This window comes from Brachycentrus maculatus, unplaced genomic scaffold (genome assembly GCF_059751285.1).
Source record: "Brachycentrus maculatus isolate JH-2025_06_01 unplaced genomic scaffold, ASM5975128v1 h1tg000017l, whole genome shotgun sequence".
In the NCBI taxonomy this organism is placed as follows: domain Eukaryota; kingdom Metazoa; phylum Arthropoda; class Insecta; order Trichoptera; family Brachycentridae; genus Brachycentrus; species Brachycentrus maculatus.
The window spans coordinates 1,865,742-2,009,920 of NW_028280771.1; the positions used below are offsets into that span (position 1 = coordinate 1,865,742).

The 144,179-nt window shown below is 33.5% G+C and overlaps 6 protein-coding genes and 2 long non-coding RNA genes across 11 annotated transcripts in view; 3 read left to right on the plus strand and 5 right to left on the minus strand.

Annotated features, from left to right (window-relative positions):
- The window catches only part of LOC148313188 (uncharacterized), a 10,854-nt gene extending 2,042 nt beyond the window's left edge, over positions 1 to 8,812 (plus strand). Inside the window, exons 3-7 of one of the 3 annotated variants that reach the window (XR_015838143.1) lie at positions 1,958 to 2,174; positions 3,973 to 4,113; positions 5,797 to 6,021; positions 6,845 to 7,892; positions 8,316 to 8,812. Coding sequence is in view for 1 of the 3 variants with exons in the window: in XM_088266565.1 (XP_088122691.1) it covers positions 1,958 to 2,174; positions 3,973 to 4,113; positions 5,797 to 6,021; positions 6,845 to 6,976 (715 nt within the window). In the remaining 2 variants the exon portion in view is untranslated. Of the gene's footprint in view, positions 1 to 1,957; positions 2,175 to 3,972; positions 4,114 to 5,796; positions 6,022 to 6,844 lie in introns of all 3 variants that reach the window. The other 2 variants (XR_015838144.1, XM_088266565.1) reach the window with 2 other exon arrangements.
- Positions 8,813 to 20,483: 11,671 nt separating this feature from the next.
- On the plus strand, positions 20,484 to 28,900 carry LOC148313189 (uncharacterized). The gene is made up of 6 exons (XM_088266582.1): positions 20,484 to 20,673; positions 21,132 to 21,205; positions 24,406 to 24,601; positions 26,628 to 26,795; positions 27,477 to 27,716; positions 28,633 to 28,900. The coding sequence occupies exons 1-6, from the start codon at positions 20,632 to 20,634 to the stop codon at positions 28,807 to 28,809; spliced, it is 897 nt and encodes a 298-aa protein (XP_088122708.1). The 5' UTR covers positions 20,484 to 20,631; the 3' UTR covers positions 28,810 to 28,900.
- Positions 28,901 to 31,387: 2,487 nt separating this feature from the next.
- LOC148313190 (uncharacterized) lies at positions 31,388 to 41,086 on the minus strand. The gene is made up of 7 exons (XM_088267042.1): positions 41,040 to 41,086; positions 39,886 to 39,943; positions 37,104 to 37,262; positions 35,224 to 35,412; positions 33,650 to 34,122; positions 32,708 to 32,868; positions 31,388 to 32,320 (listed from the first exon to the last, which is right to left on the minus strand). The coding sequence occupies exons 1-7, from the start codon at positions 41,051 to 41,053 to the stop codon at positions 32,229 to 32,231; spliced, it is 1,146 nt and encodes a 381-aa protein (XP_088123168.1). The 5' UTR covers positions 41,054 to 41,086; the 3' UTR covers positions 31,388 to 32,228.
- Positions 41,087 to 43,147: 2,061 nt separating this feature from the next.
- LOC148313191 (uncharacterized) lies at positions 43,148 to 45,335 on the minus strand. The gene is made up of 3 exons (XM_088266946.1): positions 45,309 to 45,335; positions 44,611 to 44,706; positions 43,148 to 43,333 (listed from the first exon to the last, which is right to left on the minus strand). The coding sequence occupies exons 1-3, from the start codon at positions 45,333 to 45,335 to the stop codon at positions 43,148 to 43,150; spliced, it is 309 nt and encodes a 102-aa protein (XP_088123072.1).
- Positions 45,336 to 45,522: 187 nt separating this feature from the next.
- On the minus strand, positions 45,523 to 47,214 carry LOC148313192 (uncharacterized). The gene is made up of 4 exons (XR_015838116.1): positions 47,033 to 47,214; positions 46,791 to 46,918; positions 46,081 to 46,132; positions 45,523 to 45,573 (listed from the first exon to the last, which is right to left on the minus strand). It is a non-coding gene; the product is annotated as an uncharacterized LOC148313192 (long non-coding RNA).
- Positions 47,215 to 48,600: 1,386 nt separating this feature from the next.
- On the minus strand, positions 48,601 to 87,934 carry mesh (sushi domain containing 2 mesh). 2 transcript variants are annotated; one of them, XM_088266601.1, is made up of 20 exons: positions 87,012 to 87,934; positions 75,918 to 76,156; positions 74,519 to 74,884; positions 73,651 to 73,788; positions 72,191 to 72,359; positions 71,193 to 71,453; positions 69,848 to 70,187; positions 69,491 to 69,772; positions 68,969 to 69,101; positions 68,292 to 68,386; positions 67,422 to 67,540; positions 64,162 to 64,422; positions 63,346 to 63,482; positions 62,090 to 62,219; positions 60,902 to 61,043; positions 59,353 to 59,473; positions 57,114 to 57,327; positions 51,033 to 51,186; positions 50,320 to 50,400; positions 48,601 to 49,103 (listed from the first exon to the last, which is right to left on the minus strand). In XM_088266601.1, the coding sequence occupies exons 1-20, from the start codon at positions 87,445 to 87,447 to the stop codon at positions 49,007 to 49,009; spliced, it is 3,915 nt and encodes a 1,304-aa protein (XP_088122727.1). In that variant the 5' UTR covers positions 87,448 to 87,934; the 3' UTR covers positions 48,601 to 49,006. The 2 variants fall into 2 exon arrangements, with proteins under 2 accessions (XP_088122727.1, XP_088122719.1); XM_088266593.1 differs by lacking the exons at positions 48,601 to 49,103; positions 50,320 to 50,400; positions 51,033 to 51,186 and adding an exon at positions 54,135 to 55,709.
- Positions 87,935 to 93,744: 5,810 nt separating this feature from the next.
- Positions 93,745 to 96,925, plus strand: LOC148313194 (uncharacterized). The gene is made up of 2 exons (XR_015838222.1): positions 93,745 to 93,849; positions 96,272 to 96,925. It is a non-coding gene; the product is annotated as an uncharacterized LOC148313194 (long non-coding RNA).
- Positions 96,926 to 103,269: 6,344 nt separating this feature from the next.
- LOC148313195 (uncharacterized) overlaps positions 103,270 to 144,179 on the minus strand; it is a 145,431-nt gene continuing 104,521 nt past the window's right edge. The window contains exons 2-17 of the mRNA XM_088266611.1: positions 139,150 to 139,285; positions 136,032 to 136,206; positions 131,657 to 132,040; positions 124,958 to 125,073; positions 123,895 to 124,143; positions 122,539 to 122,807; positions 119,570 to 121,309; positions 118,499 to 118,745; positions 116,981 to 117,151; positions 115,875 to 116,058; positions 115,212 to 115,353; positions 113,637 to 113,765; positions 110,290 to 110,488; positions 108,930 to 109,160; positions 108,376 to 108,564; positions 103,270 to 106,016 (exon numbers count right to left, since the gene is read on the minus strand). Coding sequence (XP_088122737.1) covers positions 105,899 to 106,016; positions 108,376 to 108,564; positions 108,930 to 109,160; positions 110,290 to 110,488; positions 113,637 to 113,765; positions 115,212 to 115,353; positions 115,875 to 116,058; positions 116,981 to 117,151; positions 118,499 to 118,745; positions 119,570 to 121,309; positions 122,539 to 122,807; positions 123,895 to 124,143; positions 124,958 to 125,073; positions 131,657 to 132,040; positions 136,032 to 136,206; positions 139,150 to 139,285 — 4,679 coding nt within the window. The 3' untranslated portion in view covers positions 103,270 to 105,898. The remainder of the gene's footprint in view (positions 106,017 to 108,375; positions 108,565 to 108,929; positions 109,161 to 110,289; positions 110,489 to 113,636; positions 113,766 to 115,211; positions 115,354 to 115,874; positions 116,059 to 116,980; positions 117,152 to 118,498; positions 118,746 to 119,569; positions 121,310 to 122,538; positions 122,808 to 123,894; positions 124,144 to 124,957; positions 125,074 to 131,656; positions 132,041 to 136,031; positions 136,207 to 139,149; positions 139,286 to 144,179) is intronic.

A 144,179-nucleotide genomic window follows, 5' to 3' on the forward strand; every position in this document is an offset into this window, starting at 1 on the left:
TGGGGATGCAAGAGTGAACGATAATGGGAAGATATTGTTAGAGGTTTGCCTGGAATGGAATCTCGATTTTGTCAAATACTTTTTTTGCACACAAAGGAATCCATCAGTATACGTGGGAGAGACAAAATGAATGGTCCATTAGTGATTATGTCATCATTGACTGAAATCCGCCACAGCAGATACAAGAGTGTTTAGGGGGGCCAAAGTGGAAACAGATTACTTTTAAGTGGTTTCCATTTTTAATTATTCTCAAATTACCAAGTGAAATTTAAATTAAAAATAGATAAATAATACCACTACAGAATCAAAAAAATTCATTCAATCATTCTTACAAATCTATCCTTAAAGTCTATTATTTTACTTCCTTCTACTAAAAATTAACAGAAAACAGGCCAAAGTTAATCATATTCAACAGGTTGATAATAACTATTTTGTAATTAACTTTTAAAGTTAATGCATAAATAACAAAGCTATCAATTATATTCTCATTAAGATTTATATTGATTTCTCAACGTAGATAAGAATACTTTTAAATTCTTTGCTTAAAACCTGTTATTGGCTTGCTAAAGTGATCACTTTACACATGTACAACATTCACCAATTCTACCCATGACAACCATACTATTAAAATGTTTGGAACTCCTAGATATACTGATCAATTTCGTGACACAATTCACATGAGTTCACAACAGCCATCTATGTTCGAATGAGAAAAGCTTTTTTTAAGAAGAGATTGTTTTTATTTGTATGCAAGGTCCAAATCCTGGATTATATTCACATACTTGAGACCTGACTAAAACCTGAATTGTTATTTTTTATGCAGCTTATAATTTGACCAGTTATTTTATTTGCAACATTTTGAGTGTGTTCAATTACTTGTTCACAAATCTGGATGATCTCCACTAAAGAGTTATCCTTCTACATATATTTTACTGTTGAATAATTGAAACATTACAATTTGTTATATATTTCATATAATTATACATATCCAAACGATACAAAGTATTGTTCAAACATAACATAGTGTGCAATGACGTATTAAAAATGCTTGATAATAATATCACTTGCCACATGTTCCTTAAAATTCATGTGCACAAATATTTGAGTCTACATTTCAATTGCTCAGTGTCAGAATTTAGCATATCTGTACAAAAAACAGCTCTCTACTCAGCCTCCTTTTTTGACACCCCTTTCATCATTCTTTGAATTACTTCGACTTTCGACTATCACTTGAGGGTACTTGTCATTGTCTTGGGCAGCTCTAAACAGCGTCTCGACAGTTCTGATCCCTGTCCAATCTCGTATATTCCGGATCCAGGAGATCTGTCATCTGCCCACATCTTCCTTCTATTTTCCCTTTTATGATTTGGTTTTTAACCAAACATAAAACCATAGATTGACAGCGGTTGTTATTATGGTTTATAGCAAGGGTGGCCAACCCACGGCCCGCGGTCATGTATGACGAATACATGACCGCGGACCTTCAGAATATATTTTAAATCATATTTAAGTTATTAAAACCTATCAAGTATCTGTAACTACATGAAATGTATATATTCTGGTGAAAAGAAATTCAATAATTTGGTTTTATTTCAAATAAAATTGGTAATATTGTACGATTTATGTGTCCTAATTAATCATTTTGATTATTAAAATTTATAAAAATGTTAATTACTATACAGATACATTTTTGTTGGTTCGATGTGTGTTTTTTTCTCATATCTCATTGTAGTATTTTTTTCACATTTATTCTGATTATACTTTCTGATATTACCTCTGCATTCAAATTATTTATAATACTTAAAAAAATCAATAAGTATGAAATTCATTGTATTTTTTTATTATCTAATTTGTAATCAACTGTCTGTACCCGGGGTACAATTTGGGTGGCCAGGCCTGGTTTATAGGGTAACCATTACTAAATAACTGAATAATTTGGGTCTGTTTTTATTTCCAGCAATATTATCAAGCACTTGTGGAAATATCCCAAAGGAATAAGTGATATCGCAAAGGATTACAAGAAGGAAATTATCACTTTGGCCAAGAATGCGCGGCATTTGCCTGAAGAAGACAAAGTCAGGCGGTATGGACTTCTGCTATCCTTGTCTCTCTGGGCAGTAGACGTATACACTGGTTTCACATCTCCTACTGCTCCGACCTGTGTCTACAAACAGGTAGTATTGCATATTATATGTCAATAAGACAGTTTAGCGTGATCGAGTTCACGAGCACCATGATCGTGGATCGTGTATAAGCCAATAATTCGTTTTTTCATGCAAACCGGACTGCTGGACAGTAAAATTCCGTATAGTGCACAAGAGCTCTAACTTTGTGATTTTCCATTTTATAATTAAAATAAAACTTTGTTTAAAATTCACTATATATATTTTATTATAACTTAATTATAATGTCTACCGCTTTGGAAGCTGACCGCTTCTTTTTCAAGACTGATAATAATCTTAATACTTTTATTACGAGTATTAAGTCTTGAAAAAGAAGCAGTCTTAAAATCAGCTTCAAAACCGGTAGACATTATAATCAAGTTATTATAAAATATTTATAGTTATTTTAAAACAAAGTTCTATTTCAATTATAAAATGGAAAATCACAAAGTTATTGCTTCAAACAAAAATTATAAAATGAAATTGTTACGGTCTGAAAGAAAGAAAGGAGACAAATGAATCGCAATGGAATATTTTTAAAAATGGACTTGTAGTTAAAATTAATTGGTTATTTATTATGGTATTGTACAAAACAATGATTGATCCTTATCAAGATTGATCCTTACTCTCCTTAGAGTGTTACAGTAAAAATGTTCTAAGCAAAAAAAATACAATCTGAGAATCCCATTTTAAGAAAAGGAGTTTTGAATTTTGGGAACTGCGAAATTAAATCTGTGTTAATTACCCAGTAGACACATTCATAGTCTCACAGACATGTCTACCAGCTTCTAGTGAACTAATTCAATACTTAGATCATTTTTCTATTTGTAAATAAAGAAGTATATTCATATTCATGATTGAGTAAGGTTTCGATGTTCAACTGCTGTATAAACACAAAGTTGTAAGTGTCATACATATGATGTCAATTAGAAGAAAATTGTAAAAGCTCCCACAATTGATGGTCTCTTTTTTCACAATGATAAATTACCTTGTTTTTTTACAATATCATTTACGCATTTGCTAAACAAATACAGCGTCCAATTGGTCAAATATGAAAATTAATTCACAGTAAACTTGTTATTGCTACTACTACTTCAAACTACTTCTACTACCATCACTCTGTTTACTGGCAGAGAAGATGAAAGTCACATACGTCTATCCTGGCATACTCTCCTAGTACTCTCATTATGTAGACTTTTAACACAATAAGGTTTTAGCTTCTGTCCTTGTATTTTTTTCTTTTTTTGTAAATTCTTTTGCATTATATAAACATGACATAAATTCAAATATAAAAAATATTAATAAAATATAAATACAAAAAAAGATCCCACAAAGGCATGGCCTGTGTGTGGGTACACAATATAATTTAGGTCATAGTAAAGGGCAAGAATACAATATTATAAGTAGAACTAGAATAATAGTGTTAATATAAGATACGAAAAATACTTGACTATCAGAAAACAAAAAAAAAAATTTAAAAAAAAATAAAATTAAAAACTTAAAAAAGATGAAAAAGCATGCAAGTTAGCAAGCATGTACTATATGAGCTTAAATCTGTCTCTTCAATAAGGAATCTAAGCATAATTTTAATTCAACAAATACTTTTTCACATTTGCCAAATCTACTCTCTTTGTCATTCTCTCATCATCCATTCACTCCACAGTCTAAACTGCCTAATTTTATGATATAATAAAGACATAAAAATTGTAAAGACCACTAAAAGAGGATAAAAGTATTGTCAGTATTTATTTAAAACTGAATAATTCCAGGTTTTAACCGAGTAAAATTTTTGTAATATTGAATGTTCCAGCTTGTTGACAGTTCAATCTGTGGTTGCTCTGGCAAGAAAAAGAAGGCTCTGGTCGGTTACAACAACCTCTGTGGAAATGCTACAGATTTCACCATTCGTATTGGTATGATGGCCGCAGGATGTCCCGTTGATGATCTTGAGGTAATAAAATTCGTCATTAATTGATTCGGCAGTCACTTTGTGGTAAAATCTATCCATTTTTAATTTTTGATTTACTTAGTAAATACCACTATTTCTTAAAATCTACTGTGACACGTGTTTCGATGCATTCCGCATCATACGGTGTTTGAAAATGATGCGGAATGCATCGACACACGTGTCACAGTAGATTTTAAGAAATAGTGGTATTTACTAAGTAAAACATTAATTAAAACTAAATTTGGGTCGGGTTGTGGTCCCGTGGTTAGTGTCGCGGACTCTTGAGTCAGAGTTTCTCGGTTCGAACCCACTCTACCACAATTTGATACCTATTCCCAATGATGAGCCGCTTATGCTCACAGAAATACTATGAAATTTAAATATTTGTGTAAATAATTAAATAATTAAATCTGCTCCTTTTTCCAATTACATTCGCCTCATAAATTTGTTTTATCGTTCTTTCCCCACTCATTCGTTCCACATGTCCAAACCATCTCAACACACCTTTCTTAATTTTATCGATAATGCTTATCTTAACTTTGCATTCCTTCCTTATTTCACTATTCGAACATCTATCATACATCGTTTTGTCGGACATTCTTCTTAGAGATCACATTTCTACTGCATTCTGTCTACTTTCATCCTATTTTTATTTATTGATTTGGCATTTAATTTGTAGAACTCCATTTTAATTTATGTTTTAATTTTAAATCAAACACAGATTTTTTGAGTCTACTAAGTTGTATTTTATCAACAATCTTTGATAATGTGTTTATCAAAGATAATGCCCTAACAAGGCGAAACAATTGTCACAATATAATTTTTTTATGTGTTTTTGTTAATAAAATACAACTTAGTAAAATCTCTGTTTGATTTAAAATTAATATATACTTTCATCCTTCTTTTGCCAACTCCATGTTTCACTTCCATACATTAGGGTTGAAACCAGGACTCAAAATCAAATGTAATATTTGCAAAACTAACATGTTATTCTAGGTCAGAGGTCGGCAGGAGCGGCTCTATGCATAGACGTTTGCGGCTTTTCGCCCTCTATCAGCGAAAACAGTGCACGACAGAATTTCCAAAATGTCTTGGAACAAATGGAACAGAGCAGCGAGTCGAAGATATTAAGACTCGATATTGCGGAATTATTAGATGCGTCGTGTGATACTAACTTCTTTTCCCTAAAATTCACCTCTTCATATTTGTATATGACATATCTTTTCAACAACGTCATATATCAAAAATCTTCAATTTTCTGTTGTGCATGTTTTCGGAATGCCCAGAAAATGTACTATATCCCAACAAAAGCTGCATATTTTTAACATAACATTTACCCGCTTCAAGGCAGAAAGTGTTGTTTTTGCATTTTGAAGAAAAGGTATTGTTTAATTATTTTTTTTTAATATACAAAAATATTTTTCAAATGGAAAAAAAACCTTCAGGTTTTACCTCAAAAGATCTGTTGCACAGTAAAAAGTTCGATAAGTGGCTTAGTAATTATTTTTAATAATTTTTTTTTATATTCTTAAACTTTAAATACGATCTCCTGAAAAATCAATTTATTAGATAAATGACGTTGTTGAAAGGAGTGAACGATATATGCGGCTCTCAGGTTCTTTTGTTATCCTGTTTCCATGACAATATGGCTCTTCTCACTTGATAAACTGCCGTTCCCTGTTCTAGGTTGATGAAACTGAAATAGAAGTGTGCGAGTTCTCCGATTCAATGGAGAATATTCTGGAGCAGCTAAACCCTGATATTCCCGCAAGTCTGAAGGACCTTATCCTGAAGATGAGTGAGTCGGATGATGGAGACGATAATGACATTGCGTGTGCCGCTGCTGGCTCTGTCACCAAAAGCAGCATAGACTTATTTGTTAAACTCCTGGAGACCGATGAAATGATCGAGGTAATATAACCACACTTATTTATTGTAACTGCAGACAGTTGGTAGAATTCCATTTTAAATTTTTGGGTAATATATCCAAAATTAAACAAGGTTATTGGATTGAATTCTACTTTTATTTACATATATATGATAATATGTGACGGGTTTCGTCTTATTAAGACATTATCAAACAATCACTTGAGTGTTTGATAATGTGTTAATAATCTCTTAATTATTATAATTATATATTATAACTATATATTTGAATATATTACCCAACAATTCAATATGGAATTCTACCAACTGTCTGAAGTTACAATAAATATTTGAAATATTCATTTATTTTCATTTGTTTTCTCCGAAAAATAATGTTACTTTCACTTAAAATTGTGCCTTCATATCAATGAAATGTCGAGTTTTAGTTTAATATGTATGTGATAGATAGAGGATTCACTGCATATATATATGTATATTATATATTTTATATATTTATATATGTATATATATATATATATATATATATATATATATATATATATATATATATATATATATATATATATATATATATATATTTATTTATTGACTTGGCGTTTAATTTGTAGAACTCCATTTTAATTTATGTATTAATTTTAAATCAAACACAGATTTTTTGAGTCTACTAAGTATCTATATATATATATATATATATATATATATATATATATATATATATATATATATATATATATATATATATATATATATATATATATATATATATATATATATATATATATATATATATATAAATTTACCAAACTGGAAATATCTTAATAATAATACTTTTTATTGAATTCAACAGGTCCTGAGACTAAAAGCTTGTCCCGCTAGAATTCCGAGCTGGTGTTGTGCTGAAAGGTTTGCAGAATTAACTGAAAAAACTCATAAACTGAGGGACAGAGTTGATAAAATCATAAATGAACAATTTGAGTGAATCAACCGAGCAAAGTTAAACCTGTGTTTATTAAATTCATCTAAAATATATGGAATACGTTATGGATAACGTTATATGTAATATTATGAAATATGAAAGTACATACGTTACATAATACAATATCCACCTAAAAAAAGTTTTCATTTTGGTATAAGTGTTCCTTAGGACCCAAGAACTGTCTCTTCAATAGTCCCCACCCCTCAGGCGTCTACTCCCCTCACTACCCTTCCAAATATAACCCTGTTCATGTTTTTTTTAAATATATTTCACAAAAACCGTTTGAGTTGAAAGAAAATTATCCATGGCAATTTGATCTCAATTTAATTATCTACAAATTGGTATTTATTTCATTTTCATAAAATGTAAATATTCTGAAATATAGCTTCTTACATTGTTCACAACAAAAAAAAAAGTATTGCTTATATTCAATTTACTGGAAAACAAAAGAAATTGACTATCAAGAAACAGATTGATAGCATCGCCATACATTTCCCTACAAAACAAGACATATTTCATTATTGTAGGACAATTCATTTCAGATTTATAGCTTACAGCATCCGGCATCACAAGACACATTTTATGCTGCAATCTCAAGTAATTTTTGAAGTATGAAGATAAAATATATTAACATGTTGGCTGCCAACTACGAGATGACTCGTAGATTGCGTTCTTTGTTAGGACGCAGACTAAGAGTTATCTCGTACTACGTATGCTTGCCATATTCGTGCAGCTACGATAAAATTTCTAGTTTATAAGTGCTAATATGGATAGATGGCTTCTTGGAAGAGAACAAAAAAATAAATCCTGGGTTATATGAACAGAAAATTTATTTAATTTTAAACATCTCATCAAAGATGAAGAAGAATATAAAAGGCTGGGCATTTACTTCTTTACATCTCACCAATAGATGTCTCTAGTGAAAATCTAATGATTCAAGAACAAATTTTCTAAATTGGTTCATATATCGCTCACTCCTTTCAAGAACGTCATAAATCAAAAATCGTCGATTTTCAGATGTGCATGTTTTCGGAATGCCCAGAAAATGTACTATATTCCAGCAAAAGAGGCATATTTTTAACTTAATATTTACCCACTACGGGCAGAAAGTGTTATTTTTGCATTTTGAAGAAAAGGTATTGTTTAATTATTTTTTTTAAATAAAGTAATTATTTTTCAAATGGAGAAAAAACCTTCAGGTTTAACCTAAAAAGATCTGTTGCACAGTAAATAGTTTAATAGGTGGCTTAATATTTATTTTTAATAAATTGTATTATATTTATAAACTTTAAAAACGTTCTCCTGAAAAAACAACTTTTTTGATTTATGACGTTCTTGAAAGGAGTGAGCGATATATAGAACTTCCAAGAATTTGAGTAGTGTGGTTGTCAATAATGGGTAGAATTGGTGAATGTTACACATATGTAAAGTGATCACTTAAACCAGCCTATGACGGTCGTCAGCCCCGTAAATGCCCAGACTTCCATATTCTTCTTCATCTTTGATGAGATGTCAAAAAATAAAAGTTTAGTAGATCAGTTAGTAGGGGACTTTCAGCAGATTCCAAGTAGGCCGTCTACTTCTTCAACTGAGGTCCGCTCGAATGGCAAACTACATGTTTTGCGTATAGGATCAAAAAGAGACTGTGTGGTTTGCTCACGGAGGGACAAAAATTGGCAGAGGCAAAAGACTTATGAATTTTGTGACACTTGTCCTGGGCAGCCTAGGATGCATTTGAGAGATTGTTTTGTTAGATACCATACATTGAAACACTATAAAATTTTAAAATAGTAACCAATTGTCTTGTTTTTTTCTTAAATAAACCAATTAAAACACTTATCGATTGGTTTTATTGTCAATTTGTAACATAACAATTTCGAGGGTTTGTTTTTATTTTTTTCTAAAATTAACTATTTTTGTGCAATTTGCAAAAAAGTACACTCAAGTTACTGGTATGTCATACAAAAAAAAGTCTTGAGTGCAAAGAGTTAACGTGTGCTCTGGCCAAAATATTTTTTTTATAAACATGTCGACTTAATCCATTCTATAGTAACCGATAAAATATATATCTTATAAAATAAATCCCATTTTAAAAAAAAGGACCTCAATGTAAGAGGGTTTTTTTAATATATGATTATTATTCCTCATTATGCCAAGGGAGCATTATTCCTCTGTTAAAGCATCATTATTTTCAACGTAATGTACATTTAAACGTGATGATGACAAGTGGCGGTGTCCACACACTGTGTCGATTCCCAGGAGGATGAAAATAAATATTTGCTATCATGGATTTTGTAACGTGCGAATATGTAAATTACTAGATAATTTGAAATATACGTATTTTGGACACTTTGCGGTATTTTATTTAAAATTTACATGACATGCTCTAGAGCAGAGTTCTCCAAACTCAATAAGGATGTGAGCTACTCACAGAAATTAAACTAGTCTGGTGAGCTACCTATACAAATTCCCTCTTCATAGTTTTTTTATTATCGTACCATAAAAAAAATTGTGGTTTAAATAAATTAGAACATTAGATTCACCTTAAAAGTAACCTTTTAAACATTTCGTTAAAATTTAGCACATTTTTTATTTATTTTCAGAGTTCAATAATGAAATTTACTAGGCAAATTCAATATCCTACGCGGGCCACCGATAAAGCCACGGCGAGCTACCGGTGGCTCCTAAGCTACCTCGTAGCGATCACTGATCTAGAGGCAATCAAAAAGTGTTAACATGACAACTGGAAAAAATAAACAAAGAATCCAACAAAAGATAGTTCATAAACATAGCAGACAAAAAATAAAAACAAATAAATCAACAATATGTACATGAAATATGTATATATATATATATATATATATATATATATATATATATATATATATATATATATATATATATATATATATATATATATATATATATATATATATATATATATATATATATATATATATATATATATATATATATATATATATATATATATATATATATATATATATATATATATATATATATATATATATATATATATATATATATATATATATATATATATAAATATGTACATATATTTAGACTAGAATAAAAGCATGTTCAGACTTGCGTTTTGACAGTTGTGTTTGTCAGTTCATCCATTATATAGCTCCAATAATTTTGTCATATTTTGAGTTTTTTTGGTTATTGCATAAGTTTTTTATAGTTTAAATGGTTGCTGATTAAGGAATACTTCTCAGATAAGCCAAATCTATCGTTATTTTATTATTTTAATTCTTAAATTTCGTGCTTTCTTATTTTCTTAGTTGTAATAGTAAATTGCAACAATAATATTTTTTAGTTGCATTTAATATTTTTCGTTTATATATATATTTTTCTTTCTATACATTGATTGGATTATATCTGAATAAGTATGGAAAGAATTAAAACACGACGTAAGGAGCCTCCCGACATCCCCTCTACATCTTCCAACTCTTCATTACCCTCGTCTCCAATCATCCCCAACAAAATCAGAAAAATTTCTAAAACTGATTCTGCCAAAGATATTCATAATGCAACTCCGAAAATCTTATCCCTTTCAACATCTAACGATCCTTCTTCCTTAGAGTCAGAATATATAAAAAACAAACACACAGAAAGAGACAGTGGACCTTTCTGTGTTTTTGTCCAAAAAAACGTTGTCCCCAATTCTTCTTTCTCTATAAATATCATCAATTTGGCAATCTTTTGCAATCCCTAAATATTCCTGGTATTGTTCCTCGTGCAGGAATAAAATCTATCGGCCGAAACCGGATTTCTGTACAATTTTTGACATACTCAGCGGCAAATAGTTTTATTCATGATAATACTTTTGAAACATATGGCTATAAAGTATTTATCCCGTACCATATGGTCTCTCGCATGGGCCTGGTCAGGGGTATCCCTTTAGAGTGGACCCATGAAGAGATTGTAAAAAATATCGAGGTTCCAAATGAATGTGGTATGATTACAAAATATCGAAGACTTTCGAGAAAAGTCACTTCGCCTGTAGACCAAAAATTCTCGTGGGTACCCACCCAAACTGTTATTCTTACTTTTCAAGGGCAGATTCTCCCTAAAAAGATATTTTCATTCTATTCGGTAATAGACGTTGAGCTATACATCTATCCTACAATTCTTTGTTTTGCATGCTGTTGTTATGGACACGCCAAGACAATTTGCAGGTCCAAACCTAGATGTTTCAAGTGTGGATTGGAGCATATGGGTGAGACTTGCGAAGTTGAAATTCAGAATGCTACATGCGTAAATTGTTCAGGTAATCATTTAGCTACAAATAGAATTTGCCCTGAATAATTGCGGCAAAATTCAATTAAGAGGAGCATGACTGAACAAAATATTTCATATAGCGAGGCTGCCAAGTCCACATTTAGCAAGGGAAAATCATATGCAGATATTACAAAGTCTACCAGTTCTTCATAATCCCTTAATATCCAACAATCTTCTCATTCACAACCTTTGTCGTATAACAAGACAGTTTATAAAGAATCCGCTCCGAGGTCATTGTTTCTTCCTAACATTAGCAAATCAACTCTTGATAAATTAAAGTCCATTTCCTTTTTACCGTATACAAATTCTCCCGATGGTTGTGCTATTCAGTCTGGCAATAAAGAGGCCAGTGTTACAACACCTGATAATTTATCACACGTACTTTCTCAATTAATCATACTTATTACCTCAATTTTCGAAAACTCCCCCCAAAAACCGTACAACGCTGCCAAAACCACTTCCAATTCAACTCTCCAAAATCACAATGCCTCACAAAATTCCAATCTCCTCTAATAACATAATCACCCCTATTACACAAGACTCTCATCTTAACGAGATGGAGTCAAAATTATCTATCTTACAGTGGAATTGCCGCAGTGCTATTTCAAATAAGATAGATTTATGTTCCTTTCTAAAGGAATACAAAATTGACATAGCTGCTTTATCAGAAACCTGGTTCAAGCCAGGATACAACTTTGTTATCCCAGGTTATATTTGCCTGCGTGATGACCGACCCGATGGTAGAGGAGGAGCAGCCCTTCTTATTAAAAACCATCTTCACTATTCCCACATCCTAGTCCCAAACTCCTCATCTTTCCAAATTGTTGCAGCCTCTATAAACAATGTATCCTATATTTCAGTATATATTCCCCCTAACATCCCTTTTGATGTCTGGCTGGAATAATATAGTCAAATTGTTGCCCAAATCATTTTTCATACTAGGTGATTTTAACGCACATTCTCTCAGCTGGGGGAGTGCTTATACAGACCGCTCAGGTAGGAACATCTTAAGTTTCGTTGATGATAACGATATATGTATTCTTAACGACGGCTCTCCTACCAGATTAAGTTCTCCGTCTCATAGACAGAGCGCTGTTGATATTTCATTATGCTCTAACGATTTAGCATCCAGGGTAACCTGGAGTATCTTAGACGATCCTCATTCGAGTGACCATTTCCCAATCACTATTCACATACCTCTTAAGTCTCGCATCACCCCTAGAACTCAAAACACCATTTATAATTTTTAAAAAACTGACTGGACTAACTTTGTTAGTATTTTGGAAAAAAATAATCCCAAATCTCATCCTGCGAGCGACTTCGATATCCCACTGGAGTATTCTAAATTTATAGATACAATTATGTCCGCAGTTAATTCTACCACCCCTAAAATAAATCCAAAGACTCGGAGGAATCCGTCGCCATGCCCTTGGTGGGATTCCGAGTGCAGTCTAGCTGTTAAAAATAGAAAAAATTGTATGTCCAAATATAAACATGATATGAGTGAATTAAATTTTTTGGAGTTTAAAAGAGTTCAAGCTGAGACAAAAAAAATATTAAAACAGAAAAAACTAATAGGATGGAAATCTTTCTGTTGCGCTCTCTCACCTCAAACCCCATTGACAGATGTTTAGACAGCCATACGAAAATTTAGGTCCCCATCTTCTTCGTCACTCAGAAAAATTACCGATGATTCAGCTTGGATCTACGATTTCGTTGACAAATTGGCACCTTCTCATGTTCCAATAATCCAAGAACAAGACAGATGTTTGGACAGCCATACGAAAATTTAGGTCCCCATCTTCTTCGTCACTCAGAAAAATTTTCGATGATTCAGCTTGGATCTACGATTTCGTTGACAAATTGGCACCTTCTCATGTTCCAACAATCCAAGAACTCCCATCCCACTCTTCAGTCATTCTTAATCAAGAATCTTGGTTTGACTCACCTTTCCAGATTGAGGAGTTATTACTTCCCCTAGATTATGTTAAAATCTCATCCCCTGGCTTAGTCAGATCCCATACTCATTGATTCAAAAATTTCCAGAACAAATTTTACTTAAATATATTAATATTCTAAATAAAATATTTGAAACTTCTTCTTACAGTCACGATGATGGTTACTGTGCCCAATTCAAACTACCTCAACCTTCGTCAGTTTTTACTGCGGAATGCTTGGCTTTAAGAGAAGATCTTTCCTACATTATGACCAAAAAGTTTGAAAGGTGCCTCATTTTATCCGACTTGAAGAGAGCTTAGAGAAGCTCTCTTCAAAAATTAGCAGCAATCCCTTCAAACAAGCCCAATCCCATTTAATATTCCAAATCCGTGAGATATTATATTTACTCAAAGAAAAAAACGTTCAGGTTTCTCTCGTTTGGATTCCAAGCCACCATGGCATTCCGGGAAATGAAAAAGCCGACACTCTAGCTAAGGAAGCCGTTTTAAATGGAAGTACGAATTTCTCTAACTACCCATCTGATGACCTTTTGACAATTCCAAATATTGATAAGTCTTGTCCCTCAAATGGAACACCTCCATAATTTCAAAGGGAAAACATTACTCTCTCATTCAGCCTACTGTCCCGTCCTGTTTTGTTTTGGTTTAGGAAAATTTCGATGAACAAGAAAGATACATCCACCCTTTGTCGAATGAGGATGGGTCATTGCTGTACGAGAGAGCACCTTACGAGGATTGGTGTCTTTGACTCCCCCATTTGTGAGTGTCGTTTTGAAGAGGAAGACCTTAACCTTATATTCTTTGTTTGCCCAATAAATGACCAAATGCCAAATTTTTTTAAATCTCTGGCCCCGCTTATTCCCCTCCCTACAGATATCCATCTCATCCTGGCGATCAGGAACTCAATTTTGTACAGACTGTTAGTTGTTTTTCTGAAATTAAATGGAATAAATTTATAGTTTATCTTTATAATTTATAGTCCATCATATTTTATAATTAAGAATTCAATTAACTTGACATTGGCAAATGCATTGTATTACATGTGCAACGCCATTCTATATTAAAAAAAAAAAAATGTGTTCAACATTTGGATACATATTGATTTAATATTATTCTGATTTATTTGTACATGTGTCTTGATTTATATGCACTTATGCATTATGGAACAAGAAAATAGGTTTTTTTTTAAATGATTAATTACTAATTTTCCCTAAAATATGTGTGTTTATTGAAAACTATACTTTGATTATTGGTTATGTAAAAATCAATTTATAAAGAAGAATTAATTCAAATAATGCTATTTTCAAATTGGCAAGGAGACACAAATTCTACAAACAAAAAAATCTACCGATGTGATGAACGATTGATTGCCTCCAAGGTGTGATGGTTAGCGTGTCTACCTACCATGCTGGAGGTCCCCGGTTCGATTCCCAGGGGGAGGTTAAAATAAATATTTGTGATTTTACACTCCAATATTTATTTAATATTACCCTGGACTGGTCCCTGGAGCGTGGGAGTGATTACCTTCCCTTCATGTAAGCAACAATCAAGATAACACTGCACTATTTATTATATTCCCTGCATTCACCTTTTTCTCAAAGTCTAAATCCACTTTTCTAATTAAACTTAAAGATTTAAAAATTGGAATGAATATGGAGTATGGAAGTGAAACATGGAGTTGGCAAAAGAAGGATGAGAGTAGACTGAATGCAGTCGAAATGCAAAACGATGTATGATGTTCGAATGGTGAAATAAGAAAGGAATGCAAAGCTGATATGAGCATTATAGATAAAATTAAGAAAGGTGTTTTGAGATGGTTTGGACATGTGGAACGAATGAGTGGGGAAAGAACGGTAAAACAAATTTATGAGGCAAATGTAGTTAGAAAAACTTGGCACGTTCAGGTTCCAAATACTTTAAAGCGGTCAGGTAAGGAGTTGAAGTAATCGGCGGGTATGTATGAGGAGATGCATGAACGTGGAAAAGGGCGAAGAATGTTTGCAAAGACAGAGCGGTGTTTCGCACTATTCTCTCTGCCTACCCCTGTGGAGAAGCGGCGTATAGTTAGTTATTTTTAAACATTGTGCAGGCATCTCTAATTTATTTTTATTGGCAGCTGTTTACCTCAAATAAAAAATAACAGGTCACATTCAACGCAGTATAAAAATACATAAGTACATACATGTTTCTTGTCTTTTGTTTAAAATGTTATATTAAGAAAAGTACACGCAATAAATGAATTTCACCAACATACTTCTTTAACAAATATTAACATTGCTTTCCAAAAATAGCTCTTCAAACTTGAAATATCAATCATTTTTGAAAGAAAGAATGAATGTTAGTTATTTTTAAAAATTGTGCAAGCATCTCTAATTTATTTGTAGTGAACTGTCATTTTTTATTTGAGGTAAGTTACCTCAAATAAAAAATGACAGTTTGCACTCAAAACACTAATAATTATAGTTTATTCCGGCTTGAATAAGTGGTGGTGCAATACTCGTTCAAACATATTTCTTCGAAAACCTTATCTACACCCGATGGTGCATAGAGGGCACTGCATAATATAAACGCAAAGTTATCTTGATCGTTAACTCATGAAGGAAAGAGGATCAGCCCCCTGCTTCAGGTACCAGTCCAGGGTGATATTGAATAAACAGTAGAGTGAAAAAATCATTTGTATTTATTTGACTACCCCCTGAGAATTGAACCCGGGCCTCCAGTACGGTAGTCGAGTGTGCTGACCATTACGCTACGGAGGCGGAACTCAGACTTTTCTTTATAAAAACATAATATATAATTATTAAGCGCAGAATGGATTGGCGCGTCTCTTGGAGATAGTCTATCTTCAAGAGACGCGCCGAATGGATCGGTCATGCGTTGAGACAAGAGGGTTTCCTGGACATAATAAAAGAGGGGACTATCGAGGGAATAAACGCCAGAGGACGCCCACGCCGCGAATACCTAAGCGACTTATACGGAGACATTGGTCGCTCTATGTATGAGAAGCTGAAGAGGGTTTAAAAAAATACACCAGAATGAGGAAATCTCATCTGTTTCTGCATATATATATATATATATATATATATATGTATATATATATATATATATATATATATATATATATATATATATATATATATATATTTATATATATATATATATATATATATATATATATATATATATATATATATATATATATATATTTATATATATATATATATATATATATATATATATATTTATATATATTTATATATATATATATATATATATATATATATATATATATATATATATATATATATATATATATATATATATATATATATATATATATATATATATATATATATATATATATATATATATATATATATATATATATATATACGGCCATGTCTGTCGTATGTAATATGTGTAAATATCGCTCACTCCTTTCAAGAACGTGATAAATCAAAAAACTTGATTTTTCAGAAGAACGTTTTTAAAGTTTAAAAATGTAATTCAATGTATTAAAAACAAATATCAAGCCACTCATTGAAAATGTTACTGAATCACAAGAAATTATAATAACTTTAAATATAATGAGTAAATCCACTTTCGAGTATTAGCATAGACTATAACGTTGAAACCTAAGTAGGGCCATGATAAGAGGTATTGCATATGCCGTAGCTGGATTTCAGAGTCACTTGGAGGTTAAGTAATTCAAAAAATATATATCGCTCACTCCTTTCAAGAATGTCATAAATCACAAAACTTGATTTTTCAGGAGAAGGTTTTTAAAGTGTAAAAATATAATACAATGTTTTAAAAATACATATAAAACCCCTTACTGAACTTTTTACTGTGCAACAGATCTTTTACGGTAAAACCTGAATGTTTTTTCTCCATTTGAAAAATATTATGTATATTTAAAAAAATAATGAAACAATACCTTTTCTTTAAAATGCAAAAACAACACTTTCTGCCCTGTAGCGGGTAAATATAAAGTTAAAATATGCCGCTTTTGCTGGAATATAGTACATTTTCTGGACTTTCCGAAAACATGCACAACTGAAAATTGACAATTTTTATTTACGACGTTCTTGAAAGGAGAGCACGTATGACATGAAACGATAAAGACTTTTTGCTATCTTTGTTTAGTTATAAGTATGTATTATAAATTTATTAACTTTTTGTTTGAATTTATCATTGTTTTAATCCAAATTTCACATTTATCACACACAAGTATTTTATGCAAACACGTCAATGCCACAATTGAATCATTTTCCCTTTATTTCTTATGGGAATTTATTTCCCATAAGAAATAAACTATAAATTTATGTATTTATTTCTTATACGTTTGGTATACGTCCAATTTGGTATAAGTCCATGATCTGAAAGGATTAAGGACGTATACTGAGGTTCTATTGTATATCCAGTAGTGGAATTCAGCCGGTTCGCTAACATTTTTACAGTTCGTCAAATCGGTCTTTAACCCTTTGTTGTCACAATATTCCGATAGAGATCATGTATCGGAGCACGCTCGGTTTTCTTGGTCTGCCACCTTGTAAAAATATTTGAACCTCACGAAGAGAAAAAAATAGTAAAATAATTCATTTAAGTTATTGCACTTAGTTAAAAGAATATTGTGAAAGATTAAAAAAAAATACAAGTAAACAATGTTTTCCTTTCTATAACTTGACGGTCTCCCACAGGGCCAGAAGGTGAAAGAAACATTTAACACAGTAGGGGAAATACGTACAGTGCACCGGTTCTTGAAAATTTTGAATCCCATCACTGTGTATATCCCGAACAATTCCAACAGACCTTTAAATATTTGGGAACCAAGTACTTCAATACGCTTACTACAGATATAAAAAATTTAAATGCCGAAATTAATTAAATGAATTTTATAAATGTTAATCTAAGAATGAAAGAAATAACTACCAAAAAAATTATTATTATAAAATAAAATTATTTTACTCACAAACATAAACAATAAATAATATGTTTAAGTCCCTCTCCAAGCACAAGAGCTTAGTCTTTTTATTGTAGAGAAGTACGTTATTAATTTTAAGATTGTAAAAGTAGAAATGTTTAGAAAATAAATTAAAATTATAAAGAAAAACTTTTGTAGCCATATGAAATAAATTAAAATAAAATATCTTCTTGCCTTATGTAAGTATCGATCAACATAACCCTGCGTCAATACGATTCAGCGCCCTATGCACCATTGGGTGCGGTTATACTTCTAACCCTTATGGGTTAGAAGAAAAAGAAGATTTACGCTTAATTTTCAGAAAACAAAACACAGCTTAACTATGGGTATTGTATGTGTTTGGGATCTTCAGGTAATAAAATAATACCTTTTCACGTAATGTAGGGCAGGAATAAAAAATACTTTAACCCTTACTGATCCAATGTCGAATCTCATTCGACATCGATTTTTTCCTCTTAGGTCCCATGTCGGATGTTATTTGACATTTTTTTCATCATTAGTATTATTTATTTAAATTCCAACCTTAGATTTTTATCACTGGTATCTATTACAACAGTATGTGGAGCAGAACACTTTTTTTCCAATTGGAATTCAACTGCCTACCTAGATTTTTTTTTAATTTTTGGGGACCGGAAAGGGTTAAAATAAAGCTATAGCTTTATTTTAAAACGAAAACATCAAACTGACATTTTTCAAATAAACAAGAGCATCAACAAAGTGCAGGAATGTTATACTTCTGCCAAATGCCACTTATTTTAGTTGGGAATTTCATAAAATATTTTCATAAAGTATTTGTAACTCTTTATTTAGAATTTCATAAAGAGTTTATTTCGATTTTTAATTCCTGGGGTACGGAAAGACAGTATTTATGAGAAAAATTATGATTTTCAGTTGATTAACCCTTTGAACCCTGAAGCGCTCATTGTACAAATACCCTAACCCTGAGCTCTTAAGTAATTTTTGATCAAAAAATTATATTTTACTTAAAATTTAATTTCGATCCAAAATTAATCAATCTGAGTTCAAGTTCTCCCCCTCTCACACTCGCGATGACGTCGCAATAAGTCAAAAGTATCGTCTCGGTTTTTTCTTCGCAGGCCGGTATACCAGGCCGTAGGGTAATGAAGATAGATGTTGAGGCCAGTATTCCGGCCATTAAGGTATATCGCTCACTCCTTTCAAGAACTTCATAAATCAAAAAACTTGATTTTTCAGGAGAACGTTTTTAAAGTTTAAAAATATTATACAATGAATTAAAAATAAATATCAAGCCACTTATTGAACTTTTTACTGTGCAATAGATCTTTTTAGGTAAAACCAGAAGGTTTTTTCTCCATTTGAAAAATATTAAGTTTATTTAAAAAAATTATAAAACCATACCTTTTCTTCAAAATGCAAAAACAACACTTTCTGCCCTGAAGCGGGTAAATATTAAGTTAAAAATATGCCTCTGTTGCTGGGATATAGTACATTTTCTGGACATTCCGAAAACATGCACAACTGAAAATTGACAATTTTTTATTTATGACGTTCTTGAAAGGAGTGAGCGAAATGTGTTACTAAATAAATCCGGTTTACTGGCCTCTAGGGTTCAAAGAGTTCAAGTAAAATACATACACAGTCTCCTTCCTTCAATTAAAAATCTCCCATCCTTTCAATTCAATGAAAATTTTAATTAAATAATTGATTCAAAACTTTCTTCTTTCGAACAATAGTTGGACCCTTCTTTTTCTCGTGTAGTGTTATTTATTAATTACTTTTAAATTAACAGGATGATTGAAATCCCCCATATATGAATTTTAATTTGATAATTTTAATCTTAAGGTGGGGATTGACCGAAGCATTTCGTCGCAACGTAACATTGTAACGTCCATCCGACTTCAGATGGAGCACTCGAAACGCTGTACTGACTATACGAATGCTCGCATTGTCATGTAACACGTTAACGAAATGACTCAGTTCATTTCCCACCTTTATAAGAGCTACTTATTCGATGGTTTTTTATCTTAAAAATAATATTAAAGAATTGATTTTTTAAATAATATATTTTATTTTTTTTAATTACTCACGTCTTTCTATTATTTTCTACGTATTTTATTATCTTGATACATGGAACATTGATAGTATTAGCCGACTATTGAGTGACAGGGCGAGAGTGTTTCAAAAAATTGTAGTCAAAAAGAAATTGTAGCAAAAAATTGTAGTCGATAAGTCCTTTTATAAAACTAGGTAACTTAAAATATGATGTTTTTCTCCTAACCGATGTTAAGAAGCTTTGAAAAGTTAATTTATTAAATGAGTTTGCACAATTGTTAAAAAAGTACACAGAAAACTGAATAATATTTATCTTGCCTGGTTTTCTTTGCAATATATAAACTAAGAACTTTTGATTCTAGATAGTCTTCAAAATGTTAAGCAAAGGATTTTTGGTTTTGGCGAGTTTTGCTTTGGTATGTGAAATTATATGTAATTTAGTATTTGAGCCAAAGAAAGGGACACCCCCTAACCTTCAGCATGTAAAACTAAATACAATATCTGTACAACATTTGGAGTGTGTCCAAATTATCCAAATCTGGATTATCTCTAATCCTAATTGGAATCCTAACTTCTTAGTGATTTTCTACATTATTTTTTTGCATCCTGTGCTATGAATTTGATTTGACTTGACTAGAGGTTTGAGGTTTGAGGTTTTTTGAAAATTTGAGTAGTGTGGTTGTCAATCATGGGTAGAATTGGTGAATGTTACTTGTGTGTAAAGTGATCATGTAACCAAGCCTAAGATGGTCGAAACCCCTGTAAATGCCCAGACATCCATATTTTTCTTCAACCATGTTGAGATGTCAAGAAATAATGTAAATAATTATTGAATCTGAATTTTCCTTTGTGATAAGTGATTGTATTTTTATAGGTTTTTAAATCAATTGGGGCTCCAAAATGCACCCCGACATGTCCTGAATCACCTTGCAATAATTTCAGCAAAGAGTAAGTAATTTGTCCGCTTCCGTAGTGTAATTTTTTTTTCCAAGTTTTTTTCTACTTTTACAATCTTAAAATTAATAATGCAGTTCTCTCCAATGAAGAGACTAAGCTCTTATGCTTGAAGAGGGACTTACACTTATTATTTATTATTTGTGTTTGTTGGTATTTTAATTTATTTTTATTAAAATAATTATTTTGTGGGTTTTTTTCTTTCTTAGATTAACATGTATATAATTAATTTAATTTATTTAAGCATTTTCATGTCTTAAATTTTTTTATATCTGTAGGATGGTTATTGAAGTACAAGTACTTTTTAATTATTTGGGAACCAAGGTTCCCCAATAAAGGTTCAAAGTTCTGTTGGAATTGTTTGGTATTGCATTTTGGTACTGTAAAGTCATGTTGGTATCTCTAAGATGAACTTTTCATTAGATTTAAGTATTTTTCACCCTTAAATAGTTGGAGAATTACTCTTTTTTTGAAAATGGTTTATACTTTTGGGACTTTGAATATTGAAAAAAAAAAATTTGTTGGAGAGCATGCTTAGCTACTGTACCTCGGGACTATGTAGAGGCCATGAATTGATTTTCAGTAGGGGTGAAAATAAATATGGGTGATTTTTCACTCTTATATTTAATATTTTATCCTGGACTGATACCAGAATCGCAGAAGACATCACCTTCCTTTCATATAAGTTACAATCAAAATAACACTGCATTAATAGGATGCAGTGCCCTTTGTACCATTGCGTACGGATAAGGGTTAAAATAAGAAAAGAAAATAGTGCTATCCAATATCAACATCCATACATCATTTATGTTACACAAAATTTTACAACCTAATAAGCAGAACGATTGAAATACAATCATTAACTTCTTCTTCTTCGTACCCTTATCCAAACCCAATGGTGCATAATAATAATAATAAAACCCTTATCCGCACCCCAATGGTGCATAGGGCACTGTGTCATATAAACGCAGTGTTATCTTGATCATTTTACACATGAAGGAAGGGTTCAGCCCTCCGCTTCAGGTACCAGTCCATGGTAATATTGAATAAATATTACAGTGAAAAAATCACTTATATTTATTTTACCCCCCTTGGGAGTCAAACCCGGGAATCCAAACCCAATGGTGCATAGGGCACTTTATCAAATTGAAACAATGTCGAGTTGATTGTTAATTATATGAAGGCAAAATGATCAGTTTAATGCTTCAAGTACCAGTCCAGGGTAGCTTAAAATAAATATTAATATGAAAAAATATATTATATAATACATATTTATATTGACCACTCTGGGAATCGAACTTCAGACCTCCAGCATGTCAGCCAATCGCGGTAACCACTACACTTTAGAGGCAAACTTTTATAATCAGGGAATAATATCCAACTTTACATACTTTCCATACACGTGTCCTCACTAGTTTTTTTCAGGCACATTTTACAAAACATGTTTAATATTGCGCAGTTATTTTAATCAATTTGACCAAATGTGGCTTTTTGTGTTTCTGTGTTTTTGATCTTGTGGTTCTATGAATGTTTTACCCGTGATTTGTGTGTTTTAATAATAACTGAACTCCTTTTTTACATAATTTCAAAATAGCACAGTGCAAAAAGAAAGAGAAAAAAATAAACATTCGTTTAATAATGCGTAACAATAATTTGGAATTTTCTAAATCCCTTACTAAATAATTTTTTTACATTTAATTTTTTTAAAGTATTTTTTGAATAAGGTTAACATGCAATGACGAATTTTGTTATTTGTTATGCCAAATTGATTTTATACAAGGAAGCCTATCTAGCATATTTTTATATTTTATTTAAGTGTACTTTTTTTACACTCTACCATGTAAACATTGTATTTTCAATGTTGTCAGTGTGTCCAAATTTTTGTTCAGAAGTTCTGGATTTCTAAAAAGTCTTGTTATTGGCTGATTTAAAATATCACTTTTCACACTTTGTAACATCTTCTAACCCAAGGGTTCCCAAAGTGTGCGCCCTAGAAAGTAAAGAGGGGCGCCATGAGTGGATCCTCTATCATTATCCGAAACCACAAATATTCTCGGGTACCTATAAAGCAATAAATTATATTTTGAGCGCTTGCATTTTTCTACCCAACTACTATAAATGTAGGTACCTATTTCTTTTGACTATAATATTTATATATATATATATATATATATATATATATATATATATATATATATATATATATATATATATATATATATATATATATATATATATATATTTATTATATCTATTCATAGTAGGTTAGGTTAGTGCAGATAATGGTTAGAAGGGCACTGTTTTCTTGATTGTTACTTACATGAAGGCGAGGCACTCATGCGCTTCAGGGACCAGTTAAAAATCACTAATATTTATTTTCACCTCCCCCCTTTCCTGGGAATTGAACCAGGGACCTCCAGCAATGTAGAATGGTGTAATGACACCACGGAGGCAGATTAAACTGTGTAACATTCACCATTATATATCGCTCACTCCTTTCAAGAACGTCATAAATCAAAAATCGTGCATGTTTTCGGAATGCCCGAAAAATGTACTATATCCCAGCAAAAGAACCATATTTTTAACTTAATATTTACCCGCTACAGGGCAGAAAGTGTTGTTTTTGCATTTTGAAGAAAAGGTATTATTTAATTATTTTTTTAAATATACTAAATATTTTTCAAATTGAGAAAAAACCTTCAGGTTTTAGCTAAAAAGATTTGTTGCACAGCAAAAAGTTCAATAAGTGGCTTTATATTTATTTTTAATACATTGTATAATATTTGTAAACTCCTGAAAAATCAAGTTTTTTTTATTTATGACGTTCTTAAAAGGAGTGAGCGATATATCGCTCACTCCTTTCAAGAACGTCATAAATCAAAAAACTTGATTTTTCAGGAGAACGTTTTTAAAATTTAAAAATATAACAAGTATAAAATGTGGTTTATTTAAAACATAACTAAACAATACATTTTCTTCAAAATACAAAAACAACATTTTCTGCCCTGTAGCGGGTAAATATTAAGTAAAAAATATGCCGCTTCTGATGGGATATAGTACATTTTCTGGGCATTCCGAAAACATGCACAACTGAAAATTGATGATTTCTTATTTATGACGTTCTTGAAAGGAGTGAGCGATATATGATAACACTTTTTTATATGACTTATATATGTTGATCCTGCTTTTTTCAGAATGTGCATCACAAATTTGTGGAGTCTTCCAGATGTACTATCTCCCTTACAGAAGGAGTTTAAGTCAACCATAACCAAACTTATGCATACGCCAGATGAACAACTATTTGCAATGCTCATGTCACAGTCACTGTGGTCCATAGACCAAAAATTCCAAGTTCCTTCAAGTATTCATCCGACTTGCATTTTTCAAAAGGTAAGGCATTTGTTCCCATTCTGTTGAATCTTAATTTTAAATATGTGAACACTTTTTGATTCTGATTGTAAGTGCTTTATATAATTTCACATATCGCTCACTCCTTTCAAGAACGTCATAAATCAAAAATCGTCAATTTTCAGTTGTGCATGTTTTCGGAATGCCCATAAAATGTACCACGTCCCAGCAAAAGAGGCATATTTTTAACATAATATTTACCCGCTACAGGGCAAAAAGTGTAGTTTTGCATTTTGAAGAAAAGGTATTGTTTGATTATTTTTTTTAAATATGCTTAATATTTTTCAAATGGAGAAAAAACCTTCAGGTTTTACCTGAAAACATCTGTTGCACAGTAAAAAGTTCAATAAGTGTCTTGATATTTATTTTTAATACATTGTATTTTATTTTTAAACTTTAAAAACGTTCTACTGAAAAATCGAGTTTTTTGATTTATGACGTTCTTGAAAGGAGTGAGCGATATTAAAAAAATATATATATTTTTGAAAATGCAAATTTCACAAAATGAAATGTAGCTATCCCTCAACTGGATTCGATATTTGAACATATGCGACTTGTACCATGGATCCAAATGGACCTGAGAATAAAATATCAAAACATTTCGTTTCATATTTTGAATATTTAAAGCATTAACTTTGTGGATCATTGTAATATATTATTTACAAAAAAATATAAAAAACCCTTATCCGCACGCAATGGTGCATAGAGCACTGCATTATATAGAAGCAGTGTTATCTTGATCGTTAAATACAGGAAGAAAAGATGATCAGGCTTCCGCTTCAGGTACCAGTCCAGGGTCATATTAAATCAATATTAGACTGAAAAATCACTAAAATTTATTAAGACGCTCTTGGGAATCGAACCCGGAACCTCCAGCATGGCAGCCTAGCGTGCTGACCATTACACTACGGAGGCGGATATTCTATTTGGAGAAATAAAATAAGTTTGTTTTTTGTTCCACTCACTTTTTTATTAAAGACCAACTAGTTTCGGCAACAACCTGTTGCCCTCTTCAGGGTCCCGGGTTCGATTCCCAGGGGGGGTCAAATAACTATAAGTGATTTTTTCACTCTAATATTTTTTATTTATTCAATATTACCCTGGACTGGTACCTGAAGCGGAGGGCTGATCACCTTTCCTTCGTGTGTTAACGATCAAGATAACACTGCATTTATATGGTGAGGGAGCTGGCAGCCGACAGAAAAGCCTGGAGACAGTTTGTGGACTCCATATGCTCCACCTAGGGAGCGGATATGGTTTAATTTAAAAAAAAAATATGGTGAAGTGCCCTATGCACCGTCGGGTGCGGATAAAGGGTATTATTTTTTGTTTTTAAATCAAGTCAGGTTTGGGGTGAGGGGATGGGAGCGTGGCATTTTTATTACTATTATTTCTGGGAATAGGAATAAGAAAAATATTAAAAATGCGGACTTATCTTAAATTCAATTGATTTTCAATAATATTTATATTTTGTTTGATTGTTTTTTGTTTTTTATTGTCCTCCATAGTGTAATAGTCAGCACGCTCGGCTACCGTTCTGGAGGTCCCGGGTTCGATTCCCAAGAGGGGTAAAATAAATATAAGTGATTTTTTCACTGTAATATTTATTCAATATAACCTGGACTGGTACCTTAAGCGGAGGGCTGATCACCCTTCCTTCATGTGTAAATGATCAAGATAACATTGCGTTTATATGACACAGTGCCCTATGCACTATTGGGGTACGGATAAGGGTTTTATTATTATTATTATAAACGATCAAGATAACACTGCGTTTATATGACACAGTGCCCTATGTACCATTGGGGTGCGGATAAGGGTTTTATTATTATTATTATTATAAACGTTCAAGATAACACTGCGTTTATATGACACAGTGCCCTATGTACCATTAGGGTGCGGATAAGGATTTTATTATTATATTTATTTTTTATAACTTCTTTTATGGAGGTCCATTTCATCGAATCGTTCTCAATAATAACAAACCATTATCAATCCATTTTTTTAGATTATCAATGAAGCAGTGGCTCCTTCAGGATGTCCAAAAGTAGTAAAACAGATTATGCATGAGTTTGGTACTCTTTGTTTGACGGCAATAGCTTACTCTACATATATTGGACTCAAGGCGGCGGGTTGTCCAGCCAACAGGACCGTGTCTCTGAAATATCCAGGAAAGGTAAACTTATCTTTCGATTTATTCAAATATATGTTAAAAATTGTGGAATGTCCTAAAAAGCGATGGAATTAATCAGTCTGTTGCCTCTCCAACTGTAAACCATATTTTTTTTACAAAATGCGTATTTAAGTAATACAAAATAGTTAGTAAATATACAAAATATTTCAAATATAACGTTTCTACCTCTCTAATAAAGTAGATACTTGTGTTTAGAGAGGGAGTTCGTTTTACATTTTTTTTTTTTAAACAAGGTAAATCAAAACAAACTAAATTGAAAATAAATAAAAAATATTCCTTGGTATGGAGTTTAAGGTAGGGAAGAGTCTTATGTTTTTAAAATTTAGTTTTAAATGTTTGATAATTTTTTATGTTAATGTTAATAGAGTTAATGTTTTCCGGAAGTTTATTAAAGTTTTTTTTACCTACGTATCTATAATGTATATATATATATATATATATATATATATATATATATATATATATATATATATATATATATATATATATATTTATATATATATATATATATATATATATATATATACATATATATATACATATATATATGGTGTAAAACTGTTTTTATTTGCATTTCAAATGTAAAGTTTTTCCTTTCAGTACACCTAAATATTTACAAACCGGCATGTTACTAATGAAATCACAATGTTTATTTTTTAAAAGGTTATCTTTTATTCATCACAAAGTGTCACTGACTGCCCTTGCCCAGTACCTGAAAACTTATTCAAACTGCTCAATAATCCAAAGAGTAATATTCCCAAGGAATTGGCATGTATCATTAAGCGTCTAGCAAAGTCTGAAGATGCTATGGATAGGGCCACTGCGATGGCAGCTGCTGCATCTGCTACCAAAATGAGCACTGATCTCTTTGTCAAGTTAATGCAAGATGAATCCTTCCTTACGGTGAGAAAATCCTTGAGTGTTTAGATCAACATAATAATTAAGTTTCACTTATTATACCGAATTAATGCATATAATAAACGCACAAAACGTAACGTATTGTATCGGGTGGTGGTCCCGTGGTTAGTGTCGCGGACTCTTGAGACAGAGTTTCTGGGTTCGAACCCACTCTACTACAATTTGATACCTATTTCTAATAATGAGCCGCTTAGGCTAACAGAAATAGTATGAAATTAAAGTATTTTTGTAAATAATAACAACCAGATTTTATTAGGTTCCGATTGATCTGATCGTGCCAAGTCTTTTTCGGTCGTCCTCATTCTATTTTTCCACTCACATTCGCCACATATATTTTCTTAGTCATTCTCTCATTATCCATTCGCTCCACATGTACATACCACCGTAAAAAACTCTTCCTAATCATTTCAATTATTCCTTGTTCAGCCTTACATTCCTTTCTTATATCTTCGTTTTAAGTTGCGATTTATCATATCGCTCACTCATTTCAAGAACATCATAAATCAAAAAACTTGATTTTTCAGGATAAAGTTTTTAAAGTTTAAAAATATAATACAATGTATTAAAAATAAATATCAAGCCACTTACGGAACTTGTTACTGTGTAACAAATCTTTTTAGGTAAAACCTGAAGGTTTTTTCTCCATTAGAAAAATATTTAGTATATTTAAAAAAATAATTAAACAATATCTTTTCTTGAAAATGCAAAAACAACACTTTCTGCCCTGTAGCGGGTAAATATTAAGTTGAAAATATGGCTCTTTTGCTGGGATATAGTACATTTACTGAGCATTCTGAAAACACGCACAACTAAAAATTGACAATTTTTTATTTATGACGTTCTTGAAAGGAGTGAGCAATATATTGGGCCCCTGAAATAAAAAGATTATTTTGCTTTTCAGGCTGCCCGAGGAAAATCGTGCAAAATAAAATTACAAGACAGCTGCTGCAATGAAAGAGAAAAGGATTTAGCATCCAAAATGCAAAGCCTCACTACAGCCATTGAACATATACTAAAAAAACATTACAATATAGTCTTGCCTGACCAAATTAAAGTGCCAATCAAAAAAACTGCTTAAGAATCTGTTGAAGAATCTTGTTAATTAATATATTCAATATAAGTGTTGTATTGTCATTTTTGAGATTTCAATATAGTTTACTAACTAATATTATGTATATAAATATTTTATATCATTTTTTGACATCTCAACAAAGATGAATAAGTCTGGGCATCTACGGGGCTTACAACTGTCATAGGCTGGTTTATATAAGTTGAGATGTTTTTTCTATGTTGTGATATCAGAAAATAACTCCTATAATTGGAAATAATCCAGATTTGTGAACAAATATTTGGACATACTCAATATTCTGTAGTTAATATTATATAACTGTTAATTAATAAAGTCAATGTTATATTGTCAATTTATGTATTAATTTTAAATCAAACACAGATTTTTTGAGTCTACTAAGTTGTATTTTATTAACAAAAAATACATAAAAAATTTATATTGTGACAATTGTTTCGCCTTGTTAGGGCATTATCAAACGAATGTGAAGATCAAATGGACTACGGTCCTTATGTAGCTATACAATTCTAAGTGACAGTTTAAACACATGCAGCAATAATTTATGGGAGACAACAGCAGCTAATGGGGGATGTAGGTATGTACCCTTATATTTGTTTTCTGGGAAAGGAAGAATTTATTGACATGGCCATATTTTAGAGATTTTAATACAATTGTTGGTAATATTATTTTTAAGAATTTTTAAATGTAGATGTAATTATTAGTTTATCAATAACGCATCATGCAAGCGTTTACATAGAGAGAGATGATGTACTGATAAACTAATAATTACATCTACATATAAAAATTCTTAAAAATAATATTACCAATTGTCACAATATAAATTTTTTATGTGTTTTTTGTTAATAAAATACAACTTAGTAGACTCAAAAAATCTGTGTTTGATTTAAAATTAATACATAAATTAAAATGGAGTTCTACAAATTAAACGCCAATCAATAAATAATTATATTGTCAATTTTGATATTTCAATAAAAATCAGTATAACTATGAAAACTCTTTTATTTGGTATATTTTGAATGCGTATTCTATATTTTGAAATGCGCTCCCTCAGACGAATGTGTGGAAAATCATTGTATGACAGAATTAAAAACGAAGATATAAGAAAGAAATGTAAGGCTGAACAAGGAATAATTGAAAAGATTAGGAAGAGTTCTTTACAGTGGTATGGACATGTGGAGCGAATGGGTAACGAGAGAATGACTAAGAAAATATATGTGGCGAATGTGAGAGACAAAACAGAACGAGGACGACTGAAAAAGACTTGGCACGATCAGATCAATCAGAACCTAAAATCTGGAGGTGTCAAAAGTCTGCGTAATCGGAGGGCATACTAGATGTATGGATGTGAAAGAGGCGAGGAGTGTATGTCAGGACAGAAGAGTGTGGCGTTCCATCCTTTCAACTTACCCCTTCGGGGAAACGGCGTGATGGTAGTAGTAGTATTATATATTTTTTTCGGATGCACACTCTTCGAAGTCCTAAGGAGACTCATACACATTAGAAGTGCCCATGTGATACAAGCTAGTGTGAGTCCTTACACATACATGTGTATGCAAACTCGAATGCCGTACTTATTGCTTTTATTCTTCCTTTCCTACCTAAAATTTCTTCTCCATTTTCTTTCTGCTTTCTTTGATGTATGCAGCAGTAATATCTTTCACGTACCTCTCATACATTTCTTCTTCAAACCCTCATCCGCAACCGATGGTGCATAGGGTACTGCATCATATAAACGCAGTGTTATCTTGATCGTTAACAAATGACGGAAAGGTGATCAGCCCTCCACTTCAGGCACCATGTAATATTGAATAAATATCAGAGTGAAAAGATCACTTAACCCTTTCCGGTCCCCCAAAATTAAAAAAAAAATCTAGGTAGACAGTTACATTCCAATTGGAAAAAAAAACTTTTGTCCTCTGCTCCACATACTGCTGTAATAGATACGAGTGACAAAAATGTAAGCATGGAATTTAAATAAATAATAATTATGATGAAAAAAATGTGGAATAACATCCGACATGGGACCTAAGAGCAAAAAATCAATGTCGAATGAGATTCTACATTGGACCAGTAAGGGTTAAATTTATTTGATCTTCCCGAGAATCAAACCCGGTACCTCCAGCACGGTTGCATACCTGTACTCGTTGCAGTTTTGTTTGTTGAGTCATGAGGAAACTCCCCAATTACCTTTTTTTCATGTATTTAACCATCAAATTAAAAATGCGTGTATCCGATGTAGTAGCTTGTAAATTGAGAAAATGTGTCGGATAAAAAATAAAATAATAATGCAGTATGTTTTAACATTTCAAAATTATATTTTAAACTAAAATACTTTTATTTTTTAATAAAAATAATTACCATGTAAATACGGTGGAACCTCTCATTATGAGCACCTCAAATAACAAGCAATAAAAAAAGTGAAAAACTTTCTCATATATCGAGTGACATTTCACATATCGATCACTCCTTTCAAGAACGTCATAAATCAAAAAGCTTGATTTTTCAGGAGAACGTTTTTAAAGTCAAAAACTATAACACAATGTATTAAAAATAAATATCAAACCGCTTATTGAACTTTTTACTGTGCAACAGATCTTTTTAGGTAAAACCTGAATGTTTTTTCTCCATTTGAAAAATATTTAATATATTTAAAAAAATAATTGAACAATACCTTTTCTTCAAAATGCGAAAACAACACTTTCTGCCCTGTAGCGGGTAAATATTAAGTTAAAAATATGCCTCTTTTGCTGGGATATAGTATATTTTCTGGGCATTCCGAAAACATGCACAACTGAAAATTGACAAATTTTGATTTATGACGTTCTTGAAAGGAGTGAGCGATATATTTTAAAACAAGTACACTTAACAAAAATAGATTTAATTCATTTTTGTATTACTTTCGCAATTACAATTTTTTTTATTATAAAGGTTATATAGTGGATGACAATATTATAAGTTTATTTATATCTTCTTCTTCTTCTTCTTCTTTTTTGTAGATTCTAGGGATCTGTTTGTGCCTCCGCATGTCGCTCTTGGGATGTTGACTCCCAGCTGTCTCTCCATCTTTTCGGAGGTCTGCCTGGGGGTCTGCGTTCTTCAGGGTTACCTTGAAGGGCGACACGTGGAAGTCTGTCTTCTGAAATTCTGTTTATATGTTCATTCCAGTATCGCCTTCGTTGTCGTCCCCACCTCACAATATAATATAATGAAACAACAACTATTTACATTTTTCCATATTTATTTTATTAGACCAGTGACCAGGTTTGGTCGTGGCCCACATCGCCAGTAAAGTTATTTTATTATATAAATGCATTTTCACAAAGAAATATAAGTACAAACCTCAAATCTAATTGGTCAATAATGATAATTTTTTGGTATTTTTATTTTTTATTTTTGGCAGTATCAGGTTTTCAGAATGCCCGCGTATGTCCAGAAGTTATGTTTTGAATCTCTATGCTGTCCTTACGCTTCTCTATCATTATTAATTTTTTCGGTTTTAAACCTGTATCAAACAATAATAAAAAAACATTATTTTTTAACCTTTCCGAGAGTACAAAAATTAATATTATTGTTTGACATCTTTTTGACATTTTATAAGTAATATAAATAATTTGAATGCAGAGGTAATCAGAAAGTACAATCAGAATAATTGAGAAAAAAAATACTACAACCAGATATGAGAAAAAAACACACATAAACATTTTTATAAATTTTAACAATAAAAATGATTAATTAGGACATATAAATCATACAATATTACCAATTTTATTTAATTTACAACATTTTGAGTGTGTCCAAATACTTTTTTACAAAATCTGGATTATCTTTGGAGATAATCCAGATTGTTATAATTAGGTAAGTAGGTAAGGAAAGATCATATTCTACTTACAGAGAAGAGACAAGTAGGCTCTCGATGCAACTCTTTTAGTAGTCACAACTTCAAGGGGGACATTTTCTCTGTTTATTAATTTGTATATAGTTAGGGGCCGGACCGACTGGCGCTCGGCCGAGACAATCTTTTTCAAAAGCGGTTCCGGGTTCCATTCTTTTCTGAAACAGATATTCATCAATGTTTCCATGTTTTGTTTCGATTTCGAATTGCACTGTCGAAAATATTGGTTACTGGTTAGTAACTACCTATCTGGTAGCCACGCTAACTATTACACTACGGCACTGGACAAAATGATAATTTGAATGTTGAAAGCATTAACTTTGTGAATCATAGTGATATATTATTTTGAGAAATAAAAAGACTTTGTTTTTTTGCGCCACTCACATTTTTATTAACAACCAACTAGTTTCGGCAACAACCTGTTGCCCTCTTCAGGGTTTATTTTATGACTGTGACTATGTCATAAAATAAACCCTGAAGAAGGCAACAGGTTGTTGCTGAAACTAGTTGGTTGTTAATGTAAGTGGATCAAAAAACAAACTTTTATTTCTCAAAATAATATGGATAAATGAATTTGTGAATATAAAATTTTCATTTTAAACCCTTGCCCGCACCCCAATGGTGCAAAGGGCACTGTATTATATAAACGCAGTGTGTAATCTTGATCGATAACACACGAAGGAAAGGTGATCAGCCCTCCGCTTCAGGTACCAGTCCAGGTTAATATTGAATAAATATTAGAGTGAAAAAAATTACTTATATTTATTTGACTCCTCCTGGGAATCGAACCCGGGACCTCCAGAACGATAGCCAAGCGTGCTGATCATTACACTACGGAGGCGGACATAATAAAAATGTGAGTCGGATAAAAAAAACTTTTTTATTTCTCAAAATAATATGGACAAAATGAGTATGAATTTGTGGATATAAAATACTCACTTTAAATAATTCTGAGTCTGGTTCTGAGACTCTGTGATAGAATCGGTGCCCAGAGAGACTTTGGTCCTGTCCAGGCTTCCCCAGCCCACCTCATCCAGACTGCCATCTGCAACCATTTCAGCACTGGGCCTTCCTTCTCCGATCCCCTCATTGACCATACTGCCGTGATCCAAGACATCCATAGGCTCCGAGACAACCTCAGGCGCGGAAGAGATGCACTGAGGAATGTCCTCCATCATTCGATGCGACGTGATGGATGCCTCGCAAATGCTCATCTTCTTCCTCTTTTTCGGACTCACCCCTCTGGGCACTGGAGACTTTTGATTCGGAGACAGCAGCATCATGTTTTGGTTGCCGTTTGCAATGTCCAATTGGAGCGTAGTGGATGGCATTTCTGATTGGCTGGTGCTTGATATATTCGCGGCGGTGATATTTCGCATGGTCATTTCATTTGGCTCTTCATCCCTTACATCCTAGAAAAATGTTTTTAATTTGTATCTTAAAAAATAAAAAGACTTTGTTTTTTGATCCGTTCACATTTTTACTAACAACCAAATAGTTTCGGCAACAACTTGTTGGCCTCTTCAGGGTTTTATGACTGTAACTATGTCATAAAATAAACCCTGAAGAGGGCAACAGGTTGTTGCCAAAACTAGTTGGTTGTTAATAAAAATGTGAGCGGATCAAAAATCTGAGTGGATCATTTCCCTCTCACTACAGCGTAAATAAAAACTAATATCCATTCCTCTGCATCCGGATATGGGGTTAAAATAATAAAAAGAGTGGGAAATAAATGTGATTTTATTGTTTTTTCTTTATTCTTTCAATTAACGATCAAGATAACACTGCGTTTTTATGATGCAGTGCCCTATGCACCATTGGGGTGCGGATAAGGGTTTGAAGTGAAGAAGAAATTAAGTGTAAATAATAGTTAATATTAAATGTAATATAAGCTAACTGAAGAAATAAAAAAAGTTAAAAATATGTGATTCTCAGATTAGGGCGAGTTAGTATACCCCTTGTCATTGCTTTTCTGCAGTTGGGTAGACGCTCGAGTGCGAAACTGGCGTCGCGGGTTCGATTCCCGCCAATTGCAAAATGAATTCGAAAAAGATTTATTTTCAATTGGTCTAGGTGTTTGTGATTTTTCACATTTACCTTCCCTGTCCTTTTTTTTGGGGTCAAGGGATCTTGCATCCCTTATGTCACTGCGACCATATTAGGTCTATTGTGACTTCCCTCTGTATTACAGCTCACTGCCAAGACCTACATGAGTCATGTAACTCACGACCTGTCTTGGTGGTAGGAGCTTCACCTTCTCGGAGTCCAGTAAAGGTCCTCCAAGGCTGTGACTTCGTTTGTGAGTGAGTTGCGTCACAATTGTAAAGAATGTGGATTAGCGTTTCGTTATCCTCCATACAAAATCTGCATACTGGGGAGTTCCCTATCCTTACTATCCTACCTACAGACAAGCTTCTAAAAAGTAGAGGCTTTTCGGGTTATTCCTTTGAAAAAAAGTAATAATAATAACAATAAAAATATGATTATGGAAGGAACTTCATAAAGTGTCTTACCTCCTGGCGCTCCAGATTCCGCGTAGGAGAAGCAGCTATTATCCGCGTGGAAGGTTCCGGTAATGTATTGAGTCTCTGCATGTAGATTGCCTTCAATTTTACAGACATATTCCTCGTTTCTTTCAACCCTGATAGCCTTTGGGTCGCTAGGATTGTTTTATTACAAATGATGCCGTCCTCTAAAGCCGTCTAAAAATTATTTTAAAAAAAATGTGAGACATTTTTTTTAAATTATTATTTTCATACACTGGCCAGCAATGATTTTCTAACTGAAATTTTGATGACTGATTTGGACTAAGTTAATCGTTCTTATTCAGTCTATATGGTGACAAGCTTGTATCACGTCAAGTTTTGATGTTACAGTCATATTATTGTTAGAATGGACCCCATACGTTGAAACCGTAATAGTGGTTGGTATCTAGACATGCTTTAGTCTAAGGTCTAAGGGATTCAAAAAAAAGTATTGATTATTATGGAGTTACAGTGGAAATATATTGACTTATTTATATTGAATACGATAGCATATGTTTATATATATTTATACATAAATAATGAGATAAAATTTAGTCAATATCAGAATTTAAAATATCCATAACTAAAAAATCTGACGTGCTACATTTTTTTTGCTTTCGTTTTTTTAATTCAGCTATGCAAAGTGCATAATGATCAGGTATTTTCATGCCAGTTACAAAATAAAAGTTGTAAATTGTTGGCCAGTGTTATTGGATCTAGATGTGAATATTTTTTATGTGATATAGATGACGTCAGTGAAAACGCACAAGGTGAAGGATATGACTGATATATGGGAAAAGAACTTTAAGTGTCTAAATAATAATAATTTTTCAGAATTTGCCAATCACCTAATAGAAAATAATTACACATCTGATAAAAATAAAGGAGTAAATATATTACACACAAACAACAGAGTACTTAAATAAGACTACTTAGAATTATTAGAAATTAAAAAAGGAATTAATAAAAATTTACAACTAATAAATACACAAGTATAAAAATTTTCTAAAAGTCCGTTACTAAATATGTTTCCAATCACTCAACATCCTTGATCCCTTTTGGCTGTAACTGCCAATCAACACAAAAAAAACAAAGCCACTTGAGATCTGCCAAAATATTTTTAATTTTGTTAAGTAGATAGTGTTTTGTATTAATCAGTTGAAAAAGAAGCGGTTAGCTTCGAAACCGGTAGAAATTATAATTAAGTAATACATATTAAAATATTTATAGTGATTTTAAAACAAAGTTACATTTTAATTATTACTTTAAATGTATTCCAAAAAAAATTTAAAGGTACTGTAATTTTTTTTCAAACTTTCATTCATAAATTCTATTTTTTTATTAAGTACTGTAACTGGGCTTGAAACTAGACCCCTCAATTGTAAAGTATATTAAATAAAAAAAATAAAAAAAATATAAAAATAAAAAAAATAAAGCATTTCAATAATAAACAATAAAATATTTATTTATTATTAGAAGAAAAAGTTTATTTTTTAACTTACAATATTAATTATTAAGAAAAGGTAAAGGCAGTCTTTGTTATTTTAGTTGTAATATTTCTATGTATAAAAATTGTGGGAACTTCAAACTAATAAGTAATTTACAACATTTCGAGTGTGTCCAAATACTTAATCACAAATCTGGATTATCTCTGCTCAGGAGTTATTTTTTACATGACGGTCGTAAGCCCTATGATGGTAATACGGCTTGTAAATGCCCAGACATCCATATTCTTCTTTATCTATATTGAGATGTATAAGTAATTGTTTTAACTATGCAAATAACTTTAATTTTCCTTATGGATTTTTATTTCTAATGATTTTGATGTTGGTCCCTATAGTCAAGGAATTAAAGTTAATGATACTAACCTTGCAACGAAGATCGACAAGAGGGTTTTTTATACGCGAGATCATGTAACTATTGGATAATCTCACAAATTCATCCTCGAAGGGTATAATATTCTTCCTTTTGTTTTTCTTCCTCTTTCCCTTTAGTTTATCCTTTGGAATTTCCTCCAATTGTATCTGCTAATTAATCAAAACCAAATCATTTTCGTGCTGTCCATAGACTTTATTCTCTAAGTCAAGGTTGGCCAACCAACGGCCCGCGGGCCGCATGTGACCCGCAGCGTCTTTACGTGCGGCCTGCGGTCATGTATGACGAATACATATCTTTTTAATACAGGGTCCTTGAGAGAATATATTTTAAATCATATTTAAGTTATTAAAACTAATCAAGATTCTGTAATTACATGAAATGCATATATTCTGGTGAAAAGAAACTCGAATCTCATACCATTGTGGCCATTGGTAAAATGGTTTTATCTAAAATAAAATTGGTAATATTGTTTGTTTTATGTCTCCTAATTACTAATTTTGACTTATTTATTTTTTTACAAAAATGTTAATAAAATTAGTATATAACCACTCACCGAGATTTTTACATCTACACACTCAAAGACATTTTGTGTAGTTTTTGGTGCTATGGTGGTGAAGGGTAGTATTATTTGCATGCTGTGTTAGTGATTGTCCTGACGAAGAGACGGGTACGTCTCGAAACCGGTAGACGTAAAAATCTCGGTGAGTGGTTATATACTGATTTTATTAACATTTTTGTAAAAAAATAAATAAGTAAAAATGACTAACCACAAAGTAAATGCTTTAAATATTAATAATATTGAGAATACTAATTTTGATTGTTAAAATTGATAAAAATGTTTATTACAATACGGATACATTTTGTGTTGGTTCAATGTGTGTTTTCTTCTCACATCTGCTTGTAGTAATGTTTTTTTTTTAACAATTACCCTGATTGTACTTTCTGATTACCTCTGCATTCAAATTATGTATAATACTTACAAAAAAATCAATAAGTATGAAATTCTTTGTACTATTTTTTAAATTATTACTGTCTGAATGCGGCCCTTGGGAAAATTTTAGGTCATCGATGCGGCCCGGAGTGCAATTTGGGTTGGCCAGGCCTGCTCTGAGTCATCGTACTTATTAGCAATGGCAACGTACACTAGCTATTATGAGTATAGATATTTTTTTTATATATTATTAATTTGTTTACTACTTATTGTAATACTTTTTATGAATACCTTAAGAGATATTAAAAATATAAATATAGGAATTACAAATAGAGGTGTTCTTAGTATATCAGTCACAGGTACAAATACTTTGATACATCAAGAGATCATTATATCATGATACTTGTATGGAGCTGTAATACGTACAATATACTAGCCACTAGCCACTAGTCTAATCTCACAAATCTGTTTCAAACGAATATAACCAGCGATAACATTGTGTCACTCATAAAACATAAAACTAATTTTAGCTTATCAATGACTTGCCGGTCAGTCGTTTTGCATTGTATATTGTAAAGCTATCTCTTTCTTAGTCTATTGGATTATTAGATACGAATTATGAAAAGAGACATACATGTCGATGTCAGTCATGGTATGTTGAATATCAACTCACCGGGTTCGGAAATACGCAGAGATACGAAGTATCACAGATATTCCTATATTAAATAATTTAGTGTACCACGGAGGCGCATAGTACGAGGTACGAGGAGCATGAAGCAGTCTGGTTAGCGAACTAGTATCAGGTAATAGGTAGCGTATCCTATTGTCTTGACATGGTGATGTCGGTAATAGCGATATCGCTAAGTAGCAGTTTAAACACACCACTAATTACAAACAATACAATATAAACATAAACATAAAAGAATACATTAAGAAACATAAAGTAATACAAACAAGTTGAACTGCATAAATAAGCACAATAAGACATTTATTTTCATTAATTAATTAGGCAGTCTGTTGAATGTCCGCCTCCGGAGTGTAATGGTCAGCATGCTCGGCTACCGTTCTGGAGGTCCCGGGTTCGATTCCCAGGGGGGTTTAATAAATATAAGTGATTTTTTCACTCTAATATTTATTCTTAATTTATTATTAGATTAAAACCAATATTTTTAGCTTTTCCACTTTTTTATTTGACCAGCGACCGGGTTTCGTCGTTACCGACATCATCAGACCAGTCTGATGATGTCGGTAACGACGAAACCCGGTCGCTGGTCAAATAAAAAAGTGGAAAAGTTAAAAATATTGGTTTTAATCTAATAATAAATTAAAAATGCAATTCCATCACGAAGTGTCAGTGGATAATATAAATCTATTAATATTTATTCAATATTACACTGGACTGGTACCTGAAGTGGAGGGCTGATCACCTTTCCTTCATGTGTAATCGATCGAGATAACACTGCGTTTATATGATGAAGCAGTGCCCTATGCACCATTGGGGTGCGGTAAGGGATTTATTATTTTATTAATTAATTAGGCAGTCACCTTGTGGTAAAATCTATACATTTTTAATTTCAGTTTTACTTAGAACCATGACTTTAAGTACCACTATTTCATAGTGGTATTTACTAAGTAAAACTTATTACTAAATAAATTTTAAAATAAAAAAATATTGCTACATGAATTGAAAAACAATGAAATTCTTTTATCAAGTAAATAATTCCAAATGACGTGGAAAGCAAAGTAAAAATAAATATTGAGAGATTGCTTTAAAGTTATACTTATCTCTTTTATCAGCATATTTAAAATAAAGGGTGTTGAAAAAAAGCAAATATACTTACAGGCAATTCAGTATTGTAAGGATCTCTCGCTGGAGTTATATCCATTGGGATTTGTTCCCTGTAAAAAAGAAAACATGCGTTTTATTTTACTCTCTAGTCTAAAAATAAACATTCTCAATCAGTACAACAGAATTTTAGAGTAGAGAATTAAAGTACATATTGCTGGTCAAATGCCTAAGGGCCACAACGGGAAAAAAGATTTAACTCTTTATTCCAAAAATGGTATGTAAATCTCATTAATTGATTCGGCAGTCACTTTGTGGTAAAATCTATCCATTTTTAATTATTGTTTTACTTAGTAAATATCACTATTTCTTAAAATCTACTGGGACACGTGTTTCGATGCATTCCGCATCATTTTATGCGGAATGCATCGAAACACGTGTCACAGTAGATTTTAAGAAATAGTGGTATTTACTAAGTAAAACATTAACTAAAAATGGTATGTAAATCGTCAACATTTTTATATTCGAAAAAGACAACCATGATTCTAGAGTTAGAAGTGTCCATTTCTAACTCTAGAATCATGGGTGTCTTTCGAATATAAAAATGCTGACGATTTAAATACCATTTTTGGAATAAAGACTTTTGTGAACCAGCGATATATAAACTTATTGGGAATGCACACACCTTACAGATGAACGAAACGGTAAAAACTGTTTTGGAGTCAATAAAAAATTGCATTTTTCAGTTCCTCAGTGAATCACTGAACTGCACTATTAAAACAGCGTTATAACGTAAATAGGGGTGGCGTTAAACGAGGTTTTACTATGTATCTTTATAAATTTTTATTTCTACCATTTACAGAGGACACAAAATAATTATTCTTCTTCTTCTTCAAACCCTTATCCGCACCCCAATGGTGCATAGGGCACTACATCATATAAACACAGTGTTATCTTGATCGTTTACACATGAAGGAAAGGTGATCAGCCCTCAGCTTCAGGTACCAGTCCAGGGTAGTATTGAATAAACACTAGAGTGAAAAAATCACTTATATTCATTTCACCCCCCCTACGAATCGAACCCGGGACCTCCAGTACGGTAGCCCAGTGTGCTGACCATTACACTACAGAGGCGGACAAAATAATTAGCACAGTAATAAATCAACATTTGTATGTGCAAACAATGGTACATTTAGTCTTTATACTTACATCGGTGGATCCATATATTTAGATGTTATGTTTTCTGGTTCCAAAGGAATATCTGTGAAAAATGCAGTATATTAAAACTATAAATCATAAAACAATAACCATCTTTTAAAAAAATCATCTTTATTTAAATAAGTCTTTTCCATTTAATGTAAGACACACTTAAGGTTTCACTCTCGAAGAACCAAAGCTGATGGACTGTCAATTACATTCCACAGATACATTGTTGAATATTTTTAATTTTTTTTTATTTCTTTAGTTAGGTTATATTATGACATTTTGATTGTGTCCAAATACTTGTTCACAAGATCAGGATTATCTCCAATTACAGGAGTTATTTTCATATTATTTTTTAACAAGGAGAATATGGAAGTCTGGGCATTAACACATTCTTCTTCATCTTTGACGAGATGTCAAAAAAAATAAAATAATAGGTTATATTACATTTAAAACAAACTTTACTCTTATTTTCATCATATACACTTAGACCTCGCTTTGCGTCGTTACTGAATTAAGACTCATTTTCGCTGTACGTTGTTGTTTTTTCAAATTGCATTGTTTTTTTTTAAATTATAAATCAGAGAATCACATTTTAAAAGGTAATTTCCCGTTCTGTAAATTTAAATTTTGTTTAAATTTCGGAGAATCTTTTGGAACGTATCTACGACTCAAAGTGAGGTCTAAAATCTTTTTACAGTATACAAAATATAAATTTTAAAATTCATTTAGACTCTTTTCATTTTTCATATATTCAGGCATCTCACCATACTAAAAAACATTTTCAAACCCAAAAAAAAGAAAAGTTGATTTCTTTTTGACTGCATCTAATCTACTTTTGCTAACTCCATGCTTCACTTCCATACATAAGATAATATAAAGAATTACCGAAATTTTGAGCAGTGGTCTCATCCATCGCATAGGGGGCACCCGGTATGACTTGAGCTCTACCTTTTATTGCATGTAATTAAAAAAATAATAATAAAATAACAACAATGTAGTTTTTGCCACATGAATCTTATTTGACCAGCAACCTGGTTCCTTCGTATCCGACATCATCGGACTGGGTCTAATGATGTCGGTTACGACGAAACCCGGTTGCTGCTCAAATAAAGTTTATTTATTTATTTAAACTTCATAGTACAGAAAATAAATAAGTACATTGGCGGGCTTATTGCTAAAAAGCAATATCTTCCAACCAACGAAAAACAGACTAGTGATATTGATCAAAATGTTTGATATCATATATAGCTGTTTGCAATTAGAGGGTAGGTTAGGTAGTACTTGAACATTTAAAAAAAACATAAGTTACAAATTAACATATAAAAAAAACATAAATTACAAAAGATGATAATAAGGAAGGCAAAGGAAAAAGGGAGTTTGAGGTAGAGGGAAAAACTAAGAGAGGAGGATTGATGGACAGTTAGGGTTCTAATGATAAATAGTATTATCTCAGACATTTCTTAAAAGTTATTAGAATGTTAAAGTTGATGGAAAAAAAACTACATGGTTGTTATTTAATTCTATAAAATGCAGTTCCACCAAGAAAAGTCAGTACAAAACTTAAATCTAAAAAAACGTACTTGCAAAAAGTAAAAATTTCATTTTGAAAACCATATTTTTTTAAACAGAGTATTTTATTTTATGGTTGAAATATTTAGTCAAAAAAAAAAACATCTTGTTTTTTTATGATTTATTTTTTGAAAATTCTCTTTTAATATGAAATGATAATAATACTAAATCGATTTATGATTTCAATACAAATACAATAGGGTCTTTTGGTACCCCGCTTCAAATCCCGTGTAATATTTGGATGATCAGTGCGGGAAAGGTTACAAAATTATTTGATAAATCGTAGTCGTACAGGAGAAAGTGACTAACTAACAATACGCAAAATTTATGTCCCTTTTGCTTGGTAAGAAAATAAACATCAATGCAGTTAGTCATTTTTAACAAGTCAATATATTATACTTCCAAGTTTAAAATGCTTTGGGATTTTTTCAGGGCAATATCAAGCTAGTAAGATATTAAATAGTTTAAAATCACGTTTTTGTAAAAAAAAATGCACTTGGTCACTTTCTCCTGTATGACTACGATATTTATTAAATATAGTATTAGTTGGTTGTAAACATACCTCTGCCCGGGACATGTAGGGAGGCCCGCCCATCATGGTCCATGTGGACATCCGCCTGAACCACTATGGTGGATTGATCCAAGGTCGACATGTCAGCATTGTGCAATACGGACTCAGGCAGACCCAACATCTGCAGAACAGGATCTTCTTCCTCCCCGAAGCCATCCTGCGCAAAATTCACAATAGAAAACAAATTTGAGTGGAAAAATCACCCATATTGATCTTAACCCTCCTGGGAATCGAACTTCTAGAAATAGAACACAAATATTTGTCTTTTTTTTCATTAACCCCTTTTGTGATTTGCCCGAATACAATTCAGGTAGGTATTTTGCTGACAGTGATGCCAGAAATCCAGTTCGGGCACATTGTACATGAAACTTTTTATAGTTATTTTCCCCGAATCCAGCTCAGGTCAATCACCCACCAGTCTATATATATCCATTCTTCCTTTGTTTTTTTTCTTTCCTTATATTGTTTATTCATGTTTTATATTTATTTATTACATTTCAAAAATGATAAAAAAAACATAGAAGGAAAAAAAAAGGTGGCTTTTTTGACCCGTTTTTTTCCAAGAGGTTGACTACAGTGTGGTTAAAATTAATAAGTTTAAAAAAAGGTAAGTGTCACATGATACAAAAAATTTATTGATTCTATTCCGTCATCATTCTATTGATACAATCTCATATCGCCCTTTAAACAAACTTTACCACCAATAAAAATAATAAGTCACCACACAATAAAAAATTAGCGATTTTAAATCGAAAAAATACGGACATTCATAGCTAATCCCCTTAATCCATTCATATTTTAATTATCAATCAATTAAAAAATTATGCTTATTTAGATTTATATGGTAAAAACATTAAAAAAAAACCCATCTGGTAACGCTCACGGAACAAGCATAGGTCCACTCTTGCCGGAAGCCCAAAAGCTACATTGAGCTTTGAGCTCCTCACGCTTGCACAGGGCAAGTATGCAAGAGTGAGATGCGAATATAGTGTCGCGGTTCCCGAACACTCTTCACGCGCTGTTTATATGTGAATTTGTTTCCGATATTCACAAAATACCTCCGATGTACCTGATAAATTCCGATTATTATTAATATTTTTAAATCAATGTGTAAATATGTTATGGAGAAATACCTAAGATCTTAGCCTTGTATTTATTATATTTATAGAGATATTGATGGTTATTAGAAGCAATATGTATAAGGTTCACAATACTGGGAAGGGAGGGTTAAAAAAAATTATCACTTTTGACTGAAATATAATTAATTTTAAGCACAGTAGCCAAATGTTTAGTCTTCACTGAAAAAGTTTTTTTTTACTCAAATGGTAATCAAACCGGGATGTCTAGCATGGTAGCTTAACGCTCTAACCATCCTTCTATACTAAGGAGGCAGGCAAAATTTTATAAGAGAGTTTATCTTTTCTTTATTCTTACATTTTGTATGACGGGGGGTGGAATCACTTCATCGTTTAATGTTATTTCATTGATGTTCCTCACTTGCACAGGTCCATTCTCATCGAGTATAATGGCCTAAAAATAAACAATATATTTTTGATAATATTGTTAGATAGAGCATATAATAAAGCAATTATTGCTATCAAAATACATAGTTAAGTGAACCATTATTAAAGTTAAATGTCAATAAAAAAATGTATCTATTAAAGATTCTAAAACGATTTTCATTCATTCAAACCCTTATCCGCACCCCAATGGTGCATAGGGCAATGCATCATATAAACGCAGTGTTATCTGGATCGTTAACACATAAAGGAAAGGTGATCAGCTGTGATGGTCAGGTGATCAGATCATGATTTTTAAAATATTTATTTTATGGAGTAATTCTGGTATATAAAATAACTTATCCTTCAAACCTTTATCCCAACCCAATGGTGCATAGGGCACTGTATCATAAAAACGCAGTGTTATCTTGATCGTTAACACATAAAGAAAAGGTGATCAGCCCTCCGCTTCCGGTACCAGTCTAAGGTAATATTGAATCAATATAAGAGTGAAAAAATCATTGACCCCCCCTGGGAATCGAACCCGGGACCGGGAAAACGATTTTAGAATAACAAAAAACAGCTATTATGTTAAAAAACTGTTTTTCAAAAAATCTGGTTTCTACGTGTCACAGGTAAAAAGCCTGTGATATCATACATTTATAAAAACACATACTCAAATGAAACATTGTGTCAAAATTTCAAAGCAATCCGTAAATGAATTTAGGAAATCTAAGATTTTTAAAAAACATAGATTTACACTTTTATTTAAATAGATGTTTATTTTACTCCGTGACAAGTTTGAAGTTTAAATGATATTTAGTCCAAAAAATAAAATAAAATTACCAATTCATTTGGCTGAACTGGTTCCGGTTCTTCGACTGGGCGCTTTTGTTTTCTGTAAAATAAAATAAGATATGAAAAATAAAGAAATTCTCAGATTGTGGTCCAGTGGTTAGTGTCGCAGGCTCTCTAATCAGAGTTTCTGAGACCCACTCTGCCACAATTCGATATTTGTTTTTAATAATAGTCGCTTGGGCTCACAGAAATGGTATGAAATTGAAAAAGTATTTTTGTAAATAATAAAAACACAAAAAAAAAATATTTTTAACAAATTTTTTTTTTTAAATAATAAGTGTCACATGGTACAAAAATTTTATCAATTCTACTGTCGTCATTCTTTTGATGCAATCTAATATCGCACTTGTCAAATTTCTTTTTTTTTAAACTTCACCATGTGTTAAATTTTCGACATAAAGTATAATGAATTATAGCAATTGGCTATGAATATTCTTATTTTTCTAACTGTGAAGTGCTCATTCTTACATATGTAATAAGTACGCAAGACGGGAATGTGTATAATTAATTAGCGCATTAAGGGAAAAGTTATTTTTAAATAGCTTACCTCACATGAGGCTTCTCTGATTTTATGAATTTGAACAGGTTCATTACTTGACCTGTAATTAAACAAAAGGAATATTAGTGCAAATTAAACAGGATAGTATGACTAACAATGGCAAATGATGTTTTTGTGCCGATATCAATGCAAAATTTACTTTTACCATTTTCAAGATATCCACTCTCATTTCACAGAAATTCTTTATAGATTTAATCAGTATATAGCATAGTTGAAAAGATTTTCTTTCATCATTTTGGGTATGTCCAAATGATTGTTCACAAATCTGGATTTTCTCCAATTACGAGTTATTTTTTACACTATTTTTGACATCTCAACATAGATGAAGAAGAAGCCTCATCCCATAATAGATGTCTCTCGTGAAGTCTATTGAATTGAAGGACTGTGTTCAGAGTAAAGTGATCACTTAAACCAGCCTACGACGGTCGTAAGCCCTGTAAATGCCCAGACATCCATATTCTTCTTCATCTATGTTGAGATGTCAAAAAATTATGTAATATATTTCTTTTCAAACTGCCATTTATGCACTTAATAACATCTACTTGATGAATTCAGTGCTTTATGCACCATTCAATGGATTTAGGATAAAAACTTTTGCTTGGAAGGGGATGATTAATATGAATTAAGATTTTACCTAAAATATTTCACCATAAAATGCATTTAATTACGAAATATTTTGAAAACCATTTTGTACTCACACAAATAATGTTGAACCTGCGCTTTGTATACACAAATTACGCCAAATGATAGTTGAGAACTTAGGCGGAGGGAATATCTTCCACTCACAGAAACAATCTCAGTGTTTATAACCGACATCAAATCATTGCTGAAAAGGGTATCAAACTTGATCAAAAGTTACTATTAAAAGTTATTATACATCATTATTATGGAATTAAGATTGTTCTAAGAGATAATATTTATAATTGCATTGGAAACTCACCAAAGATCTGGAACTGAGAGGGAAACTATTCGATGTGCTGGCATTATTCTAAATCGAGTCGGATATGTAACTGCTAACCAACAAACATAAAACCTTCCTCTCCTTTTTAAAACATTGTCGTGATAAAACATTTTGGATTATTGAATACTAATAAATGTTAATCAAAACTATGAAAAAAGTTCAACTACTTTGAAGTACCTCAGAAAAGAAAATGGCAATTTCCCTCCAATACACAGTAAAATTATTTTAAAAAGTTCTTTAGCCAATAAGCACGAAGCATTTTTTGAGGAATGTTTTCCATTTTCAAAATTTTCTAAAATTGTTGAGTGCAACATTCAAATTGCTTCTTTCCAAGGTTGGTACTTCTGAAGAACCAAATTCCATTTTCAAAATTTGAAAGGCTACTGAATACAACAATTAAATTTCTCATCAGAGATAGATACTAAGCGAATAGCAAAGTACTTAATTCAAAGTACCTTTTTTTAAATTGACTTATCCAGGCATATTTTTTTATTTTGTCCAACCAAAGTAAACATGATATATTTGAATATATGAATAAAATTTGGAATAGCGATTACAATACGTTTTACAGAGTGTGCTTTTTAAAATATTTATAACATGGAGTAATTCTGGTATATAAAATAACTTCTCCTTCAAACCTTTATCCGAACCCAATGGTGCATAGGGCACAGCATCATATAAACACAGTGTTATCTTGATTGTAAACACATAAAGGTGATCAGCCCTCCGCTTCAGGTACCAGTCCAGGGTAATTTTTCACTCTAATAATCTCATATTTATTTGACCCTCCCCCCTGGGAATCATACCCGGAACCTCCAGAACAGCAGCCGAGCGTGCTGACCATTGCACTTCAGAGGAGGACAAATATAAAATAAAATATGTATCAATTACGAAAAATAAATCAAACAAATTATATTTTAATAATTTTATTTTGATAAAACTATATATTGTACACCAGCACACATAATTTTTTTTAAATCTATCAAAAAGTTAAGAAAAATATATAAGTATGGAAATCAATAACAAATATTTGTTCATTCTTAAGTATTTTTTAAAACAAGTAAAAATAAAACATAAGCTTACAATACAAGGACGCGGGGGGAGTAACAAAGCCAAAAATATGTTATTTAAAAGAGCATAATAAATATTTAAAATATGTTTGCAGCATTAACTGAGGGATTATCATGATATTGATAATATATTATACAAAATAAAAAATACCAGAGATATTATGTATCATATATTCCCCCAAAAACTTTTTTGTACTATAAAAATATATTTTTATATTTTTTATTGTTTATATTTTTAAAAATAAATGCTTAATTCAAGTAAGTAAAAAAGGAATACCATAAAAAAAATCGACATCTAAAAATAAGGTACACAAAAAAATAAAAGTAATTGAAAATCGGGTCAAAACCGAAATCCCTGCTACAGAAAAAAAAACTTATTACATATGCATAATTAAAATAATTACACTTAAAACTAGGAATAACTATGATTTATTTTTCTGTAGAATAAAAATAGAGATATGTATCAAAATTAAAGTCTTTTTTATTTGTTTTTATTTTTTTCAGTGAATATTATTATTTTGGTCTTTTCACACATTTTTTTTTTTTGAAAAGAAGAGTTAAAAATTACGACTATGCACTTTTTTTCATGTTATGATGATTTATTAACATTATTAAATAGACACTGAATGTATTGATTTTTATGATGTTAAATGACTTAAAATAAATAAATTCTACGCCTGGCATTTTTCTCTCAAAAATTATTATTTATTGTCTGTATTGGTATCAAATTCGCATCGAGATATGGCATCTGGTGAAAGGCAATCAAGTTGCCTCGTTTTTGGCATATCAATGGCTGCAATTTGTGAAGAAGAAAAAACATTAGACAGCTGCCAACATACAGCTATTTATTAGGTGAATTTATGAAGATGATGATTAAAATAAGTTATTGAGCTTCCGATTCTGAATCCTTCTTGTAAGGAATACTATCATCGTCATCTTCTCGCAACGTCGATGTAGCCGTGTAGGTTGGCTGATTACTCCTGAAATAAAACAAATCTAATAAGTTTCATAAATACAATTTTCCACAAAGCTTTGTGGTATTCTCTCAGCACCATACAGGGCCTAAACATGGTTGCATTGTACGTACAATCCCTACATCAATGAGAGTAAATTTGATTTTTTGTTTTCTGTTAAAATCAAATATTTGTAGCACTTTTAATCTAATTTAATTTCTGATAATATCTATTGTATTCTTACCAGTGCCCTTTATTATAACCTAAAATATAATGTAATACCACACACAGGCCATGCCTTTGTGGGATCTTTTTTGTATAAATATTTTATATATTTTTGTACATGTAATTATAATTTATTGTGAAATGCAAAAGTATTTAAAATAAAGAAAAAAAAAATAACAATGACGCGAGTGATGTGAAGTGTCCCTTTGTCACATGATGTAATTTTATAATAATAGTAGGAACGATCCTGCACCTATTAATAGAGAGAACGATCGAGGGAACAAACGCCTGAAGATGCCCACACTGAGAATATATTTGTGACTTATACGAGGACATGGGCTGTTCGACGTACAAGGAGCTGAAGAGGATTTCGCAAAATAGACTAGATTGGCGAAGGAGGTGTCATTTGTTACTCCAGACAAATCCACAGAATTGAAACAAAAGAAGAAGTAATTTTATACTTGCTATGAAAAAGCAGAACTATAGTTTGGACCTAAAGTTTCCGCCAGTCAAATTTCAAGTTTTGCGATCCACACTATGACTGACAATATCGATTTATTTAATGTTACAATATCGAGGGACATTCTACATTTAAATAAATAAAAAATTGTGATTCCTTGAAAATAGATGCACTTAGAGGTGAACGATGAGGGGAAAAGCATGAGGAATATTTTAAAGAAATAAAATACGAAGGTAAGAATGTCTACCTCGGATTTGTGGAAATGAATTCACAGAACTAGCTGTACGATTCCTATGATGTTAAGTATAGTTTTCATCAAAACAAAACATATTTTACAGGTATTTATTTGCGAAATTGTTTCAACTTTTTGTTTTTATCAAATGCTCAACTACAAAAATAAATTAATAAAGGTGTGGGAATCAGAATATCTTGTATTTTGCATACAGGTGTCTAAGTTAGGAGTAAAAAGAAGATAAAATGATAAATATGCTGACATGTGGCAATTTTTGAGATGATTGATGAAAATAATAATCAAAATAAAGTCACTGTGTTTCTAACATTGAATCCTTTTTGTAAGGAAGGCTGTCCTCATCATCTTCCCTTAAGGTGGATGCTGCGGTCAGGTTCGCCTGACGATTTCTGAAATAAATAAAACGGTAATTTCAATAAAAACTAACATTTTGGAATTTATGCACCCTGCCATCTTTTGAAAAGTGATGGGAATATACACGTTTGTAAATTAATACCAACATATCTATTGGTAAGAGGTAAAAAATCGTATATCCAAAATATCAAATGTTCAGGAGAGACAATTGTTGATTTTTTAAGCATTTTTTGCTGGCAGTAAATTCAAAATTATCCAACAAAAGATTTATATGTCCTATAAACTTTGGGCTGATCACATTTCCTTCATGTGTTAATGATCGAGATAACACTGCGTCAATACGATGCAGTGCCCTATGCACCATTGGGTGCGGATAAGGGTTAAAAGAAGAAGAAGAATAAACTTTATTTAAATTTTCAATAGTTGAATGTAGAACAATTATTATCAGTACATATGGAGCCAAAGTGTGGTGGAGTGGGGCGGCTGAACTGCACTGCTCTACCTTTTTTTTCCCACACAATGTATAATTGAAAGCACTACAGTAAATGTGTTAGAATCCCTTAACCGTGGGTTAACCTTGTATTTATGAGCAGGGTGCAAAAAAAAGGGAAAAAAACCGAATCGTTAACCGATAACCGATTGTCAGAGAAATAATACTTTTGTTTACCTAGCCATAGCAAGATTTTCATTCTCCTCATCCTGTTTCCTCTTCTTCACAAGCCGGTAAACGACGCAAACCAACACGAGGAGTATGGGAATAATGATGGCCAATATAATGCCCCATGTCACGCCGGCCCATCGTGACGAATACTCCTGTTGCCCTGGAAAATTCAATCGGCAAATTAATCATTTCATAAAGTTCACATCATCCTGAGTCACTGTGATTGTGTAATTGCTTGGCAAGAGAGGTCTACCAGGAAGTCTAGATCAGATCAGGGAATGCGGTTGGGACCTTTCAATGCTTACTGAAATTATTATACTGCTTTAAGAGTAAACGTTGGTTATTCGGCTCCTTAAGTAATATCTCTTAACATGCCATGTTGGTTTTCAGAACCGCACAGTTCAAACACCAAAGATTTTTTTTTTTTATGTTTATTAATATTTTTATTTACAACATTTTGAGTGTGTCCAAATACTTGTTCACAAAATCTGGATTATCTCCAATTACAGGAGTTATTTTCATATCATTTTTTGACATCTCATCAAAGATGAAGAAGAATATGGAAGTCTGGGCATTTACGGGGCTGACGACCGTCATAGGCTGGTTTAAGTGATCACTTTACACACGTGTAACATTCACCAATGGACACACTCAAAATGTTGTAAATAAATTATCTGGTCAAATTATAAGCTTAATAATAAAAATGAAAATGGTATTTTCTGGCGTTTCTCATGTGTGTGAATATAATCCAGGATTCGGATCTCACATACTAATATAAGAGTTTCTGCTTAGTAAAAAAGCTTCTTTACATCTCACCAATAGATGTCTCTAGTGAAGTTCTAGTGATTCAAGAACAAAGTTTCTAAATTGGTTCATATATGTATATAGAACTTCCAAGAATTTGAGTAGTGTGGTAGTCAATAATGGGTAGAATTGGTGAATTTTACACGTGTGTAAAGTGATCACTTAAACCAGCCTATGACGGTTGTCAGCCCCGTAAATGCCCAGACTTCCATATTCTTCTTCATCTTTGATGAGATGTCAAAAAATAATATTTTTATTATTATCAGTCACTGGATTATTCACCCTACAGATGGTATATCAATACATATAATGGGTATATTTATCCATTATCTTTCATACTAAAAACAATAGATGCTTTGTCTCAAATTGGGACACCAGACAGGATAATAAAAATAATTAAGCATCAGTATTAGTATTTTTCGTTGCTCCATAAAGATTTTTAAAATATTTTTATTTGTTACTATTATTTAAACTTTTGGATTATTCGAAAGTTTTATACTCATTATATGAATTGACTTTCTTACTTATTCAATAAAATATACATGATTTAATTCATAAAATATTTTTTTATATTATTTTTTGACATCTCATCAAAGATGAAGAAGAATATGGAAGTCTAGGCATTTACGGGGCTGACGACCGTCATCGGCTGGTTTAAGTGATCACTTTACACACGTGTAACATTCACCAATTCTACCCATTATTGACAACCACACTACTCAAATTCTTGGAAGTTCTTTTTATATGAACCAATTTAGAAACCTTGTTCTTGAATCACTAGAACTTCACTAGAGACATCTATTGGTGAGATGTAAAGAAGCTTTTTACTAACCAGAAACTCTTATATTAGTATGTGAGGTCCAAATCCTGGATTATAATCACACACATGAGAAACGCCAGAAAATACCATTTTCATTTTTATTATTTAAGCTTATAATTTAAATGCCCAGACTTTCATATTCTTCTTCATCTTTGATGAGATGTCAAAAAATAATATGAAAATAACTCCTGTAATTGGAGATAATCCAGATTTTGTGAACAAGTATTTGGACACACTCAAAATGTTGTAAATATTTTTTTTATTTAAAAAAAAGGCTATTTGTGAATCTACCTTAAAACACATTTAAAATAAGTTGCAAATCTAGCTACAAACACGTTTAGGTCATAGTCAAAAATATAAACAATATTAATGACTAGAGAGAAAATGTATTTTTAGGTTAGATGTGGAAAAAATACTTTTTATCATAGATAAGTAGTTAATAGAGTAAACATAAAATGGTATGAAGAAATATGCAAGTAAATATACATTCAATGAACTCACCTTATGAGGCGTGGGGACACAATCATGTCTGACACCATTTCATATCAACTATTTCTGTTTTTAGCTATGAACAAATACAGGGCTGCCAACATTCATAACTATTTTTTTAGGCTACATAATCACCATATTCGGAATAAGTTGCAGCATTTTCACTATGCGATTCAATTTTGACATTATTTATTTATTATTTTAAAGACTTATTTTCCCAAAAGACATTAATTTTTTTAGTACTTTATAAATATGTTTGTTACACACTATTCAGATAACATATTATCTACATCAACTTTGAAGAAGATGACATGTCTAATGAAATATGTTATTTCTCACTCTCAAATTTAAATTGGCAGTCTAATTTTATCATTCAACTGTATGAAATGATTTTTTTTTTATCTACATATTTAGACTGATTTCAATAGCATAAAGAATATGTTTAAAACTGAAAATTATAATGATCTGAAAGGTCTGTCCTGAGAAATTGTGGTTCCATAATGACCGCTCATACTGTGAGCATCACACACTGTTGCCACCTTAGGTGCTCACAGACGTATGTAAACGTTACGGTAACTGAATTTAAAACGTGGACGATCATTTCACAAAAAGATTATAATGTGCCGTGTGAAAATCAGCTCGCTAAAACTGGACACATTGAACTCTTCCGCTGATGGTGGTACCCATGACGAATACTGCTAAAATGTTCATTTTATGAACAGCATGTGGCAGCCCTGACATTGACTGATAAGGAATAAGAATGTGGATTGGAATTTTTTCACATGAAATCAATAAAACAATAGTATTTATGAAAAAATTTCATTCCACATTCCGTATTCAATTTTCAAAACATAAAAAAAACTTAATAACATCTTCCCTCGAGTATTTTCAATACCGATATTGCTCTCATATACAATTAATATTTAATCCATTTTATATACGCTGCGGAATAGAAATTTTTCCTAAATACATCCATTCTTTATTTTATATATTACTTTATTCAATAATCATACATGTTTTTAGTGGCTAAGTATAATAAAATATACAGTAAAAATATGACAGCAAAGTGACCTTATTCATATACCTTTTATTTTTTTAAATGTACTAAAATAAAGTACATGCTTTTATTTTATCATTAATACCCATGAACTTGTTGAAAAAATCATTTACACTGATGAAATTGTACACTTTCATATAAATAAATTCAGAAAGTGAGTTGAAACTTAATTTTTTTTATATTTAATTCAAACTGTGAATAATAAAGAGACTTCAAATACTCGTATTTATTTATTATATGTCAAAGACAAAATGTCACCAAGTATTCAAATATTCAAGTAATTTTCAACCCATAATAATATAGCAACATTGAAATTTTATATGATACAATCATGAAAATTGGTAAAAAAATTATTAAGCTAACTAACCTTACCTAATTGACACAAACTAGATATTTTCTGACCAAGTATAGAAGAAAGAAAACATTTATGCTAGTTTGTTACTTTGAACATTTTAAAAATGGAGACATTATACCATCGTAGTTCTACTGCTAAATGTTTCAATTTCCTCGCCAGGATTTGGTTGGTTGGGATTTCGGTCGTACAAAGCATCCGAAGATTTCCCTTTCTTTGGGGGCATTGCGAAAGTGCTCAGTTTGTTCGGAGGAGCACTCTTCGGCTCCTCGGGAATCGGACTGGTGTATTTATTTGGGTAGTACGTATTTTTAGGACTGTTGGTATTCGTGGGGCTTGTCGATGGACTATAAGGATCAGAAGTAGAGGGGCTATAAATGGATGAAACGGGGCTATATTGGTCTTCGAATTTGGGGCTGTACGGTACGTATATAGGGGCATCGCTTTTATCAGTGGTAGAGTACCCCGAGTCGGCGTTTCTCTCAGCCCTACGACCCAGTTGTTTGGGCTTAGGCTGGCTGAAGTACTTGATCTCTTTAGCCGGTTTCGTCAAAGTGCCGTTGGTCAAATCGCTGCCTTCGTTCGACCCCGAAGAAGCAGCATCCTCCTCTTCTAAATCCCAAAGTTTAGGAGGGAATTCGGAATTGGGTTGTCCGGCCAACGGTTCATTAGTCCGGTAAATTTTTTCATAGCTTCGTCGCTTTTTAGGAAGGGAAGTTAAATCCGACATATCGCTCCGATCAGAATCGACGGAGCCGAAATTAGGAGCGGTATCCGGAGGATTTTTAAACGTACTGAAGGATTTCTCAGCGGGTTCATCAATGGGGGAGTCTAATAAATCAGGTTGATAAACGTCTCTAAAGTTCTTTAGGTCTTTATCGAGGTCGGGTTCACTTTGCTGTCTGAGGTAGGGGTCTTTCTTAGGGGGATCGCTGCCCGTGTCGGTCAGGTTGCCCATGGAGAGGGAGCGGAGGTTGGCGCGGGAGTTGGAAAGGGAACGCGGCTCGAACTTCTTGAAGTTCCACGAGGATTGTTCGTTATCTCGCGCCTTCTTGATGCAGCAGAACCACAAAATACCGATGAGGAGCAATATCGGTACGATCACGGCCATTATGATGCCGCCCGTGAGGCCGTACTGGCGGGAAGAGTATTCCTGATTCCCTGTTTGATTCACAATTTTTTATAAATATATTTTTATCATAACATAAATCCTTAATGATGATCCAAAATTTACTTTTTATAATAAGGATAAATTTCAACGACTTCATATTTGGGCATTGCTATACCCATATCGCTCACTCCTTTCAAGAACGTCATATTATATTTCAAAAATCGTCAATTTTCAGTTGTGCATGTTTTTGGAATGCCCAGAAAATGTACTATATTCCAGAAAAAGGCATATTTTTAACTGAATATTTACCCGCTACAGGGCAGAAAATGTTGTTTTTGCATTTTGAAGAAAAGGTATTGTTTAATAATTTTTTTAAATGTACTAAATATTTTTCAAATGGAGAAAAAACCTTCAGGTTTTACCTAAAAAGATCTGTTGCACAGTAAAAAGTTCAATAAGTGGCTTATGTTTATTTTTAATATATTGTATTATATTTTTAAACTTTAAAAACATTCTCCTGAAAAATCAAGTTTTTTTATTTATGACGTTGTTGAAAGGGGTGAGCGATATATTAATACCAGCATATTGAAACTGAAACTCTTATCAACAAAAACTCTTCATTTCAAAAAAAATATTTACTAGCAATATTACTACATTTTAAAGCAATAATGAGTGCCCACACCAAATTGTAGTCATGAAAACATAATATTTTCATGCATATTTCCTTTAACATAAACTGTACTAAATCTGTTTACAATTTTATAGAAAATATCTGAGAAAATACTATACTGTAATGCCCCTCAACTAAAAATCACATCTGCAGATTTGAGGTTTAGTAGGAGCAACATCAATACATATACTACAATCAATAAAAACTGAGTGTTGAAAAATAAACTGATGCCAAAAAGCAAGTTCCAACGATAATGAAAAACATATTTATTTTAATAAAACATCAAATTTTTTAAAATTGTAACAGAAGCTATGCTTTCCTTTCAGGTCTAAATATAAACTGTATTAGTTTATATTTAGATCTGAAAACGGAAGCATTGCTTCCGAAACTAGTCGTCATAATAAAATAAACCCAAGTGCTAAAAAAACAAGTGTTTTCCACTTACAATTTCATCATGTCTTACCACAAAGTAAATGCCGAAACAATAAATAAAATGAATTTTTTTATTTGGCAGTGTAGTCACTATTAAATACTTTAATACATTAGAATTTCTAAGGGTAAATATCTTTTTTTTTAAATTAAGTTTAGGCCTACAGTATTTGGCTGTCCAAACTTTAAACACAGTAAGGGACATTTTTTTATGTAGTAGGTTTTTTTTTGCATTTTTGGACTAAGTAGAATCTACTTAGTCCAAAAATGCAAAAAAAACAGTGTTTTGAGTTTGGACAGCCGTATTATTCATGGTAATTGAATATCCCAACAACTGTATGTAATAAAGACTTACTCAGACATTCCGTGTACCCGTAGACGGGCACATCCCACCTTCCTTCCGGCAGACAGGTCCGTCGCTGGTCACCAACAAGCACAAAGTTCTGGTTGCACTCAAAGGTCACCTTAGTGCCGGGCACGAAGAAGAAGTTGGTCTTTCGGCCAAAACGCGGCGTCTCCAGCACTCCGCAGCTGATGATGCGTTTGGAGTTGGTTTCCTTTATATTAATCTGGAATTCGAATTGTATATGAGCATAGAGAAAATCATTATTGAAGCTAATGTGAGAACTAGTATGCAAGCTCATGTGTCCTACAATATTAGCTACATCACTTGTGGAGGTCCTCACAAAAAAGTTACATTTCCAATATTTCACAAAAAAATCCTTTAAATACAAATACAAGACTGTAGTCTATCGAAATTTTAATTAAAGTTGCGACAAAATGTGACCAATCCTGTGTTAAACCAATGCGAATTCATTAAATAGTTCCAAAACAATTTTACAAGCTAGAATTCCTGATTACTTAACCTGTTAACCGGGCGGTCCGCTGTCCAATTACGCAACTTGTAACGGGCGCGAATACTGATTCACTCCGTGTCTTAAATTCATGTCGAGACATGTATGGATGACTAAAACCTTTGTTATTTTAATTAAATTAAACACTTGAATAATCCACTGAATTGAGTTTTATTTTTATTTACGACTAGTTTGGAAAACGACAATTGTTTTCATCTTCTGGTACAAATTAAATTAAAGTTTTAATTTGTACCAGAAGATGAAAACAATTGTCATTTTCAAAACTAGTCGTAAATAAAAATAAAACTCAATTCTGTGGATTATTCAAGTGTTTAATTTAATTAAAATAATCATGTCATTCCACAAAGTTAATGCCGAATCAATAAATAATATAATACCTTTGTTGTTTGAAAAATATATGTCCCGCCCGTTCCAAGACGCAACATATATTTCATGGACGTATTCATATGTCCTACCCGTACCCGATATTGTTTACGTTTGACGTATTTATGCGTCCCGCCCGGTTAACAGGTTAAAATCATTCATAGTGGAAATTTAACATTTTGGTGAGGACCACACTTGTATCAACCATACATCCAACGATCTGGAGTGAATGACTATTTTGTTTTTGCGTTATTGGCGGTCAGGTTAACACCGCATTGGTCCGATACAGTGCCCTTTACACCGTCTGGGTACAAATGGAGGCCCCTGAACTCGCTGAATTTTGCCTAAGCTCTGGGACACCAGATATAATAGCTTTTTTAGACCACCCATATTTTTAGTTTTTAGTAAATTAACTATAACAAAACAATCTTTAGGAATATAATTATTTTATTTATTATATCCGATACTGGGATTATCACCCTACGGATAAGATGTCAATTTTAAAGGTGAGGTGGACTTCTATCTTTTTTCATAAAAAAAGGGAAGAATGATACATGTTTCATATCAAGGTGAGATGCCATTAAAAAAAATCTAAATCTGTACCTGACACTGAAATTTACAATTTTTTGCTGAGAAAGGTTTAAATATTAGAGATTGAAAAATAGGGATCTGTCTCTAAAAGAAGTTTCTGAGGTATCTCTACATGAGAGAGTACGGCTATTATCCTTGGCTCTACCCGACCGAGTTTCTCCAGGGTATGCTTGGCTACAATAGTTTAGAGACTAGAAGGAATGTGTATTTGATTACGCATTTTTATCCATTGTTGTGCGGTATGATCGATAATCCTGAAATTATCCGGAACATTGGTCTGTATGTTCCCGATAGTTACCTAAGACAGCGTCGGCATAGATTGTTTCACATTCCTATACACAGGACCAACCTGTCGATGGTTATGCCTGTAGGAAGAGCTACCGCTATGTTGAACAATATCTCATTGGATATTGATCTGTTCCATGTGTCTGAAGGAGTTTTCCGAAGCGGGATTCTTCTACACCTTGCAAGTTCTTGCATATTTTCGATTTTTGTATGTATTTAATGTATACGCTTTAAATTTTTTAGTTTGTGATGTATATATTAATTGAAAATAAATAAATTGAAATTGAAATAAATTGAAAATACTGACTGGTTATAGACAACTCGTTAACAGTAGGAAGGAGAAACAATTACTTTGAAGAAAAAGAGGTTGAAATTCCGAGAGACACAATATCCATCACATACAGCATACACATTCCTCCTTCACCCTTCCATTCCTTCTTCTTGACAAGTGTATAAAATCGGGAAAAGAGGTATACATACCACTGAGTCGAAGTAATTCTTGGTGAAATGCGCCATATCTCGGTTGAGAGACATTCCGTAATCGTAACGGCATTGGTAGGACTCTCCGCAAAGTTCTGATGCCCTATTTATATCTATTGTTCTAGAAATAAAACAAACATCGGTTTAGGTCAGCCATTTATAAACAAAGTGGCCAGTTATTGGCCTTTTTAGTCAGATTTACAACACAACTATTCATCAAACCGTTTAATAACTCACAAGACTAGACTATCGGCAAAGCATTTGGTTGTTCCTAAAATAGATCACTATTTCCTTAATTCCATCAAATGCGTTACAATAATATGCCTCTATGATTAACAATATTTCTTTTTATAATTTTAGTTATGTATTTCTTAAGGCATTGACCTATAATAAAAAATTGTGACCCATTAAAAAGTCACCGAACTGTCCATATTATAACTTCATATTTATGCAAAAATATATATACGGTGAAACCTCTATCTATCGTTTTTAAATGGACCTAGTGAAATAAACTATGAATGCGGGATAAAGAAGTCAATACACAAGGATATACGATCGAGTAAAGATACCGTCCTCCCAATCGCATAACCATTGGTAGGTTGAAATTTTAAGAATACAAGTTTTAGATGTAAATAAATGTATTAATTAAAAAAAAATACAAAGTTGAACAGAACCCAAAGATCTTCAGACCTCTTCTGCTGTATCCATCACACAAGCTTTCGATAGTCTGTATCCCACACGTTGAAATATTGTCGTCAAATGTAACAAAATTGGGAAAAATTTTAAAAAAGTAAAAAAAACAGACAAATTATTTCAAATATGCATCATAATTCAAACGATGAATGCGGTAAAATGGTGGATAGAAACGATCGATGCGATCTATTTTTGTATGAAATGAATTCGGGGTAGAAGAAATAAACGACACATCCGGGAAAACGATTATTCGAGGAACTATAGATAGAGGTTTCACTGTATATATATTGTTCGGCGGTACTGATTTTAATATTGTATAAACTGATATTGTTTCTTATTTTCAAATGTTTTTAATTAAAAAATAAACTTGTTATCCTCATTTATTTACAGTGGTCAACACGTTTACCCCATGCTGAAGGTATCTAGTTCGATTCCCAGGGGGGGGTTAAAATAAATATAAGTGATTTTTCGCTCTACCATTTATTTAATATTACCCTAGACCGGTACCTAAAGCACAGGGCTGATCACCATTCCATCATGTACTTAACAATCAAGATAACACTGCTTTTATAAAATGTAGTGCCCTATGCACCATTTGGTGCAGATAAGGGTTAGAGAGAGTAAATGAGAGAATTTAAATACATTTTGGAGTATAACAATTGAGATATTAGAATTTGTACAATTTTAATCAGTTAGACATATGTACCTACATATTATAATGTAATAACCTGTCTTCAACATCGATAAGCAAAAAGCGAAAAATTGACATTCATCAAATAAATTTACTATGCAAATGAAAAAAAAAACAGAAAATCCACCCTTAAAATGTAACATAAACTCGTAACATATCATGTACCTGTTTGGTGGGAGAAAGTCTGCCGGTTCCCTGAAGAACACAGGATCAAAGGTTGCATTGGAGTAATACGATGCCGTCCGACCAAACTCCCTCGTGAACAGAGCCGCGCCCTTCATATCCTCCGCTCTGTCTTGTAACATCCCTGCCAAAGTGTTCGCAACATTAGTAAAGCTTTAATTTTTTCCGGTCTCCAAAAATATGTAAAAAATTCCAGGTTACACATTCCGATGGGCAAAAATTTGTTTATCCTCTGCTCCACATACTGTTTAATTATTTTAATTTTAAAGTAATAACCCACAGAGCCTCTATTTTAGAGGCTTGTCTGGAGGTAGGGTAGTAAGGATAGGGAAGGTAAATGTGAAAAACACATCACAAACACCCAGACCAATTGAAAATAAATATATCTCAAATTCATTTTGCAATTGGCGGGAATCGAACCCGCGACGCCAGTTTCACAGTCTAGCATCTACCCAACTACGGCACGGCACCTGTCACGATACGGCGCCTGTTGCAATAGATATGAACGAAAAAATGTAAGGTTGCATTTTAAATTAATTATTCTTATGATGAAAAAAATGTCGCATGACATTCGGCATGGGACCTACAAGGAAAAAATTGATGTCTAATGAGATCTGACATAGGACCGGTAAGGGTTATAGCCCCGGTTACACTTGAAACCAACATATTTCTAAGGAAACAGTACAAAATGTCAAACTTATCCATTCAATGCTTGCTTTACTTGACGGCCAAATTTATCACCAATTAGAGAAATAGTCAAGTGTTGAATAACATTGCTGGTTACAAATGGTTACGTAATCTTATAAAATGACCTTTGTTCATTGTTCAAATCTTGAAAAATGAGAAAAAAGTTAAAATATCCACTTTCATATTTTTAAGGAAAAATGCATCATTTAAGTTTAAACTACTACATATTAGAAAAATTATTTCCACAAAAGTTGTGGAAAGAATTTCTTTTAAGATTGAACAATGCATTAAACCATTGTGATAACAATAATTAACTAAATAGATCACAAATAAAAAATATCATAAGCAAATATTTCCAGGATCATATCCGGAGTTTAGTGGGAAAATTAATTGCCAGTAAATTGGTTTTAAGTGTTTAGATCATTTACAGCGGATATGTTGAAGAAAGTTGATTAAACGATGTGTTAAAATCTTTTTACTCACAATGCATTCCAAATTCCTTGTGCGTATTTTCAAAATGGTTGAGGTTTATTCCAACGATGGTTCCGTCAGGTCGAGTGAAGTCGTCTTGTTGATCCCAGGACCAATTTCCTAACAAACCTCTCGTCTTATTCTGAAAAAAAATATTGCAATTTAATAATAAATAATTTAATTATTATTTGCATATGCAAATAATAATTGAATACAACATTTTGAGTACCGAAGAACGTATCGTGACAATAAGTCGCTCACTCCTTTCAAGAACATCATTAATCAAAATACTTGATTTTTCAGGAGAACGTTTTTAAAGTTTAAAAATATAATACAATGCATTAAAAATAAATATCAAGCCACTGATTGAACTTTTTACTGTGCAACAGATCTTTTTAGGTAAAACCTGAAGGTTTTTTCCTCCATTTGAAAAATATTAGGTATGTTTAAAAAAAAATTATTACAATACAACACTTTCTGCCCTGTAGCGGGTAAATATTAATTTTAAAATATGCCTCATTTGCTGGGATGTAGTACGTTTTCTGGGCATTCCGAAAACATGCTTAACCGAAAATTGTCAATTTTTGATTTATGACGTTCTTGAAAGGAGTGAGCGAAGTGTCACCTGTCAGAGAAACAATGAATCATGTCGATACATTCATTATTGTAGACCGAATACAGATCTAAATATTTTTTTTGTACTGGGCTCAAGTAACAAATCAAAGTTCAAGTAGCCCCGTTCTACGGTATATCCAAATACATGTTGACAAATCTGGGTTTCTCCACTTTTTATTCGCACACCTCCACTTTTTCTCCACAGCTTTAATTTAGCCAAGACTTTTCTTGCTTTCTAAATCCAATCATAGATGGCTGTTGTAAACACAATCATGGAACATCATGAGATTGATCATGTATGTATGACAAAATTTGAGTAGTGTGGTTAGCAATCATAGGTAAAATGGTGAATGTTACCCGTATGTAAAGTGATCACTTAACCAGCGTATGATAGAGCCCTCTAAATACCCAGACTTCCACATTCTTCTTCATCTATTTTGAGATGTCAAAAATGAAAAATATTTCATAGATTCAGAATGATAAGTATTTGATTAGTAATTGAAGTTAAGTCAATTACATATTTTCTGCCATCCTTTTACAATACTTTAGCAGACGTTCTACCTTTTAAGGTATTCAATCTGGAGGTTAGATGGTAAATTGGTTACAAGCTACGTTGTTTGGAGAGAGAAATCATGATTTTTGGATTAACTTACGATGTATGTCCACGGCAAGTAGACTCGGGCAGTCATGAATCCCTGATTCTCGACGACCTCCACGCCGGCACCAGACTGGAACATCATGATGACCTCAGACTGATTCAAAATGTAGGTCGGGGTGTAAACAGTCACACCTGAAATATTACAATACATACAGGATAAATTTAATTCATGCGATTTAATTACTTTTTAAATAAAAACAAATTTAAGACAAAATAACATTTTTTTCTTCAAGGAATATCCCGCAAAGCCTCTAAAATAGAGGCTTTGCGGTTTTTATAATGATGCTGAATGCATCGAAATACGTGCATGTCAGATTTGAATAATTAATGGTATTTGAAAAGTACAATTAAAAATAATAAAAGATAGATATTATTATAAATTGGCTGCCTTGTCATTTAAAATTATTGACAAAAATTATTGTCAAATAAAATTGTGTCGGGTTGTGTTCCCGTGGTTAGTGTCGCGGACTCTTTAAGTCAGAGTTTCTTAGTTCGAACCCACTCTACTACAATTTGATACCTATTTCTAATAATGAGCCTAAGCGGCTCGTGCAGCAAACAGAAAAAGTAAGAAATTAAAATATTTGTGTGAATAATAAAAATAAAAATATTTATCTTTTTACATAAAAAAAAATAATAGTAAATAATTCTAGCAATGCTTTAAAAACTTCATAAAGTGTCTTAACCCTTATCCACATCCAATGGTGCATGGGACACTGCATCGTATAGACGTGGCGTAACCTAGATCATTTCTCACATAAAGGCAAGGTGATTTGATGACTGTTTTTTTTAAATAAAAAATTAAAATTACCAGGGAAGTGTTGAATCTTGAGCGAGTTCCTGTCGAAATAGATTCTCTTCCCATTGGCGAACACGTCCAGGCGGTATCTCCACTGCGCATGCTGGGGGCGGAGGCGCACCTCTATGGTCGCTGAACTGTTGGCAGCCGCGACCACCGACGTCAGCTGCGTGGCTCTCACCGGCCCGTACACGTTGCGCGGGACCTGCTCAAAGCGGCCTTGCACATCCAGCTTCAGACTTGGAAGGTCAGTTCGGACAAGGACGAATTCACCTGAGATCGGACACAACACAGATTAGGAATGCAAATGTGAGGTACAGTGAAACCTCTATCTATCGTTCCTCAAATAATCGTTTTCCCGGATGTGTCGTTTATTTCTTCTATCTCGACTTAATTTCATACTAAACTTAACCGCATCGATCGTTTCTCTATCACCATTTACCGGATTTATCGTTCGAATTAAGCTGCATATTTGATACATTTTGTCTGTTTTTTTACATTATTTCCAATTTTCTTACATTTAACGGCAACGTATGGGATAGAAACTATTGAAAGCTTGTGTAACCGATAGCAGGAGAGGTCGATATTGATGAAAAGGAGCCGCTGCCTGTACCTGCATTTCCAGAAGCGTGCACATTCTTGACCGATGCTGAAAAAAATACTATTTGCAAAGCCGAAAATATACTATTGACTTAAATAAAACAGTTAAAAAACAATAGTATTTGTTTAAATTCTATTCGGGTTTGTATTTTTTTTAAATAAATATATTTGCATCTGAAACATGTAATCTTCTTAGAAATTTAGCCTACGAATGGTTATGCAGATTGGGAGGAAGGTATCTTTACTCGGTCATATCTATTTGCGTATTGACCTCTTAATCCCGCATTCATTGTTTTCCGGCATTCATTGTTTTCCGGCATTCATAGTTTATTTTAATAGGTCCCTTTAAAAACGATAGATAGAGGTTTCACTATACATATATGATTTTTCGGATCGGATGCAACATTGTTCCGACAAAGACAATTGAGATGGTATGGGCATATAGGACGCAGAGAACCCGAACATGTAGTTCACCAGGTAATGGAAATGGATCTTCCTCAAAAATTATCTAGAGGAAGACCGAGGAATTCATGGGTGCTGCAGAAGGATAACATAATTCGAAGGCATAGCCTAGGCGACGTTGTCCAGGACAGAAGGACCTACAACCTGAGGACGAGGAGAGCTGACCCCAGCAGTCTACAAGGACAATAAGCTGGGATGTAGCCAAGAAGAAGAAGATACAACACTGTTCCGCAAAGAGTGTGCCGCGGCACACTGGTGTACCGTGATGGTTAGTTGGTGTACCACGGAAAAAAGTCTAGTTTTGTGAAAATAACACAATTGCTCCAAATTTTGATTGCCTGTGCTCAGTTAAGTATGCTCACATTTCGAATTAAACATAATATCGTAGTCGAACAGGAGAAAGTGACCAACTACCAAAACATAAAATGTTCAGGAGGGCCATTTAAGTCACATTTGCTTGAAAAGAAAATAAACATCAATGCAATTAGTCATTTTTAACAAGTCAATATATTATACTTCCAAGTTTAAAATCCTTTGGGATTTTTTTAGGGCAATATTAAGCTAGTAAGATATCAAATAGTCAATGACCACGTTTTTGTAAAAAAATGCACTTGGTCACTTTCTCCTATATGACTACGATATGTTAAATATGTTACCATAATATGGTAAATATGCACCTCTGAAATTTCTTAATTTGGTAGAATAGAAAATCGAATTTAATAGAATTTGATACCTTGAATAGAAAACATTTGCGGAACACTGGGATACAACACAGAATAATGCTGATGTAAGGTATATGATTTTTTTTTAAATGGAATGATAAAAAGAGATAACATGTACAGTGGAACCCCTCATAACAAGTACCTCTCATAATGAGTAATTCGCATAACGAGCAAAAAATTTGAAAAAGTCACTCTCTTAACCTTTTAACTGCGTCAACTTTGTTCCTGAGAGACGCCCATACGCGGCGGTATTTCGCTGTTTTTAAAACGATTACTTTTATCATGTATTTAGTTAATAAACGATTTATTTTCCTAAACAAAAACGTTCAATGGGATTCATTGTGCCTTTTTGGTACTCTATAATACACTTGTGTCACATTATTCTTGAAACATATCGTAATATAAACAAATAAGATCGTAACATAAATAAATCAAAGCACGCATCGTGTGTCACTCTTACCCACTGGCGATGCGTAGCGTCGAGAGTGAGACAGATATAGGGCATGATTATGGCGCGGACTAATTACCGACCGCAAGAAAAATCAAGGATCTGTTCTTTTATTTATCCTTGTGATGTTACAAATTATTAGTCAGATATTTCAACAGATGTCATAAGGCCAAGGATTGACGTATTATTTTATCCAAAGTTCCACACCATGAAAAAATCCCTCCAAGTTGAACTGAGGTTCGAAACTTGGACCTATGTGAAAACACAAACGCTTATGTCAGCCGCGTGTGGGGAATGTTTTGTAAAAACACATACGGTTATGCGAGCCGCGTGGATAGAGTTAACGAGCGATATTTCGCATAGCGAGTTACAGAGAAAGGGCAAGTCCCTTTTTCACAACATTCACTTATGAGCCGGGACTTCTACACCAGTCAAAACAAAAAATGTTTCGCATAATGAGTATTTCTCTTAACGAGTCAGATCCAGAACGGATTTTGATCATTATGAGAGGTTCCACTGTATTGCCCTTAAACATTTAATTTTTGTATCAAGTTGTGAGATGTCACTAAAAAATTCTTCAGAGCTTGTGGTCAAGTGATTTTCAAACAAAGATACAAGGGCGAAAATTCCACATTACATGTCCAGTACATGAGCTTTGTCAGGTTTTTCATCTCTACATGCCAACAATGGAATAAATCAAATAAAATTGAGACAGAAAAATAATAATTATACAAAATGTAGTGTAATTTTACTATAGAAAGTTCAAGTTTTGTATAAAATTTCTTTGCTGCATTTAATTGACTACATTTTATATAATGAAATAACAACCATATGGTTTTTTCCACATATCATACATCACACATCATCAGACTGGTCTGATGATGTCGGGTACGACGAAACCCTGAAAATATATGCGGAAAAAAACATATAGTTGTTATTTTATTAATATAAAGAAGGTTACTTATGTATTTATTTATTTTTTGCCATTTAAAGTAGCTTTACTTATCGTTTTTACAAAAATATTTTTCAATTTTGTTTACCTTTGCCATTGAAGGTGTATGGAAGGTTATCAAACGTGACAATATGGGGGTCACCAAATACAGCTCCAACCGCTGGAGGCTGGTAGGCCACACAATCTTGAGTTGGTCGTCTCTCAAACCTTAAATAAGAAGAAGAAAAAATTCTAGCAATGCTCTAAAAACAATATAAAGTGTGGTCGCCCGATAATCACAGCGCAAATAGTAGAATGTGAGAACAGTAGTTGCATTTAATGATCAAATAATCATTCATGTACCCTGGGCGTTTCTCAAATCTAAAATACGAAGAAGAATATTTTGGATTGTGGTCCCGTGGTTAGTGTCGCAGACTCTAAAGTCAGAGTTTCTCGGTTTAGAACCCACTCTACCACGATTTGATACCTATTTCTAATAATGAGCCGCTTAGGCTAACAGAAATAGTATGAAATTGAAATATTTGTGTTAATAATAAAAATACAAATATGAATCTTTTTTCATAAAAATAATAATAAAAATAATTCTAGCAATGCTTTAAAACTACATAAACTATCCCAACCCTTATGGTGCAACATCCAATGGTGCATAGGGCACTGCATCCTATTGACGTGGCGTTACCTAGATCATTTCTCACATAAACGCAAGATGATCACTTTTCACGCTTCAGGAACCAGTCCAGGAATATATATATATAAAATATTTGAGCGTAAAACCACTAATATTTATTTTCACCCCCCCCCCCCTTGGGAATCGAACCCGGGACCTCCAGCACGGTAGCTAAACACGCTAACCATTACACCACGGAGGCAGATAAAGTGTGGTCGTCGGATAATCACAGCAAAATTGCAGAATGCGAAAACTGTAGTTGCATTTAATGATCAAATAGTCATTATGTACCTGTAAGTTTCACAGCCGACAGCCTGTTCTTCTTGCCAAATACAGCATTGGTAAAATGGAATTTGGTCATGGTTCCAATGGGACAGAGTAGGTACCTAAAAATAAAAAATATATTTATAAATCATACATTTTTCAATGCGGCAATACTTTTTTTTAAAAAAAGGTATTATTCTGATAGAAATCTAAAAAAAAGGAAAGATATTAAGGTTTAGCTGTGTACATTTTTTTCACATGGAAATATTTTGGATTCTACTGCATTTGTGTGGATCGAGAGAAATCATGAGAAGGAAATTTGTGATGCAAAAATTCACCGCAAAAATTCGAAACATCCTCGCTTTACTGTGGTTTATCGGCTATGCCAGTTTCGAGAAAAAAAAAAACAATATTTTTTGACAGAACCCAATTCGCCAACCAATGGCGGATAAACTAATTAGCTAAGGAATATAAATTATTCAATTATCAATTATTCAATTATCAATTAATCATATTTTATTCAATTAAGTTTTCTCAAAATACTGATAATTATCTATACAAATTAGTTTACTCGCACCAATGATAAGGCGTTCGCGTAACTAAAAAACTACCATTTAGAATCATGTTTGAAACAACTACGATTTCGGGACATTCTTTTAGGTTGAGAAAACAGCGTATAATACAAGAAAAATAATTATAATTACCTTATTCGCCTCGTTCCATGGCAGAAAACCAAGATTATGCGAGCGATGCGGTCTCGAACCCCATTGCTGATCATAAGAAAGCATAAGGTAGGAATTTTTGTCGTAGCAACATTGCTGCCCTGAACCTTCCAAGCTAAAACAAGTATACAGATTATATTTGCAATTAACGTAATAATATAAATATATTCATAAATGACTAAAAGTAAACAGCGTGGGACAAAATAAAACAAAATAACAAGTACCTTCTCGAAATCCCGCCATTTTTACATGACAGTTGAAAAATAAATAAAAACCATAGACAATTCTTATTTTCATATGACAAAGATAAGTTTATCTGTTTTTTTTTATAGGAACATTCTCGTTTATATTTTACTTGCGGATTCTGTATATAAGTACTTAAAATAGTAATAAAAACTTGAGATTTTACGAATATCTTTTTAAGTGTCAAGGGATAATAATGTCACACTTTTATTTTTATCAACGAAAAAACAATTAAGATAATGAAAATTAATAGATTTTCACCTCGGATTTCCACTTCTCACACAGTGAACTGCCCCTTTGTGATATAGACATTTGGGATTTGCATCTTTGTCGCAATCAAAGTCTGGTAAAAATCTTCCTTTATCAAGAAGCGCATGTTCCAAAGTACAAGGACAAAGAGGAACATCGGCAGCAAAGTTTTTATAATAACGATCAGATGTTAACCAATTATTGCACATTTTTTCAGGCCACTTACTACCATACATTCTCTCCCATTGGGGGCCAAAGTACCACGCCAATGGAATCGGTCGACTCCATAATACTCTGAAAAAATAAATATAATTAGTAATTTATATTTTTTTAATAAGTTTGATTGTAAATGGGTTGTAATTGACTTACGGTGAAATGGGCATTCCTGTATTTTCTGAGGGATTCGTCAAATTAATTTGAATGAATCCGAATTGCATATCGTTCGTCATAATATTGTCTCGGAGTCTGAAGTCTCCTGGTGCAATAGTATGCTCTCCGGTATTCGTAACCCCCTCCGCTATGACATCAATAAATTGCAATTCGGGCTTGATTTTAGTTTCTTTATATCCCCAAAGAGAAATCCTCAGACCGGCGTTTAAGTTGGTGGTTAAATTGTAGGTATTCCATGTAATTTTAATTTGTGCAGGACTTTTTTCGTGAACGTCGTTCGTTGCAAAGAATATGCGTTCTGTCGCAGTTGCTGGGGTTTCTGTAAAAAAAATATTGTTTTATGTAACTAGTACCTGTCTCGTAGCTTTTCTTTATTTAGATATTTTACTGCTATCAACCTTCTACAAACACACCAAGATGGATTTATTAACTAGAAAATAAATATGCCTGTGAAATACATCATATATACATTCAACATGAGCATTAAAGAAATTAAAACTTATGTCTGTAATCATTAAATTTAGAATATGTTTAAAGTATTTTGGATTTTATTTCAAACACAGTTTTTTTTCATTCAATTTCGTACCTACTCGCAGTTATTACATCCGTCTTCGTAAAATAATAGCGCGTTTGACTACTGTGCTGAAAATCCAGGGTTCATGTCTCAGAGGGTGAAGAAAAAGCGATTTCACTCTAATATTTATTAAATATACATTTAAAATATATATCCTCGACTGATCCCCTTGCCTTCGCCTAATTAATGATCAATAAAACACAGCATCTATATGACAATATATTTCTTATTTTCATGGGACGACATACGTTATTCCAATCAATTTCATGCCTGTGCAGTAATTGAAATACCAAACGTTTAATCCGTCAATGGTTTTGTGATGAAATAATTTCATAATATAAATGTAACTTTGTTTTAAAACCAGTATAAATATTTTATTATAACTTAATTATAATGTCTACCAGTTTCGAAGCTAACCGCTTCTTTATTAATACTGATTAATACTAAAACACTATCTTTTGCCTAGAATTTTCACTCATGAATAACATGAAATTATAGTAACTTTAAACATAAAGAGTAAATCCACTCACAAGGAGGCATAGGCTATAAAACTTAAAAAGTTGAAGCCTGAGTAGGGTCATGATAAGCGGTGTTTCGTAAGCCGTAGCTAGATTTCAGAGTCACTTGGACGTTAGGTAATTCAACAAAAAAATCGTTTACTTGTATATTTATTAGTTGATTAATTGCCTTTTTTAATTTCTAATTTATCTAAGTAATTTCCAGTAATTTCTAAGTAATAATTTAACATACCGACAAAATATTTTCCCTTCCATTTGTAATTCTCGGTATTGATAGCTACTTCAAATCTGACATATCCTTCAGCCATCAGAGGGGGTTGAACGCAAATGGCTCTGTTAGTATCGTCAACGAATCCCACTACATCCTCCGTATCGAAACGGCAGTTGACGCGATCTGTCTTCTTGAAAAAGCAAGGTCCCGTGATGTTGACGATGGTTCCGCCCAACATGTTACCGCTCTCTGGGGCGAACACAAGTGGAAGATTTGCGCCATCTATAAACAAAAACATAAACGTGTTTATGGTTTTCTATAGATCAGGAAACAAAATGACTTAATGTTACTCCATTACACTTTAGTTTCATGTTTAGTTTAGCTACCAAATTGTATTATTTAATTTACAACATTTTGAGTGTGTCCAAATACTTGTTCATTAAATCTGGATTATCTCCAATTACAGGAGTTATTTTCATATTACTTTTTGACATCTCATCAAAGATGAAATGTCAACCGTAAATGCCAAGACTTCCATATTCTTCTTCATCTTTGATGAGATGTAAAAAAAAAAAAATATGTAATATATTAAGGCTGAGATCTCCAACGTTCAAATTAAGAACGCGAGCCACTGCGAAAAAATATTTTTATAATAATATTTTTTATAAATATTTTTCGATAACTCCTTTCTTTTCAAAACCATACATTTATTTCAAAGAAAAACCTGTGAAAACGTTAGTTTAAGCAAAAAATTCAATTACATCAAATTATATCTGGGTTTTAAGAAAATTAAGTAGCGATTTATCGTATGTTAGGCCTTAATGCGAGCCAATCGATGAATCTGAAAATCATTAATCCACTGAACAGATCAGTGTTCGTGAACGAAATTCACTCAAAATTGGGATCCGGTTACTGGTCGATGTATATGAACAGATCATTAAGATCAGCTCATTCACGAACGGGCCATGTCTACTGTGTTCTATGGAGTAGGCAGATTCACACTAAAGTATGCTACTTACCAATATCCTTGTTGCAGGTGCCTAGCATAATCTTTTCGTCAATACGGAATATATGTCTTCCAGGCATTCCATTAGCGTAGCCTCTCTCAGTCAAATCCCTAAGTACAGATGCTTGGGAGTAGGGTTTGTATTCAAAGCTTTGAGTTCCGTTTCCAGCATTGAAACCGATCTGAAAAAAATATCCATTTCAAGTAGGCACCAGATTACGATAGGATTAGTTGGAATGAAAAAAGTATTCCAACTGACCCTAAAAAAATATCGCTGTTTTAAAAAGGGCGCCACTTTCATATTTTTCATTACCGGCTGTGGTGCCATGAACACTTTGCCAAAGGCAGCTTATGCACCACAAGGAATTTTACCGTCCGGCAGTCCGGTTTTGAAAAATAAAAGCGACTACGACAGTTTAACGTGATCGAATGCACCATGATGACGCACCGATCGAGCACACCGATCCAAAGAAAGAAAGACAAAAGCTCAAGCCAATCCAAGCTAATCATCCGTTTTAAATGCTAACTGAAATGCCGGACGGTAAAATTCTGTGTAGTGCACAAACGCCCTTTGTGTACCAGGTATCTAATAATACATATCTACTGGTGGATTAACCATTAGTTTACTTGGCACTTTGGCATAGATGCCCAGGGACTTGCTTACAAAGAAGGGAGAATCAAATGCTCATATTAACTCTAGATTACTAAACTATCCTACAAGTGACGTTGTTACTAAACATACGTAAAAACACGACATAGAAATATAACGGGAATAAATAAGATAATCATTCTCTTGGTTTAAGAGATCACATAATAATGAATAAAAAAGGTACATTAGGAAGGTACTGTGAAGCAAGAGTTGCAAGAACGATGAGAAAATAGTAATAAATAATATAAAATAAAGTTTATTCCAGGCATCTTCATTTTGCTGCCGTATTTTTTACGATAGTTTCGTATTCTAGGGTTAATTTAAAATCCTCAAGGGAATCATACATATTGGCAGTGTACAACTTACACAAGCTACGGGTATGCCACCACGAATACCTCAGCCATTGCTGGTATTCTCCACCATGGATATAGTGAAAATTGCCAACCTAATGACATTACAGAAAAATCCCTCAACTTTGAGTATCCATGATGAATTGTATAAAATAAAAAAAAAAACATGCATCGGCGTGACATATGACAGAGACAGTCTGATTTCTGCCACTTTGATGTGCGACCAAAACCCAACAGTGAATGGATCGCCGCAAAATACATGGCTGACCGAAAACAGTATTTACAGACATCACCAAATGAAAGAGACAAAACGGATCCTGCACTGTCTGCATTTGTGATATTCGCCCGCATAGGCGAACTCCTATAGAGGAGCAATTCGAAATTGATCTTATTTGATTTGATTGATGTTAAAGAGATTGATATCTTCCGCAGTCATTCCCAAGTTTGATATGCTCATTTGATGAATATACTTACGTAGGCAGGTACTCCTCCTTCTCCTCCAGTGGTGTCACCTCCGGCCTCAGTGTGAGAGCTCCATTGCAGTTCAGCATAGTTGAATATGGCATATGTGTACACCTCATCGGTAGCCAGTACCATTTGGAACGAATTGGTCTGAAATGCCAAAATATGATTAGCTTAGAACCAAGACAAAAATAATCTGAAGTAACAATACCCTCTCTTGAAGTTCTTCCTGATTTTAAGTCAAGAAAATAATCAATAAAGTTATAAAATTTTAGGACTTCTACTCTCGTGATTTTTTATTATTATTTTGTTAGTTAAAAAAAAACAACATTTAAAAAACATCAAATCGGAAGATTATTTTATGAAGTCTCAGGGTTGATTCCTAAAACAGTCACCAATGATATCATATTAAATGTTACATGTGTACATTGTATTATTTAAAATTTACAAAATCTATTACGAGCTCGTGTATGCAGCCCCGAGTGCTCTAGCTAATGCTGCTATTCTCACTTTCCTTCTAACCATTTTTTCTCCATTTCTGTTTTCTAACACCAGTAATGTCAATTTTAACCTTCACCCTCATAAGTCATTTGTATTTCGCCAAATATATTCCATTCCTACTTCCTACATTTATCACCTTAACTTTGTATAATTTAATGATCCCGTTAACACCACCTCGATCTTATGTGGTGCCCTATGCATCATTTGGGTACGAAGGGGTTAAAGAAGAAAAAAATATTTTATATTTACGGAACCCTGGACTGGTACCTAAGCAGAAGGCTGATCACCAAAGAATTAAGATGGTACTGCTTTTTGCATCATTGGGTGAAGGAAAAAAATAAACAAATAAAAACAAATTAGATTTATAAGCCAATCATACCTTGAATAGAGAGTTATCAATTCCACCAGCAAATGACATGTTCTTCCAAGTGATGATGGCAGAGTGTTTAGGCTTGAAGTCGTCAGCTCCAATGACACCAGTTCGAATGTCCCAAGTCAGCCTTTCCCTCATTTCGACTCCTGGCTGATCGGTCCTGCCTTGGAGATCCTTCTCCATCCTGAAGTACACACCAGGCCTTCTCTGGTCGATATCTTCAGTCCTCACGGATCCGATACGACACTTGCTGTAGAATATTCCGATGAATGCGGGATCGTTCTTGTCTGGCCAGTCTTTGACTGGGAAGGTCAAGGGATACGTGTAGTGAGATGGTGGATCACTGAACTCCAAGTACCCGTGCATAGAAACCTGAAGAAGAAAAAAAACATATTCAAATATAAAATCCACAATTTTTGTAAAAATAAATGAATTGGGAAGGAATCAACTGAAACTGACTGTGCCTCTAATGGTCGGCTCTTGTAAGCCATGGGTCAAATATATATTTATCTATTAAACTTCTTAAACAGAATACATGTATATCTACGGGTTTATTGCTATAAAGTATTATTCTCAAACGAACTATAAAAAGTGACATTGGATGAGATTTTTACCTCGTTCACAATAGATAAGTGGGGAGATAGCGCTTTTGCATAAAAGAAAAAATGAAAAAAAATTAAGGAGTTGCCGAAAGGTGATCCAATACATAATGAAAATATTCTTTATTTATGTGTAAGATCAGTTGACAAGTTGAGAAGGGAGAAGGGAGAGAGGGAGAAGATGCAAGAAAGGGATGATATGATGACGGTTAGAAATCCAAGATATAATAGATTCTTTCAATAGGTTTGTCATTTTACACCTGAGAACAATTGACTGTAAACTACTGTTAGACGTTTGTATGTATATCGTAGTGGTAGAAAGTGACCAACTAACAAAACATAAAATGTTCAGAAGGGCCATTTAAGTCACTTTAGCTTGGCAAGAAAATAAACATCAATGCAATTAGTCATTTTTAATAAGTCAATATATTTTACTTCCAAGTTTAAATTCCTTTGGAAATTTTTTTCAGGGCAGTATTAAGCTAGTAAGATATCAAATAGTCAATAATCACATTTTTGTAAAAAATGCACTTGGTCATTTTCTCCTGTATGACTACAATATCTAAAATTATATTCGTCACATTTTAAAAATGATAAAATTTTGTGATTAGAAAAATATGAAGTTAGAAATAATAAATTAAATGTATCGCAATACTCCAAGTTGTGTGATTTTTTCAAAACTCATTTTAAAAGCTAATTATTTTACTAGATTTCCGTAAAATGGTGATATATTTCTGTTTTTATTACAACTAATAATAATAATTTGTACAGATCTGGAGATGATATCGAGTTCTATTGCCACTTACTCTGGTGTAGTTGAATCTGAAGCCAAAGAAAGGCAGCTGGAAGTTGAAATTCTTGTGAATTTGCGGCGTGGAGGAGTGAAGGTCGTTCTGATAGTCTCCGTTGTTCTCATCACCTCCCATGTCGTAGAAGGGATACAGGAATCTACTCCTGATGGTCCGAAGTCTGGTCTCCGTGATGACGTATGGAACTCCATTGACGCTGTAGCTGGTAGAAGGTGCAACCCTGCCATCGATGTGGGCTAAAAAATCAAAAATCTATTTAAAGTACATTTGACAATAATTATTGTTGTACCTAAATTCTAAGCAAAGGGAAATAATATAATATATTTCTTCTTCTTCGTGGGTTACAATCTGCGTGATGATTAAAATATAATAACTTTTCTTCAAACGCTCTTTCACAACCAATAGTTTTTTTTTTCTTTTTAGCTTATATTACATTAATATAAACTATTATTAACACTTTACATTATATATATATATATATATATATATATATATATATATATATATATATATATATATATATATATATATATATATATATATATATATATATATATATATATATATATCTATAGTGCATATGGCAATATATATATTGTTGTTATTATAGAGATTTAACTCATTTATTATCTTTACATATAATGTACTCATGAGTTAGGTTAGCGATACCCAAAAATAATTTACAAATAACATTTATAAATAAACATCTTATTTTTCGGATATCGGTATAATGTATAATCATATCGAATATGATTTTCGGAAAAATCATTTAAAAATTACTGATTTAGAATGTGTAACGTCACATGCATCCATTTACATTATAATTGCACCCCATGAACATATCTGCCTACAAATGAGACAGTAGCTTAAACGTAGGTCATATTAATTATTCAAACTCAATTATATTTTTAACACTTGTTTGATACATCGCTCACTCCTTTCAAGAACGTCATAAATCAAAAAACTTGATTTTTCAGGAGAACGTTTTTAAAGTTTAAAAATATAACACAATATAATAAAAATAAATATCAAGCCACTTATTAAACTTTTTACTGTGCAACAAATCTTTTTAGGTAAAACCCGAAGGTTTTTCCTCCATTTGAAAAATATGTAGTATATTTAAAAACATAATTAAACAATACCTTTTCTTCAAAATGCAAAAACAATATTTTCTGCCCTGTAGAGGGTAAATATTAAGTTGAAAATATGCATCTTTTGCTGGGATATGGTATATTTTCTGGGCATTCCGAAAACATGCACAACCCAAAATTAGCGATATTTGATTTATGACGTTCTTGAAAGGAGCAAGCGACATGCATCTCGCATGACTTTTAACACTCTTTCAAATTCTAAAAATATCTTCTTCTTCTTCTTTTTGTAGATCCTAGGGATCTGTTTGTGCGTCCGCATGTCGCTCTTGGGATGTTGACTCCCAGCTGTCTTACCATCTTATCTTTTCGGAGGTTTTCGGAAACTTCGCCATTGCCGGTCCCAAGCCCGGATGAGAATGGAGGAGGGTTTATAGACTAGGCCAGCTACCTATCTTTAAATAGTAAAAAGGCTCATAGAACCGCCGCAAAAGCCTCACACAAAGGACAGATCTAAAAAATCATTTTTAACCCATCCGCATATCAGTTTTTTTTTCAAAACATATATACAAAGACACTAATTGAATGTATCCCCGCAAGTAAGAAAGAAATGTGATAAATTAACAAGAAAAAATTACTCAAAAAAACATTATACCTGGGATGTAAAGTTTTGATTTCAATCAAAAGGATAATTCTATCCTCACAGGGACATCTTTGGTCAAGTGTCGTCAGTAAATTTGTATTAAAATTATAAGAAATAATGCATTACAAAAAGCTTTCTTTACTGATTTGTAGATATCACACGATAGTATCTTTATAATATGAACTACCACAGATGGCTTAAACTGCGGCTGATTTGCAAATGTAAAAACATACCTACCGCCAACGTTTGGCGGCAGGTAGGCGGATGGGTTAAAAAATTGATTTGTGTATTTACAATTTTAATATTTTAATTTTAAACATGATTATTAAATAACAATACGTCTATTTACTTCATCATTTATTTTTTGTTGATTTTAATTTATTAAAAATAATTTCAAAATATCATGTGCGTAGGTACAAAAATAGCTTAAATATAGTTTTCGAAGCAAACGAACATTGCACAACTACGCAGACGCCTCGCCCTGATAAGATTAGGTCCAATCTTGAATACACAATGATAAAAATATCGCAGACATTCGTAACATTTGGTCAACGAGCTAAAAAAAATACCCTAAAACGAGTATTTATGGCCTTAGAAAATTTTTAAAAAATTAATCCATTTTTCAGTTTATTTATTTTTGTTACAGATAGCGCGGTTATCCAACATAATCTAACCTAAATTTTGCCGACATATTGGAGAAAACAGAAATATATTTAACAAAGAATTGTGCAATAGGTAGGCAACACAGACCATTTATTCTTTCTGAATGCAGAATTAATTTACCATTGGTATGTGGGGAGGATTATTAATCAGCTGAATAGATTACTAACAGATGACCTTTTTATTTTATGTCTACAATTAGGATAGTTCCTGTCTGCGTAACATTACATGATATGCAGGTATATCGAAAGTTTTTTTTTACATTGTCGATTTTTGTTTATTTTTCCTATAAGGCTGTGTGTGTGATTTTTCACTCAAATATTTATTTGATGTCAACCTGGACTGGTACCTGAAGTGCAGGACTTGCCAGTATGTAATTAATTACAATCTAGAATGCGTCCATATAATGCAGTGACCGTTGTGTGTGCATAAGATAGTAATTTTTAGTTCAGGAAAACTTTTAAATTTGGAATCACAATACTTTTTCCCGCTTTTCAAATGTTGCCAGCCTGAGTCATAGATAAAACATTTTGTATTCCGTTTTTATTTGCGCCAGTTCCTAAACTCGGTCATATAAAAAGCAAAGGTTTCAAAACATCCATATATAGGTACTTTATTACATACCCACTTATCATATAGGTATTTACTAAAGAAAACAAAGCATTCCAACACCTATATAGGTTAACAAATCGTGATAAATAATAACGGGATTTCGTTAAAAAAATGTGTGTAATTAAATCCAGAGTTTTTAAATGTAAAATATTAAACGAAATAAAACCATTTGTAACAAAATATATTATTTGAATATTTATAAAACCAAAAGAATTTTACTATAAAAAAAAACATTATTTTTCCTCATTTTTCTTTTGTATATCGTAAAAATAAAATAGGTTCCATCCTGAATTAAGTACGTTTTTGATTTTTAAAAAAGGATTGGCAGCACTGGATATATATTTTGATCATTTGATTTGAGCAATATCTTGATTTTTTTTTAGTGTGTGTCAATAACTTTTGCAATTGGTTGACTGTTGTGTATTGTTCATTACTTAGTGAGTTTTAAATCGAAGCCAACAATAGAATTGATTTATAAGCGTGAGTAATTCAACACATTTATAACTTTTCACATCTTCTAAAAAATATATGTACGAGAAATCGAATAGCCTCTTCCTTCACTTCAACGTCAACAAACTCCGATAGATATTGCGACACATTATGAAAACTGAGACGTACAATCCAGAACCGCCGGAGATGAAGATTTTCCAGTGCTGTGAGGCTTCTTTATGACAACGCTTGACCTGATGTCTCAAATCATACTCAAGAACTGTTGACAGATTTTGGCTTGACTGTTTTGGTCCGGACCTAACCCCTAGTGATTACCACTTATTCCCAAAATGAAAGGAACACTTGGGTGGATTGCGCTTCCATATAATGAAGATGAACTAAAGGAAGAGGTTATTCAATTTCTCAAAGGAATGGCGGCAGAATTTTACGACTTGGGGACAATAGTTGGAGCATTGTCTGCAAAAGTGTTTAGACAGAAACAGCGATTATGTAGAAAAATAGAGTTAAAGAATGAAATTCACAACATTGAGTGTGTCCAAATACTTGTTCACAAATCTGGATTTTAGATATTCATCTCACCAATAGATGTCTCTAGTGATGTTCTATTGATTCAAGAACAATGTTTCTAAATTGGTTTATATATATAGAACTTCCAAGAATTTGAGTAGTGTGGTTGTCAATAATGGGTAGAATTGGTGAACGTTACGGTGTGCAAAGTGATCACTTAAACCAGCCCCGTAAATGCCCAGACTTCCATATTCTTCTTCATCTTTGATGAGATGTCAAAAAATAATATGAAAGTATGAAACTTTAAAATGGTGTATAATGCTAAGGAAAAAAAATAAAGCGGAATGTATTTTTTAAATAAGGGAACCTTATTTTATGAACGACCTTGTACATAAAAACAGAACTAAACTGTCTCTATAAATACCTACATATAAAAAAATTCTCCCTCATCGGCTCCCAATCGATGCAGTGTTATCTTAATCATTGATCTCGTGAAGGTAGAGTTATCAGTCCTGAATTATGGAGGCCCAGAGTTATTTAATTTTATATTATTTTATCTCCTTATCGTTGTGATAAGCTCTTTTTTATCATGCTAGAGGCCCGGGTTCGATTCCCGGGGGGATCAAAATGAATATAAGTAATTTGATCTCACTACGGACTGGTACCTGAAGCGCAGGACTGTTCACCTTACCATCGTGTAATTTTAAATCAAGATAACACCACTTAGATGTGATGCAGTGTTATCTAAGTACCATTGGGAGCGGATAAGGGTTAGAAGAAGAAGAAGAAGAAGAAACCCGTTTCTATTAATTAATCCATTACAAAATAATTCAATTTCGAGTAATATTACAAACTATTTTTACATTAGTTCCATATTTCTTGCATCGTTATATAATATAAAATCTTGTATTTTTTTAAAGTCCGCCTCCGTGGTTTAATGGTTAGTGTGTATAGCTACCGTGCTGGAGGTCCCGGGCTCGATTTCCAGGGGGGGGGTTATAAAATATTACTGATTTCACACGCTAATATTTATTGAATACTACCCTGGATTAGTCCCTGAAGCGCATGAGTGATCACCTTGCCTTCGTGTATGTAACGATCAAGTTAACACTGCATCAACAAGATGCAGTGCCCTATGCACCATTGGGTGCGGATAAGGGTAAGAAGATTTTTTAATGTTTCAATTACATAGATTTTTTTATTTCAGTAACAGTGGTATCGCCTGAGTGTTTCTTGCGTGATAGCGTGCTAAACATCGCACTACCGTGACACACACAGTACGCGTAAGTGAATATTTATATTATTTATTTATTGATAAATATTTTATATTAAAATGAAACATGTTAGGTTAGGTTTGGTTTGGCAAAAATGGCTACTTTACTTATTTTCAAGGTATACATATAATGTCATAAATCGGTAGTGTAAAGGCAATATATCTGTGTCAGACCAAATTTTACAGGAGAGCAAAAACAAACTTGTGAAATTAAATATTTTTTGGATGGTATATGTACATGTCTTTAAAAAAAAGTATTGCAACTACAGCTATATACTTTCCCTAGATTATGGAATACACTATTTTAGACGTTTTGTGAAACAAACTTAGAAAATGAAAAATTTGACAGATATACCCCTTTGCCATTACACTACTGAAACGACTTATTATAAATCGTGTAGCGGCGTCTATAGCATAACTCTACGTATATAATTTGCGATCAAGCTAACGCCGCAATAATTCAACGGTGTGCCCTACGTATACGCAGTGGCGTGCACAGAGAATATATTAGGGTAGACAGTAGATGTAGGTAGTAAGGCAAGCTAGATACTACTTACTAGAGTAGGCAGTAGATATAGGTAGTAAGGTAAGCTAGGTACTAAGTAAGGTAGAGTAGGTACTGGTTGCGTTTTACTGGTTGTTCACACGGGTAAGTTAGGATAGGCACTGTTTCTCTGCCTATATGGAATGCATTTCCCTAAGCGAGCTAGTACTGTAGATTGTTTATTATACGAAGGCAAGGTGATTTTAATCCTGCGTTTCAGGTTCTAGGATAATAAATATAAAACAAATATTGTAGAGAAATAAAGTCATATTTATTTCAACCCCTCTGAGAATCGAGCCCGGGACTTCCAGCATGGTAGCCAAATGCGCTGACCACTATACAGTGGAACCTCTCATAACGAGTAATTTTGCACAACGAGCAAAAAAATTAAACAATCTTCTAGCACAATAAGAGAAATGCTGAAAGCATAGGAAATTGTTGCATCGTACACAAAGAAGCATCACCCTAATAAGGAGGTGGCTATTACTACTACAAATTTATTCAATGATAATGCTGACACATTTTCTAAAAATTTTGAAGCGTCGGCTAAAACAAATGTCTAAAAACAGTTTTCTAGTTAAAAGGGAAAAATTATTTGCCTTAAATTCATATTTTTATATAGTTTTTTTTCAAACCTAAATTGTATTCCAAGTTTTAACACTCCTTAACAATTCAAGTAATTTTATTTGAATTAACGTTTTTAAAAAAAAATAGAGTTTTCTTTCGGCCTGGAACGCATTAAGGTATTTTCCATTGATTTCTATATCAAAAAGATGTTTCGCTTAACGATTGTTTCGCATAATGAGTAAGATGCTGAAACGAATTATACTCATTATGAGAGGTTCCACTGTAGTATAGAGGCGGACATACTCTACATCATGGGTCGACAACCTTTTGTTGTAAGAGGGACAAATATTTTACTCGGGGATTGGTGCGGGCCGCACTTAGACCACATGTTATTACAGTATACCTACAATATTTGTGTACAAATATTTTAGTTTTTTGATAAACGCTTTTGTATATTTGTACTTCTTTTCTTGTAATTAATGGAATCAATGACATTTTTGCGGTTGCATTTGACTTGCAAGTATTTTTATATTAGCTTGCATTTTTGAAGTAGATACGCGTAGTTTTGCGTGTAAATGTGGATCTGATGACTGCGAAGAGTGTTTTTTTTTCGATAATTCACAACTGAAAAAGATTGCTCACAAATTTATGAACCTACTTCTAATGGTCTACATCGATAAATAAACAAATTTAACCTTTAAAAAATTAAAACGTGTTTGATCGCCTAATTTAAATTTCCGATTGAATTAACGGTAATAACCGGGAACACAAAATCGCTCTTCTGTATTTTTTTTGCAATACGCCAGTCAGTAGATCTATGATATTTTCGACAAAAAAACAAAATGGCTACCACTTGATTCAGACTAATAGAGAGGCCCCAATTGGGTATTATTATCGTACCGTTATCACATAAATATTTAATCGATATCACCCTACACTCCTTTGCCCACATGAATAATAGATATCTATCCATCATTATCGTGAATAATAACGGAAAGAATTCCGAGAAAATAGGCTGTTTTTCGTTTTTTTTTTATCTCTAAGCTCATCTTTTGAAAAGGTTTTTATAAACATTTTTCAGGCACTGGATTGTCACCCTACGGATGATATATACATACTTATGTGTATTATAGGTAGATCAACTCGAATCTTTTAGAACGTGTACCAAACCTATGGTGGCCTTTCTATCCCCGTAATATTCAAAATAGTATGTTATATATACAGTCAACCCCACTATAACGTTGAGAAAGGTATTGCGTTATGGGGGGAACGTTATAAGGGGATAATATTTTAAATTGCATTTTTAAATTTTTTTCAGCGAAAATGACCGAAATGAGTCATTATTAAATTAAAAAACAATTTAAAAACATTTACCCTATATTACGTTCCCTCCGATAACGCGGTACTTATTTAAACGTTATAGGGGGGTTTACTGTATTCTGTATTAAAATTAGCACAACGTGATTTTTTTTTTCAAATTCCCAATGAAAAGTAAGAACTTCAAAAGGTTCTTGCATAACATTATAAAAACTCTCCCGAAAAAAATTGTGGCTTCAAAAAATCAAATGTCGAAGGAATAAATAATTTACATGCATGTGTAGGAATATGTACAACCGTGGTAGAGATAAGCGTTCGAATAGAAAAACCGAATTGAATAACGACTTCTTTAAAAGAAGTCTTCAGTCGGTTTTTGGATTTGATCCCTTATTTAAACACACGTTTAGTTGCGTTTTGCGTAGGTATTGCGTATTTCTAGCTACTGATATTCGAGTATGTGACAATTTGACATCAAAAACGAGAAATTGTGACGAATACTCGTATCATCTCAATCGACGTAACAGTTACCTATTAGTCACATCTATAAATAGTAATAATTTTATTATGCTCCAAACGCAGATACGAAAGTAAGGAGAGAGACGCATGTTTGTGTACATTATGTACATATTGCACATTATTTGGTTTTTAAAAACATCTTTAAATTATTTTTTTAAATAAGGTCCTTATACGTGAGGAGCAATATAATTATTGGAATGTTACGTATTCCACTTATATATATATTTTTATTATTATTAGTTCGAAAATTAATTTTTATAATGTTTACTTCCGACCAATTTTCTTTTCGATATGGACAATTTTATTTTTCCCAACTTTTCAGAATGTGAAAGTTTGATTTAAAAAAAAATGCTGGAAAAGGGGTAATAATTTTCTACCAATTATTTTCACGTTTCAGCATTATTTTACAACTATCAAGACTGGTAAAATTCTCCTTAGCTAGGGGGTGAGGAAGAAATTGCTCTACTCGTCAAAAAGCTGAAAAATTGCTTATCGTTTTACGAGCATTTCGCGTTAAATGTTTCGTGGACGTGTCATCTTAGATTCAGCGATAGGTATCTTTTAGTCACTTGTGATCCAAGTTCGCCCAATTTGATTCCAACATACTTTTGTAATGCTATCTGTAAAGCAAGGTGTATGAGTACACCAATTGTCCAATCGTCTTTTTCGACTTGAAAGTAACTTCCATTCCGTTATTTCGACAGGAACACTGTGCCAAATTATAGAAAGCACCTAAAATGAGCCAAAGTGAGAATTCATGCTGGAGATGGATTTACCGGACACATTTTTCAAACCTCTGCAAAACGAATTGTAACTATGCCAATTGAATATATCGATCTAAATTTTATAGAATGTGTCCCTTAGAGATAAAATAAAAAGTTCACGTATTCGTGGAAGCCTGGGTGGGCACATATAAGACATATCGCTCACTCCTTTCAAGAACGTCATAAATCAAAAAACTTGATTTTTCAGGAGAACGTTTTTAAAGTTTAAAAATATAACACAATGTATTGAAAATAAATATCAAGCCACTTATTGAACTTTTTACCGTGCAACAGATCTTTTTAGGTAAAACCTGAAGGTTTTTTCTCCATTTGAAAAATATTTAGTATATTTAAAATAATAATTAAACAATACGTTTTCTTCAAAACGCAAAAACAACATTTTCTGCCCTGTAGCGGGTAAATATTAAGTTAAAAATATGCCTCTTTTGCTGGGATATATGTAGTACATTTTCTGGGCATTCCGAAAACATGCACAACTCAAAATTGACGATTTTTTATTTATGACGTTCTTGAAAGGAGTGAGCGATATAAGACATATTGTGAACCAGAGAACCGCCGTGGATCTTCCTCGAATGAAATCTAGAACTCTTGGATGCTGCAAAAAGAAAAAATGATTCGAAGGCATGGCCTAGGTGACGTTGCCTAAGACAGAAGGACCTACAATCTGAGGATGAAGAGAGCTGACCCCAACGGCCTACAAAGACGATGAGATGAAATGTAGCCAGGAAAAATAATCGAAATTTTATAAAACATATTTTTTTGGATGACTGAGTTATTCAACGAACAAATTATTCACTACTTGATGTTCAATATAATTCCATATTCGTGAACGGAAAAAATGACAAATATAGAATTTCTACCGTACTTTAACAAAGGAATGTCATCAAGTACATACCATTTAAGTATACTATTATTAATTTTAGTGACGCACTTGATAATAAAACTGCAGATCAGATTTCACGCTGAAATCGATTGATTAATATATTATTACCAAGTAAAGACGAGTATGTTTGAGCGTTATCTTGGTGACACATACTCAAAATTATTTTATCGTGTTTATATCAACAGTTAAAATTATATTAGTAACAATAATTAATAGAAAAACTATGGTGCAATAATTATTGTTTTTATGCCTTACCTTTTCTTTGGATATTTTATTATTACGAGGTGTATCTCTTCGTCAAAATAATCACTACAGAATTTTAACAGTGTCGGGTTGTGGTCCCGTGGTTAGTGTTGCGGACTCTTGAATCAGAGATCTTAGGTTCGAACCCACTCTACCATAATTTGATACGTATTTCCAGGGCTTTTTTTCCATGTAAGGCGCTTGTGCACTACACGGAATTTTACTGTCCGGCAGTCCATTTTTTTAAATAAAAGCGACTACGACAGCTTTAGCGTGATCGAGTTCACGCGCACCGTGATCACGCATCGATCGAGCGCACCGATTTGAAGAAAGACGACTAAAAGCACAAACCAATCCAAGCCAATTATCCGTTTTATTATGCTAACCGGACTGCCGGACAGTAAAATTCCGTGTAGTGCACAAGCATTCTAAGGGTGCTTGCGAAAATGTGTGTGAACTAATAAACCCAAAATGAGAAATATAAATTACACATCGGGAATATTATATATGTAATATGTTTTGATTTTTTAAATAAATAATCTATTCACTACGGTAGTTTACAATATACTAGATCTTTAAATAAATTAATATTTTTAACAACTCAAAAGATGTGTTATTAAATTAAATATGATTATTTCTTTAAAAGCGACCACCAACTCAATCGAAACATCCAGAACCCGTGAATTCATTCCGATTTGATATTTTATTTTATTTTTACAAGTTATGACCTTTTACTATATTTTTACAATAGGTACATTGAAAACACCAAATTTCAATAGATATCGTATTCTCACTATTGGCCAACGAAATATTAAACGTTCGTTAGATAAACCTCAACGCAAACCCGATAAGGTTGCTAATAATTTCGACATATTATCTTCAAATAATATTTTATCGATAAAGTATCCGGTCAAATAACATAAAGATAATGAAATCAAATTCGAATAGAAAAATAATGACGCCATTTTAAAAAGTTAAATTATTTTCATTAAAATTTACTTACAGTACTCGTCCTCGATCCTTGAAATTCGCGTTTCTGGAACAGGATCTATCATCCCATTTTCATCGCCCATGGAATAAGCTCCAGTTTTGATGATCAATTTCGGCACATTCTCTTCCACATGGTCCACCACAACTTCTCTATCCTCACTAGAATCCACTTCTTCCGGAACATCTTGCACTAGCTCATCCTCTTTCACGACTTTTTCGGTATTGTTTTTGGTTTCTGGTATCGTCGCATCGTCACTCAACTGGCTTCCGGCAAGATCGTCGAGTTTCGGAGCTAGTTCCGATTCCAAATCCGGCAAAGAGTCTTTCAAAATGTCCTGGGCACCACACCCTAAGCTCAAAAACAGAAAGAAACTAATTGTCAGTAGCGAAAACACCCCACTAGGCTTTCGCCCCATTTTGAATGTAGTCTTTGGCCGTTCTTTCACCATACACTTGATCCAAGTCACTTTCCACGCGGAGCAGAACTGTTCGCCAACATGCCACTTCCAAACTTGTGCTGTTGATGTGTAGTGCTTTGCCTAGCAATCATGCTGCTATCTCCGCCGACAGGTATTTCAGATATGATAAGAGCACAACTAGGTGTGTTCGGGATGATTACAACACCTTGCTATGGGTGATTCACGTACACTTTTGTGGAATTCTTATCTCCGCTGATAATTAATACCCGGTGACTCTGATAAAAACCTAGCAATTAATCTCGCAGAAGGGTTAGATCACTATATTTTTACTAACATTCAGGTATAGTGAATTTGTTTGGCGAATGATTCAACTCCGATGATTTATCGTTTCGTAAAAAGGTTTATTTTTCCTCGTAATGAATATCGTTTTACCTTCATTTGATACACTTACAGTAAAACAATTCTATTCACTAACGTAATATTGTATTGTTTTGAACTCCATGAATGAAATTTGCGTAAAACAATGGCATTAAGTACCTACTAAATTGATGTCATATGTCTTTGTTTCTTGAGTCACATTACTATTGCATTAAATGGAGTGACGTTTTTCCTTAATTATTTTTATTTTATCCTTATCGATAAATTCATTCCTTCCCACACCGAGCGTATCGACGCCACTGGATGCTCCCAGATTCGAAAGAGGCAATTTTTTTTAAATAAAAAAGATAAATATTTAGGTTTTTATTATTTTTTAAACACTTTATACTATTTCTGTGAGCCTAAGCAGCTCATTATTAAAAATAGGTTTTAAATTTCGTTAGTGTGGACTCAGAAAGTCTGACTCGAGAGTCCGCGACACTAACCACGGGACCACAAACTAATACTATTTTTATTTACATTTTGACGTCTATGGCACATTTTTAAATCGCTAGCTAACCATCACGCCGCTTTTCCGCAGGGGTAGGCTGAGAGAATAGAACGTCACGCTACTTTGAAAACAATCTTCGCCGATACAAAAGCATGCATCTCCTCATACATACCTGCCGATTATTTTGACTCCTGACCTGACCTGTTTCAAGTATCTGACATACCTGATCATGCCATTTTTTTCTCGGTATGCCTCTGCTTCTTTTTTCAACTACATTCGCATCATATTTTTTTACCGATCTCTACTCAATTATTCGCTCCACGTGCCCAAACCAATCTACCTCTACACATCGTTCTTAATTTTATCGATAATCCTTACGTCAGCCTTCCATTGCTTTCCTTATTTCACCATTCGCACATCTAGCATAGGTACATCGCTTTGCCGCACATTCGTCGGAGAGATCGCATTTTGACTGCATTCAGTCTACTTTATCCCGTCTTTTGCCAACTTCATGCTTCACTTCCATACATCAGGGATAAACTCGTAAAATTATACTACGAGGTAGTACAGTATTGTGGCAGCCTCTACTTTATTCATTTTTTGTCAACTCTGCGAGTTGGTACCAGGACTCCATTGTGTACCTACTGCCAGTTTAAAATCCCCGGGGTAAAAAAATTAATTAAATTTCCTAGCCAAAAATAATGTGGCGAATTTGGAATTATGGCGACGACATGAAGATATTATCTTTCCTACCTGTTATCATCATCCGCCATCTTTACTTGTTTACACATTAATAATCGATATTTTGCTATACAATTACTCTTATCAGTGAGGCACCTACGCTAACTATTTTTTAAATGGGTATAAATTTATTTGCGTGTAATATTGTAGGAAACCTCTTAAAGGCCTAGTATTCGTTAAATAGCAACATAATTTTCTTTAAACCCAGGTAACATATCGCTCACTCCTTTCAACAACGTCAAATATCGAAAAAACTTGATTTTTCAGGAGATCGTTTTTAAAGTTTAAAAATATAATAAAATGTACTAAAAATAAATATCAAGCCACTTATTGAACTTTTTACTGTGCAACAGATCTTTTTGGGTAAAACCTGAAGGTTTTTTCTCCATTTGAAAAATATTAAGTATATTTAAAAAAAAAAAAAAAAATTCACCTTTTCTTCAAAATGCAAAAACAACACATTCTGCCCTGTAGCGGGTAAATATTAAGTTAAAAATATGCCGCTTTTTCCGGGATATAGTACATTTTCGTATAATTTAGTATCACTCACTCCTTTTAAGAACGTCATAAATCAAAAATCACAACAGCTCTGTCACATCAAATCTATGTAACTGAGGTACGAAGAAGTCAGCGGATGTGTATGAGATACATGAATGTGGAAGAGGCGAATAATGTTTGCAAGGACAGTATTGTGTGGCGTTCTATTCTCTCTGCCTACCCCTGGGAAATCGGCTTGATGGTTAGTTGGTTAGATATTTTGTAAGTAATATGCCAAATGAAAAAAAAACTTATTTTTTCTATTGTAGAATATTTTTATAGTATGCTATGTGGATTCATCTCAAGGAACTCGTACATATCAGAAGTGTTCAATCTTTACAACCTACAACGAGTACAGGAATACTATAATTACTGTTATTCTCCCTTTCTCTCATGTAGTACACACTATTCCTCCTCCATTTCCTTTCCCATATAGTAGTGTTGTCCTTCACCCAACCTCATTCGCTTACGCCATCTACAACCCATCAAATATATTCTACTTATACATATCGTAGCCATACAGGAGAAAGTGACCAAGTGCATTTTTTTACAAAAACGTGATCATTGACTATTTGATATCTTACTAGCTTAATATTGCCCTGAAAAAAATCCCAAAGGATTTTAAACTTGGAAGTATAGTATATTGACATGTTTAAAATGACTAACAGCATTGATGTCAAGCAAAAGTGACTTTAATGGCCCCCCTGAACATTTTACGTTGTGTAAGTTGGTCACTTTCTGCTGTACGACTACGATACATGTATATACGAAAATCTGGAGCGAAGCACTGGTCACCCTGCCTTCATATTTTCACGATCGCTATAATTTACTTCACAATAAATTAATAATCCATAAACATAAAACCTTCGAAGATGAATCGTAACTGTTTTTCTTTCATTCTTTGCAGACAGTTTTTTTCAGTAATGAACATTGATCTGATTAAATGGTTCGATGATTATTTGTGTCGAGACTGTGTGCGCAAATCAATTTGTAGTTGGCTACCTAACTTTTTAATCATTTTGTAAAACATTTAAATGTTTTAAATAATATAAGGTTCAAAATTATCAACATTTTAAACATAATAATATATATTATTTATTGATTCGGCAATAACTTTGTGGACTGAGATATTAATTACCCGATCAACCTCTATACTATTATACCCCTAAATATTTTTTGATCGTTAGTTTCAATTTTCACCTGTAGATAAAAAAACTTAAAGTATGTAAGTAAACTGTTAATTTCCAAAACTAAGAAAAACCCTTATCCGCACCCCAATGGTGCATAGGGCACTGCTTCATATAAACGCAGTGTTATGTTGATCGTTAGCACATGGAGGAAAGGTGATCAGCCCTCCGCTTCAGGTACCAGTTCAGGGTAATATTGAATAAATAATATAGTGAAAAAAACACTTATATTTATTTGACCCCCCCTGGGAATCGAAGCCGGGGCCTCCAGAACGGTACCCGAGCCTGACCATTACACTACGGAGGCGGACAACTAAAATTCCGAAACTAGTCGTGTACAATAAAAATAAAACTCATTAAGTGGTTTATTTCAAGTGTTTAATTTAAAAAATAATAAAAATATATAATTTCCTTGGTTTTATCCCACAGACAGAGGATTTTGTCGTCTGAGCAACCTTAGGTTAGGTTAGATTTGAAAAATATATATATATATCTGTTGGTTGCTTTACAAAATTTACATTTCCTATTATGTACAAGGATTTATAGTATATTTAGTTTATATCATTGTTCACCACCAGGGGCGTGTACCCCATATAGGCAGTGCCTAACCTAACTTACGCGTGACATATAAAAACGCAACCAGTACCTACCCTACCTTACTAAGTAGTACCTAGCTCGCCCTACTACCTACCTCTACTGCCTACCCTAGTTACTTACTAGGTTAGGCAGACATAAAGACATAAAAACGTACCAGCTTACCTTACTGCCTACCTCTACTGCCTTCCCTAAATAATTCTCTGTGCACGCCACTGGTCCTCACTGGTCGCCACTGGGTTAAACCAAAACTTAAATAGCCTACTCTACTATTAAACTGAAAGGTTTACGGTTCGACGTACCAAAACAATAACGCTCTTGTGAATAAGAAATCAACCACAAGCGCAAATGTTTTTTTTTCTGTCTATCTTCGTAGAATTTATAACCTACCTAACGATTGTTCCAAATTGCTTAGAATGCTGATATCAATAAAAAAATTAGGTACTATGTATGTGTTGAGTTCTTTTTCCATCTTCGGAGAATCAATCATGATCATTTGTTAACTGAATTCAGGGTTACCAATTTTAGACTTGCAAAAAAATATATGAACTTACCGAAAGTTGACCTGTCCGGGAGTATGGACGTAAATGAACGTCAGTGCGAATTTTCCTTAAAGGACATGGAAAAAGGAACTTGCCCTTTCTCTGTAACTCATTATGCGAAATGTCGCTCGTTAAGGGAACAACTTTTTCACTTTTTTTTTTCGTTATGCGAATTACTCGTTATGAGAGATTCTCGTTATGAAAGGTTCCACTGTACAAGCACTTTTCACAAAATGTACTTGAGTTTAAGATACAAGTACAAAACAAGTTCATTATTCATTATTAAAAGATGGTGAAGAGGAATTAAGCAATTTTAAGGTAGGTAATCGAATAAGTATGAAAAAAATTATTTTTGCCAATGATTTGATTTCGCCTGACAGTCTTAAAAATCGTCAAATTTTGTCTTAAAACTAGTAGTAAAATATGAGTATATTTAATGTTGTACTCACCCCTGTTCACACTTTTTTTATTTAACAAACGATTCCAATTACCTCGGACGTATCAACAAAACAAATAATGCACCCGCCTCTATTATAGGATGACCATAATTTAAAAAGATCAAATTTAAATTACAAACTTTTATACTTTTTATTATTCGTCATAACTCCAATGCACGTAAATATCTTGTTGATAGTTTTATATACTTTTCTAAAAATGGTCTATCCATTTTTCAGAACACGTTCCAATCCTCCACGTAACATATTATTCGGTAATTCCTTTTCTGTCCAATCGGTCAGACTATGAAAAATGACCCATCTCTGTTGACTGTCAAGAAACGCCTGAAATATTACTATTTATCTTTGGGGTCGTAACTATCAATCATATCATCCTTTCCTTAGATCTCTCCACTGTTTTCCTTTCCTGATGCTACCCCCTTCATATTTATTATTTTCATAAAAAAAAATAGTTTTATGGATATAAAATATCGTAATTATTTTATCATTCATACTGAAACTCCTTATAATGTGGATATTATTTTTTATACTTCACTATCTGCCCACATATTTAAAACAGTTGTTTAAGGTATAACAAACCCTGATTAGTATCATTAGTCTGTTTTCGGTTCATTTAATCTATATAGAAATTTAATCAATCAATTAATCCTCCTCCCTTAGTTTTTCCCTCTACTTCCTTCCTCAAACTCCCTTTTTCCTTTGCCCTCCATCTTATCATCTTTTGTATTTTTTATATGTTTATTTGTAATTTATGTTTTTTCAATGTTATAGTACTATCTACCCTCTGATTGCAAACAGGTATATATGGTATCAAACGTTATGATCAATATCACTAGTTTGTTTTTGGTTGGTCGGAAGATATTGCTTTTTAGAAATAAACCCTACAATGTACTTATCTATTTTCTGTACATGAAGTTTAAATAAATAAATATACAATAAGTGTTACACAGTGTACGAAGTACACTGTGTAACACTTATTGTATATTAATAATAAATACTCAGACTTTTCATTTTTTCCTCTCATTTTTTCCCCCATTTATTAGATTCTGATTGGATCTATTGTTCTGATTTTTATTATTATTCTGTTGTTGTTCTGATTCTATTATTCTGATTGGATCTATTGTATTCCATTCTGTTGAGATTTCAATAAAATCTGGATTTTTAAAAAAACTATTACAAAACCGCAGTTACAAAAAGCCTATTTTTTTAAATAAGGCTGCTCGCATTAAACGGTACCTTGTTTTACTATTTTTCAAACGTTCTACTTAATAAATATCAATAAATCGATCAAAAGATGTAAAAGATGGTCACATAGCCTCAAGTAGGACCTTGTACGCAGATAGGTACCTACCAGTGCACACGATACGTACACATATATTCTGGAATAAAAGTTATTGATCTTGGCGACGCAGCGGCAGAAACGAGAAGCTTTCCGTCGAGAACGTTCCGAGGCAATTCAAATCCCTGTCAAAATCAATCCAACAAGATGCCTTGCAAGTGCGGAGACAGTAAGTTTATTTTAATTATTAATTTCACGCGATAATACTAATCTAACTTAACCATTTTAATGTTTAAACTCAATCGGATTATTTGCAGCATTTTTTACTTGATTTTCCTCCTTTTTCGTACGGAAATATAGAAAATGTTGATTGCAACATATTTTTTTCAATTATATTTGAAATTTATTATTCAATACAATTATTAAATTAACTGTAAACATTTTCAATTTCAATTTGACTTTTAGCAATATTTAAACATTTGATTTTCCGTGCAGGAATATTTCGATAATCTCGACAAAATTCTAGTTCGTATTATTGTTTTGTAAACATTTATTTTCTTGAAAACATTTGAAAATCTATTAACGTTTTTTTTTGTTTCTACATAATAACCGTAATTAAACTACATTTTATTTACTTCCGTACATTTTCGATGAGTATTGCGGCGTTTTTTGTTTGAATTTTTGATTTTTTCAAATTATAATATTTTGATGAAATACGGAATACATACATAATGACCGGCACATTTCGTTGAACATACCGCCGTTTTCTTTTGTTTATTTTTACTCCTGTCTCCAAGCAACCTGTTTATATAATTTTTTAAATAATTCTAATAATCCTCATCCGCACCTAATGATGCATAGGGCGCTGCATCAGTTCAACGCAATTTAACTACATTATTACATTTTATTGAGTAATTAGTCCTGCGCTTTAGATGCCAGTTCAGGGTATTATTAAACAAATGTGAGAATGAAAAATCCCTTATATTTATTTTGAGTTCCCTAGGAATCGAACCCAGAACCTCCAGCACAGTTGCAAAATGACGTAACCACTAAACTGTGGAGGCGGACAAAAAGAAACTGCTGACAGCCTACCCAATTTTTTTAATCATTGATTCTTCTTCGTGTATTTTTTTCTCAATTTCACTTATTTAAAATTTGTAAATAAATAGCAAATGTTACTATTATGTCATAACAATAATTTTTTATTTAAGTTATGTACAGACATTTTTTGGTAGAACTGCATTTTGCTTAACCAGTTTGAACTGGTCAAATAAAATATATGTGCAAAAAAACTGTATAGTTGTTATTTTATTATACAATAATTAAATAGATAAATATTCATACTATGTAACTAGGCAGGTTTTAGGCCGGCTATTGACTGTAAAAAATGTTTTTAAAAAAACATATTGAAAAAAAATAGACTATAGAAAAAGTATGTTATTTTCAATTTTTTTATTTTATTTAGATTGACTATAGAACAATAATATGAATGTCATACAGCTACCATAACATACACTTACTCAAGCATAAATTATATTTCATCAAACGTTATTTACAACATTTTGAGTATGTCCAAATACTTGTTCACTTATCTGGATAATCTCCAATTGTAGGAGTTATTTTTCATATTATTTTTTCATATCTCATCAAAGATGAAGAAGAATATGGAAGTCTGGGCATTTGCGGGGCTAACGACCGCCATAGGCTGGTTTAAGTGATCACTTTACACATGTGTAACATTTACCAATTCTACCCATTATTGACAATCACACTACTCAAATTCTTAGATGTAAAGAAGCTTTTTATCAAGCAGAAACTCTTATATTATTATGTGAGGTCCGAATCCTGGATAGAATCCTGGGTAGAATTGGTGAATGTTACACGTGTTTAAAGTGATCACTTAAACCAGCCTATGACGGTCTTCAGCCCCGTAAATGCCCAGACTTCCATATTCTTCTTCATCTTTGATGAGATGTCAAAAAATAAAATGTTATTTAGATAACCAATGATTATTAATTAACTATATCACGTCCGCCTCCGTAGTGTAGTGGTTAACGCATCTGGCTACCGTGCTGGAGGTCGTCCATTCAATTCCCAGAGGGGTCAAAATAAATATGGGCTATTTACACATTAATTTATTTTCAACATTTTAAGTGTCCAAATACTTGTTCACAAAATCTGGATCATCTCCAATTACAGGAGTTATTTTCATATTATTTTATTACTTCAATAAAAAGCTTCTTTTCATCTCACCAACAGATGTCTCTAGTGAAGTTCTAGTTATTCAAGAACAAGGTTTCTAAATTGTTTCATATATTTATAGAACTTCCAAGAATTTGAGTAGTGTGGTTGTCAATAATGGGTAGAATTGGTGAATGTTGCACGTGTGTAAAGTGATCACTTAAACCAACCTTTGACGGTATTCAGCCCTGTAAATGCCCAGACTTCCATATTCTTCTTCATCTTTGATGAGATGTCAAAAAAAAAACATTAATTTATATTTAATATCACATTCTGTTTCAAATTTAAATCTTTCATTTTCAAAAATCGGACATACCCACACTAAATAAGGGATATCTTGTGATGAAGTCTCAAGGTTAAGTGTTGAAACAAAGTTGACCTTATCGTAATGACTATTTGTTTATTTTTAGACTGTAAATGCGCCGGTGAAAAGTGCTGCACCGGAGGAAAGTGTGACGCCAGTTGCAATTGTGCGAAGAAGTGTGGAGATGGGCACAAGGAACCGACAGGCGATGCTTGCTGCAAAAAACCCCCCAAGTAGAGATATACCGCCTACTCCAATTACGTAGAGATCTACTTATTACCAACTCTCAGTATTCTATTATTTACATCTTAAAATGAACAACATTATCTCAACAATTGATTTTTGGCAACTGAGAAACAAAAAATGAAGTCCAAATTCTATCGCAACTTGGTATATCGTAGTCGTACAGGAGAAAGTGACCAACTAACAAAAGGTTAAATGTTCAGCAGGGCCATTTAAGTCACTTTTGCTTGGCAACAAAATAAACATCAATGCAGTTAGTCATTTTTACCAAGTCAATATATTATACTTACAAGTTTAAAATCCTTTTGGATGTTTTCAGGGCAATATTAAGCTAGTAATATATCGAATAGTCAATGATCATGTTTTTCTAAAAACTGCACTTGGTCACTTTCTCCTGTATGACTACGATATCAACTCATTCAATTATTCAAATTTATTTTATAATTTTTGTTTATGTATTTAAAAATGTTTTATTTTATTATGATCCAATAAAATTATTATAATTATTATTTTAAAAGATGTGCTGTTTTCTTTCGTTTCTTCTTCTGACCTCTCGTCTGCACTTAATGGTGTATAGGGCACTGCATCGGATCGATGAGATGTTAACTTAATTTCATTGAAGTAAAGGTGAAAATATCGGGATTTTTATTATGATTACTTTTATTTGTCGTTAAAAATTGCACAAAACATAAAAATGGGAATTCAATTAAAGATAAGTTATTTACATTGACATGTAATTTACAAAAGTCTGTGAAATTATAAAAGACCTAAACACCAACAGCTACACAAGGATCAAAGTAGATGGTGAACTCACAAGTTCAGTTCCCACTCCAGTCGGAATCAGGCAAGGAGATAGCCTCAGCCCATTTATTTCCAATTCTATTATGGATAAATTGATAGAAGAGGTTGCCAACATGAACCGGGACTACCGACTGGCCGGGAAAAGACTCAGCAATGTCTGCTACGCTGATGATGCCGTCATTATAGAAAAATCTGAAGACGACCTCCAAAGAATGCTTCTCAAGTTCCACCTGACATCGGAAAAGTTCAACACGATGATATCCATTGACAAGACTAAAAGCATAACCATATCTTAGAGTCCAGTGAGATGCAAATTAGTTGTAAATAACAGAACCGTTGAACAGGTAATGGAATTCAAGTATCTTGGAGTTGACGTTAGCAGCTATGGTGATCTTTATGGTGAGACTCAAAAACAAATCAACAACGCTGCAGTTATATCCGGATGCCTCAGAAACTCGGTGTGAAGGAACAATTACATGAGAACAGAAAGTAAAATGAAGATATACAAAACATGTGTTCGACCAATAGCCACTTATGGGATTGAGGCAAGAGCAGATACTTCTATAACAAAATCTCGACTTCGAACCTCCGAGATGAAGACTCTCCTATCCATAACCGGAAACACATTGCGAGACCGAGTAAGAAATACCAACATCTGGAGCATGTGTAAGACGGAGGATATTGTGAGGTGGGGACGACAACGAAGGCGATACTGGAATGACCATGTAAACAGAATGTCAGAAGACAGACTTCCACGTATCGCCCTTCAAGGAAACCCTGAAGGACGCAGACCCCCAGGCAGACCTCCAAAAAGGTGGAAATACAGCTGGGAGTCAACATCCCAAGAGCTACAAGCGGAGGCACAAACAGATCCTTAGGACCTACAAAAAGAAGAAGAAGATGATGTAATTTATATTGACAGGCACCGTGGCGTAGTAGGGTAGATGCTCGACTGCGAAACTGGCGTCGCGGGTTTGATTCCGGCCAATTGCAAAATGAATTCAAGAAAGATTATTTTTTTAAGATTTATTTAATTGGTCTGGGTGTTTATGGTGTATTTTTTATATTTACCTTCCCTATCCTTACTATCCAACCTGCAGACAAGCATCTAAAATAGATGCTTTGCGGGTGATTCCTTAAAAAAAATTGAATTTAAATGATTTAACAAATACTGGGCCTTAATTCACTTCACTCAAACCCTGAGGAACATAACTCAACCTTGATATAAGGATTGAAATAAAAAATACATATTTTTTTAATCACATTTATTAATTCAAAATTTACAGTATAATGTTTATCCTAATGGCGATAATAGAATGATAAATGAAATGATTAAATATCAATAGTGTAATAACATAATTTTTGTATATCTTTCACTCAAAATTTGTAGGCACCTTTTCTTAAAAAAAATTAATAACATTCCCTGCATTTCTCTTTTGGAAAAGCAATAATTCCAAATGACAAGATAATTTAACACTATGACTTTGTAAAAATACCCTACATTATTTGACACACTAATTTCAAAGTTACTTAAAAGTTTCATGTTGGCTCTTCACCAAAAACGTTTCCGGATCTTAAAAAAAAAATTAAGCTAAAATCGTGTGGTAACTCTAAAATAAAATACAATTTCACAATCACCAAGTATTTCTTTTGTTTTGACCATGAAGAAACTGGAATACTTTTTTTTTTTAAATTGCAGTTTGATCAACGGAAAGTATAGGTAATATGTTATATAAAATAATTGTGATAAGATGAATATATTATATCCCAATTCTACATATTGTTTATACGCAAATATGCATGCGTAATTTTGTCTAGCCATACTATTTTCTAGAATTTATCTGTGGAAGCGTCTGAATGGACAATTTTAGAGGGAAAAAAATCCTTACAATGTGTCAGAATCAATGTGACAATACACAGGATCTAAACAAGGTTATATTTTTACAGTATTGATTGATATATCGTAACTTGATAACAAATGCTTTACCATTTTCCTAACGATCTGTTCATTTATCCTCAATTACAATCAGATGCAAATAAATACAAGTGCACAACTAAAATTATTAAAAGAGGTAAAAAATTGTTATCGACTCTTGGATGACTGTTTACTATTTGGCACTTATTCATAAAATCTAATTCCTAATGGAATATGTATAACATTATTAAGAATATTTTTTCCAATTGTGTGACAGCGTTGCTAACATTGGAAAGTTGTTATAAATATGTATATAATTTTATACTATGAAAATATGTTGATTATTAATTCTGTACTGAGGGGGTAAAGAAAAGCATTCTTCTAAAGTTTTAATGGTGAAATAATTTAATTTTTATAAGTTAAAACACCGAAGAACCAATTTGTGACAGAGTGGAGTAGACTTTAAGTAATAAAATAAAAATAATAATAAACCTTTTTTTCTATATATTATGTCAATAGTCCCTCTTTCTTCAACATTTCTGAGGATATTTTCTTCTATTTTTGCTGATATCATTTAGTATGTCAAAAAATAATATATTAAAATTTCAAATTAAATTACACATGCTCTCCTTCACTTACGTTAGGTACAGAATTATTTGTATGGAAATATTATAAGTCCACATTTGTATATATATTTTTTTAAAATATATATTGAGGATTGAGGAAATCTACAGATATATAAGAATTAGGGCATATGTATATCTTACTCTATATTATAATATTATGAAGATATCAAAAATACAAAGCAACAAATATTTATTTGTATAAATTTCACCATGAGAGTTGAGATTACAAACACATACCGAGCTACATATTTATATTATATATCCATATCGGCCTAAGGGGTGGTAACAAATAAACACTAAAGTTTTTGACATTCCGTATACAAGTGTTTTGTTTGTGTTGGTACTATGTCGGGTCAACTCTGTCTATAGTATGTATTGAGGTATCTATTTTTATAGGCAGAGGCGTGCATTCTATATAGGTAGAAAAGTGTTGCGCTGGATAAATCGCGTTCCATATAAAAACACGACCAGTGCCTACTATGCCTTATCCTTACCCAACCCTACTGCCTACCCTCATTAGAAACTCTGTGTACGCCCCTGATTATAGGTTAACCTTTTAACTGCCACAGGTTTCCAGGCTTGTAATACCTGCCTTTCAAAATTTGCACATACTATTTTATACTCGTATTACTAACCAAGGCCAAGTGTTTTTGGCAGTGTTAATATTGTAACATTCAGAGATATCTAACATAAATATGACAAACATAATTTTTGAAACAACAAAAAATTAGAACAAAGTGAGCATTACCAAATTAATACCTACTAGCAGTTTAAAGGTTAAACTATTTTTTTGTTACAGCATATTTATAAAAATTTATACTATTTTTTAAGACACCAAATTTTGTAAATATATTCCTGTAAATGTATATAAATACGATCTCTCAATTATATTGTGAATTATTGCTTGGTAATATTTTATTTCATAGTTTATAACTTCTTTCAATACATAATTTCATATATATTACATATAATGCATTTGTGTTCGAAGTGTATCAAAATTATTTTTAATTTTTGATAAATATCCATGGCAAAAAATAGATAAGACAAAACATAAATAAACACTTCAGACAAACTCGCTAATCTTTATAAATTGATTACACATTGCAGATATATCAAATTTGGCTTCATGTTATCAAATTACACGTTACATTACTTATGAAAGTTTAAGACTAAAATTTTATATGACAGAGTGAATTAAATACAGTCAATCTGGGTAATTTTGATTCTATGGAGCACTAAACAAAAGAGTAATATTTCATTTGGTAATTTTTGAGTGGCTTATGAGGTATTACCAAATCAAATTTGTTTTTTAAAGAAAATGAGACAGAATTTATTAAATTTATTGATTCAAGGGTTTTCTAATGCATTACAATATAAAAAGTATACAATTTCATTAAATTCACAATGGCATTTAAAGTTACTCGGTACCTTTATATGCTCCTTAATTTTATTATTTTATTTATTACAACATTCAACTTATAAACAAGTATTTGAAAAACACATTTATAACAAAAACTAATACAATCGTAAATATGTAGAACAAAAACTAATGTTCAAAGTCACCCAGATTATGTATACAACGGTGTACTCAATTTAGAAATATATTTTTTAAATATTTTAAAACTACATCCCTTATATTCAGATACATGTACTTAAATATTCTAGAAACCATGTTTTTTTTTAAGAATGGGTTTGTATAACTGCATATCGGTTAGCTTTTAATTTTCTGAATTCATTATTGCCGACCATTTTTTGCCAGGCCAAAAAAGATAATTAAAATCAGTAGACAGATAAAAAAAAATAATTGTATTTATGATAATAATTATTTTAAATGTAACACATCATAATTAAATTTTTTTCGGAAATTTTATTATTGTTTATGGCACAAACAAAAGCTATTTTCCTAATATTACATATTTTGGTTTTTGTTTGAAAATACTCTTATAAAAATAAACTAGGTTATTATATTTTTCAGAAATTAACATTCTACTGGTTATGATATTAATTGCCTCGTATTAAGGGGGTTGGAGAGAATATTAAAAGTTTTGAAATAATATTACAGTAAAAATATTATTCCAAAATTATATATTTTTTTAGTTGCTACCCTTTAATATCAGGCAAACGATATATCAAGGTTGTTCTAATGAAATCAAACTCTTACACAGCCAAAACGTACTTTTCTTCTTTTTATAAATGAAATTTTACAAAGTACATACATATAATTTTTCTGTATATCATTTTTACGTATATGTTTATATTCAAAAGATCTATGCTTCATGTTTCTCAATGAAAGCATCACACTAAGAAAATGTATATGAAAGTACCTACATATTTATATTAAATTTGGGAAGTATGTTTGTCATATAAATATTTATACAGCAAAAATATCAAATGTCATGTTAATTGGAATTTTTTTACGCGAAACAAACAATTTTTTTTTTTATTCAAAGTTGGAAATGTTTAGCACTAATTAATGGGAAGACATACATAATTTTATACACTGCTAACTTTGTTAACCCTTAAAAAGGTATCTTAACCGTTAGACTGCGGAGAGTCAATAAATTAACACCTGACGAAAAATTAGAAGGTCAAAAAGTGCGGCGATGTGCTATTTATAGTAACAAAAATACTGCAATAAAAAAATCCCACCTAATTTTTAGTCGCTGTAAAAGGGACTACATGGAATTTGCGCCAGTAAATATAGATATTAAAAATAGTTTAGTTCTAAAAAAACTAACTAACTAACCATCACGCCGCTTCCCCGCAGGGGTAGGCAGAGAGAATCGAACGCCACATCACTCTGTCTTTGCAAACATTCTTTGCCTCTTCTACATTCATGCATCTCCTCATACATACCCGACGATTATTACGACTCCTGACCCGGCCGCTTTCAAGTATTTGACATACCTGATTGTGCCAAGTTTTCCTCGGTCGTCCTCTGCTTCTTTTTCCTACTACATTCGCTCCATAAATTTGTTTAACCGTTCTTTCTTCGCTCATACGCTCCACATGTCCAAACCATCTCAACACACCTTTCTTAATTTTATCGATAATGCTTATCTCAGCCTTACATTCTTTCCTTATTTCATCATTCGAACATCTATCAAACATCGTTTTGCCACACATTCGTCTGAGGGATCGCATTTCGACTGCATTCAGTCTGCTTTCATCCTTCTTTTGCCAACTCCATGCTTCGCTTCCATACATAAGGGTTGGAACCAGAACTCCATTGTGTACTGCCAGTTTAGCTTCCGCTGATAGATTTTTATTTGCTAAAACTGATTTTAGTGCACCATTCACTCTGTTCCCAGCATTCACTCTCCTTTCTATGTCTTTATCAATCTTTCCATCCCTAGAAAACATACTACCCAAATATATGAAATCATCTACCTGTTCCAAAATCTCCCCATTTACCAATATTTCACACTCAGATCTACATTCATCTCTTTCAAAAACCATGATTTTTGAAAGAGATGAGTTTAGTTCACTGTATCAAATATTCTTTATTCGTAATCCAACTTTTTATTTCTTTTACATTTACGAAAATTTGGATTCTTTCTCTACAATACACAAAAAGATTGATTAAAATCTGGAAATATTTCATGAAGTTATGGCATTTTAGATTTCTTTTGTTTTTTTTTTATCAACACGTATGAAAAATGCATCGCATTTTCAACATTGATTCACATAATGACCTCAGCAGCGTAACGGTTAACAATGTTTGAGATTTTTTATAAGAATCATAGTGAATAGATTAAATGTTATAGAATATGTGTAAATCTTTACCGACACATTCTTTACTGACATAACTTGTTTATTACTTAATTATTATTATCTCTATTCCATCTAAATATGAGGAACATTTGAAATAATGACTCGGTTTCAATAGCTATTTGCGTATTGAACATAAAAATAAGTTACAAAACCATGAAATCATCATTACAAGTCTAAAGTGGTTTTTTACATTTCTTAAACTTAAACCTGTAGAGCGGTTCTGACATATCTGGTTACGGTTCAGTGCTCTAAACGCCACTGCCGCCTATATAGATACATTGTGATAGAACCAATGCATAGATACATTGAAACATAACATACCGATACATTGAGACGGACTATTTAATTCCAAATCAGCACAATGTCATTAAAATCAACAAATAATTTCAAAATTTAAAAAAAAAAGTACAATTGTTTGAAATATAATGCAATATTGCACATTTCCATCATAAAAAAATATATAAGTTCACCGCTCAACAGGTTGACCGACTTTTCACGGAAAGATTAATATCATATCTCCGATAATTATGCAAATAATGTCATTTGGCATCCAATACTGCGAATAAAACCAACAATTAATTCATCCCTCTTTCTCTCTGTCTAATATCTACATGCAATGGTGCAAAGAGCACTGCATAATAACAAAGTAGTATAGCACTTTACCAAGTCAAGGTGAACCAGGCTTATGCTTCAGGTGCCAAGAATATTCAATTATCAACCCTATCGCTACATTTCAAATCAGTTATATATTTACACCATCCAGCGCAATGCAACACTCCTTACCTTAAGATCAATTGATTTCTTATTAGAATCACAGATAAACAAGTAATAAACCATTAAGATAATAAATTATACACTTAAGCTCTGAAAAAGATGACATATCGCTCACTGCTTTCAACAACGTCATATATATATATACATATATATAAAAAAAACTTGATTTTGCAGGAGATCGTTTTTAAAGTTTAAAAATATAAAACAATGTTTTAAAAATAAATATCAAGCCACTTATTGAACTGTTCACTGTGCAACAGATCTTTTTGGGTAAAACCTGAATGTTTTTTCTCCATTAAAAAATTATTTAGTATATTTAAAAAAATAATTAAACAATACCTTTTCTTCAAAATGCAAAAACAACACTTTCTGCCATGTAGCGAGTAATTATTACGTTAAAAATATGCTGCTTTTGTTGGGATAAAGTACATTTTCTGGGCATTCCGAAAAAAGCACAACTTAAAATTGATGATTTTTTTATAAATGACGTTGTTAAAAGGAGTGAGCGAAATGTAATAAAATATGTAATTCCTTCAAAACAAACATATTCACTATGTATCTCTTTCCCTCGCTCACTCTCATACATGAGCTTTCAAGTTATATTTTTTCTCACCACAGCATCCGGTAAATTCATCTTCATGCATTTTCATCATGTGACTGCACGAAAGGATACTTTTCATTGTTTTTACTAAGGCAGTTCTGAGAAATTGAGGTTAGAATTGTGGATATTGCGCTAGTATAATCTGTGTGGTAGCACAAACTATGGGCCAGTTGTAGGTTGGAAATGAAACATTTTTACATTCTCTTATACAAATACATACAATGTTGGTATATTTGTAATTTTGGATGGCAATTGACAATATTTTCCTTAATGAAATTATAATAAAAAATTATCAATCTAAAAGAACTAGATGTGATTCTAAACATTAAAAAAAACTTTTGAGCATTCAAAGAAAATTATAAAGTGAGCAAAAGAATATTCGTAAATTTAAAAAAAAATATTAACTCTGCAGACAAAAGTTTGCAGAATAATATAAGAATACATAGAAATCGGTCTTAAATAACTGACTTAAAAATAATAAGGAATACACACTCATAAAGTCAAAAACATTGGAAATATGTATTTGAGTGCCTGGGAGAAAATAATGATAAAATAAATGCAGGACATTCACACTCAAAGTATACATAGAATGTCACATTTGAAATGTGAATAATCACATGAGTAAAATGTGAATCACCACACACAAAATGTGCATTACTAGATATTGATGTAAACTTCCACAAACAAAATATGTATATGCTGCTACTGCATTATTTCCCTCAGACACTTGATTATATAAATAATTTTCATGTTATAATAGTCCAATTCAAATTATTTTTCCATATTAAATACAATAGTCCTACAAAAATCTGATGTCAAGTAGTATGTATTATCGTAACATAAACCTCTTAACCGTTTTTTTCTTGGCAAAGATGGACATAGCCAATCAATCTGTAGCCAATCTGTGAGTAAATAAAAAGTCACCAATTCACCATCCGCCGGCGTGGATATGAGTACAGCCATTCAAAAAGAATATTGTACGAGTTCTTCACGGAGTATTCACGGAACAGCTTCTTCATCTGTCCCATCGTCAGAATTGTATACCGGAGCTCCGTTCTTCATTTGAATGACAGATCTTTTGCGGTTTCTGTATTCCTTCATGTCTTTCTCTATGTTCCTGAAAATTTTATGTTTCGTTAAACAAACTATCAAAAGGCAATAGACAAATGAGTAAGGAGTTTTGCTTCTGATTTTTTTGCTGAAAACCTTATAATGAGCATTGCATACTTAAGACGTTCATCCTCAAAACATGAAACCTGAGATATAATGTTGGGTATACACTCGACATTATATATGACAAATAGCAAAAATAAAAACTCTCAACAACCACAATATTTTTAGACATTGTGCTTGTAACTGCCGAGAATGTACTACGCTCTATGTATTTGTCGTGTGCTCAAAGCAGATCGAAGCAGATTGCTTCAGTAGAATGGTGAACCTTTACATGCAGTTATAAAATCCAGCATTTATGTACAAAGATTTGGACGTACTTTAAAAATTGTTAATAAAACTACTACTATCATCACGCAGTTTCACCGCAGGGGTATACAGAAAAGATGGAACGCCATACTCTTCTGTCCTGACATACACTCCTCGCCTCCTTCACATCCATACATCTAGTCTTACATGCCCTCCGATTACGCAGACTTTTGACACCACCCGATCGTGCCAAGTCTTTTTCAGTCGTCCTCATTCTGTTTTCCCGCTCACATTTGCCACATATATTTTCTTAGTCATTCTCTCATTATCCATTCGCTCCACATGTCCATACCACCATAAAGAACTCTTCCTAATCTTTTCAATTATTCCTTATTCAGCCTTACATTTTTTCGTTTTTAATCCTGTCATACAATGATTTCCCACACATTCGTCTGAGGGAGCGCATTTCAACAGCGTTCACTCTGCTTTTATCCTTCCTTTGCCAGTTCCATGTTTCGCTTCCACACATTAGTATCGGTACCAGCACGCCGTTGTGAACCGCTAGCTTGGCTTCCGTTTACATATTTTTATTTATTTATCACTCTGTTCAAAGCACCAAAATGGGTTATCTAATTAAACATTATCAGTATGATCAACTATGCTGATTTTAACCAACAATGCATACATGCCAACCTTCATTAAAACAAAACATGGGATATTTAAAATGTAATGAAAGTTTGTGTATTTGTATCCATAAAGTAAATATTTTACTCTAAATGCACACATTATATTAAACATAATAGTTTATTTCTTTAAATAAATAAATAAAAAATCTAGTATATATAATTATGTCAACGTTTGCATTGCGATGCATCTTTCGAATTAAATATTTATTAATTTTTATTATACTTGCCAAAATTTATAAATAATGATTAATCTAATAATATATCTGAAATACTAAAAAAGAGAAAATTAGTAATTAATTAGGCATGTGCATATTCAATAGATACATAAGTATCATCAATACCAGACTACCAGAGACGGAGGTATGAGGTATCACGCAAGTGTTTGTTGTGAAGTTAAGATAATGTGTTTATTTCACAAGTAAACCAGATGAATATACAAGATCATCGAAAAATAATGCCGACATTAAAAAAATATAGCACCGAAATCCTTTATGTTGAACGGGTAATTCTATCACTGAACACTAGCTGGTGAACGTAAGTTTTGTTTTGGAGGTAGCGTGACCTTGATATGCGCACGCGGAGTACGCGGTGCATTGAAGGCATGCCTTCCTAATGGCTGAATTGGTAGCGGTGTCCACATTGCTTGGCCTCCAAGAACCCCTGACCTATGAACTCTTTTTCTGGAGGTACGTTAAAAACATTGTGTACGCAGAAAAGATTCAGGACTTGGATCAACTGCGGGAGCAAATTTCTGCCGCTATCTTGACAGTTACTCCCGAAATTATTGCACGTATGTGACATTAAATCAACTACAGACTAGACATCTGCAGAGCGGCAAGCGGTGCTCACATTGAATAAATATTACCTTTTTCTGCACATTTTAAGATCAAGACCATTGAATTGTCTCTGTTATTTTAAATGATGATATTTTAAATAATTGACGACTCCGTCGAGGGTCTTCAATTAATCGTCAACAGGGTAATAGGTACTCTACGCACATGGGGCTTACAATAAATGTTGCAAAAATGTGTTGTGCAACAGCTCATGCCTAGATGCCCAACAACCCTTGATGTTGAGTAACCAGCGCATCAAAAGGGTCGAGAGTTTTAAATACTTGGGAGTGTATGTGACTGAAAATGGCAGTCAAGCTTGCCTCTTTTACAAGACATCAGGTTCACGCCACCCAGGACAACCACTGCTGACAATTCGTCGGCAGTTCTCGTCAGAACTTCGGGACGCGGATCTGACTTGGGAGGATGCAAGGGAGCTGGCAGCTGTATAAATTTTAAATGTTGGCATTATTTTTCGATAAGCCTGTAGAATTCCATTCATCAGTGATCGCACCCCTAAGTATCAATATAGATGTTTTACCTGGCAGATATGAGAGGATGCAGTGCCACCTTGAGACTAGCGAACAGGCCGGGTTGGGCAGCTTCCTGACTCTCCAGCAGCCCACACAGCATGCCCGAGGGGGCGCACGGGGCGCTGCAAGCCCGACTGCGGACACTCTGCGCCGGCGCCTTCCTGCCGCACGGGGCCGACATGGATCGGTTAATTTTACTGAAAAAGAAACAACATTACAGTCAATTTTCGATCTCTTATTTGTCTAACTTTTTACTTTTTCATCTTTATGTTAAGTTTTTAATTTTAAAAAAAATATATATATATATATATATATATATTTTGTTTTCTGATAGTCAGGTATTTTGTATTTTATATTAACACTATTTTTCTAGTTCTACTTATAATACCTATTGTATTCTTCCCAGTGTCCCTTACTATGACCTAAATTATATTGTTTACCCACACACAGGCCATGCCTTTGTGGGATCTTTTTTTGTATTTATATTTTATTCATATTTTTTTGTATTTGAATTTTTATAATAAAAAAAATAATAAAAAAATTGTAGGTATAACTAAGCTACCTTGAAGTAGATGTGCTGACGTCTTTGTCGCCAGGTTGAGGATCCGTGGAGGCAGTGGTGGGTACCGCAGCAGGGGCGGTGTCCTCGAACACGCAGCTCTCCAGAGGGCCCTGACCCGCCATGGCCGGTTTGGGAGTCCTGAACTGCGGAAGGTGGCGGCTCTCCACAAACTGCACGAGACTCTTCTCCCTCACGTAGATGAATGGACGGATCACGCGGAGATTCAGCTCCCTATGACAATAATGTTAGAAAATGTAGATGCATGTAGTTGTCTCATATCACACATAACAAATGCTTTTTTTTTAAATATCGATCCACGAATTTGTTGGAAAATGCCGTAACTAGCCGAAACGATTGTCACTAAATTGATTTTTATGTCTTTTTTAAACAATAAAATACAACTTAGTAGACTCAAAAAAATTCTTTGTTATGCTGAATTGATTTTTATACAAGGAAATCTATCCAGCATATTTTTTATATTTCGTTTTAGTGTACTTATTTACACGGTTTCGCGTGAATCCTATCTACCGTGTTAACATTGCATTTATAATGTTTTCAGTGTGACTCAAAAAATCAGTGTTTGATTTAACATTTAATACAAAGATCTTTTCACTTATGGATATGATAGATATGATCACTAATGGTCTAATAGTCTAATACATTATGCCGCGGCACACTGGTGTACCATGGAGATTAGTTGGTGTGCCGCGGAAAAAGTCTAGTTTTGTAAAGATAACACAATTGTGATCACATTTGCTCCACATTTCGCATTAAACATAATATGTTATATCTGTTTTCGCATTATATTCATTTTAATAATAAATCAGAATCTTTGAACTTTGTTTTTTTTTTCTTTGGTGTACCTCTGAAATTTCTTAATTTGGCAGGTGTACCTTGAACAGAAAAAGTCTGCGGAACACTGGTCAAATATATGCACAACTCATTTTCCCAAGTTAGTCCCTAACATTAACCTGTTAACTGGGTGGGACGCATAAATACATCAAATGTAAACAATATCGGGTACGGGTAGGACATATGAATATGTCCTTGAAATAAATGTTGCGCCCTGGAACAGGCGGGATGTATATTTTTCCAACAACAAAGGTATTAGTCATCCATACATGTCTCGACATGAATTTAAGACACGGAGTGAATCAGTATAAATTTTTTTTATTGTAACTGCAGACTTTGCTATTGAGAGTGGTAGACGTGTTCTGGGTGAGCAGTGACGGGTACGTACTTACACTTACCTACCTATTTTCGCGCCCTTAAAAGTCGCGTAATTGGACAGCGGACCGCCCGGTTAACAGGTTAATACCTTTTTTTCGGTGGCAGCATATAAATATTGATCTCCACTCACTTGATGAAGTAGTGCGCCTTCATGGTCTTGAGGCGGGCGTTGCTGAAGACGGATATGATGAAGCTCCTCGCCACGTCGTCCAGGTGCTGGCCCGTGGCGATGACGCTGTAGCCATGCTCCGACGCCGCGCGGTAGATCTGCCGGCGCGTCCAGTGGCTGGTGAAGCTGCACAGGTCCTGATCTCTGTGCTTGCGGGACACTGCAAACACACCACGCTTTGTTACATACTTTTAGAGGGAAAGGCGATAAATGTTTGTATTGCCGGCAAGAAGGAAGGGGGGGATATGATGACTATGGTTATTTTAATTTATATTTGAAGCACTAACTTTGTGATTTTCCATTTTGTAATTAAAATGTAAGGTTGTTTTAAAATCACTATAAATATTTTATTATAATGTCTACCGGTTTTGAAGCTAATCGCTTCTTTATCAAGACTGATTCAAACTAAAACACTATCTACTAAACAATATTCAATATATTTTGATGGTTAGGGAACGAAGCTTAGATAGATCTCAAGTGGCTTTATTTTTTTGCTGATTGTCAGTCACAGTCAAAAGGGATCAGGGATGATGAGTGATTGGAAACAAATTTAATAACGGACTTTTAGCAAAATCATTTACTTGTGTATTTATTAGTTGTAAATTATTATAAATTAACAAATTTACAAAGAAAACAAATTTACAATTGAGACAAAAATAAACAAATTTCGGATATCTGTGCTGAGATAGAAGATAAAGCGAATAGCGTCACTACAAAGGATCTTTTCCAAAAGGTTAAACTCTTAACCCGTGCCTTCAAACCTCAGACATGGGCAATAGAGGACCAAAATGGAAGCGTTCTGACGGACATTGGCAGCGTCTTGGAGAGATGGCGAGGTTACTGCTCCGGACTATATGCCGAGACCTCAACAGCAGGAAGTCCTTCCTTTGAGAATCAAACCATGGAACCCGACATTTTGGAAGAAGAGATTCGAAATGCACTGAAAAAACTAAAATGCAACAAGTCCCCCGGCAATGACTGCATACAGGCCGAGCTTCTAAAAGAACTAGGGGATAAGGGCATAAAAACAGTGCTGGATCTCTGCAACCTCATATGGAGAACGGGAACATGGCCTCAGGAATGGGCTGAATCTGTTTTCATTCCTCTTCACAAAAAAGGCTCATCCAAAAAGTGTGAAAACTATAGGACAATAGCACTTATCTCTCACACCAGCAAGATAATGCTATATGTTCTAAAAGCACGATTACACAGTTACATTGGATGGCAAATACCAAAGGAACAAGCTGGTTTTGTGAAAGGAAGAGGAACAAGAGAGCAGATCCTCAACATCCGCCAAGTGATCGAAAAAAGCCGAGAGTTCCTGACGCCAACAGTTTTATGCTTTATCGATTACAAAAAAGCTTTCGACTGCGTGAAGTGGGAACATCTGTGGAAAGTACTCATGGAGATGGGAGTCCCATCCCATTTGATAAAACTCATCCATGGACTTTATGCCCAAAGTAAGGCAATCGTAAGAATCAATGGCATAAACACTGCAAGCTTCCCCACTGAGAAAGGTGTAAGACAGGGATGCATACTCTCCCCTGACCTGTTTAACATCTATGGGGAATACATCATGCGCAGGGCTCTCTACAAATGGAATGGAGGAGTGTCCATTGGTGGCGTAAAGCTGTCCAATATACGATATGCGGACGACACAACACTTTTGGCCAAAGACCCAAAAGAGATGGTAGATCTCCTTGAACGAGTAGAGATTGAGAGCAAGGCACTGGGACTAGAGATTAACCAAAGCAAGACCAAGATCATGATCATAGATCGATCTAAGAAGTTTGGTGATCTCGGGAACTCACTCGAAGGTTTAGAGATAATAAACGAGTTCCAGTTCCTTGGATCTCAAATCAGCAATGAAGGAACTTGTGAAGGAGAGATTAGACGTCGTATCGCCATCGCCAAAAGTGCCATGTCTAAGCTAGACAAAATCTGGAAAGACCGGGGTGTGAGTAACAACACCAAGATGAAGCTTGTCAGGAGCTTGGTCCACTCCATTTTTCTCTATGCTGCTGAAACATGGACTATAAAAGCAGCAGAAAGGAGAAAAATTGATGCCTTCGAAATGTGGTGTTGGAGGCGCATGCTCCGAATTCCATGGACAGCTAGACGCACCAATGAGTCCATTCGCCAGGAACTACGCTTGGATGGCTTGTCTCTGGCCAATATCTGTACCCGACGGATTCTCCAGTTCTTTGGACACGTTGCGCGTGGCAACGAGGATAGCCTGGAACGAGTAGTTGTGATCGGTAGCCTGGAGGGAAAGAGAGGGAGAGGAAGATCCCCACACGATGGACCGATCAAATTAAGGCAGAAGCAGGCACCTCAGTGGTTGGAGCGCTACGTGCAGCGCAGTCAAGGGATAACTGGAGAAGAGTCATTGCTTCTGCAAGGGTCACAACCCTCAGCAATGAGGATTAAGACGGAGAAGAAGCCTTTTTAATTTCTAATATTTCTAAGTAATCTAATTTGAGTCCTCTATTGCAACTTGTTTGTTTGCCAAAAAAAAGTCCTCTATTGCCACTGTATTGCCAAAAAAATAAAGCCACTTAAGATTTACCTAAGCTTCCCTAACCTTCAAAATATTTTGAATATTGTTTAGTAGATAGTGTTTTAGTATTATTTAGTCTTGATAAAGAAGCGGTTAGCTTCGAAACCGGTAGACATTATAATTAAGTTATAATAAAATATTTATAGTGATTTTAAAACAAAGTTACATTTTAATTAGAACTATGGTTATTGATCCAGAACCAAGATAAATTTAATTCATTCTATTTGTTTCTTCTTCTTTATCTTCTTCGAACACTTGTCATAGGTGCATAGGGCAATATTATCGCATTCATTAATTCATTCAGGAGGCACTTCGTGGTTATATTTATCCATTTTTAATTCAAGTTTTCTTCAAACCCTTATCAGAACCCCAGTGGTGCATAGGGGACACTGCATCATATAAACACAGTGTTATCTCGATTGTTATCACATGAGGGAAAGGCGATCAGCCTCCGCTTCAGGTACCAGTCCAGGGTAATATGGAATAAATATTAGAGTGAAAAAATCACATATTTATTTGATCCCCCCAGGGAATTGAACCCAGGACCTGCAGTACGGTAGCCGAGCATGCTAACCATTACCATTATGTACTAATAATATTATTCAAACAAAAGTTCAATGCATAATAAAAATGGTAGTAACAATAAAGACACATTTTATTTGCGCCAACTCAAATATTCAGTTCTTGCCTCGATACTGTGGTAGCCGATAATAAATTGTAACATTTAATGTGTATTAGTAATACTTACATAGGCATTGTGGGGAAGAAGAGTTTTCTAAGTTATCCTGGTAGATATATTTGATTCCGAGAGTCTTGCAGTAGGACATGAGGTGGATCGGATCTACATCAGATAATCCATCCCTGATTGTGACAGCGCCTAAAAAATAAATGGAAAAATAATCACCAAAAAAAGAGACGTCTCAAAAACAAAATTTTTATCTTGTCATAAGTCGCATAGTTCATAACGCTCACTCCTTTCAAGAACGTCATAAATCAAAAATCGTAAATTTTCAGTTGTGCATGTTTTCGGAATGCCCAGAAAATGAACTATATCCCAGCAAAAGAGGCATATTTTTAACTTAATATTTACCCGCTACAGGGCAGAAAGTGTTGTTATTGCATTTTGAACAAAAAGTATTATTTAATTATTTTTTTAAATATACTAAATATTTTTCAAATGCAGAAAAAACCTTCTGGTTTTACCTAAAAAGATCTGTTGCACAGTAAAAAGTTCAGTAAGTGGCTTGATATTTATTTTTAATACATTGTATTATATCTTTAAACTTTAAAAACGTTCTCCTGAAAAATCAAGTTTTTTGATTTGTGACGTTCTTGAAAGGAGTGAGCGATAAGTCCAAAATACAGGAGCTATAGCATAGTTGGGTACAAGATCATCTGCAAGACTGACGTCACAGGTTTGATTCCTGCTAATACTTAGTTTTAATTGCAAAATGAATACAAGAAGAAGAAAAACAATTGATTCAAGTGTTTGTGATGCATCATTATTCAGATGTTACTATATCCTTACTTTCTTACCTGGCGATAGGCCTCTAAAAATAGAGGCTTTGTGGGTTATTTGAATAAGAAATATTTATGGGTGTATTTCTTTTAACACACTAAGGACGGGAAAGATATTTCTACCTGTTTGGTCGATTGATGCTTAAGGATCAGAAGAGTATTTTACCTTCTGTGCCGGCCTCATTTCAATGTCAGAAATGAAGGAATTACATATTTAATGTTTTTGTATGAATACTATGTACCAATCTCTTTGTTAAGGTAACTATGTACCGCCTCCATAGTGTAATGGTCAGCACGCTCGGCTACCGTTCTGGAGGTCCCGAGTTCGATTCCCAGGGGGGGTCAAATAAATATAAGTGATTTTTTCACTGTAATATTTATTCAATATTACCCTGGACTTGTACCTGAAGCGGAGGGCTGATCACCTTTCCTTCATATGTAATCGATCAAGTTAACACTGCGTTTATAGGCATATAAGCAGTGCCCTATGCACCATTAGGGTGCGGTTAAGGGTTTTATTATTATTATTATTATGTACATAAATATCAATTCCCGTCGACAGCGGTCCGCATGTGTAAAAAATGCTCGTCCTCAGTCTGTTAATTAAGTCTTCCAATAAAATAAAAAATGAGTTAGGTTAGTGGGTCTTCCCACCTCCTTAGTATAGATCCCAAGATACTAGAGATCCCGGGTTCGATTCCCAGGGCAAATTTTTTCCCTTTTCAACAATAAAAAGTGTTCGAATACTATGGTTTTGAGTGAACAATTTCAGCTGCGTATCAAAGAAATAATCATAATGTATTACCAATGGTGAAATGAATTCCCTTAGCTCTGGCGTAGAATTGGTACTGGTGCAAAGTGTGGAGCAGACTGAGAGAATGTGCCCCTCCCGAGAGACAAACCAACACCCTGTCCTGGTGGCGGATCATGCCAAATTCTTGCATCGCCTATAAGAATAGCAGTTTATTAATGCACAATCATTGTAACCTTCATACGTACTACACTACATGAAAACATTAATACGACTATAAGATCGGAAATGCAAAAATACATCAAACAAAATTAATCATTTACATATGTACATGGGAATGGCAATTCATGGAGAGATCGATGCTTGGTTTAGGCCTGATGGATAAAGGAAGAAATGAAGATATCAGGAACAGAACCAAAATAAAGGATATCATGGATCACATTGTAAGACTCAAGTGGCAATGGGCCAGAAATATTGCAAGACCCCACAAGATGGACCCCAAAATTTTTAATCTGGAGACCTTGGGCGAATAAAAGAGACGTCGGAAGAACACAAAAGAGATGGTCTAACGACATAACCGCTGTGGGGGGTAGAAACTGGCTGCAAACAGCAACCAACCGAAGGAAATGAAAAGATGCGGAAGAGGCCTATATCCAGCAGTGGAGAACAGAAGGCTAAAGAAGAAGAAGAAGTGGGGATAACTAAACTTGTACAAACCTCGACAGTCCCCTTCCAAACACTCTTGGGTGGGCAGTGCCACTTTTCGTCTTCATCATACACATAATCCCCGGGGTACTCCGACTCGCTACTGCTCCCGGAGCTGAGACGGCTTCGACAGCTCTCTCCCGGCATGGTTCCGGCAGCCGAGGACATGTGCTGGCAACAGGACAGCTCTGAACATCTGTGAGGAATACTAAATATGAGTATCAGGTACAGAGTATAGAGCAGGCATGGGGAACCTGCGGCCTTTTGGCTATTCTAATGCGGCCTTTTGACTGGTGCCAATTTTTGTAAATAGGCATTTTTTTCATATTTTTTTTAAATTGCATTTTTAACAATTAATATTGTGATATAATTAAAATATTTAGTTTATAGGGGGGGTGTCAAAGTTTTCTTTACTGCGGCCTCATGTTGAATCAGATAAGTGAATGTGGCCTTTTGAAATAGAAAGGTTCCCCATGCCTGGTATAGAGCATGGTTTCCAGTTCACCAACAAACAATTACAGTAAAAACCCCTATAGGTACTGCATTATCAGAGGGCATTTTATAAGTGGTTAAATTTTTTTAAATTGTATTTTTACATAAATGAAATGCGGAAAAGACTGAAGTGAGTCAGATTGAAATACAATTTAAAAACATTAACCCCCTAAAAACTGATAAACGCGGTACCTATCTCAACATTATAGGGGAGTTTACTGTACTTCAATGTCATTCTCTGTACATAAGTACTTTAAACAATTCTAAGGGTAAGAAAGAAGGTAGAAAAGACTGAAGACCACCCTTGCTTTGAAAATGTACACAACAAAATTGAAGTTGAAGAGGTCCAGCAGCTGTTCCAGATAGCACAAGACAGGAAGCCCTTCCTTATGGTAATCTTTCTTCCTGGGAATTAGATATAGCACTTGAAGAATAAGAAGATTCTTATCAACACTCTCCTTATCGTTCATCGTTCACTTTATGTAATACCACTTTCATAAACACTAATTCGTGACTACACAAAGTGAACGACGAATGATAAGGAGAGTGTTATTTTACCACACCACAAAGTTAACAATGCTTTTAATATACAAAATAGATTCTTATTAATTCAGAAACAAACAAACCTTGCGAATTCCTCCGAAGAAGCTGTGTTGTTGCCAGATACTTTGGAGCAATATGAATCTGTGTTATATCCACTAGATTTCCTGGACTCGCTGGAGTCTACGGAGCTTGCCGTCGATGTTCTGCTGGTCCGCTGAGATACCGAACATTCAGTAGAAGTAGAGTAACTGGATCTAAAGTTTAAATAAATATGGTTATTTAGCATTTTCAATTCAAACCCTTACCCGCACCCCAATGGTGCATAGGGCACTGCATTATACAAACACAGTGTTATCTTGATCGTTAACACACGAAGGAAAGGTGATCAGCCCTCCGCTTCAGGTACCAGTCCAGGGTAATATTGAATAAATATTAGAGTGAAAAAATCACTCATATTCCCCTGGGAATCGAACCTGGGACCTCCAGAACGGTAGCCGAGCGTGCTGACCATTACACTACGGAAGGGGACATATTTTTAGCATATATTTAGCATACAGAACCTTAATTAATAGTTTGAAAGAATATTAAACGTAGTAAAAAATTAATGAATCAACTCGGACATCAAAGAATAATGTTTTTAAAAAAACATGTTTAAATGCTGATTGGAGCTTCGTGCATGGTGAGAAAAACACTGCAGTTCTGAGAAAGGCTGATCATTTCTCAACCCCTAGAATGTAAGGTTAGGTTAGATTAAGGCAAAAATTCTTAAATTTAGGTTGTTTTTAACCGGTTGACTGCCAAAAGCGTCTTAAGATGCATAATTTTCTGTGTGCCGAGTGCCGCTCATACAAAAATTACGTCTTGAGACGCGCCGTTTTAAATGGGCTTTTACTAAAGAAAATCAATTATTTAAATGTACAAATAAATTGAACGCATAGTGACATCTATTGAGAATATCTTTGCATACTTAGAACTGAAACAGAATTTGTTTTTACCACTTTAAACGTAAATTAAAGAGAGCTTTGTCATCCGAACAACTAATGGCGTTCAGGGTTGTCCAATAATCCCCGAGTTCCCATCACTGCCGAATCTGATGACAGTGATTTTAGTGTCAATTCTGATGATTTTTAATTTTTAATTTTTAAAAATCATAATGTGTGTGTGTGTATACGTTTAATATTAAACTAACATAAACAATTACTTTTGATATATAATTTAGTTTTCATATTTTCTATCACAAATTTTGTGACAACCCTGCACCATGAACAATTAATTTTATGATTATGGATAAATGACTGCACGACTGGCGCGCTCTTCATTTATTTGGTAAGTTTTATAAATAAACGTTATTACACTTTCAATAACGATATGTTTAGGTTTTATTTTTGTGGTAAAATTCGCGGCGTGCTGGGTACCCCCATACATGTACCTGCCGGGAGTTAAAAGGTTAAATAAGGTTATGTTAATTTTTTTTAATCGACAATTTACAGGTATGCTTTATTTCTTATCATAACTTAAATTTTTCAAAAAAAATTATCACAAAAAACAGAATGGCAAAGAGAAGAAAGTTTCAACTGGATGACAAAATGTGGGCTCATTACCTGTTATCCTTTTTATTTTCACAATCTCTATGAAGTTGGAAGTCAACTCTGTTATTGGAGGACAGCTTCCTTTCCTGATTATCATTTCTGGAACAACACGCTCGGTAGTCGTCCGAGCAGACCGGAACTCCCTCTATTATGTCAGGAACTTCACTCTTCTCTTGCCTCCCCTGACCCGAGTTCTTGGAGCGCGTGTAACTCCGCTTCCGCCGGTAGCATGTTGCATCGGAACTAGGCCGCCTCTTCACTGAAAATGATGCAATAATTTTAATAAATCAGTCATTAGAATAAAAATGAAGTCAAATATAAATAAACTTTACAAATAAAAATGCTGACAATACCGTAGAACAGGGGTACTTGAACTATGATGTGTTACTTGACCCCAGTACAAAAATAAATAAATCTGTAGCTGGTCTACAATAATGAACGTATCGACATGATTCATTGTTTCCCTGACAGGTGACACTTATTGTCACGATACTTCGATCGATACCACGATCTAAATATATTTTTTTTTACTGGGCTCAAGCAACACATCAAAGTTCAAGTAGCCCCGTTCTACGGTACTTAAAAAAAAGAACACTGAAACTATAACTTTATTAAAAGCACTGTTAACTTCGTGGTATGTTTTTTAAAGTGATATTACACAAAGTGAACGATGAATGATAGTGTTATATTATGGTATTAACTAGGTTTCCTGTTCTAATATATTTTGACTCTGCAAATAATCAGTTAAGAAATTATAGCTATATTTCCTGTGTGGAAAAAAGTAGAATTTTTTAAGTGCGCAAAAGTCTTATATTTTATTATATTTGTTAAAATAACAAAAGAAGTTTGGAATTCTAACACAAAAGTTAACATAACAGGTTTATAAACAAGGTATGTATTATAATATTGCAAGTGGGGAGAGATGAATATTCAAGTGGTCATTAAGAATGTAAATAATATTCCTTTGTCCCTCGTGCTAACCAATGGAATATTGCTAACCTTCATGGTGGGCGATATATGTATCTATTTAATTATATAAAATACACATTATAAATCGATGTAATAATAGTTTTCATTTCTAACCTGCTTCTCCACATGATGGATCATGTTCGAGGAATGACATATTAATCCCGCTGTCTTGAGAACTGACCGAGTTGTTGTGGTACCAGACGCGATTCTTGCAGTACAACTGTTGGCATTCACTTTCGGTGCAAGAGTTGTCATCGTCCGACAGTTTCTGGGAGCTGACGGATTTGGGAATAGCCATGGCGGTGACGGAGCTGCTCAGGACCTGAATAATTGTATCAGGGCTCGAAGTGTCGCTTGAATTGAATGACATACTTCCAGGGCAAGGAAGGTCAAGTGGTAGATTATCGGGTGAATGCTGCGGCGATTGGCCACAGTCCGATTGTTGTCCGATGGTTTGTAGGGCCCGAAAAAAAACGGGGCTTTCCTTTCCTCCGTCTACTTCCATTAGCGGAGGACTCGGCTTCTCTGACACTAGGATCACAGGACTAGTAGGAGATTTTCTCAAAGGTTTTGTGACCTCTTGTATGTCTGGATGCATGAGGCTTGTCGGTGGGGTGGATTTGACTCTCGGGAATGATATTTCAGACCCGGATCTATATCTTCTTCTCACCATTTCTGGTGGCGAATTTTTTCTAGAGCCGCTAGGAGACGACAGGTAAAAACTGACTCCCGAATTGATTTCCGGAGAGATCATCTCGTCCACTTGATTCACCATTTCTCTGATCTCGTGCTTCACTTCGCTGGCCATTTCTCGGGAAACTCCCATCAAGTACTCGGCCACGTCTGATATTGAAACAGAGTTGGCATCTAGACTCTGGTTTGAAACAGTGCTAGCATTACGACAGAAGTTTCTATTGGACAATTCAACGGCTTCGGAATTTTCGAGAACATCTTCGACTTTCGAAATGACTTCCCTTATTTCAGACTTTATTTCGGTGGCTATTTCTTTGGTCATCTCTTTTACGTAAGCCTGCAAGTCTTCGGAGGTGTGGGACGCTACCGAAACGGTGGGAGAACCGCGTCCCAACTGACTGCAGTCAGAATTAGAAGCACCCTCGTGTTCTTTATGAGTATACATGAAGCTGGAAGAAGGCGAACTATTGATGAAATCGTCTAAGGAATGTAAATCAGTCTGGCTGCTGCAATTGCAGGTCGCCAGCGTTCTCATGTAAGAGTTGTTGGTTCCTAAACTAAGTCTTGTTTGAGAGTTGAGGGTGATCGGCGGGCTGTCCGATCCTAGGCTGTGACATCTCGCTCTGGACATTCTACTTTCGCTCTTGATTAATCTGTTGATCGGAGCATTGTAGAAAGTTCCGGCGGTGACTTCTTCTCCGACAGCAAAACGCACCGGAGGGGAATCGACTTTGTCCATTTTGATAGCCTCGGGTTTGACTAGAGCCGCTTCTACAATGCTGGCTTCTCTGGAAAAACTTCTGAATTTGGAATTGAATATGGCGAATTCTGAAGAGTCAATTGCCGAGAGGCTGTAATGTCTCGGAGAGGAACTAGGTACCGGAGAGCTTCCTCCGGAGTGTACGGAAGAAACACTCTTTCTCCCTGAATTACACAGTGCGGGATCAAACGGTACAATGTGCTTGACATTAGCCGAGTTTCCTAGCAGTAGTTCTTGCGCCTCCATGGGTAACATATACCACCGCAAGTAATCGGCTCTCGCATTAAACTTGAAGTCTTGTTCTCTCAAAGGATATCGCTGAGCCGACTTCCTCGCACTGTTGAACAAGTTGCGAGCCGTTTGAAGGCACTCGTAATATGTTTGCGGAAACGTGTCTGGACCTGAAAATAGTGGGAAGAGTTAATAACCAAATGGTGAGATAAAAAAACATTCACATTTAGTTAATCCAGTGTTTATTGCATATCAGATTTTTCTCAATGGTTTCATAAAATAACCTAAAATCTGATTGTGTCAAAAATCTAAATAATTGGAGGGCATGTATGACTAGATGTATGGATTTGAAGAAGGCTAGAAGTGTACATCAGGACAGACAAGTGTGACATTCCATCCTCTCTGCCAACCCGAGAAACTGAGAAACAGTGTGAGGGTAGTAGTAGTAGTTTCATAAAAGAAAATCATATCTAAAGTCTAACAGCTTACAAAAAAAGGAATCGCTGAAGAATTATGTGAAGTGGAGAGGAACGGAAGTTCACTTTCTTGTTCTCTTTTCAGAAGTGATTGATCATATTTAAAGAGATTCACAAAGTTCTCAGCAAGCTAATTTGGTGCACTGGGATGTAGAATACTGTACAGTTATTAACTTTTCTGGGAGTATGGACGTAAGTGAATGTCGGTGCGAATTTTCCTCAAAGGAGTATCCGAGAAGTCCGTCTGTCAGTTAGTATGATGTAACTTGTATAGCAATGACATCTGTGGATATTTGTACGTAATTATATAATAATTTTTTTAATATTTTGAAGAGGTGTTTTATTAATTTTTTTTTATTATTTTTACCTTCATAATAATAAATCATTTTAATTTTAAATGACTCATTTCAGTTTTTTCTGCTGGTTATAATGGAAAAAACAATTTGATAAATTAACTCCTTATAAGATTCCCTTTGATAATGCGGAACCTATTTCAACGTTATAGGGAGATTTACTGTACAAAAATTGTGTAAAAAATAAAAATTCCTCACTCCCCAGAGAAAGTCGAACATCAATCATTGTACTCCCAGAAAGGTTAAATAAATTGTACATTTATGTGCTGTTTAAATATTATAAAACCCTTATCCGCACCCAATGGTGCATAGGGCACTGTGTCATATAAACGCAGTGTTATCTTGATCGTTTACACATGAAGGAAAGGTGATCAGCCCTCCGCTTCAGGTACCAGTCCATGGTAATATTGAATAAATATTACAGTGAAAAAATCACTTATATTTATTTTACCCCCCTTGGGAATCGAACCCGGGACCTCCAGAACGGTAGCCGAACGTGCTGACCATTACACTACGGAGGCGGACTGTTTAAAACAGAGACATTTTAATTCAGCGTGAGAATAATATTACCTGTGCCGGATTTCTCTCTGTACGCCATCTTGCCGTCCGCGTAGGAGACGGAGAAGAGCGACCTCCGCTCCTGCAGGCCGGAGTGCGTGCGGTGGCTCCAGCGCCCGGTGGCCGGGTCCACGCAGTACTGCGGCAGGATCTTCCAGGCCTCCGTGGCCACCATCTTCAGCGCCTCCAGCACGAAGCCCAGCTCGCTGTCCGAGATGAAGTACGGCAGCGATATGCGGCAGAAACCGGGGCGCAGGTGCTCGTTGAGGGAATTGGCACTCCTTCAAGTAATAAATTTAAATAATGATTAAAATATTATAATAACTTTGTTTTAAAATCACTTTAAATATTTTATTATAACTTAATAGCCAAGCTCTTTTGCCTAACGGCCAAAATATTTTTAATTTTGTTAAGTAGATAGTGTTTCAGTATTAATCAGTCTTAAAAATAAAGCGGTTAGCTTCAAACCGGTAGACATTATAACTAAGTTAAAATAAAATATTTTTAAAACAAAATTATATTTTAATTATGAAATGGAAAATCACAAAGTTATTGCTTCAAATATAAATTATATCCTTCAAATAATATTAATCATATTATTAACACATTGTTTGCGGGAAATGCTTAAAAGCGTCTTTTAAATGCTGTTGGTAGAGAGCGGGAGACGCTTATAAGCGTTCTATTTGCTTACTTTTGGCAGAGAGCGAGACGCCAAAAAACATTACACAGATCGGAGTTGGGTTTGAGGTAAATAACGATTAGTATACAACCCTAATTAGTATACTAATGATGGTCGGGGTTGATGAAAAAACCGCCCGCAAACAATGTGTAACAGTAATTGCTTAAACCATGTTGGTGGTAACAGTATGTTTTGCTCATAATATAATATTTTGTGTATGTATGTGAATAGTCCTAAATAATACATTTCAAGACTGGTGAACATTAAAAGTAAGTACAGTCGGTCCAAAGAGTAGAAATTAAAAATATTGTAGTATAAATATCATAGTAAAAAATATCGTATTTTTTTTTACAATGGCAACACTTAATTATGTCAATTTGTATCATTTACTTTGGTATTGTAAAGTTATTTGAGTGTATCATAACTTTACGACTGTTAATTTATTGATTGACTTTTTTTTTCTTTGTATGCGTATGGTAATTACAATTATGTGCCCAGTATAATAATCAAAGCAAGAATAAATATGAGCGTGTAAATGCTACACACAAAGAATGATTTTTACTAGTATCTACAAAAAGAAATTTAATATAATTTGAAGATTTTGAAAATTGCTATTCTGTCAGCATCTTGTGATTGTTCGCAATATATTGAACTCAGTGAACGTATTAATGATTTAAACAACCCCTCACCCTTCATCCTTGAGCAGCTTGAAGTATTCTCTGGACAGATCCTCATCGATTCCCAGCATCTCTCCGCTGCAGTGCCCGCTGGAAGCTTGAACTCCGAACACATCACTCAGCACGGCGCACACAAAGTTGTGATGCAGGAAGGCTCCTCGAGGGTGGCGCACAAGCAGAGGGAAGATCGGGACCCTCTTTCTGTTATCCCCGCAGAGAAGGACCAGCTCCGGAGTGTTGCGGACTTGAGCCAGGACTTGCCTGAACAAACAAACATTTTTTTTACAAATCTACATATATTGGCACCTTACAAGGGCCCATGGCAGCCGTGTACTGAGCTTTGAGAAGAGACAAAGGCGTAGGATGCAGCAAATCTTGGTCACAACTATTGTCAAGAAAAGGTGATTCAGTTGGCTAGGCCATGCACTTCGCATGCCTCCCGAGAGCCGCCATCAAGTTTGCCTCTTTTATAAGGCATCAGGTAGGCTCCACCCAAGACGACCACTGCTGACAATTTGTCAGCAGTTCTCGTCTGAACTTCGAGACACGATCCTGACTTAGGAGGATGCATGAGGATGGATGAATGAGGTATCATTGAGATACTTGTTGAGGTGCTTATTACTCCATGTGCGGTGTGATGTATGAATACTCTCTCAGAGTCATCAAAAGATTGTTTATAAATGAAAAAACGTACTTGATTATTGATCGCAATTAATAAATTTAAAGCTATAAAATAAAATACAACTAAGGACTCTATAACTATTTTTAAGAATAATAAAAATCACTGATTCTAAGTGACAATAATTTCACTACGCGAAGGTCATGATTGTGCAGGAAGAAAAAGGTTGCAAGTGCACGTTGGTTTTTATGACCTCTCGCTCAGTATGCAAGGCTATAACAACCTGGTAGGTTTACCAGTGCAGGCAACCTGGAGGGTTTTCTTATTTATTTAGGTACCTACTCCTGACTGAGTAATGAATCTTTCGATTTCAAGATGTATAAGTAGAGTTTCTCATCATTACTGTTTTGGTAGCATACTTTTTCTAGAACAATGGATCCAGTTAGGGACGCTCACCTCGTGATATTCTCCTGTCTGCTAGATATCGTGAGCTGCCCGACAGCTTCCTGTAGTTGCATTACAAGTCCAGTTCTGACAGCCTCCACAGTGTCACACTCCTCTAAAAGATCAATCTGAAAAGATACATGCTATTTAATTACTCAATTAAATATGCTTATAATTATGTACCTAGTTAATAGTTTACACACATGAGCCCTGCAAAAACCCATACATAAATACACACATATTACAATTCTATACTTTTATGTTTCAGTTCCAATTATTTAACATAAAAATTTCAACCATAGAGGGCAATGCTGAAATTTATATGAACACATTGTTTGCGGGAAACGCTTAAAAGTGTCTTTTACATACTGTTGGTATAGAGCGGGAGATGCTTATAAGACTTCTATTCACTTACTTTTGGTAGAGCGCGAGAGACGAAAAAACATTGTACAGATCGGACTAGAATTTGCGGTTACTTGTGATTAGAATAGAACCCTAATTGGTATACTAATTAGGGTCAGGGTTGATGAAAAAACCGCTCGACAATAATGAGTTAATAATGTATTTGTTTTATTACCTTTATAATTGACAGAATTTTGTAAAGCATTCTGTTTGGGTGAAAACATACAATTTTCAAACAAAGATATCACCAGTAAAGTTTCTGTTGAAAATGTGAAGTGTTTCTATCACTTCTAACTTGATAACTAATTCACTAATTAACCATCACTCCGCTTTCGCAAGGGTAGACAGAGAGAATAGAACGCCAGATCACTCTGTCTTTGCAAACATTCTTCGCCTCTTCCACGTTCATCTCCTCATACAAACCCACTGATTATTTCAACTCCTAACCTAATTGCTTTCAAGTATTTGAGATACCTGATCGTGCCAAGTTTTTCTCGGTCACCCTCTACTCCTTTTTCCTTTTAATTATGTGACTTTTTTCCTTTTACTTATGTGGCTGCCAATAAAGAGTAGAATGGTGAATACAATGGCCAATTACAGGTTCTAGACCTTTTAAACACCCAGAGTTTTATATTATTATCTTTTGTCTATGCTAATATGTGAATAAAATCTTAATACATATCGCTCACTACTTTCAAGAACGTCATAAATCAAAAATCGTCAATTTTCAGCTGAGCATGTTTTCGGAATGCCCAGAAAATGTACTATATCCCAGCAAAAGAGGCATATTTTCAACTTAATATTTACCCGCTACAGGGAACAAAGTGTTGTTTTTGCATTTTGAAGAAAAAGGTATTTTTTAATTATTTTTTAAAATAAACTACATATTTTTCAAATGGAGAAAAACATTCAGTTTTACCTAAAAAGATCTGTTGCACAGTAAAAGGTTCAATAAGTGGCTAGATATTTATTTTTAATACATTGTATTATATTTTTAAACTTTAAAAGCGTTCTCCTAAAAAATCAAGTTGTTTTGATTTATGACATTCTTGAAGGGAGTGAGCGATATGAGATTTATGCAGTGTGCTATCAAATGGGTAAAGAAAAAGAAAGCGGTGTTGTTAAATGATATGGGCATGCGGAGAGTGAATGATTGATGAACAAACAGTGAAATATATTACAATTAGAATGTGATTGATTGAAAGGAGAAGCCAGAGAAGGACAAAGAAGACACTGCCCTCACTTTACGGAGGAACCGCTAGAACATGGGTGGCCAACCTTTTCAGCAGCCGGGCCAAATTTTAGAAATGAGATTTCCTACCGGGCCATAACACAAAATTTCTTTTGTTAATTCAAAGCAAACGAGAAATACGTATATTTGTTGTTTTTTTAAGAAGATATAACAAAAATGAGAATCAAACATGTTAATTAGATTAGAGTTAGGCAATATTAAAAATAATATTAAAAAATAAACAAAACTAACTAACTAAACTAACCAACACGCCGCTTCCCCGCAGGGGTAGGCAGAGAGAATAGAGCGCCACACCACTCTGTCCTTGCAAACATTCTTCGCCTCTTCCACGTTCATGCATCTCCTCATACATACCCGCCGATTGTTACGACTCCTAATCTGACCACTTTCAAGTATTTGGCATACCTGATCGTGCCATGTTTTTTTCGGTCTTCCTCTGCTTCTTTTCCCGCTAACATTCGCCTCATAAATTTGTTTTACCGTTCTTTCCTCACTCATTCGTTCTACATGTCCAAACCATCTCAACACACCTTTCTTAATTTTATCGATAATGCTTATCTCAGCTTTGCATTCCTTCCTTATTTCACTATTCGCACATCTATCACACATCGTTTTGTCACACATTCTTCTGAGAGATCGCATTTCGACTGCATTCAGTCTACTTTCATCCTTCTTTTGCCAACTCCATGTTTCACTTCCATACATTAGAGTTGGAACCAGGACTCCGTTGTGCACTGCCAGTTTAGCTTCCGCTGATAGGTTTTTATTTGCTATAACTGATTTCAGTGCACCATTCACTTTGTTCCCAGCATTCCGTCTCCTTTCTATGTCTTTATCAATCTTTCCATCCCTAGAAAACATACTACCCAAATACACAAAATCATCTAAAAATAAACAAAATAAAATATATTTTAGTAAGAAGTCTGATTTTGTTCGTCAGAACTAAGTGCATCAATGTTGATAACGGTTGATCTTGTTATTTCACCCAAACAGTTTTCCAAATGCTTCAAATCAAAAAAATTTGGCACGCGTCATGATTGTTAACACGAATATTGGTATATGGAACACATTGTCACGATAGTGAGATACTTCCATACGTGGGATATGATACAAACTACGTAGATGGAATGTTCTTTTGGTGGTTTTATGTACACTTAAAGAAAAAATGTGCGATATGCTCCGCGGGCCACAAGTAGACACCCGGCGGGCCGCGGGTTGGCCACCCTTGTGCTAGAAGGTTACTAGAATATTTATTTACTTATTTTATCTTTATTCTAAACTTTGAGCTGAAGTATGCAAGCCTCTAAGCTTCATATGACATATACATTATATAAAATACAATGTATATATATTTATATAAGGTAAGTGTCTATAAAACTGACCTAGCCCCTATTGCTGACCTATTTCAAAGAAACAACAGATAATAAGACACTGGTTCAATTATTACTAATTTTTAATATTACCAACACTGCAGCCATGCTTGTGTTATGTGATGACAATGTTTTACAGTCAATATTTTGATTTTTCATATTTGAAATATCAGTTATAGTTTGGACATCTGGCAAGTAGCGCGCGCACACGGAAAATCCTTAACAGACAAGCCTAATCTTTCAAGTTTTATTTTAAAGGTGTATTATTTTTATATGATTGATATTTACTAATATTTTATATGTGTTAGTTAGTTTAGTGTATTGAATTTACAAAAAACAAAGTATTTGTGAAATAACCATATGATTAATACAATACATTTATAAAATAAAAGTTGTCAGTATTACATTCACCCGAAATTTCATTAGTTTCCTTTACTGACCTATAGGTCAGTAATGAGTAAGACGAGAGCATTTTTAAAGTTTACATAAATTTGTGAAAATTCTTAAATACGTAAATTTCTTGCTTGCTTTGGATAGCATACAGTTTTTGGATTATGGGGGCCTAATTCTGACCTATATATTTTTGCTTGGTTTTATAATTATAATAAATAGTTTCAGCGGTCAGTAATAGAAACGAATCTAGATCAGTATTATAAACACATACTATTTCAGAAAAGGAGTTTCGTTCTGAGCCATCTTTTTGTGATTTTTCTTATGTTAAAATACAATTTATTTTTTCTTTTTTAACATAATATCAACAAAAAAACTTTGTTTATTATCAAACATAAACTGATTCCACTATACTCGCATGAGTGATCACCTTGCCTTCATGTAAGTAACTATCGAGATAACACTGCGTCAATACAACATCAGTGCAGATGCAGTGCACCATCGGGTGCGGATAAGGGTTAGTAGAATATAAATATAAATAAATATATATATATATATATATATATATATATATATATATATATATATATATATATATATATATATATATATATATATATATATATGTATATACATATCAGGCACACTACCATCATGCTCTAATGTTGCACACCCAAATGAGGTTACTCGTTGTAAACCTCCAAATCCCACGATCTTAAATGTTCTAACAGCGTTTAACTGTCCCGTTCCGAAGGGGATATCAATTTCTTTACTAGCGCTGTATCTATCTCCACAGTTTAACCATCGGCGGTAGATCCCCAAATTTGCACGCGTGTGAATCGTGTTCTCGAACGCAAGCGTTATTTGGCAAATACAGAGTGTTTTTTTTCGTTTCTAATAAGAATTATTATTAATTTAAATTATCTACTGAAATTTCTTGGTGCAATTGCATTTTCATATTTATTTTATAAATATCTACCTTTTTACACTAATTAAATTGTCATAATTTTAATATTTACTTTACCCTAACAATGAGTGGAAAATAATTGACAGATGATATGATTGAGCAACTTCTGAGCTATACGGACACTGATGTATGTATATAAGTGATGATGAATTCCATTTAGGGTTAGAAAATAAAGATTATGCTTCCGACGCCGACTCAGATAACTATATAATCCAAGAACTTGATGAATCTGACTCTAACAGCGTCAAGCCCGTACATATGGTAGACAACAGTAGAAATGAAGAAAATTCGTTCACTTCCAAATCAGGCTACAGATGGACAGATATTCCCAAACCCAAGTCCAAACTGTTCATACAACGTAATGTCATTTTTGTATTGTTTCTCGCTATCTGATTTTTTTACCATTCTTTGTTTTTTTTTCACCATAATATACGACAAATTAGAAACCCGCTAGTATGTACCGAGTAGTATGCTTCTCTCTCTCTCTTTCTCTCCTCACCCCCTCTCGCTTGCATCGTTTCCGGCCGAAGCGCCTATTGTCCAGTGATGCTTAAACATTGGGCGAAATTGAATGTCATTTCCGTAGAGAACTTCTTCACAACTATGTTTTTTTGAAAATTATTGTTTATTGCAGAAAATTCAAATTTAAATGGAAAAAATAGAATAACAATAGCATGATAAACATTTTGACATTAGCCGAATTTGTGAAAAACCTGTATTTTTAGCATTTTACTTGGGGTATTGCCAGTACCCCCTTCGGAACCCGCGGATTGTTTTTTTTTTACTCTGGACAGGAAAGGTTAAGCAGTCTCTGTGTGCCAGAAGATAAAGTGGCAGAAAAGAAGAAAAAAAAACTGAAAATCACCAAGGGTCTTCAAAAAATCTTCCTCGTAAAAACTAAAATAAAATGAGTCCTGTATTGTAAAGTAGGAAGGGGAATTTTTTAGGAATTGTAATAAATCCCAAAAAGGATGGTTCCGCTTTGATCAAGGTCGTGGTATGCCTGAACTGGAAGTGCCAGAAAAACAGGATACTATATAGTATACTTCAGAAGGAATCATAAAAACAATTCCAGAACCGGTGTGACTAAATGCTAGAGGAAATTATTCCATTCCAGAATTACTTATTTATAGTGAGCTTAAAAAAATACATTAACAATACATTTTGTTTAACCAATATGTTTTTTTTTAATAAATAATAAATTGTCACATAAGTACTTACTTTTACATTTATTTCCATTACAAATACTTATATCTTACTCCAGTTTACATATGGTAAAATATATTAAAATATGAATTGAGTTGTCTTTTTCACTCATAGTCAGTAATAGGGGCAACAGCAGTCAGTATTATGAAATAATCCATTTCGAATAGGTCAGTATTGAATACAAAGCCTTTAACTGTTTATTGCGTGGATTTTAATATATGCACTTGACTTTTGACTATTATTTTTTTAACTTTGTAAGGATAAAACTATCCCATTAAAAAATAAAAATAAATTTAAAAAATTATCAAGCCGTTTTAATATTAAATAAATATTTAAAAAATATGGACCGGCTTAAGACAAAAACTAGGTCAGTATTATAGCCACTTACCTTATATATATATATATATATATATATATATATATATATATATATATATATATATATATATATATATATATATATATATATATATATATATATATATATATATATATATATATATATATATATATATATATATATATATATATATATATATATATATATATATATATATATATATATATCTGCGTGTGCGTGTGCGTGTGCGTGTGCGTGTGCGTGTGCGTGTGCGTGTGCGTGTGCGTGTGCGTGTGCGTGTGCGTGTGCGTGTGCGTGTGCGAGCAATGGGAATTATGTGTAGAAATTTGTACAGACAGTGCTCCATCAATGGTAGGTTCATTGAAAGGATTTGTGACACCACGGCACACACGCGGCGGAACAATGGTCTAGTTTTGTGAAAATAACAATAGTTGCTCCAAATTTTGATTGCCTGTGCTCAGTTTAGTAGGCTCACATTTCGCATTAAACATAATATGTTAAATATGTTACCATAATATGGTAAATATGCACCTCTGAAATTTCGTAATTTGGTAGGTGTACCTTGAATAGAAAAAGTTTGCGGAACACTCGGCTGTCCAAACTCAAAACAGAGTAAGGGACATTTTTTGTAGTACGTTTTTTTTTGCATTTTTGGACTAAGTAGAGTCTACTTAGTCCAAAAATGCATAAAAAACGTACTTCAAAAAAATGTCCCTTACTGTGTTTTAAGTTCGGACAGCCGCACCGCTCTAGACCGACATACCTTGAGGTCTTCCGGGAGCGCGTCGGCGTCGATGAGCGCCTTCTTGACAACGAGCACGTCGCACGCCTGCAGGCCGCCGGCGAGCGCGGCGCCCGCCAGCACGGCGCCGTCCTTGCGCACCATGCGGCCGTCCTCGAGCCCGGGCAGGTCGGGGCTCATGTCCAGCGCGCGGCCCGCGGCCGAGGAGTGGTCCCAGAGCGCCAGCGCACCGTGCTGGTGCAGCACGAGCGTGGCGGCCACCGTGTCCGCCAGCGCGCCGCTCACCCGCGAGGCGGTCGAGAAGCAGCCGATCAGCCTGCGGCCCGACGGCGCGTGGGCGCTCAGCTTGGCCTCCAGGTCGTTGAGGTCGATGAAGCCTTCGCGGGTCTCGGAGACGCGGATGATCTAGAAATAGTAACAATAAAAAACTTATTAACACCTTGACGACCGCAGGTAAATGTATGAGGCAGACTGAGGAAACACATGACAAAATTTTCACTTCATGACTCCCCAGTATGCAGATTTTGTATGGAGGATAACGAAATGCCAATCCACATTCTTTACAATTGTGACGCACTCGCTCACAAACGAAGTCACATCCTTGGAGGCCTCTACTGGACTCCGAGAAGGTGAAGCTCCTACCACCAAGACAGGTCGGAAGTTACATGACTCACGTAGGACTTGAGAGTGAGCTATGATACAGAGGGAGGTCACAATATACCTAATATAGTCGCAGTGCCATAAGGGATGCAAGATCCCTTGACCCCAAAAAAAATGTATGAGATATACGCCTTGTTTTGTCCTCCCCTTACGGAGGTGGTGATTGGATCCTTTGCCTCTGTTCATCCCGGTCCTTGTTTTCTGAGTGTAAATCATAGTGTATTTTTTTTCTTGTGTTCTTTGCTTGTCTCTGTTTTTTGTAACCTAACTCAATTTTTACTTGGATCTTTGTACTACTTTGGTTTTAAGTCATCGTCTCATAATAGGTCATATAAAGTCAGTGCAGTTTTTTGCCACTAGATGATGTTGATGCCCATATATCAGGCAACACTCAACCGATTGTTTTAAACAAGCATGTGCTTAAAAGGAGACATTTTAGTCTATGTTGAAAAAAAATATTTCCAATTCATTGCTTTTGTAAAAAGTTATATTGATATTAAAATGAATGAAATACGCTATGTGATGCTTTTTTTAATATAAAAAGGGTAAAAACGTCGCAAAAATTGCCTAAAATTTTGTGAAGTATACGGTGAGAATGCTTTGAGTAAACGAAGGACCCAGGAGTCATTTGCTCTATCCCGTTCCTGAAATTTCGATGTCAAAGATGCATCTCCCTCTGGTCGGCTAGTCATAGAAAAAAATCGATGAAATTCTTAAACTGGTGGATCAAGACTGACATGCAAGCTGTCAAGAAATAGTGGATACCTTAAACATCAACCACATGGCAGTTTGAAATCATTTGAAAAGAGCAAGCTACAAAAAGAAGGGCAATGTTTGGATGCCACATGAATTAACGCAAATAAATTTTACTGACCGAATTACCATTAATGAAATGCTGCTGAAACGCAACGAAATATAACAATTTTTTTAATCAAATCATTAAAGACCATAACAAAGTGGGTGAAATATGAGAATATCAAATGCATGTGATCATGGTCAAATACTGGTGACCCTCCACAAACAAAAATGTCCTTTTAAAAATTCAAGAAAATGTGCTCCATTTTGTACTAGAGGTAAAGCTATAAGCTATTAGAATACTCTTCATACATTAGCATATTAGTTGGCAACATCATATCCCCTATCTCCTTGAGAATTTCATCTATAATCTCTTATCGAATCAATGATCCATTGATTGATTGTAGAATGAATTAGCTGGCTTTACACGTACGCACTTGTAACGCACGATTAATTGTGTGCGTGTGAATCCGCTGGCGAAAGAGTGAGCGTTTGAAATATTAGTAAACAGTAATCCTGGCATTATCGAACGCGTCGTGGTCTCATTGTCCTTTGATAAAGCAGGTAAATTGAGTGGGAAATGCGACGACTGAGCATTTTCTGCAAATGTCTTTGCACCGTTCCGTGTCTATCTGCTGTGCTGGTCGGGATTGTGGAGGCGTCTGTGTACCGGCCAACGGCGGGTCGGAATCAGATCTACCTGACTAACTGAACCAACTAACTACTGATCCCTTTCACTGCCTGCACCGGGGCACTTCTAGAAAATTTGGTGGTGGTTTTACAAACTTGTATTTTTAGATTGGCAGTGACAGGGATATTGAAAGGTTTAAAATGTAAATTCACAATAAAATCGGGATATAATTTTGTTAAATAAGATAAAACAAAAACAACAGAAGATTGCTTTGCAAGAGAAGGTCTGTCAAGAAGCCTAGATGCTTCTATATTAGATCTGGAAATGCGGTGGGTCAGCTTTCAATACTAAAAAACAGATAGAAAACAGTAATCTTTACGCACTTTGTCTGCAGTCTTTTACGCAGTTTACTCCAAAGAGTACACACATCATTAATCACGCGGTAAAGCGTGTACCTACGTGTAAAGGTAGCAAAAAATGTACAATGTTTACACTGCGGTGATTTCTCCTTCACACGGACGAGAAAACGTAACCTTTTTATAAGTAATCGAGTAACGAGGATGTCACATTCTTATTTTATTAGTACGGATACAGACTGCGCGCATGAAAGGGTGAAAATTTCTCCCACCTTCGTGCGTCAACCTCCAAACAGACGACGCAAGGCCTCAAAGGGTCAAACACACGAGAGGGAGAACTGTAACATCCCCCCCGCAATAAGGTCGACGATCTAGCAGCATGCTTGTAGACGAAAAACGAATAAAGAACACCGAGAATGGAGCGAGTTGGATTTTGTGATTCGGGACATGTTGAATAGTCAAAATAGACCGTGTGTATGTGACCTTTGAACCGCCAAACAATGACCTATGTTTGTAAAGGTCTTTCAGTCTTCCATATTCAGAGTCATTACCATTTGTATGTGGACTGAATTCAGTAAACTTTATTCTAATTACGATTTTAGCCTGTAAATATCTCTGCCACTGACTATCTAAATAAACACAAACTTGGAAACCATTAAAACTAAACGATTTTTTACACATGTGATTCCCAACATGGGTTCCGAGAAATTCCTGACTGGCCCACACTAGATTACCCCTCCTGCTCCCAACACAGATTAAAATAAAACATTTTTTTTAAGCTAGAAGAAAAAAAATCCACTAAATGATCCATAAACCTTGTACATAATAAGTAAGGTGAAAAATAATGAAACTTCCATTTTGAAAAAACCCCAACATGGATGATTTAGCCTTCTAATGAGCGATTGAAGTCATTTGAAGATCAAGAAATTTTATCAAAAGAAAGTAAAGTTCCAAAAATATAAAGTAACCAGGAAATTTCGGAAAAGTCAAAAATGAAACACGACGTCCACTCCATCAACAAGAATGCAGCTAGGAAAAAATCTTATACCATAGGTGGCAATGTGCCGAAAAGGGTTGTGAACCTTTGTTTAAAGGTTGGGAACCCCTTTGTCGGGCAGCAGCTGTCGATACTTTAGAACAGCCCCCAACGATCTTGAGTACGCGAGTACGTCTGGGCAGGTCGAAGTTCTAGGTTTGTCAGGTTATAAGGGGGTCAATTGGCTAGAGCCATCGACCCGTGTGACGTGTGAACGGACAGAAAGGTCAATTATCCCATTTGAACCCGAGTGCATTTTGGGAATAATTGGGAATAGTATAAAACAAACAAATCTCCAACTCGAATTTTAAATTAAACAAAATCTACATTTTGAGTGTGTCCAAATACTTGTTCCACATATCGCTCACTCCTTTCAAGAACGTCATAAATAAAAAAACTTGATTTTTCAGGAGACCGTTTTTAATGTTTGAAAATATAACACAAAATATTAAAAATAAATATCAAGCCACTTATTGAACTTTTTACTGTGCAACAGATCTTTTTAGGTAAAACCTGAAGGTTTTTTCTCCATTTGAAAAATATTAAGTTTATTTAAAAAAATAATTAAACAATACCTTTTCTTCAAAATGCAAAAACAACTTTTTCTGCCCTGTGGCGGGTAAATATAAAGTTTAAAATATGCCTCTTTTGCTGGGATATAGTACATTTTCTGGGCATTCCGAAAACATGTGCAACTGAAAATTGACAATTTTTGATATATGACGTTCTTGAAAGGAGTGAGCGATATGTTAACTACTTAGGTACCTACCTGACCATATCCTGGCAACACCAACAGAGAGATAAAAGAATCCGCCTGCAGATGTCTCTTGCTTGGCCTTTTAATCGACAGGGGTGGAGTTCAGGGTAGGTACCATAATTGTTTTGTATTTTTTTTATTTAAAATGGATGGAGTCTCACCTCGGTGTCTGGCCTCGTCCATGGCTCGACGGTCTCCCACGAGTCGCTGGCACCCACGAACACGACGCAGTTGCCCGCCAGCGCGCGTGCTAAGAAGGGCAGTCCCGCGCCGAACACGACCCGATCCGTGCTGGAGCAGCGGCACGAATCGTGCACGATCGAGCGCGCCTCCTCTCTGAAAAACAAAATTTAAAACAGTTGATACAATAATAATAAATTTGGATATTTTTTTTTAGCGCATTTTTCGTAAATTACTACCTCAAGGTCGCTTATAAAGGCTTTATTTTATATTATTTTTTGACATCTCAACATAGATGAAGAAGAATATGGGGTAAATGGGGCTTACGACCGTCATATTCTTGTAACATTCACGAATTCTACCCATGATTGATAACAACACTACTCAAATTCGTGGAAGTTCCATATACAAATATGGTCCAATTTCGAAACATTGTACTTGAATCACTCAAATTTTCACTAGAGACATCTATTGGCGAGATGAAGAAGCTTTTTTATTGATCATAAACTTTTTTTTAATTATCTATGTTGAGATTTATTTTATTTATTTATTTTTCATAATAAATAGATACATATTCATTTCATATACACATTTATTATACGTATTACGGCTCTTTAGGCATGGCCTGTGTTGAGCCGAATACTAACATGTTAATACAATTTTTATTTTTATTTTTTATTTTTTAATAATTTTTTTTTAATTATTAGATTATAAACATAACATACAGGAGATACAAAAATAATTTGCAGTTTATTAAAGGTTTTTCATTACAGATGTCAAAAAATAATATGAAAAATAACTTCTATAATTGGAGATAATCCAGATTTGTGAACAAGTATTTGGACACACTCAAAACGTTTTAGACTTATGTTTTTATGTTAACAGTGAGCTTATATTATAATGTACTGGATTATTGGATAGAGATATTTGATAACATCGTAACTCAAGTAAATTATCATATCGGAATGTCGCCCAAGAGTCGAATCAAAGATATTTGAAGGACGAACCTCACTGTCGGATTTGGAATAAATACATACGGTTTTATGCCAGTTTACTTAAGATTAGAAAAATATTTACTTTATGAAAAATAAACAATCACCATGTAAGTTCTAAAATTCAGTATTTATATGGACTGCGTTGTATTTGTCACGTAATTTCAAATATCGCTCACTCCTTTCAACAACATCATATATCAAAAATCGTCAATTTTCTGTTATGCATGTTTTCGGAATGCCCAGAAAATGTAATATATCCCAGCAAAAGCGGCATATTTTTAACTTAATATTTACCCGCTACAGGGCAGAAAGTGTTGTTTTTGCATTTTGAAGAAAAGGTATTGTTAAATTATTTTTTTTAATTATACTCAATATTTTTCAAATGAAGAAAAAACATTCAGGTTTTACCCAAAAAGATCTGTTGCACAGTAAAAATTTCAATAAAAGGCTTGATATTTATTTTTTATAAATTTCATTGTATTTTTAAACTTTCCTGACCTGACCACTTTCAAGTATTTGAAATACTTGATCGTGTCAAGTTTTCCTCGGAACTCCTCAGCTTCTATTCCCAACCAAATATGCCTCAGATATTTGTTTTACTGTTTCTTCTTCACTCATTCGATTCACATTCCCAAACCATCTCAACACAGATTTCTTAATTTTATCGATAAAGCGTATCTCAGCCTTAATAACAAGATTACACTCTTAAAACCGTCAATACTTATTTCACCACCCTCTATATCTTTACAAATCCTGTTCTTAAGAAATTTTGAATTAAAAGAGTAAATTCAGAGAACAATTAATTTAAGAAATGATATCTAGAACGTCGACCCTTAAACGACTCTTTTTTCCACAATTCTCGACGGAGGCTGCAATAATCATAATTAAAATCATCCCATTGAAAAGCAAAGCTCAGAGAGTTAACGATGACCCATTGTCATAAGCAGTTAGAAAAATACAAGAGAAAGGGAAAAATGCTGGTTGGCGCGATATTTGAAAGGACTCGTTAACCTTTTTTAAAGCCGGGATTCTACAGATTTTTTCGAGAGGCTTATACAGGGTGGCGCAAAATTAATCACCCTATAGGAAAATTTTATAATTTTTGCAAATGGCGTCGTACGTCAATAATATTTGAAATTTTTAAACTAGACAGTTGCAGTTTACAAACATATTGATAAAACGGGCACAAATGCGTATCAACACTGGCGGCAGCCACTTGAAGGATATCATATTATCCACTTGACAGAAAAAATTGTAAAGATCCAAATAAAAATTTTCATCACTCATTTTATTCTATCTAGTAAAAAAGTTATTGAAAAACAAAATTGTAAAGAAATTCTTTTTCATAAGAAATTCTGTCGAAAAAATGAACAATTTAAAAATCTGATTAATTTATTCGGCAGTCACTTTATATTATATTAAACCCTTGTCCGCACCCTATGGTGCATAGGGCACTGCAGCATATAAACGCAGTATTATCATGATCGTTACACATGAAGGAAAGGTGATCAGCCCTCCGCTTCAGGTACCAGTCCAGGGTAATATTGAATAAATATTAGAGTGAAAAAATCACTTATTTATTTGACCCCCCTGGGAATCGAACCCGGGACCTGCAGTACGGTAACTTTTAATTTTAAAAAATCAAAAATCTCTAATCTCGATAAGGTACAATAGAACATGTTTCTTGGTCTAGAGGAATTTTAATGAAATAAGCATTGGATCATTATTATGAATTACCAATATAAATAACCTATAAATGCATTATAAATTACATGTTAATACATTATAAATTACATGTAAATACAGTATAGATTACCTATAAATACATTATAAATTCATATTATTTTTTGACATCTCATCAAAGATGAAGAAGAATATGGAAGTCTGGGCATTTACTTCCAGACTTCCATATTCTTCTTCATCTTTGATGACTTGTCAAAAAATAATATGAAAATAACTCCTGCAATTGGAGATAATCCAGATTTTGTGATTAAGTATCTGGGCACACTCAAAATGTTGTAAATACAGTATAAATTACCTGTAAATACATTATTAATTACCTGTAAATACATTATAAATTACCTGTAAATACATTATAAATTACCTGTAAATACTTGATTGGTGTGAAGTATGGGACACTGACAGTTTGGCCGCCCCATAGTCTGGGAGCACTTGACTCTGTACGAAGTCTTCTATGAAATGCAAGGACCGCCCGGACTCGAAGTAGTCGCAGTATATTACTGGAAACAAACAACATCATTTAATTAGATTTATTTATTTATTATTTATTTCATCATACACACATTTACAATTTTAAATTTACAATAATGTGTCCTTACTAGCTTTTCCCGTATTAAGGGCACATTTTACAATAAAAGTCTAAAGGATATTTAGAACAATTTTGCGTGTATCCAAAGCTTTGTTTGCAAATCTGGATTTTCTCCAATAAAGAGTTCTTTTTACATTTCACCATCTCAATGAAGATGAAGAACCATATGTAAGTCTGGGTATTTTACAGGGTTATACCTGTCATTGGCTGGTTAAGTGATCACTTTCACACGTGTAACATTCACCATTCTACCCACGATTGAAAAACCGCACAACTCAATTTTTTGGAATGTAATGTAGTACCGCTCCAAGGGATATTTTTTTATTTATTAATATTTTGTATATTAAAAGCATTGTTAACTTTGTGGTATGGTAATATAACACTCTCCTTATCATTCATCGTTCACTTTGTGTAATACCACTTTAATAAACATTAATTCATGATTACCGGTTTCGGAATAATCATTACGTCATCAGGTAATTAAAAAGAAATTTTTACGGTCTGACATTTATACAATAATAAAATGTTTAATTACTGTTTATTAATGTGGTATTACACAAAGTGAGCGATGAATGATAAGGAAAGTGTTTTAATTTTTTTGTGTTTTTTTCTATAAGTAAGTAATAAACTATTTCTATTATTTATTGATTCGGCATTTACTTTGTGGAATGACATATTGTTTTTTTTTTTAATTTAACACTTGTATCTACTAAACCACTTAATGAGTTTTATTTTTATTATACACGACTAGTTTCGAAAACTTACAGATGTTTTCATCTACACCCCTAGTTTTCATTTTCACCTGTAGATGATTTTGACTTAATGATGCATAGTATAAAGTTTTCAGCGTACTATAAACTGGCAAAATACACTAAGTTGTTTGAAATGTCATATATATGTCGTTTAAAAAGTTATAAGTTTAATAGCGGGTATTTTATTCAGCTTTAAATATCAGATATTATTCAAACAGGGATTTTAGAGTTACCGTTTTTTGCCAGTATACCCACGACATTAAACATGTATTATATTTAAAAATTAATGAAATATATTTCTCGCTCGCAATTTACCAATTTATGTTTTCATCTACACCCCTAGTTTTCATTTTCACCTGTAGATGAAAACATCTGTAAGTTTTCGAAACTGGTCGTGTAAAATAAAAATAAAACTCAAGTGGTTTATTACGAGCGTTAATTTTATTTTAAAATAATAAAAAAAAAACTCTTTATGTTTAACTTTTCACATACCTAGACAACATATATAATGACATAATGATATCTATTTCAGTCCATGACATAATGATATCTATTTTTGTCCGCCTCCGTAGTGTAATGGTCAGCACGCTTGGCTACCGTTCTGGAGGTCCCGGGTTCGATTCCCAAGGGGGGTAAAAATAAATATAAGTATTTTTTTCACTGTAATATTTATTCAATATTACCATGGACTGGTACCTGAAGCGGAGGGCTGATCACCTTTCCTTCATGTGTAAAACGATCATGATAACACTGCGTTTCTAAGACACAGTGCCCTTTGCACCATTGGGGTGCGGATAAGGGTTTTATTATTATTATTATCATTTCACTAATATTTATTCCGGTATTCGTGATAACATACCACCATAAAACTCTCATAATAGCACTATTATTATAAACATCAGTGATATCTCGACACAGAGATGGAAAATATTAATTCGTAATCGGTATCGCTTAAACAACATATCGTTAGTTTAATTAATAATCTGTGTTATTCAATTTGCAGAGTTATCGTTTTGTTTATTTATCTTAATACCAGTGAACCGTACTTAAATTTCAATTATCTAGATATAATTATTATTAATTTATTTCTTTCTTTCTTTGCATGTTTGCGTGTCATGATGATGATGTCGAAATGATGCGAAATGCATCGAAACACGTGTCACAATAGATCTTCTGAAATAGCGGTATTTACCAAGTAAAACTTAAATTAAAAATTAATATTATCGATGGTGGAATTGCAGAACCGCTGGAAAAAACTTACATATGATTATTTAGCTCAACGTCATAATTCAAAATTCGTAAATTTTTAGTTGTGCCTGTTTTCGGAATGCCCAGAAAATGTACTATATCCCAGCAAAAGAGACATATTTTTAACTTAATATTTACCCGCTACAGGGCAGAAAGTGTTGTTTTTGCATTTTGAAGAAAAGGTGTTGTTTAAATTTTTTTTAATATACTAAATATTTTACAAATGGAGAAAAAACCTTAGGTTTTACCTAAAAAGATCTGTTGCACAGTAAAAAGTTCAATAAGTGCCTTGATATTTATTTTTAATACATTGATTGTATTATATTTTTAAACTTTAAAAACGTTCTCCTGAAAAATCAAGTTTTTTGATTTATGACGTTCTTGAAAGGAGTGAGCGATATATGTAGCAATGTTATTCTATGAATTGTAAATAGTATTTGCGGTCACTTTACTGAAATATACAACAGGAAATTAATTGTACATAATATTATAAAATTTCAGTATTAAACTATGATTTTACGTTCCTAATACGATCACATGTCATTCACGTGATTCAAAGTTATGCCGGCTCAATTTATAGTGTCTCACTCCATCTGCGGAATTTAACGCTTTAACCAAGCGGTGTTGACAATTTTACCAAAACTCGTATTCGGTGAAAAGTAAATAAGTAAGTATACATATTTGCTTTCGACTGCGAAACTGGCGTAGCGGGGGTTCGATTCCCAGCTATAGCAAAATAAATTAAAGAAGGATGTATTTTCAATTGGTCTGGGTGTTTTTTTCACATTTATTTTCCCTATCCTTACTATCCTACCTGCAGACAAGCCTTTGCGGGTTATTCCTTTTTTAAGTATACTTACATAAAAAAAATATTAAAATACGTATCGAAAATCGGTTTTAAAATTAGTAAAACCATTGGAAATAATATATTAAGACGGGATACATATCTTTAAACCCAGGTAACATTTGACGTAATTGTGTTTTTTTCTTCTTCGTAAAACACCGTTTTCGTATTGAAAAAAATAAGTTTTTATTCGAAATAAATAAATGGCTATGAAATGAAAAATAATAATGAGTTATTGAAAGGTATGGAGTCAAAAAAATATATAAAATTTTTTTTTCAACACATATTCTTTAAAAAAAGTAACTCCAGTATATCGCTCACTCCTTTCAAGGACGTCATAAATCAAAAAACTTGATTTTTCAGGAGAACGCTTTTAAAGTTTAAAAATATAATACAATGTATTAAAACTAAATATCAAGCCGCTTATTGAACTTTTTACTGTGCAACAGATCTTTTTAGGTAAAACCTGAAGGTTTATTCTACATTTGAAAAATATTTAGTATATTAGAAAAATATATTAAACAATACATTTTCTTCAAAATGCATAAACAACACTTTCTGCCCTGTAGCTGGTAAATATTAAGTTAAAAATATGCCTCTTTTGCTGGGATATATGTAATACATTTTCTGGGCATTCCAAAAACATGCACAACTGAAAATTGATGATTTTTTATTTATGACGTTCTTGAAAGGAGTGAGCGATATATCCAAAAAATGTGCGCAACGTGCGCAGACAACACGTCTGGCTTCTCGAGCAGCCGGCCGCGTTTTGAATTCGTACGTTTGAGATCTCACCCTTGACGATTATTTTTAACGTGACGTTAAAAATAATCGCTCGCAATTTTTACAAAGTGGACCTATAAATCTGTCAAAAGTGGCTGAGCGAGTTGTTTTGTCTAACGTTGTGGTTGAGAAAAAAAACGAATACATACAGTTGAAAAAAAGTACCTACACGATTGAAGAAAAGAACGCGTAAAAAAACGTGAATCAGTATTTCTCCGCAAGTATTTGTTTACATAATTAACATAACTACAAAAAAACATGTTGTTTTTTAACAGAGTTCTTCTTACAGCTGTTTTCAGCACCCAATGGTGCATAGGGCACTGCACCATATCGAAGTTTTGTTATCTTGATCGCTACTTACATAAAGGCAAAGTAGATGGCTGTTGTGAACTCACATGTACTATGTCACGAATTTGATCAATATATATATAGAAGTTTGATCGATATATCTAAAAATTGAGTAGGGTGGCCGTCAATCATGGGTAGAATTGGTTAATATTACACGTGTGTAAAGTGATCACTTAAACCAGCCTATGGCGGTCGTCAGCCCCGTAAATGCCCAGAATTCCATATTCTTCTTCATCTTTGATGAGATGAGAGATGTCAAAAAAATAATATAAAAATTATGATATTATTTATGTTCGCAAAATTTTATTTTTACGAATAATATAAAAAATTCTTATTGTCATTAAAATATTGTCCAATGTACCTACAATGTATCGATACTCGTAATATAACCTTGATCACAAATGTAGGTGCACATTGATAACGCGGTGATAAAAATTATTTCATATATTTATTTTATAGGTATAATATTTTGTCTGTGATATAAGGTACCTACTCGTACATAGAATGTATCAATGTTTGTAAACAACATTATGTTCGTAGAAATTTATTTTAGATATCGAAGTAAGATCCAAAAGTTTTCGGTCTCGGTTAGAAACTTTACAATAGAAAAGAAAAATCAACTTCGGTTTAAAAACGGCTATAAACGGACTGTTATTGGTAAAAATTGCATTCCTACCTAACTAAAAGAAATTTGAAACGTAAAAAAACGCATGAAATGTATTGAATTTTTAAAACGTATTTTTAAGATGAAAATTATGTTTACTATGTATAAAGATTGTGTTTTCATATGCCATTACCAGATTTAAAAATGGTGTACAGGGCATTATTGC

Bases quoted from the DNA above. Each gene is read 5' to 3' on its own strand.
- LOC148313189 (XM_088266582.1), top strand. From the start codon at position 20,632: ATGTTAAGCAAAGGATTTTTGGTTTTGGCGAGTTTTGCTTTG. The intron at 26,796-27,476 runs GTAAACTTATCT...ATTTTTTAAAAG, and splicing joins CTCTGAAATATCCAGGAAAG to GTTATCTTTTATTCATCACA. The intron at 27,717-28,632 runs GTGAGAAAATCC...TTTGCTTTTCAG, and splicing joins AAGATGAATCCTTCCTTACG to GCTGCCCGAGGAAAATCGTG.
- LOC148313190 (XM_088267042.1), bottom strand. The intron at 37,263-39,885 runs GTAAGTATATTT...TTGATTAATTAG, and splicing joins CTTACAATACTGAATTGCCT to CAGATACAATTGGAGGAAAT. The intron at 32,321-32,707 runs GTAAGTAGAATA...TGTTTGATACAG, and splicing joins AGCCTACTTGTCTCTTCTCT to GTTTAAAACCGAAAAAATTA.
- LOC148313191 (XM_088266946.1), bottom strand. From the start codon at position 45,335: ATGTATGATATCACAGGCTTTTTACCT. The intron at 44,707-45,308 runs GTGACACGTAGA...GTTTATTTTTAG, and splicing joins ATATCACAGGCTTTTTACCT to GCCATTATACTCGATGAGAA. The intron at 43,334-44,610 runs GTAAGAATAAAG...AATTTTGCGCAG, and splicing joins CACCCCCCGTCATACAAAAT to GATGGCTTCGGGGAGGAAGA.
- mesh (XM_088266593.1), bottom strand. From the start codon at position 87,447: ATGGTGAAAGAACGGCCAAAGACTACATTCAAAATGGGGCGAAAGCCT. The intron at 73,789-74,518 runs GTATGATTGGCT...TTGGCATTTCAG, and splicing joins TTGATAACTCTCTATTCAAG to ACCAATTCGTTCCAAATGGT. The intron at 57,328-59,352 runs GTATGTATACCT...TTCGAATTCCAG, and splicing joins AGAATTACTTCGACTCAGTG to ATTAATATAAAGGAAACCAA.